Source organism: Gymnodraco acuticeps, unplaced genomic scaffold, assembly GCF_902827175.1.
Source record: "Gymnodraco acuticeps unplaced genomic scaffold, fGymAcu1.1, whole genome shotgun sequence".
Taxonomy (NCBI): Eukaryota; Metazoa; Chordata; class Actinopteri; order Perciformes; family Bathydraconidae; genus Gymnodraco; species Gymnodraco acuticeps.
The window spans coordinates 303-144,481 of NW_022992244.1; the positions used below are offsets into that span (position 1 = coordinate 303).

Genomic DNA, 144,179 nt, shown 5'->3' on the forward strand with positions numbered 1-144,179 from the left:
TTGCAGCATCCCATAAATCCCTCTGTTTCAGCCCTGTTTCAAAAGGGCTGATTCTGTGTCTGTTACTTTAGATGAAAATAAGGAGCCCCTCCCCACGCCCCTCTGAGAGATATTTGGTTAAAAAGAACACAATGGTGCTCTAGGAGGAGATGCAGGTGATAAGGAAGGATGCAGGGAAAAAAACCATAAAAAATAATAAAAAAATATATAAATAAAATCGAATTTTAAAAATTATTTTAGATTATGGAGACTGTAACGAATATTCTAAAAATCGAATAATCGCTGGCATCCCTATTAGTCACCAGTGGAGAACTAAACTAACATTGTGTTCATGTACTGCTCACTAATCACTCTCCAGACAGCAATTTATTTTAGGTTGCAACGGCACTTCAAACCAAAAAGAGACAAATTAAAGTTGACACCTGATCAGATATGTTCCTGATTATTCTCAAATTACCCTTGATATGAATCCTCGAGGATTACCAGATCCATGACTCCTGTCATTACAAACCATCATCTGCTCCATCTGCTCATGGTTTCCACCACACAGAGAACAACTATTTTCAGCTCCCATCTGCTGATGTGTGGTCCTTCAGTAGGCCTGTAAACTATGTGCTTTTCTACATTGGGGATACAAATCCCAAATATTTTTACCCAATTTCACTGTGAACCTGTCAAATTAATTACTTACTATTTTAGTCTTTAAAACTTCAAAAAAGTAGTTCATAGTAAACATCAGAATTTCCAAGACCATGTCTCGACATTTCTAAAGATTGCAGTAGATAGAAGAATGGAATATTCAATTTACTAGCCAATTATCATGCTAAGCAGCCAGAACCAGTCAGTATTAAATCAATTGTAAAAGTGTATTTTTTTTATTAGTAAACTTGTCAGTTAATCATTCCAGAGATAAGTCAAGTTATGCTATGTGGTCCCAAGAGCTTCTAACTTCCTTTTTTGTGAAACTACTTTGAATATATGTTCAGACTGACGGCTCACATCAGATCTCTTGAGTTTAGACGGAATTTGGATTAGTTTGAAACCCAAAATCCACAGGAGGATTGACAAGCATGTTTTCTTAAAACAAAATCTGAAATCACGCCATTCATCTGAGCCAGAAACTGCAAAGACATCAATTATTTGCATATTTTACAATTCACAACAGTCCAATCAATGTGTAATAAAGCCTTGATTCAGGAAATACAACCAACTCTTAGCTAAAAAAGTACAATTTCATCCAAAGAAATGTATTGTACCTGTCCCATTTAAAATGGCAGCAAAAATAAACAGGATGCATTAAAAAGATTCTGTAAAAACGATACATTAAATCCAATAATCACAAGAAAAATAAGAGAAAAACGGATCAATGAAGACAAGAGAGGTTTGAAGTAAAGGGTGTAGAAATGTCAATAGTTCAAGTAAAGCTTGTGGAGTCCCTGTTTCTTTTTTGTCCAATTATTGTAAAATGAAACCTTTTAGAGCATTAAACGACGTAATACTGCACCATAGCAATGTGTTCTCCTTCTTATAGCCATGATTGTGCAGTTTTACAGGCGGTGCAGGACTCATTTACTGCAGTGACAAACGAGGCTGCAGAGTATAATGTGACAGGAGGCGGAAACGCCCTGAAACTCCTCGGGGTTCAGAGGGTTAAAGTCTGGACCACACAGAACATCATGGAGTTTCCTCTTAATGTTTGATTTTCTACATTTTCTAACATTCTACATGTTAAACGTTTGTCTCCGTCTCATCTCTCAGAGGACATTTCCAACGCTCACTTTGACCCTCTTTGTGTTTTTGGTGCAGTCCCGTTCGGCCATGCGTTACGGCCGTGTTGCAGGCCTGATCCTGCAGCAGTCAGCGTTTACGCTCTGAGGTGGCAATGACACACGAGAGCCTGGGAGAGTTTGTTTTACTGAGAGGGAGGGTTCATTTGCTGAGTCAGCACAGAGGAGGGCCGAGCTTCATTTAAATGTGTTGTCTATACAGTCCTCTGTCCTATTAAAACAACGTACACAGGAACTGCTAGTAAGGGACTGATAGTATATAAACAAAATGTACTGACAAATCTCCTCATCGAATCAACCTATGTATTCAATGTATACCAAATCTATATAGGGTGGAATACTTTTAAGTCTTAAATAACCTAACAATTGGTCTATAAATAAGGATATAAGTAAAGGAAGAATACATGAGCAGGTCACCAGTTTAAACAACTACGCTAGTTAACTCTACACGATAACTAATAACTATGGCATTGTAATATTATTTTTTGTTGTAAAAAAAAAAAGAGCCAAGGGAAGGGGGGGGTTATATTCGAAGATGAAAACATTTAAGTTTAAAGTTGTCAATTTACAAAAATATATATAGAGTCTCGTAATATAAAGTCGTATATTTGCGAGAAACAAATAAAATAAAAACCCAACAAAAAACCATCTCTTATCTCTGAAATGTTATAATAAAACGTTTCCCGGCTTCTTAATTATTGTATTATTTTATAAAAAATGGCCCTATCACAAAACATCATGCAAACTGGATTACAACCCCAAAAACATGAAGCATAACATTTATGAAGGACAAAAATACAAACCGGTTGTTTAAATAAACAGTGTCAGGCTGATGGTATCTATGGGTCAAAGGGGAAATGAACTGACTTCCTGTCTGAGTGTGAACAGAAGTCAGTCTCAGAGCAGATGGACGGTTTTAAATGTTGGCCCGGTCAATAACAGACCTGGCACCAGTCCTGTTCTCATTTAAATATTTGTAATTAAAGCCAATCAGAGAATGAAGGAGCAGTCAGCCTCGGTAAATCACTCACAGAAAGACTCCAAACAAGCTGATGAAATAACCCTTGACAGAAATTCCTGTGGAAGTACTGATACAGGGTATATGCAGGAATCCTGAAGTCAAATGTTAAACCTTTTAAGACCTTTTTTAAGACCCTTTCCATACATTTTAAGACCTTATCGCCACTTTGAGTTTTAACCCGGTTACATTGGCGACACACTTTACCTCACATTGACTATACACAGTATTGATTGTCCTTCCTCCTTATCTTCCAACCATCTGGACGCAAACTTGCATTTCCCCATAACGATGTTGTTTAACAACCGGCGTAAATGGACCTTCGCGCGCTATCAAGCAGTGAGCGTGCGATGTCCTGTTCAGATGACGTCAAATCCAACAGGATGCCATAAATAAACTACACAGAATCACACTACACACCTACGCAATGATTACATTCAGGCACACTGTAGAATGCAACCTCTTTGGACAATTGATATACTTATTGAAAACAAGCTACAAAATGTAATACCTTGGAAAATGCCGTTTAATACTTTTTAATAGCCTTAATTTTCGCTAAATTGATTTATCAACTTTAAATACTTTTTAAGACTCAGCGGACACCCTGTGATATAGAAATGTTATATACAGTATTGTTATTTTTTTCCACGTTCACAGAGCTAATATTGTAACTGACTTCAGTCCTGATTATAACCAAATATTATTCCTTTTAAGTGCCACTGTGTTTTTAAGGAGAACATTCATTTTAATGCATTTCTTCTGAAGCAAATCTGGTTATTGGGCAAATACATGAGAAAATGGCTCAATCTAGTGGGAAATAGTATTATAAACCTACAATTTTGAAGGCAGGGCTTTAGATTGAACGCCAGATATAACAGAAAGCTTGTTTTATGCTGTAATGGCTGTCTGATCAGAAATGGTGGTTTTGATGTGTTTCAATGGGGAATCGTTTGTCCTGAACGCCCTAGCTGTCTGTACTTTTGGCTTTAATTGAACTATTCATATCTTAAACTGCACTGTAACTTTTATCCATGTATTTTTTTGATCTCCTTTTAAATGCCATTTTCTTAATGTCTTTCATTTTTGTAAAGCACTTTGAATTGCCTTGTATTGAAAGGTGCTATATAAATAAACTTGCCTTGACTCACACAGTTTAATATAGACTATAAAAGCTGAGATCGTAATCCAAAATAAATAAATAAATCACACCCTTGTCAAAAAGTTGCCGTATGCATTAAGTGTTCCGAGTAAGGCAGAAGGTTTAATGTTCCATCAGTAGGATCTTTCTGATAACTCACTGATCATGGTGGTTCCTCCGGCCAGAGCAGCCTTGGTCCCCTGGTAGAAGTCATCGGCTGACACCATGCCTCGATCCGGCATCTGGAAGCGCGTGTGCACGTCGATGCCGCCCGGCATCAACATGCGGCCGTGGGCGTCGATGGTTTTCACCCCGCCGGGCACGATGAGGTTTTCCCCAATTTGTCTAAAAAAGAAAAAAAACGTCATAAATTAAAACTAAATTTGATCGACACAAATTACAACTTGACATGGGTTTTCAATTCTTCACATGCATTATTAAAAGAACAAATTCACAATAGTAAAGAAATGTAATGTGTATGTAAATGATGTAATGTAAATGATATAGACAAAATCTAATTCAGCAATAGGTACGTTTATTTATATAAATCAATAAAGGACAAATGTAAAGAACAACTGTACTCTAGAATATTGAACTCATGGATCATTTTTAGGGAAGAAATGGAAACGTGTAAAAAAAACTACAATAAAATTAAAAAAATTCCAAAATAATAATAGTTTTTTTAGGATAATTTTTAAAGTGTTTGTTGTCGTAATACACATTTTTACCACAAGAGGCTGGAGACTACATGTTTCATAGATAGGGGGAACAAATTACTTGGAAAGATTATACTGGCAAAACCTCATCTGATATTTAGTCATAAACAAAGAAAGACTATTTAGACCTGACTTATAAAATGCATCACCAGATTTTATTTTACCTTTTGAACCACGTCATACATGTGAATCAATCATAACGTTTTAATTATGATTGAACTAGGATGCGACTTGAATAAAGCAGTCAACTCACTTGATGACTCCATCCTCCATGTAGATGTCAGCACAGAAGGACTGGTCATCGTTCACGATCTTCCCTCCTTTGATCAGGAGACGATCACTCTGCAAAACAATAAAGAGGATTAATTGCTGCACATTTAACTACATTAAATAAATCGCGAGAGAAAAATATATGGTTGTGGGAACTTTTGTGAAAAAATATTTGATGGCAGGATGGGGTTTTATAGAATCCTATAAAAATACACTTATAAAGCCGAGTAACCGATTTGGCTGGATCGGATGCTGGATTAAGTGCATTTGAGGAAAGGCATTAAGGGAAACGTCACATAAAAAGGGATGATTGGTCTCGCAATGAAAAATAAATAGATGAAACCTGCCGGATTTTACACAGCAGCCTCCGCTTGGTCTTTTTAGGATGCTTTCTGATAAGGAACACATGGCTTTCAACTGATACTGGGTTTCTCCACACACACATAATGTGAGGGAGGGATTAAAGAAAATATGCAAAGGGATGGAATAAGACCTGGGGTGGGAGTCTGGCATTTGATCAGCCTGGCAGTCGTTTTTTCCTTTTTATTTGTTGGGTTCAAAGTGTCTGAATCTACTGAGCAAATCCACAGTAAGTCACAATGAAGTGAACCGATTTAGGGGCAGTCTAACACATCTCAATACTATGGACTCTTTTATCTAATGAATAGATACACTTGAAATGTTTGCACTTACATTTTTGTATTTAATGTTAAGCGGACGACCCAGTTATTGGTGTTACAGAATTTGCAAGGGAATTTGTGTCAAGAATATCTTTGTCACAATAATTGTGATTCATGATGTATACAAAAGATAATCCAAATATCCTTAACTCTTAAATTGGCACTAAAACTGAAATCACTTAATCTATCACTGTTAAGAAACTTTTTTTTTTATTTCATCAAAAGATGAGAAATACCTTTTTTAGTGTTAAACAAAAAACATACTCTTACATAAGGTAATCATAAATCATTGGGTCCTCCTGCCTAAATAACTCAAATCAAAAATGTAAATTCCTTACATGACCATTCCTGTATTTTAATTTCTCTAGCATAGCTCCAAAGTGTTATCCAATCACTTGTGTGATGAAATGTACCACCATTAACTTATTGTTAATGTTATCTAATTTGATAGTTACACTACAGTTAAACTATTGTGATTTATTAGTGAACAGATTAGTTTGAACAAAAGCACCAACACTTTTAATCTAGATTTAGAGAGCTTCCACAGCATCACTGCTTTAATTTCCTAATTCCAGCTCTGCTTGAGTAACAAAGTGAGGGATAAAGTATTCACTGTGGCAACAATGAAGACAGGAGACGCACCCCCCCCTCCCTCCTCATGTGTTCGAGCTGTCACATGAGAGAGCCAATCAGAGCGCAGACTGTGTAATCAATCTTCCATGCCTTTTGCTGTGCCACTTGTGTCTGTGTGGGAAAGGAGGGAGCATGTTCTGCCACCACCACAGCCTCCCACCAGGAGCCCCTCACCCCCCCTCGTTCCTCCCTGTAGTCACCCCCTCAGCTCGGGGTCTCCTCTGTCCACAAAGGGAGTGGCAGCTCTGGTCACAAGGCGTTCAGCGTCCCCGACTTACAATGGCTGCTCTGTTCCTGCCGCTCGCTGAAAGCCTGGCGAGCAGTGAGGGCCCCGGACACAACTGCTGCTGCTGAGGCCCCCCTGTCAGAGCCCCTACCCTGCATCTGAACCACACACACACACACACACACACACACACACACACACACACACACACACACACACACACACACACACACAGCACACACACACACACACACACACACACCACACACACACCACACACACACACACACCACACACACACACACACACACACACACACACACACACACACACACACACACACACACACACCACACACACACACACCACACACACACACACACACACACACCACACACACACACACACACACACACACACACACACACACACACACACACACACACACACACCTGAGCACTGCACCACTCTGCCATGTCAATATTACATGTACTCTATCCAACCCTAACCCTCACACTCGGACTAGGATGGGGAATGGACTGCATTTCTACAGCGCTTTTCCAGTTTTTCCACCCGATAAAAAGCTTAACGAATACAAGTCAGCATTCAGCCAATAACAACCCCTTATAGACTGTACTTTATAAATACAGAGGCTGCCATACAAGGGGCCATGTGCTCAAGGACACTTACATTGACATACATTCAGACACCATTGACCATGCCATCGGAAGCAATTTGGGGTTAAATTGACTTGTTTGACTTTCATGGGCAGAGGATCGAACCAATGACCTTCCGATTTGTGGATGACTACTTTACCTCCAGAGCCAATGCCACCCCACATCACGCTCGTAGACTTCCCCCCAAAACCGACACTGCCTTCAGTGACAAGTACTGTTTTGGCAGTCATTTAAAAAAGGAAAATGTCGATAAACAAAATGCATCTTTTCTCATTTTATTTTGTTCTTAATGTAGCAAGCAGGACATCCACATGGATAGCATTCATGTCTAATAAAGTCGTATCCTCTTTACTATTGGAGGAAAAAACTCTTCTTAAACTTATTTGGAGGCTACACACTCATTACTTACAATGAGGTAGAAAGACCCACACAAACACAGTACACAATCTTACACACACACTTGAGGACTTCAGCTGACTGCAGCAGGTCTGGAAAATGCTTTGCAGTTGTCATCTGAAGGTGTGGCGAGCTTTGACAGCACTGATGGGACTAATGTAAATAGAGCATGTGGTAATCTTCGATCTATGCGCTGATGGAGCGCCTGGCCTCGCTCCAAACCCGCGCTGGACAGCTTCCACCCCGACAACAGCTCTGAAATATGCCGTTACATCATGTGCCTCATCATGACTGTCATTATCACATTGCTGACGGAAGTTCGCCAAGAGGCTTTGGTTCTCGAGTCTGACACTCAAACAGACCCAAAGCTGCGGGAGCCGAGATTGAGAGGCTAAATGATCTTTTCAGAAACAATTACTCATTATTGATGTATCAAAAGGGCTAGTGTTTGTTACTCAGTGCACAAAAGGCAGATGGTTTGAGGAGTCCTACTAAAAAGGTGTTTTTCTCTTAAAGAGTTCAGGTTTTTAAGCTGCGGAAACATTAAAAAGATGGGAAATTAGCAGAACAATCGCCTGCCCTGAATACCGTTTGCATAATCCTCTGATTGTTTTGGAGCGTCTGATTGTACTGGCTCGGAGCCAAACATGACAGCGACCTTTCCTTCATGGGAACCTCTCACCGGCTCACAAACAGGATGTGGACAAAGCTCAATGGACTCACTGTTGCTCAACTGCTGCGTTTTCATTCCACACTACAATACGTAACCGTCCTGCTAATATAAATGACATTAGGGGTAGTGTACAATGTTTATGCATTGATTTAAATATAGCAATGACTTTCTTTAACCCCATATTTGGTTCTCCAACACTGGGGGCACTTAACTCAACAAAGATTGATTTGTTTAATGTGGAAACAATAAGGTGTGCTCACATGATAGGTTGTGAAGCCAACAACAATGATCCAAACATTCAGTGTATTCACTGTATACCATGTGACCTATTACTAATGTGAAAATATTGATTATAGCAGCTAAAAACTAACCTATTTAAATAGGTCACTCTAATGCAAATGGCTGCAAAGAATACACATAATAGACGGCTGATAATGGACTCTGGGAATATTGATTAATTCTCTATTACAGATCAATCTGTTGTATCATGTGACTCATGTTACAATACAGACATATTTTGTATAAAAGTCGTACAGGTAAAAACGTAAACGCCTCTGAGGAGTTTTATTAAATCAGAATGAAATCCATATGCACACTATGAAAAATTCCTGCTAGTGTCAGACGTATCCCGGCAACGTGGTGTGTTGTGTACAAATGGAAAACATCCTGGGAACATTTGAGCAGGTGGAGCGCGCTGCCAGGTCAGACATTCAGCACCGTGATTTATGAGGCCTGGATTATTTGAAATTCAGCCTGCTACCAAAATCATATCCACGCATGTTCAGACAACTGCTTCGAAAACACATGTTCACTTTTTTATTGTTTTTTTATTTAAACGGAAGACGGGCTCTTACAGAATAACCAGCCCAACCGGTATGAAACTAACTCCCAGAGGTTCAATGTGTAACTTAACACCTTGGTTTGCAAAATACAGCAGACTTTTGGATACAACGTGGTGAATGTGTGTGTTTATTCACCTGATATTGTGAGATTTGGATAGATACAATATAAGTCCAAGTCACTTTGATACAATATTAAATCAGAGAGGGCAGCAAATCCAAATATGACAGGTGGGAAACAGTTTTTCGGACATTTCTGCGTGACTTTAAAGAGGCCCTATGTTGCTTTTTGGGATGTTCCTTTTCATGTCGTTTTATCATATAGGTTTTTGTGCATGTACATGGTCGGCAAAGGCTAAAATCCCTGTGTTGCGAGAGAGTTTCTCTTCCACACACCTGAAACACCTTGATTGGACTCCTTTGTTTACTTCTGTAACATAGTGACATCACTACGTAACACTATGCACTTCTATTGGCTAGCGCTTCAACACATTGTAAGTGATAGGCTAAGGGGCGGCACATCTCTAAGGGATCACAACAGAGCCGGCCAGCTAACCAATCAGAGCAGACTGGGCTCTGGTTTCAGACAGAGGGTGAAAAGAGGTGCTGCAGCACAGGCAGTATGAGAAAAATAAAGAGCTTTTTGAACATTAAAGCATGGAAACATGTCACAGTAGAGCAGTGCTTCTGTCCATGAGCGCCCCCTAGTGGTCCATGAGTATATTGGTAACATTTCACATTTGAAATAAATTAATCTATTTAAGTTTTCCGCACTCTCGCGGGAATATCTCCGCAATGGAGCGAGCTTAAGTTTCACCTTCAATTGCATGATATAGCCCAGCCCAACACCTTCATCACACATGTTGCCACTTGTTTGTACCATTTTCAGCCGATTTGTAATCTGTTCTAGAATAACGATGTGTTTTTGGATATTTGTGGAGTTAGGTGGTCCGCGAGTTTTTTTTTTATTGGTTAAGTGGTCCTTGGTATGAACAAGTTTGAGAAACACTGCAGTAGAGGAACAAAATACAAATAAGAACCTGAAAATAAGCATACAGTAATAAGGCCTCTTTATCAAATGAAATCCCACTTTAATTATCTCTCAAACATCCATGCCCTCTTCAATGTAAGAATTCCCTTAAACACTCCCCTTAAATTCTCTATGTCACTATTACATTAATTATCCTTTCAACTAAACAGAAAAAATAAATCTCATAAATTATTTCTTTGAACTACGAAGAATCCTCTCATTGACCTCTTTCTGTGGTTTCTTGAGGATGCGTTGCAGCTTGAGGCTCTGTTACAGAATTCTCCTTTGTTCTGCCAATAAATAAGAAGTGAACCTTTCTGTACACACTTCGCTCTCTCTGAATGAGAGCTTTAGGGTCATTTTGAGCGTGAAAAAGCGCGACCGAGGGGCAGCGTGTTGTGTGATCAGAAAGCGCCACGGGCTGCTGTGCGCTGAGAGATAACAGCGTGAACACACACTGAGCCTCCACTAGGGAACACTACAGCGTGGTATACTAGCAGTCTGTCTAATGATCCTTCATCCTCTGGGGATTGTAGTCTCAGGCTTTAATCCAGGACGGTCTTATTATAGCCTCACGCTATTTTTACCTACCTTTAAAACATTAGCTTTGTTTCTTACTTTGCTTTTGTCTGTGTTTATATCCTTCACTGTCGAGACACATGGTTCTTGTTTGGGTCGAGAATCATTTTTTCATCCCAAGAGCAGAAATGACCAGCAAATGAACAAGGATGTTGATAATCGTTTCGGTATTTGTTTTGCAAAAATTATTCAATATGGTAATGTCCAGAAACTAATAGTTATTCCTTAATCTGTTAAATATTTCCCCAAATAAGTGTGCAGTTGTTATGCCTTTGAAATGGGAGATGTAGAGCTGAATTGTTAAGACATTTCTTTGATTTATTATTTCAGATATTTTTTTCATTAAGAAATAATAAAACAATTCCAAGATTCTCTGACTTCTGCCTCTAAACTGAGAGTCTGCTCTGATTGGTTAGCTTGCCGCTTCTGTTGTGATTGGTCAACCGCTTAGAGACCTCCCGCCCTTAGCCTAGGACGTACAATGAGTTGGAGGGGGGGTGATAAACTCTTTGGAATGTTATCCTTTGCAGACCATTGATGTGCACAAAAACCTTTATAACAGGTAAAGGAAAACCCCAGAAAGCATAATATGGCCCCTTTAAAATACAACTACAACATTTGATTTGCAGTCCTTGTTAGCTCAAAATTCTCCTTTTTCTACACCTTTTAACTCCGTTCTGGTTTAGCTGTCTGAGATTTTGAGAACAGGCATGAGCTACACCCAGGTGGTGAACTTGTAGAGGTTCATTCATATTTGATGAGATCTGCATTAAGTCGACCCTGCCTGTGCAGCTGACCGGACTCCATCTGTCCCACAGCAACCAGTCCGTCTACTGTTATACAGTCACTCCGCCCTAATGACTGGGAATGGATGAAACATTGAAATGATGATTGGAAGACAGACACAGAGTTCCTTTGTGTGACTGCAGCCTTTCCTGTTCAGCTCTTATTCAATTTAACCTCATCATTTCCTCTCCAGCATCTGTTTGGTTTAATAATGTCATCCACTCTTCATGCTGACGCCAATTCAGTGAAGGAACCCATTATTACTGAGGAATAGTTGGAAAAAATGAAATCCAAGTCATTAAGAGACTCTACTATTCATGCAACACTCCCTTTTTAAGAACATGTACTTTTAAATTCTGTCCCTGACCCCCTTTTTCTTCCACACACTGTTCAGGAATAGGCAGTGGATCCATTTAGATCTGGCCTAATCACTGTTGGAGATACAACCGTTGCTAATCCTCTGATCTCCCCTCTCACTGGTGCTGCTGACGCCTTGAGCTCTCTCCAGAGAGAGAGAGGAGGGGAAATGATCCACCTGAGAGGCTGCCCGTTTTCACCGGGGACACACAGCCCAAAATATGTTTCAGATTATAATACAAAAATTATATTTTCAACTGCCTTCATCTTGTAAATAATTAAGCTATCCAAAAAGACAACATGTACTGATTAGTTTTCCCCACTGACAACAAGAGGTTTGTATTGCCATGTTTCATTCATAGCAAAAACAGAGAACATTAGAAAATCCTCACCTTTGAGAAGTTGTATTCTTTGCTTGACCAAAAATGACCAACTGATTTCCCATCATAGACTAAGGCTGTAAAATGGAACGCCCAACAAATATGTTAACTTGCATAGCCAATTAGTTGATTTCAGATTAAGTCAAATTGAGTTTCTCCACAAAGATTCATGCTTTAAATCCTGTGTTTACCAATGACGTGCTCGAGTCATACGTTACGTGGAAAGAAGTCAATGAGCATGACAAATGCATAAAACATGACTGATCAACTAAAGAAACATTTTTAAACTGAGTCCAGAGCGGCCAAACTAAGGGGGCCATCGCTACAGGTAACCACAACACAGCACCCCTCTCTATATAGATCCACACAGGCGTTCACATGCACCTTTTCAGAACTATGATCCAAAATGTTCATAAAGGACCCTGTGGTGCCAAAGTGGATGTCACTATAGCTGCACTGTGACATCCACCTGGTGCAGGATGGGTGGAGGTTCAGGCATCTTATACAATACACTATAAACAAGACTGAATGAAGACCTGGACCCAAACTAGTAAAAGGCCTGCATCCTTCCGAGCATGCAGCCACCGCCCCACCCACATCATAATATTGTCAATTATATTAAGAGAATTAGAAGGTTTTCTGAAGGCCTTTTAATGTTGACATCATTCAGTCAAAATACACATTTTTCCCTCTTAACTGTAGTGCTTTTTGTTCAGTGTAGATTGTGTTAGTCAGATTGTTGGAGATATTGGCCGTATAGAGGTCTGCTTTCTCTCCAATATAATACGACTAGGTGATACCGTATGGTTCTCCAAGCAACCAAACAAATATTATTATTATATTATAATAGTAATCCTGACCCAGTTTCTCAAGATAATCCACAGACTTTGTTATAAACCAATTTCACGGGGGACTATTTTCTTTCAAACAAAATACACCCACCAACCGTATTACTTAACACTATAGCCACAGCTTGGGAAGCCCCCTGAGGACCTCCTGTCTCTCATATTTCTGAATATTAACCAAATAATTCCTGTAGTGATGCATCTTCCTATTTACCCAAAGCGTGGTGTCATATTTGCATCAAGAGGCCCGAACATAAGCCACACTTCGTCCTCCATATTGCTTCAGCTCTGCTTGTGCCGAGCCATCTTTGGCAATTCAACCCAATTACATACACTCGACTAACATCAGCATGGAGACAGTGACCTCCTTCCTGTATGCATCTTCCTCATTACAGCTGAGAGGAGAAACATGGAAGGAAATAGGACCCACCGTCCCCTCCCCTCCCCTCCCTATTCTCTACTTTCCATTGAAGCAGCACCACCATCCCTGCAGCTCTGCTACTTAACCAGGGGGAAATAATGTAATAGCAACATGTATGTGGAATTCAGCTTCATGAAAATGGTCATTTACGAGGATAGCTTGACATAAAGAGCCGGGTTTAAGTGGATGCGGGGAAGCATTTTCCCCACCAGTTAGCAGTGATACCCGGGTAACACCACACACAAAGAAATGTGAAATCTCAAAGTCATGCATACCATGAGTGGCACCGTGAGTGTAAATCTACTGGAGGAATTAATATTATTACAGATTAAGGATGGATTTTCTGCACTTGTCGCAAAGATGCTATAAAAAAAACCTCCCACCCTCAGCACATTATTGATGTATGATCCATGCAATCTCAGTGGTGTATGTTTTGAAGTAAAACCGATGTGCAAATTGCATTTAAGGAATACAAAGCTAATTTAGCGGTGATATCCTGCAGCTCGGACCTCAGGTTTGTCGCGGTGAAGGGAGCACGCCGCACCGGTGACATCCTGCACCCACACCCCGCAGGCCCGCGCCGAAATACACCGGACCCCCAGCCGGGTAAACCCTCTGTTTGAAACAACATTAAAGCCCCTAACACTCACTGTGATGCGGGGGATGTTCTTCTTGCCCTGGTATCCAGACATGTTCACGGGTGTTTCGTGTTGCGCTACGCCGCGCCTGATCCGCAATGAATGCGACGGATTACCGCTGCTCGCCGGGTGGAAACGAGGATGACCGTGGAGAGAAAACGGGAGGAAGAAGCTCGCTCTGAGGTCACACAAAGAGTCAAAGTTATCTCTCAACTCCGGTTCGAGTCGTGTCCTGTCCCTGGCAACCTCCCCGCTCTCCGCCGATGCACCAAACCTTTCCTTTCCCAGACTGGAGTCAGACAAGAGAAGAGGGTAGAGGAGGGGAGGGGCCGCGTGCGAGGCTCGTCCCATAAAAGAACCGCAAGGAGCATGCGCAGAGCCTCGCCCTGCTCCTCAGGAAAGAGCCTCTAATGCCATCAATTGCTCTCCTGGGATTAGTGAAGAGTGCGCCAATTGAAGAAAGTAGCCATCTTACTTTCTGCTGTTTCAAAATGTAGTTTATTAGAATACATGAAATGTCACTCTTTGCAAGGAGGGCTCACTTTACCTAATGAACGTATTTCATCCATATTTGTTGGTGATTTTAAAAGTAACAAAATAGTTTCAAGACACGAGTGACACTTGTTGTGGTCAGCAGTTTTAGTAATGGGATTTTCTTTCCCATTGTTCGGTTAAAACTAAAATAATATAAAACTAGGAGAGTGCAGCTCTCTGTCAAGGCCAGATCTCTTAACTCATGATGATCCTTGGTGTTTCTATTGACTTGCATTGAGAGAAACTATCTTCCATACACTGCAGAAGCCAGAGAACACGCCTATAATTGATTTGTGTAATATAACAGGATGGATTACCCAGATAAAAAGAAAAAACAGATTGACAAGAGTTAATTTAAATTAAAAAAAAATAGATATATTTTCTCATGGTTAATAGTATTATCGAAGTGAAACTATTTACTTCTGTATGGGCCCTACTTTTACTTGCAGTATCCTGATAGAGAAGACTCAAAAAGTGAGTAAACCGATGAAAGTTGGCTAATGTTAGCTTAGCACAACACATGGCTACATAATCATACCGCACAGTTAATGTGGCAGAAAAGCCTTGAAACAGAGCATTTATATTTATTATGTATTCAACGTTATTTATAAGAGGAAAGTGGGTTGTTTGTTCTTTTAAAACTTGCTAACGTTACATAAGTCCTGCTTCAAGCTCTTTTAAAAGTGGTGCACAGCTCTGTATGAGTTGTTCTCAAAGTTCAACCCTAATGTAAAATATAGATCTTTGCAGTCTGCCAGTGGTAATGTATTATGCCACTGTGTGAAAATACTGCATTCAATATTGTACACAAGTAAAATTGATATTAAAATGCGCCTAAAGTATAAAATGTATACACTCATCATGCAGATTGAGGCGTTGTAGTACAGTGTATTGTATTATGTTACCGGATTACTATCATTGCTGCATTCGTGTGGTCAGATGGGAATACACTAGTGCTGGGTAGCTTGCACATTATCCCATTGGAGCAATAACGTTTTATTTTCATAATCATTTTTTATGATAATCTGTTGATTATATATGTGTGTTAATAATATAAAATCTAATATAAAACATGTAGACTTGCCTTTTTAAATATTGTAAAGTAGAAGTACACATTAGCAGAAGCTAGAAAACACAAGTCAATGAAACATGTACTTGGACTTGAGTACTCTCCACTGCAGTCTGCTAATGTGATGACTAAGCACAATAGCTTTTAAACATCCCATCTTTTCATTGTAATATCTCTTAATATTAAAACGTAAATTAATGCTTTATGTATATTCCTTTCTTAGAGAGCCCCAGGGGAAAATACAACACAAAAAGAGTAAGCCGATATTAGAGTATATAGGGAGAAGGTAAAGAGTACACTGTGTGACCAATGCTCCCAATCAATATGTAACATGAGGCTCACCCCTAAGCTTTTACCAGCATCCTGAGTGCTTGGTTATTAAGTAAAGGAAGTATTGATAGTGTTAGTGCCACAGTTTAACACACAAGTGCAAAACCTGGGTGGTGAGTTTGAACCATGTAGCAGAAAAGTTGACATTTTCCTGCAAGTCATGCAAGTCACATCTGCCATCATCCTCCACACCCTGCTGTTTGACAAGTTAATGCACTACTAGCACAACAATACAGCCGCAAATAAAATCCCATTCAGAAACAGGTAAACATTTCTTCTGATTTATCATTCAGATATTAGCAGATGTTTTGCCCAAGGACACTTCAGCAGATCATACACACACACACACACACACACACACACACACACACACACACACACACACACACACACACACAGTTTATTACTGTAATGTGCAGCAGAGGGGATAACATATAAGCCCCCATTGACAGGAGCCACTCCCTCCCGCAGCCCTGCATGGTGGGGCCCCTCCATCTACAAGTATATTACATAACCACACTGCTTCCTGGGAAATGTAGTCATGGCAAGTTGACTGGCAAACTCAAATGAGTGTCATTCGTATGGTTGTGCATGAAAATAGCGCAAATATCTAAACGTGGATGACAGAAATAAGACATGAAAACACAAGACATAAGCTTTTAATATCAGATACATGTACCTTTTTATCATCCAGGTTCTGCAGGTATTCTTTCCCCGTGCTCTCCCTTATCTCCACCTTCCTGGGCTGGGAGATGTCGGTCTGCCGGTCGATCACCCGCCCGTCACTCCTCTCCTTGCCCGCCTGGAGCGCGTCAAAGTCCAGCGTCTTGCTGTCCGCGGAGCCCTCCACCGGGCAGAACATGCCACAGAATTTCTGCCTGGGCCTGGCGGGGCTGTCAGAGCCTATGCTCTTAAAAAACGCTGGTACTTCCCCGGCGGTGGACATTGCAAGTCTAGCAAGTGAGGCAGGGGACGGCGGTGAGGTTTCTGTGGGGGAGTAAATCTGCTCAGATGCTCAGCTTTTCCTTTTTTTTTTCTCTCAGCTGAACAGCCACCGCCTTTTGCCGGATTGCAAGCGCAGGTGGTCGCACAGTGACAAAAGATCTGCTGCGTGAAAACACTCCCACTTTGGAGAGAGAAATAAATCAGTGCGTAATATCTGAATGTGTGGAAATGCGCTACAGATCAGCAGTTTGCTTACTCATGAGTCTATATTAGCTCCTATAGCCTCCAGCCAATATCCTCCCTGTGCGAGTCAGCATATGAGGGAGAGACCTCCAGTCAGCCTTTGTCAAAATACAGATCCAATTGGCTAAGGAGGAGGTGGTTTCCCGATGAGAGATTACCTGTAGCCTGTGTGGAGACATGCACCAGATCTGCCCGTCCGGGAGTGATCTGATCCTTTCTTGTGCAAAGTAAAGACTTGTTCTTTAAACATCTAATCCATCAGAGAGCTGCTGCCTGTCAGGGACAGTAAATGCTGTGTCATGGTTTAAGTGTCATACAGCTGTGGGTCTCAGCAGGGCGTGTCTGGGAGAAAGTTTGAAGTGACCAGCACCATGGAGAGATCCACAGTCACACCCTGCCCATCAGGGCGCTGTCCCTTCAGCACCAGCCTGTCCACAGCACACGTATGATACAGGACATGTGTAGAACATACTGAGTCATAAACAGATACATGACAAGGAAGGAACACTGTGGGAAATGCAGGTGACAGTTTTCAAGGACAGATTCATCCCACAGGTTAGAAGACTGAGCTCTGTGAAGTGTCTTCTTCATGTGTTTATATCTTATCCATCTGTTAACAGTCCACATATTTATCTATGTTTACAATAAGCAGTGTTTTATTCCACTGTAGAATGTATACACTTTTACATTACATTTTTTTCATTTTGTTCCATCTTGTTCAAACATCTAAATACACAGTTTACATATTCATATTCACTTTTTTCACATACAAATATTAGGCAGGGGACGGCAAATAAAAGGGGGCATAAAAGTACTTATTACCCAATCTTAGTCTTATATAGATTGTAACCCCTGCAAAATCTTAGCAGTGTGACTCATACACATTTTCGGGTTTGCAACCTCAACACTTTCCAGCATCATGGTCTGCTCACACAAGGTTATACTTTATTTACTCTAGGCTGGTGTAAAGCAGAGTAACACACTGCCTGTGTCACACTGCTACACATCCGCCACCACGCAGTACACCACACTGCAGCTGCAGTACACAGAAAGTATGTTTGTAGTAGTCAGTATGCGAGCTACGTAAATATCAATACATTTACATCATTAGGCCAGAAACGCACATTAGTGTAACTCAATTCGTTGTTCTGACTGCCAGATGTGGCTCGATGCAGGAAAACATCCCCATGGTCACACATGATATCATTCATGCCAGAGTGTACGTTGTGTGTCACATCACACACACACTCCCGTTATTGTTATGTCTATTAATACTGTTAATACATGTTTATTCTTATTTTATTTCTTATTTTTCTTTTAATTTATTTATTCCCTTGTGTATTCCAATATATTTGTTTCTTCTTATTCTGTTGCTGCCATGACACGTGAATTTCCCTAGGGGGTAAATAATGGTCCATCTTATCTTATTTGTTCTTGGTCCATATTTAAAAAACACATGTATTAGGAGTATGGTGGAGGCTTATCATCTCTGCACACCACATGTTTTCAACAGTATGACAGTATTCTCAAGGCTCGTCATTCTTACTGCCACGGTAACGCTTCTTTGATCCTCGTTTTAAACGCCCTTCAAGTCATCAAGCAGGCATTGTAAGCACATCACAATGCATCCCAGCCGGATCATTAAATATCATTACGCAAACACATCGAGACAAGCAGCATAAATATGACGTAGAAATGTCTCGAGGGACTTATTATATTAATTAGCTTTAAATACCCTCAACAACACAAGTTAATAACATGAATGGGTTACTGAACGGGCCAACCGGGCACAGGCCCAGGGACCTAAAATGTCAGGCCCCCCCCACCATGGCCGTCAACTGTGACTACAAAGAGACACAACACAACCACAGAGACTCAAAACTCCTGCAAAGAAACACAACAAAACTACAAAGGGTCTCAAAATGACTAGAATCTGAGACAAACTCAGAGAGATGTGTATTGACTTCAAAGGGACACATCAAAACAACAAAAATACACTAAACAATCTTAAAGTCTTTCCGTCTTGTTCGGATGTTTGAGAGGTGCCGGGGCCTTTTGTCTCATAATCAACCCTAGTAACAACTAGTTATATCCTGAACACGCATATTTAACTTCATCAGCTCATACAGTACAATTGTGATTTGAAGAATATGTACCTGAATAAATAATGTTTTGTAATGGACATATTTCCATTTTTAGTTGACCCTAGTATAGAGCTTAATGGCTGTGAGGTATAAATAAATCAGTGCTGCATGGTGATCAATAATGGCCGATAGAAACAGCTAACTCACACACACACACTACACACTCTATACACACACACACACACACAAAAGCTGTCCTGCACCGTGGAAACATTTCAGCAGTGAGTTCATGTCCACTCAGTTTCCATAACAACGTGGTGGGCAGCAAATGGCTTTGCTGCTACCATTTCCTCTCCCAGTGGTCTCTGTGTGTGTGTGTGTGTGTGTGTGTGTGTGTGTATGTGTGTGTGTGTGTGTGTGTGTGTGTGTGTGTGTGTGCGTGCGTGCGTGTGTGCGTGCGTGCGTGTGTGCGTGCGTGCGTGCGCGTGCGTGCGTGCGCGTGCGTGTGTGTGTTCATCTCTACAGGAGAGCCAGACCATTTCCTCTCCCAGTGGTCTGTGTGTGTGTGCGCGTGCGTGTGTGTGTGTGTGTGTGTGTGTGTGTGTGTGTGTGTGTGTGTTCATCTCTACAGGAGAGACAGACAGTCTGATTGCCAAATGTCAAAGGTGGAAAGTGCAACGGGAAAGTGTTGAAGGCGCAGCCACGCCCAAAGGCTATTGTTCCACAACACAAAACACATGTCCCCCTGGTCAGAGACAGAGAGAGACAGACAGGGGGGTAAGGGTAGGGTGGGGTGGGGGGGGGGGCAAGTGTTAAATCATTAGAGAGGAAAGTTGGCAGCGTGCCCGATAAACCGTTGAAAGAGAGGTCTCTGGCCAGGAACACATGTAGGACCTGCAGGGAGATCAGCAGCACTCTCTGCTGGGCTTTTTAGATTAGGTTATAGTTTTCTTGCAAGGCAGTACAGAGCAGTTTCTCAATGTGAATACAGCTAATTAAATATGTGCAGGATTATGCAGGATCCAAACATTTAAGAGATTGAAATGCATCAGCATGCACCATGATGACGAAGCAAATCTTTTGAAAAAGCATGTCAAAACCAAGAAATGTATGGATTTGATGGAATACACAGATATTGATTCACTAATCACTTCAGTCGTCTTCTGGTTATCCTCCCTAAACACTGACGCACATGTTCAGGGTTATAGTGGTTCGGCATCCATACCAAAAAGAAAGGTTTTCAACCCCAAGAAGACTATTTACTTGGTGCAAACAAGTCAAACCTACATTGAACAAATGTAATGTAGGCACTGAACTCACACCACGTATGCCTCTCTCTTAATGAATGTATGGAAGATAAAATATGGAGAAAGTCCCGTGTTTCTTTGACCCAACTATCCACCATGACCTCCTCCATACACAGTGTTTAATGGACTTTGATCCGAACTGTGTTTGTGACCCAGAAAAACAAAGTATTCTGAGATTTTCTTTTGAAATGAATCTCATTTAAAAAGTAGTGTCATTGTATTTGAACACAATTTTCAGGAGACCGAGTCGGGGTAATTCAATCGATTCCTTGGTTGTTATTCAAGCGGTCAGTCGATGTATCGCTTTAGTTCAAACTGAAATACCTCGACAACTGTATCATGGTCCTGGATTGCTAGCAAGTACAGGATTCATCGTCCCAAGAGGGTGAACCCTGCTAACTATGACCATCATTATGACCAAATCCCAATGACATTCCCATAGTAGACACTGAAGGTCTCTACACTATAGCTGCTTGTTCGTGTGAAGCAGCAACGTCACTGTGTCGGCAGTGACTAACAACAAGGCAGCAACATGACACGAAGAACAAGGAGCCCGTATTAATATTAAATCATCCTTTGCCACAGATGTTTGACTGCAAAGGGGATTAAAGGAGTGGTTTGAGTGGCACTTAACCCACACGTGTTCCTTGTACATACAAAAGGAAGTGAGTGCAAGGAGGAAAGACAAACAGGAAACCCGCCTGCCAACAGGAAGACGCTCCGCATGCCTCTGACTTTATAAATAAACATGACTAGAAATGTCTTTTTCTATATTTGATGGCTCCATGTGTTTGCAATTTGACTTTATAATCCACCTTATCCATAACTCATGAACACAGCAGTGTTTTACAGTCATTACAGCTGTCTGTGTTTGCAGATTCCTAGTAATCTGAATTATTTCTGATTTTTGATGGTTCACGTGGCGCCGAGAGCTGCTGCAGTGCTGCATCCTGAGGAGGAGAGGAGGAGAGTCTTCCTCACCGGAGGGATGGAGATGGAGCTGGCCACCACCCTGTAACCCATGGTAACGCCATCAGCTGCAGTGGGAGGAGCCGAGTGTCTCGCTGTGTGTGGATTGGCTGGGAACAGGTGTTCTGAGGTTCCATATAGGGAAGGTGGAGGAGGACTGGAGGAGGACTGGAGGAGGACGCATGGCATTACTCTCATTATTTCTCTCTTATGTGAACTTCTGAAATCTATTGTGTTTAATAGGCTTACTGACACTTCCATTTGGCACATGAACACAGTCACATCAACTTCGATATCTATTCATTTAACATGAAGTAGGGTCCAATCATTTTGTAATTTCATCCATTAAAAATGTCTGATATATTTGACTAAATGTCTTATTTATGATCATCTTTGTTTTTTAGCTTCATGCATTTGTTTTTTATTAAACATATTGTTCTAGTTTCCTTAAACAATTTTGCACTTAGAATTATATTTAATCAAAAGCTCAAAGAAAAGTTTGACATTTTAAAAAATATGACATTTTCTAGTTACACCAGTATGGAGTATGAAAAAAATGTATAGTATAAAATGTATTTAAAGATACTGTAACTAACACATACAAAAACAAATAAAAACTTGACAATGTTTATGTTGTTATTTTGTATTTCTCCATGGTCTGGTTTTTTCCCCACATTACTTTTAATATTCTATTATTGTATGTATTCCTTTATTTTATACTTACAAATGTTTTCATTCTATTAAAACGTTTGTACAGATCAATATGTATCCTAGCTGAATCCAGCAGCATACAGACTGGACACTATTCAACTGTCCAAATGTAAAACCTCAGTACCTTCTTTTAAATGGCATCCTAGTCGTCATGTTCTGACTGCTGATTAGCTGCTTAACATCAATGTGTTTTTATTGCATCCTATTTTTCATGATGCTTTCCGCTCTCCTAAGCTTTTCATCCCGTTCAGCTGCTTCATGTTTTACTTTCTCCGGTTCTAATTTACATGTTGTGTCATTTATTGTTTACTGGCTAATTTCGAATCTGGCCAAAGGACAACAGTTCAAAAATGTGCCTTTTGGCTGACACTGGAACATGTAGTGTCTCGTCGCTAGTGGGATCAATGTTCTCATCTGAAATATCACACACCATTCCTTGACTAACGTACAGGATGTGGCTGCGTTCTCTCTTAGATGTGGAGCACTAGAAGTATATTTCATTCAGAAAGGAAAGCACAAGAACACAAAATGCCTCATTTCCATAAATCCACTTTGGACTTCAGCGAGACATTTTATAATTATTCATTAAGAGAGGGAGAGGTATACGTACAGTATGGAGGAGTGATGTTGAATATCCTTCAGTACAAACAAATCCTAGTGAAGCCGTTGAATGAGTGTGAAGTGAAGACCCGTGATGAAAGTAGAATTAGAGCTTTTTAAAGGTTCATGACCTGAGTACATGTTTGTAGGGTTCATTTTCTGTCCTTTTGAAAGAAAGACAATCAAATATGTTCAAAGTGTAAGGCAAAGTCCTGTCATACTAAAGGCCTAAATGCAAATCTAGAGTTTTAACTAAGTACGTCCACAATAGGCATGTTATAAGGGTCTGTGAAATACATTTAAGTATGGTTTGTGATGCTCTCAAAAAACATATAGACCTGTAATCGTTGCAGCCAAGTAGTAGTAAATATGAGAGCAAAATAAAGTCCATTGTAATCGTTTATAAAGAACATATTTAAGGAAAGAAGAGAACAGTCAGCACTGCAGAGGGTCTGCCACTGGAGTGCAGTGCTTCCCCAGAGAGAGAGAGAGAGAGAGAGAGAGAGAGAGAGAGAGAGAGAGAGAGAGAGAGAGAGAGAGAGAGAGAGAGAGAGAGAGAGAGCGAGACTGTGTGTGGCCCCATTGGCCGGCTGCAAATAGTTAAAGGGATAGTTTCGATGTTTTTCTGCTGCACCCACTAGCTTCCTTTCTAGTCTGTTTCTCCAAACGTACTATGTACTCATCGTCGTCTACTACACTTATTGTATAAGTACCCTCATAAAACCCCACTTAAAAACATCCAGACTCTTTAAAGCCAGCGCTGACACGGTGACTTCCTGAAAGTTGATGAGTTTCTGGTTTCAAGCAGCTCAAACATCCAGGACGAAGTCAGAGGGCTGAGGGTTCTGCGAAGAACAACTCCACACTTGTGTTTGACAGCTGAGACTTCACACAAACAGGTCTGTTACAGCAGGGCCAGTGAGGACACTTTGTATATTAAGAGACGATAAACAAGTGCTGCTTTCATAAATGAATGCAGCTTCTTCTAACCTGAGCTAAGTGTCAAACAGACCTCAAAGGAATTTAAGAACAGTAAAGAAATGTCTTGTGAGATTTTTAAAAAAAAACAATGAATTCAAGAGTTGATTGTACAATTTACACTTAAAATAATGCAGGACATCTTCACATAAGCTGCTCTAAATGTTCAAATGTTAAAGGTTTCTGTCAACCTTAAGAACTTATGTGGCATTATTGATAAGATACGTTTGAGTGTTGGTGGTTTCATATTGAAGTAAATGGAATATTTCACATATTATCTTGCCTGCTGTTTAGAAAACATTTTAATTTATTTTCTGGATTAGGAAACTATTTTTTGGACATTGATCACTTTGGGTTTTTGAAAAATACCTTTTTGAACATGAAAATGAGCAGAATAAAGCCCCTTTAAGACTATCATTCATTTTTATTTAAAATGTCATTAAATTAAGACATTTAAAGCAGGCTTTTGCTGAATTTAGTTTTTTTTGCTTTCACATTTCATCTCACCTACTGATTTAGACACATGGTTAAAACCCTGAATGTGTTACTCATCAGATTAAAGGTATTCAGAAATAGTAGATTTAAATACAAATTGATTTATTAAACAGCAACTCATTCAGGACTGTACAAATGTAAAAAAGGCACACTCAGCGAAATCCTTCATTCAGGTCATCTTTAATGACAAAATGTTTGTTAATTATTCCAATGTGTTGGGAAAAGAAAATCAAAGCAATGCATTATTACAATAATATCTACTGTTAGAGCGTCTCCTTCTGAGGGAAGTCTCTCTCCACACCTTTTCGGTTCCTGTTCACATTACGCCCTGTAGTCAACAACAGGGCTTCCGTTTCCACTCTCTGTGCGTTCACAATCTCTCGGAGAATCAGGGACAAAATCTTAAAAACAAGACAACTCAAATAGGTAGGAAGAATCCAGAAACACTGCTATCAGACACAGGCAGAGAGGTGTGTAGCGACAGTACCTGTGTGGCTGAAATGGGTTCAAAACCCAGTCAATTATTATTGAAAAACTAAAAGGTAAAGTGTACTGGGACCACCCACTGGGTCAGATAGTATTTGCAGTAAAAATAAGTGTTTTTTTTAAATAAATCTATATACCAAACGTAAACGTTCCTATGGTTGTGACGTGCAAACTTATATATGTTCTTCTCGTCGTCTTTTTTTCTTGCTCTGTGAAATGCAGTAATCATAAAATAATATCTCTAAAAGGCAACAAAGCAGGTAGTTTAATTCTCACCTTTAAAACTCATTACGTCATCCTATAGGTCACAACCCTATACAACAAACGTAGAAGAAGAAGAAGAAGAAAAGAAACAGGAAGAAAGACGGCGTCAAAAAGAGTTCCTGAAATACCAGATCTCTAGGAATTGACTTCTGGATGCCAAAAAACACCTTTGTACGTCATGCAGGAATAAAGTTCTCTGCATTTGATTGGATTAGATTATCTAAATGAAATATGATTTGACCCAAGTCTGGCTGTGGGTGGATACTGCAGTGTAGCTAGTGTCTGATATCAAGCTTAAGGCCTTAAAGTAGAGCCAGTCAGGTCAACACTAACCTCCCTTCAGTCCATTAGAAGTTTCTGAACCTCCTCAGCCAATCAAAAGCCTGGAATAAGTGTTAGAAAACAGGACTGGCTACCACCGGAAAAACAGCAGCCTTACCTAACCAATATCTTAGAAGTCAATTAATTCATATTTGACTTTTCTTACGTGAAAAATTCAAAAAATCCTTAAAATACTTGTCAAGAAAGCAGGTTTTGATTGAAAATCTAACGTTTTTGAGCTTTTTTTGGTACCAATTCCTTTTTGATTACTTAAAAATCCACCTAAATATGGACTAACAGGAAGTGGAGCAGCTCTACGATATGTTGCAGACAAACCAGGAATCTAACTGGAAGAAAAACTACCCGGCAACAAAACTCTGCCAGTGTCTGCGTGCACACCTACACCCTGTTCTCCAGTTATCGTCGCTTTGCAAACTGTTCATTCAGCTGCAGGTCCTTTCCAGTTTCCATCAAAGAAAAACAAAAAGGTCACAAATCTCTCTCGTCTAGACTTCCCCAGTGCAATTCCCGAGCGCTTGAGGTTCAGCTTGGCCACTATGGTAACTCCTTCCATCATTACACCTTCTCATGAAACCACCTGTTGTAGAGTAAGTTAAAAAACAACAACAACAAAAACGAAATCTAAAGAAAATCAGCAAAATGGCTACTTTCAAAAAGGCATTTTTTTTAGCTCGCCCTTTTGAGATTGAGCGTCGGGAGACTCATGGAGGTGGTGGCACAATATGTGGTCACATGATCAATTTGGGGGGGTTTGTAGAAGAGTTTGGTTTGATGCTGCGACCCCCTCCCCCCCCCCCCCCCCCCCCCCCGTTATAAACCCAGTCGCGGGGAAAAGGGAAAATTCTTTTTTGAAAAGCTAACACAAATGAGTGAAAGATATAAGGCATGGGAAAAGGGGGGGTTTCTGCAGATAGTAAGAGAACAAAAGGAAGGGGGGGGGAAAGGCAGATGCATTTCTCCTGAGAACACATCTCAGGGACGGGGGGGGGGGGGAGCAGGCGGGACAGAGGTGAGAAGAGACGGGACGTTCTTCTCACGACAGCAACACTTTCTGAAATATCTCATGGCCGCTCCTCAGGCACTAAACTTCTGTCCCTCCTCAGAAGGAGCTGGTGGGGGGGGTGATCAGCTTCTTCCCGATGTAGACCCTGAGGAGGGGGGGGGGGAGAGGAGTTTAAACCCTTGACAAGTTCCCATCCATTTTAAGCACAAATGTTGAGTATATTTTCATAAAATGATCAATAGAAATTCAAATCAATATGCTGTTATGTATATTTTATGAGGCCACTGAGCGTGCCACTTAATTATTGCAAAAGCGGGCACAACAAGACAGCATCCGTTTTTTTTAAAAGGGTGGAAAACGTAATGAAAAATATGACACTTATGTTTGTTAGATCTAACTTTTACATTTGATTTGTAATCATCAGGATAAAGATGAATGCTATTCCCATACAAGGAATTTGACTTGGTTTTTTGTGCATACAATAAAACACATCCGATATCAGATATTTAACTTTATATAACTTTGATTTGCTTTAAAAAGGTCCAGCATACTCCTTTCTAAATCACATGAGGTGCCTTTTTAATACTAGTTTGGTATAGGAAGGAGGATTATGACAGATATCCATTATCCTAAGCATCATTATGAACAGTTCATAGAGAAGCACCGCAGCTGATATGTAACAGAATAGATTGGCCAACAGAGACGTTGTGAGGATGACAGGTTAGTTGATGACTCTCATTGAGCGTCTCGTAGGAGGAGAGCCTGAAGGCATCGCTGCTGGGACATTGTCTGATTTAGGGTGATCATAACATGTGTAATCTGGAGCAGGAAGGCCTGATGGGAGAGTCAGAGCTCACTGTGAGACAGCAGGTGCTCTGACACTTCACACACAGATAAACAGCTCCCCCTACTGGTGATTTATACCACTGAATATGGGGGAAAAGTGTGTGTGTGTGTGTGTGTGTGTGTGTGTGTGTGTGTGTCTCTCACCCCAGCCCCAGAGCGAGGATGTGTGATAGCAGCAGCGAGGGGATGAAGACTTTCAGGAAGTCTGCGGAGAACATTCCTCCTTTCTTCATGGCCCCCGTCTTCCTCATGCTGAGAGTTACGGAGCGCCGAGGGTGACGGAAATGAAACTCCCTGCAAACACCACAGTCGCTTTAGACACAGCGCTGAGGATTCTGGGAAAATGCTAAACTTTCAGTTAACAATCAACTCTTGACACGTCGTCAGCATCAGAGGTTTATTCACAGCCTCTGACAGCTGCTGTTTTATCTGTGCTTCAGACCGTCTTAATCGCTGTAACGACTAACCGCCTCCTCTGGACAAACAGGCAGCTGTGTGTGTTCAGTTGCCATGGAAACATCAGTTGCAGAGTAGAGACTTACTTGGGGGGAATGTTTTCCGGTCGACTGGACCAATCAGCGACCCAGTCTGCGTCCTTCATCAGGATGTCCAGGTCCCTCTCCTTCTCCAGGGGGTCCTCTTCTGACTGAACACACACACACACACACACACACACACACACACACACACACACACAGACACACACACACACACACACACACACACACACACACACACACTTATTAAAATACAAATATGGCATGTTGTGTATATTTATGCATGTTTTAAGTCCAGTAATGGTGACAACACTGACAACACTGTAGAAAGGAAAGCAGGAATCCACTTTGGGAGCGGCAGCTATCTCCATGGAAACTTATGGCAGACAGCTTGTGCACCTCAGGGCCGGTGGTTGATGTTGCCATGACAACAGACTGATGGAAGAACCTGAGGAAGGGAAGGAGCTCTTACCAGGCTGTCTCTTCTGCCGCTCACGTCCACGTCAAAGATGATCTGTCCGTCATCCTGAGGACTGTGGGGCCGCGGGGGGCTGCGGAAAAACACAGATCAGAGAATTAGTTAAAGGTGAGCTCAGTACTCCTTGAGGTGGGAGTCAATCAGAACCAGAACACTTCATTTATCCCGTGGAAATTGGGTCTGGTGACGGTTGGTCCACTTTAGGATGAAATATGAGAAATTAAAAAAATGTAAGAACACATACAAATATAAGATAAACTTAAAAAGTGTTGTAGCTGCCCCTTCAAGGTTAGTTAGTTCGTTATTTGTATAGCACATTTTAGACACAGAGGCAATTCAAAGTGCTTCACATAGGCATTCAACGCATAGTAATTAAAAACAAAACAAACACACAATCAAAAATGAAAGAAAGTGACGGGGATGTGATTGTTATCAATGTAATGTATTCCAATGACTCTTGATGAAGTCAACTTCTCCTCTCAATACAGAAAAAGTGATCAAATTCATAGTTACATATCAGTTTCAGCTTGACATCACAACTCCCTGATTAGAAGGACAGTGTGTGATGTGTTACACAGCATTAAGTCCTGCTGCTCCTGCACTCTCGGGTGATTGTGTTTCATGGCAGGACATTTCCCTAAATCAATCTGTGTAATGTCACACCCTGTTGTGTTCAAATTGTGCCACGCTGATGTTTGTGTCGCAGCTTGTTCCAGAGCAGCGTGTGGACACAGCGTTCCCCTCTCAAACATCCTCAGGTGACTCACTGGCAGCTGCCTCTGATAAGCTCCTTTTATCGCAGGAAGATAACACACAGGCTCTGGGATGTGGCCGGGGGTCGAAGGGTCAGGATGTTTCTAACGTGCCTTAGAAAATGGGAGGCATGCTGCATGAAGGCGAGCGGGTTTTTAATTTGAGAAGTTGAATCAACTCTTAGGCAGCTGTCAAAGCTGACTCGATGATTGGATGATTTACAACTGGAATATTAATGAAAGTTAGGGGGTTTCAAAGCGACCAATATTATATGTCTCTCTGTTTCAATTTCCCAGTAGTGGAGGCACCCCTTTTTTGTACTTTAACTATATTTTATTGAATGTTAAGCTACTTTACACTTCTACTCCATGACATTTTAGAAGCCAATATTGTCCCTTTTACTCCTTTATACTTATTTGATAGCTTTAGGTACTGATTGAAATTATTAGCTAATAGAGAATACAAATATAAATCAACAAAAAAAAGAAACGTTGACATAAAATGTTACATTCAAATATCCTGGAGCAGAGTATAAAGTCATTAAAATTAGCCTAAGCTGTAGATAGACTGAGATAGACACATTAATAACCATAATCTAGTAATTATATACAAATCTGAAATAGACCATTATGTTTAAGGACTACTCCTAGTTTACTTTTGGTAGTTAAAAAAAGGGTTTGAATGCAGGAATGATAATTGTAAGACAGCATTTGTACAATTTTGTGTAAGTATAAGTACAGTTTAATAAGTCTTGAGTACTTCTTCCAACACTGCACTTTTCACAGGAACAGATGAACAGACATACGGGGGGAAATGGTGAAAGCATCTGATCAACAAGTTATATTTCATTAGCTGCTGTTTTTATTTTAAGTATCCATTTAATTGCATCCAATTTTTCACAATAAAAGACCTGTTGTAAAAGAACCAGATTGGATCAATTTGAATAGCCTTGGATTTTACTTTCCTTCACACACACACAAACTCTGCTCTGTTTCCCGCTGAAAGAAGACACTGAAGTTCAAAGAAAGAAGGAACGTTTTTATATTGAATGCAGGGTAATAATCTCACAGCGTGGAAGTGATTTTATTTTGGCTTTAGGTTCAGATGTAACTGTTGAAGGAGTGATGAGGGACAGGAAGCAGCTCCACCACGTGCCCCAGATCTTCGGCCCCTATGAACACAGAGTCTTATAACCCCACAACTCATGACTTTCTTCAAATTCCTCAAGCATGAGCAAATTCCTGTGCTCTCATCCACATTCAATAACAAGAAGATAAGGAAGTAGTAAAGCCTGTTTTTCACGAGTATAGCCGTTAAAGAAAGAATATTATACTATATTGACTTTTAATTAACACAAGTACTTTTGTTCTACCATAGTTATGCAGTTTAGGGTTTTTTAATTGAATACATTTGTTTTATTATTACAGGGTATATGCAGGAATCCTGAAGTCAAATGTTAAACCTTTTAAGACCTTTTTTAAGACCCTTTCCATACATTTTAAGACCTCATCGCCACTTTGAGTTTTAACCGGTTACCTTGGCGACACACTTTACCTCACACATTTACTATATACAGTATTGATTGTCCTTCCTCCTTATCTTCCAACCATTTGGACGCAAACTTGCATTTCCCCATAACGATGTTGTTTAACAACCGGCGTAAACGGACCTTTGCGCGCTATCAAGCAGTGAGCGTGCGATGTCCTGTTCAGATGACGTCAAACCCAACGGGATGCCATAAATAAACTACACAGAATCACACTGCACACCTACGCAATGATTACATTCAGGCAGACTGTAGAACACAACCTCTCTGGACAATTTATATACTTATTGAAAACAAGCTACAAAACGTAATACCTTGGAAAATGCCGTTTAATACTTTTAAATACTTTTTAATAGCCTTAATTTTTGCTAAATTGATTTATCAACAGCACCTCTTTTCACCCTCTGTCTGAAACCAGAGCCCAGTCTGCTCTGATTGGTCCACTGACTGGCCGGCTCTGTTGTGATTGGTCAACCACTTGGAGATGTAGCCTATCCTTTACAATGTGTTGGAGCCCTAGACAATAGAGGCGCGAGTGTTACATAGTGATGTCACTATGTTACGGGAGTAAACAAATGAGTCCAATGCAGTGTAACATCTGTATTGTTCCCCTCTAATGGCGCTTTTCCACTGCAGGGCCTCGCTCGGCTTAGTACGGTATGGATAGGCCTCGTTAGGCCTCGTTAGGCCAGGCTCACTTTATGCTGCGTTTCCATTACAGTTTAGGAACTGGGGTAGTATCTATAGCAGGGGTGCCCAACCAGTCGATCGCGATCAACCGGTCGATCGCGGGGAGATTCCCAGTCGATCGCGAGATGTGTCTAAAAATAGAACAACAATATTCAGTTTTATCGTTAACGTCCTATAACATAATCTTCCTGTGCCAGAATAATGCACTTGAACGCATTAAAGCTTTGTGATTGGCCAGCGTGACCCCATGTGTCGGGGCGTGGCTAGTGGGCAGTGCACTAGTTCGCTGACATTGTCCGTGTCAACAGGAGTGACAGTCCGCACACACACAAGACATGTGTGGCAGAATCAAGAAAGCCCAAAATATATAATTTTCACTCCGAGTGGGAGGATGATTATTTTTGTATCTATTCCAATTCAAAGTCCATCTGTCTCATCTGCAATGCGAGCGTGGCTTTATCGAAGAAGGGTAATTTAGGAGCGGCATTTCAAAACAGTGCACAAACGCTACGAGACGGAATTCCCTCCTAATTCTGCCCTACGCTCCAAAAGGGGAGGGGCCTGAAAGGACAGCTAAATGCACAGCAGTCCATTTTCACCAGGCCCAACAACAAGAGCAAGGCTGCTACCAGAGCATCTTATCGTGTCAGTCACGTTCTTGCAAAACACATGAAGTCTTTCAAAGACGGCGAAGTTGTGAAAGAAGCTTTCCTGGAGGCTGCGACGCGCTTTTGGGGGACAGTAAAAAACAGTAGCATTTCAACAGGTTTTTGATATAATAAAAACTCAAGTTAGATACCGTTATTAATCAGCTGTAAGTTTTAGTTTGTTTGAACTTATTCATTATAATTATTGTACAAAATGGTATAAGAATGCAAACTTAAATTGATTATAGTCTATTATCAATTCAGGTTAAGAAACGAGTGTTGCTTGCATCCTATTTTAAAGGCATTTATTTTTATACTCTACTAAAATGCAACAAAAAAAGGGTTTGATTTGATTAATTTTGTCTTTTTTATTGCACTTTGGCAGCAGATTCCTGTGTAGCTTCAGATCTGAGTTGTCTTATTAGTAAGCCTAATTTATACTTTTGTAGCAACACTATTTTTATATAATGGCAAAGAAAGAGTTCAGAGTCTTTTCTTTTTTTCCTGTGTCATATGTGGCAGCACTGTTCAATGTTTCTTGAAAACATCACCCACTGTAGTGACGTGTGAATAAACTCCAACTCTGTATCAACAACACTGTTGTGTAACTTCAGTTAAATACTTGTATGTGTGTAGATTAGAAAGAGGTAAGATAAAGCATCTGCAGTATTTTATGAAGTATTAATCGTACAAAGGTCAGTTTTATACAAGTAGAAGTGTGTATTTACCTGGTAGTAGGCTGTCAGTAATGGCTACGCCTCTCTATTTGGACTGGTAGATCTTGGCAGACTGGCAACTTTAAAAGTAGCTCTCGGTTCAAAAAAAGTTGGGCACCCCTGATCTATAGTAACGTGGTGTAGGCGTGTCTGTGTCATGGCGAATACAGTCGCTGGTTTATTTATGTCTGTTTAGGCCGTTGTTGTGAGTGTGGACGGTCGGAGCATATACTGCGTTAGCTTAGCCGATCTCCGTTCAGAAAACACGCATTTTAAAAGGTTTTTCGCCTGCCGTCTGTCTGCAGACTTGTCAAAGCATTAATTCATGGTTTTTACTAACCGGTATCAGTATGTTGTTACTTCGGCATCATTTTGAAACCATCCATCCATCCATCTTCTTCCGCTTATCCGTGGTCGGGTCGCGGGGGTAGCAGTTCCAGCAGAGAGCCCCAAACTTTCTTTTCCCTGGCGACATCAACCAGCTCTGACTGGGGGATCCCAAGGCGCTCCCAGGCCAGCGAAGAGATATAATCCCTCCACCTGGTCCTAGGTCTACCCCTTGGTCTCTTCCCAGCTGGACGTGCCTGGAACACCTCCCTAGGGAGGCGCCCAGGTGGCATCCTAACTAGGTGCCCGAACCACCTCAACTGGCTCCTTTCGACGCGAAGGAGGAGCGGCTCAACTCCGAGTCCCTCCCTGATGACCGAACTTCTCACCTTATCCCTAAGGGAGACACCAGCCACCCTGCGGAGAAAACCCATCTCGGCCGCTTGTATCCGCTTGTATCATTTTGAAACGTGTATTACAATTAAATCACGGTCAAATATGTTCATTTTGTTGTTTGCCAGCGATTCTCTCACTAGTTTAGCATACTCAGCCCGGTTGTTGGCCCGGAAAGAACCTCGATTTTGGAGAGCCAGAAAACTGTGAAAAAGTACCCGCTAGCCGGAACTACGCCTAGTGGAAATGCAACCGGGCACGGCACGCTTAAACCGCGCTGTACTGGAAATGCGCCATAACACTACCTGTCGCAGGAGGAGTTGCTGCGGCTGGACTCGTGCTGGGCGTCCAGCAGGATCTTCTCCATGTCTCCCTTGTGGATGGAGGACGAGGATGGGACGTGCTCCAGCCCCCCCCACCATGGCCTCCTCTTCCTCCACCTCAGGGGATGGCAGCAGGCTGGGAGCTGCGATGTCTGGGGACGAGGGCTGGGGGGCCCCCGCTGAGCCTCTGTTCATCTCCAACTCCACCCAGGACCCTGAGGAGAGAGTCAGACACAGTTTTTATCCCACCTCTGTCAGTGCTGCAAATGTTTCATATTTTTCTTATTAATAAAAAAATTTAAACACTAAATTAATTACATTCCTGGATTGTTTTCTCTTTTTTTCTATTTTGGGAGAGAACCATTATTAAATAAAGTAACACCTAAATGTGTACTTGCAAAAATCTTACAAAAGTACTGCTTCATCTGAAAATGAAATGAAACTGCAAGACTTTGTGACTGTGCGTATATAAATAAACATTAGTCACATGCCCGGATCCAAGTGTCAGGGTCAGCTCATAAGAAGGATCTAGCGTGAAGTCGTGTCAATAAACGAATACGCCAATTTCCTGCTCAGAGCATCAGATGCCCAGAGGAGCCGGATATTTACTGACATTGGCCACGAATCACAAGAAAGCAAGTTGGAAGCATCGTTTAACTGCGTCCTTTCTCACTGTGGTGTATCGTATCGTGTACGTCAGAAGATTTGACAAATAAATTCAAGCATGCAAGCAAGAAGGTTCTAAACATTGTTTTCAAACAATATATTTTGGACTTTGATTTTCATCCTTTTCCTTTAAATTCTTATGTTTACAACAATATTTGTATTTTATTGTATATTTTCGTGACAGATTCTTACTTTATGTTTGTTACGGAGATGATGGAGTACATTATATATACATTATAAATATATTAGATACGTCGGAGCTTTGTAAAAACAAAGCTGTCTGACGGCATTTTTTCTGGAGTAATTATACAGTTTTTGACAAACAAACGTTTTGTTTTCTGGCATTACTTTTACATTTTACAGGGAAAATCTATTTCTTGGTATGAGGAAGCACGCCAAAAGTAAGAGGGAGCAGCGTCCCTGTTTCCCGGTTTAGACACAACCCCGGTGCCAAAAACCCTTAATGTGTATTTTCTCCTTAATGTACCACTTGAATCTCTTCTTGAAACCCCCCCGGCTCTGTAATTCATTTATTCGTTACCTACATTGTCTCTGAATATAGCAGTGAGAGAACACATCGTTTTAGTCAGAACCATGAGAGAGATGTTTCCAGCAGACGTTTGTTTTTCCATAACAAGGCAAACAAAGAAGTAACCAGATTAAAGGTGGCTATTTTTAGACATTTGTAGTGTCCTAGTAAGCCACCACACACAAAGGAGGAGACACTAACACACCTCAATGGATATGCAAACATAATAAATGATATAATTGCACCGACTATGACATGTCACAGTATATATCAGCACTTCCTCTTAGTGAAGCAAAAAGGCTTTTCAGAAGTAGCAGTAAAATATTGGACATAACATTGTTTGTTTTTTAACAGCCAGGAGTAGTAAAGTAAGTCTCTTAAGCCAACGAGAAATAGGGGGATCAGAAAGAGACCAAATATGTCAAAATGATTTCCTGGTCCTAAGCTGAGAACGAGGCAGACATCCTGATCCTGTCAGTGAGACGAGTTCAAGAGTAAATCTCTTTCTGTGTGTGTGTGTGACTGTGTGACTGTGTGTGTGCGTGCGTGTGTGTGTGTGTGTGTGTGTGTGTGTGTGTGTGTGTACTGTATGAGGAGTGTTGTAGACCTCGACTGTGATATATGACGCCCGGCCTGCTGGTACGTGAGCTCCAGCCTGGAGGGGCCGGCACGTCAGAGGGGGCTTAACACACTTTGGAAACCGGGAGAAAGGTTCCTAAGATTCCTTTTTGTGCAGCTTTTAAAGACACTTTCTCCTCATTACATGACATGTCACTTGTTAGACGCTTTTATCCAAAGCAACTTACATACTCAATGCTGTGGGCAATCCCCACAGGAGCAATTTGGGGTGAAGGGTCTTCAGGGACACAACGACATGCTGACTGCAGTGGGGTTTGAACCTGATCCGAACACCAATGCACTAATCCACTACGCCACACCCCTCCTATGTGCACACTTTTACTTTCCCTTTATATTTGTTAAATACTATCTTTATTATTATTTTATATTTCATTTTAACTTCTTATGTTTATCTATCCTAATAAAATGTCATCAGATCTTTTTTTACTCAATTTACTTTAACGTATTATGTTTATATAAATATTTGTACAAACATTTTGTTTCACAATTTAGCTATATCATCTTATTTGTTTAAATATGATTTTTTCTATTTTATTTTACTTTGAATTGCACATTTTTCATTTAATTGATTATGCTTATATAAATATTGGACATGTTCCTTCCCTTATGTTTATTTAAATATGATTTTTTATTTTATTTCAGTTTATCTGTCTATGTGATACTTTACTTCTTATGTTTATAGAAATATTCTCTTGTTTTTTTTAATTTAATTTAATTCTAAAATGAAGAAAATAAACCCAATTTCCATGAGGATAAATAAGATATTCTGATTTCCTCACTCAAATAAAGATCAAGGCCTTCTTTCAGATGACAGTAAACACCGTGTTAACAGGGGATTTCAGTGGACTACATTTCAACATTTCAGGCATTAGGCCAGTTATACCCGCTACCTTAATGTCCAACCCCCCCCCTGGAACTGACCCTGACTCAGCACTTGCTCTCACTGCGGATTACACATCACCGGACAGCGAGCCAAGCTGCCGGCGACAGCCCATTGTCCGCGCTCCAGGGACTAAAACCACACGGCCATGAGCGAAAGCTTCAGAATATTCTGGTTACAGAGCAGCCGTCAGCTGTTGGCCGGGTTTAAAAGGGGGCAGACGGGGTGAGACCTCTTTGAGTTACTGATTGTGAGGCTCGGACGGGGGGGTGGAGGGTCAGAGGATGCCTGAAGATCCCAGGAATGAAATTAAAATGTAGTGTGAGAGCTCCAGGAAACGCCAGAAATAACATAAGTCTCAGATAACACAGAGCACACTGCTGGCTCTGAATCGAATCACTGCAAGGTCTTATTGTCCCTAAACAGGTTCTGTTACAGTCTCATATCTGGTGCAACAATGCCATCCAAAAAATGTTCATAATATTGCAGACATGATATCAGATCGTTATTAAGATGAGAGATTTCAATATTGACTGGAATATGTTGCACTGTGCCCTTAAAAACAAGCTGCAGACAATAATTAATACATGTAACTTGGTACAAATGGTGACTAAACTAGGATATTATGCATAAAGAAAGAAGGGTCAAAAAGTACAACTTGTATTGATCATATATTTACTAATTTTAGCCATGTATGTTCTCAGGCAATATCAATTCCAGTAGGGTGTTCTGATCATAATTAATAATTATCGTGAGAAAGACAAAGGTCCCAAAAGTAATTGTGAGGAGATCAATGAAATATTTTAGTGAAGAGTCATTTATACAGGATGTTCAAAAGATATGTTGGAAACATGTGTTTGAGAAAGTCGATCCAGATGATGCTCTTGATGTCTTTAATTTGTTATTCATGCAGGTGATTGATAAACATGCTCCACTTAGAAAACAGACTGTAAGGAACTTTAGAGCACCCTGGTTAGATGAGGAATTAAGGGATCTAATGAAACAAAGAGATGATGCCGAAAACGTAGCTCTCTCGTCAAGTTATGAGTCAGATGGGCAAGTGTATAGAAGGTTAAGGAATTATGTTACAGCATTAAATAAAAAGAAAAACAGTTGTATTATGGAAATAAAATTAAAGAGATAAAGGATGACAAGAAAAAACTGTGGAGTTTAGTGAATGGCATGATGGGCCGAAAGCCGAAATCCACCTCAACATATCTTGAGGTCGATGGGACATTTTTGACAAAACCAGTACAAATTGCTAATCATCTGAATGATTATTTTCTTGATAAAGTAAAACATTTTAGGAGAAATATGAATCAAACTATAAATAGTAACTCCACATTTCTAATAAAGGATTTAATTAAGAAAAATAAGAAGTGTACATTTAAAATAGAAAAAGTGACAATTACAGATGTTGAATGTCTACTAGGTAAATGTAATGATAAGCCACCAGGAGTGGATCATTTAGTTGGTACATTTCTTAGATATGTTGCTAATTTTGTTGCAGAGCCTATCTGTCATATTATAAATGTGAGTATTGATAAATGTATTTGCACACAGGCATGGAAAATAGCAAAAATTATTCCACTTGCAAAAAATCCAGCTGGACCATTTTCTGGTACAGCCGTCCAATAAGTTTATTACCAGCGTTAGCACAGATAATGGAGAGAATATTTTTCAATCAAATACAAAAATACTTTGAAGGTAACAAACTTAATACTGTGTATCAACATGCTTACAGACCTGGCCATTCCACATGCACCGCTTTAACACAAATGACAGATGACTGGAAGGGCGAACTATATCATAGGAAGTTAGTGGGTGCAGTACTACTTGGTTTTAGTTCTGCTTTTGATGTCATTGATCATTCTTTGTTGTTACACAAGCTGGAACAATATGGTTTTCATTTTGAAACGCTGAAGTGGTTAGAAAGTTACCTGACAAATCGAAGTCAAACTGTTTTTTTTTAATGGAAGTCTCTCAAAGTTGAAAACAGTCACTTGTGGAGTACCTCAGGGTAGTTGTTTGGGACCACTTTTATTTTCTATTTTTACAAATGACCTACCATTAGTGTTAGAAAAAGCTAAAATTGTAATGTATGCAGATGACTCAACAATATATTATGCAGCATCAACTACAAGAGAGTTGACAAATGTTATGAATAAAGATCTACTACTGATATCAGAGTGGGTCATAAATAATAAGTTGGTACTTAATGCGGGAAAAACAAAATCGTTATTAATAGGATCAAATCATCAGTTAAAAGGTGAACCAAAATTGCAACTACATTTAAACCATATTGAAATTGAACAGGTCAAGGAGACAAAATTGCTAGGTATAACCCTGGATCATAACTGATCTTGGTCTAAACAAATTGATAATGTTGTATGTAAAATGGGAAGGGGTGTGTCACTTGTAGAAATAATTGTTATGGATGTCAGTAGACAAGTTTTGGATGCTTTGGTTCTGTCGCAGCTTGATTATTGTTTGGTTATATGGTCTAGTGCTGCTGAAAAAGATTTAAACAAACTACAAGTAGCACAAAATAAGGCAGCACGATGTGCACTGCAGTGCTCCTACAGAACCAGAGTCTGAAATGCTGGAGACACTGAAATGGTTAACTGTCAGACAGAGGTCAACTTATATTTTATTACATTTTGTTAGAAATATTACAGTGACTCACTCACCAGATATATTATCACAAAGGTTTATAGCACAATATGCACAACATAACTATCAAACACGACATACAATAGAAGGAAGGTTTGTATTACCCAAATCTAAATCAAATATGGGACAGAGAACAGTTCAGAGCCATGATCAGCTGGAACTCTTTACCGGTCCACATCATTCAGGAACATTCTCAAGTACATTTCAAAAGGTTGCTAAAAAAATATTTAAGTATTATAAAGTACATTTGAACTGTGCCTGTGGCTATGTATGCATATATTATTATGTACACTTATTTGTATTTACTTTTGTTTGGCCTTAGGATGGCGATAATTGGATGACCATTTTAGTTTTCACTTCATACAGCACTGTAAATTGCATGAAATGATGAGCTATTTTGTTTTGTTTTAATGTTGTATGTATGTTTATGTATGTTTTGAATATGTGAAGACCCCAGGAAGAATAGCCAATGCTCATGCTAGTGCTAATGGGGATCCTAATAAAGACATAAAGACATATTACAAGTATATCAATGCCAGAACAATTCACTATAATAATATTATTAAAAAAATATTTAGACGTTCATCTTCATATCATCTTTAACTTTGTTTATTGTGCGTGTTGTCACTTTTTAGCAGAAGAGTCACACATAACATGAGTGAAGAATGTATGGTTAACATGCAATGTTCAGAACTCCAGGACGAACGCCAGGCTTCTCACCCGCACTAAGCCATGGCAACATATCACCCCCACCCTCATCCACCTCCACTGGCTGCCGGTCAAGTCCCGGATTCACTACAAAACACTCGTCCTCACGTACAAGTCCCTCCATACCCTCGCCCCCCAGTACCTAACAGACCTCCTACATCCCTACACCACCCCTTCTCGGAGTCTGCGGTCCTCAGACACGGGCCTGCTCTCCATCCCCCACTCTCGCCTTCGTACTGTGGGTGACAGGGCGTTCAGTGTTGCGGCCCCCACCCTCTGGAATGAACTTCCTCCCGATATCCGGAACGCTGCCTCACTGGACATCTTCAAATCCTCCCTAAAAACGCACCTGTTCACCATGGCCTTCGGACCTAGTCCTTTCCTGGTCCCCTGTCTTCCTTTATTTTATTTTATTTGTTCTTGTTTTGTTCGCTCCTCATTGTCTGTTTTGTTTTGTCTGTCCACCATGTACAGCGACCTTGGGTCCCGTGAAAGGCACTTTATAAATTCCATTTATTATAATTATTGTTATTATTATTAATGGAGTATTTTCACAATACTATCATATGTCTATTATTAAGATATACATTTTTAAAATAACACATTATCCTCAGTACCGACATATTGCTGCACTCCTAAGTTATTATAAGTTATTCTGTCACAGTCAGATGTAGTATACGTCTTTTAATCAAATGTCAAAGTAAGTTAATCAACAATAGTGCTGGGTAAATGTTGTGATAGCAAGGGATTATGGAGCCCTAGACCACAATAAATATGTCTGAACATTGTGTAATATTTGCAGGATTTGTCCAGTCCTTTTACTTTAATTGGCATAAAACGCAGACAAAGTATTTAATTATAACTAAAGTCGAAGTCGTCTAAAAAGTCTGCAAACCAAAGTTAAACATAATAATAAAAAAAACCTTCCATCTCGTCCAACAACAACTTTCCATCACTGGCTATCCAATCCTATGAAAATAATAACTTGTCTGTGTCTCTTGAAATACATAAAGTGGCTGGAAAAGTTTGAGTCCTGCCCATTACAGTGTGGCTCTGAATCAAGCAGCCTCCATGTTCCCACAGTGCAGTGCTGTAACACTTTCCCTTCCTGTCCTCACGTCCAAAACGTCTGTCCTCTTGTCACTGTGGCCATAAATAGCATGCCAAGTCCCCCCCCCCCCCCCCATAGTGTGGTAAAACTTTAACCATGGCAGCTCTCAAAGCAACGTTAAGCCCCTGAGTCAGTGCGACAGGCTCATAAACATGCCTTTGTTTACGTCTCTAATGGCTTATGCAAGCCTAGTTCGTGGATGTATCTGATCCCAACAACTGTTCAGGTGAGACATTTCCATACACTTGGAAAAGATGAAGTGAACGCATTTTTGTTATTTGACAAATGGAAATGTATGTAGAAATTGATAAAGAAATCCCTTATTACAGTTTTTTCAAATAAGATGTCCAAACGAGTAACTTTCACGCAGATATGTGTTGCTTCTAACGATATTACGGACTGTAAAGGACAGCCACTTCGTGTAAATGGTCACTCTTAATGTATGTCCGTCCCAGTTTGTGCCTGTTCCATCCATGGTTCTGACTTCTTCCATCTCGCCTTGTTGACAAAGCTTAAACCCGCCTCCAGCCTTCCGAGTGAATCGCTGATTGGCTTAGCAACACATCAGTCAAGCGTGTCTCAACGCTATTGGTTCCCCCACTGTCAATAAACACACTGAACATTGCGTTCCCACGTCTCCACTTCAATGTACCCGAAGAAGAAAAAAGGATAAACGGGCAGAATAAACTATCTTTAACGATTAAAAACTTTCAACAAACGTATTATAAACACACAGTAGTTTATATTGACTCGTTATTTGTAGAGTAAACACACTGACAGGCGGTTACAGTCCAGTAATTTGGTAACATTTTGCTCACCGTTTAGCCCGGAGTCTCCGTTCTTGTATGCAGAAGTAGCGTTAGCAGCGTCTGACATGGTGCCTAGCGAGCAGGGCGAGATTCATACAAATGTTGAAGTCAGTGCTTCAACGTGCACCGTCTTATCTGCACACACTCACATGCGATAGTATATTTAAACCAAGTGGTCTATTCCGTTTTTCAGAGCGCAGCTAGCTAAGCTAACGCACCGCCGCTGTTTGTTTTGTCGCCCGTGCGCTGTACTAGAGGCAGCAGCAGCCGCGCGAGCCGCTCGGTCAGACCCTTCCCGGAGCTGGGTGATGACGTCACGCTTATAACAAAAGAGGCAGCGAGGAGTGGAATTACATAAAGACGAGCAGGAACAACACACCCGATACACGGCATGCATGAGCTATAAGTATCGATAACTGAGCGGAAAATACATTTCAAACACGACATGTGGTGATAGATGTGTTCCGGTGCAGGTGGTGTGCACCCACGTACAAAACACATGCCAATCTGGACACCACATCAGCTGATTGCAGTGAATCTTCAATGGTTGGGTGTCTTTATTATGTCTATCACTCAGATCAGTGACACCTAGAATGCAAGGGGCTCCACATTTGCAATGATTTATAACCAGCAGAAACAAAAATAGAGAATCACTACACAGCAGAAGTTGTTCTTAACAGGGACCCTAGCTTTTCTTTTGTTATGTACTGAAAGCATAGATCTAAGATACCTTATAAATGATTAAGAAAAAAATGGACAACATGGATAACACATTTAAAAAGAACACAGTACTGATGAGATCTCATCAACGATCAGGCAATCACAAGGGTGCAAAAAGTAGTTCCTTTATTATCTTCACCGTCATAGATTAAAACTGTAGTTATACATTACTAGAGGCATCAATTTAATTAAACTGTCCACATTTTAAATATGTGTGGAGACAACACCTGCAAGTCCTGGTGCAGTTTTTGTACCATCACATTACAGTAGCAGTAATAATGTCTGCAGTAGTTTTAAACAAACACTTTAAGTGAGTAATGCCTCAAATAATGTTTTCTTTTAAACCGACAACACATCCAAGTACTTTAGTTGGTGCAGCAAGAGTCCAGTGTCAAATCAAAAAAAGGTTTTTCCCTGTTGTGAAGTACTGCTTCGGAGCTGTGGTACACCACGGGAAGACAATACTTAAAGATCACTCGAAAAGATGTGTAAGGTCCAGCTTCATTTCACAAAATAGGATGGAACAAATCTGGTGACATTTTAACTTTTTTTAATATAAATATGACAGTCATAATAATAATTTGTTAATAGGCTATCTCTTATACCTTGTCCAACACAAACAAAAGGAGGAAGAGGAACCGATGCACGAAAGACAGCGCCAACCAAAAAAAAGAACCTATTTTGTAGTCTGGACTTATTTTAGCCCGAGGCCGGGCTTTACATCTGTGAAGCAATCCTTAAACTCCTGGAGGCGAGCACTGAGTTGTTGCTGTCCTGCATGTCTCAGCAGCAAGAGTGGAAAGAAAACTGTGAGCATACATTTGTGACTGTTGGGTATGTAAGGTTGAATGAACCAGGTTTGTGAAGAATACTATGGCAGTCTAATGGTTGAATTAATAAAAAGGGGGATACACACAAAAAAAAAGACTGGCACATTTTTCTTAGAAAAATAAACAGGACAATGGCACAGGACAATAAGGGGAATTACTAAATAAGTGTGTTTTTACCACAGAGCCATTGGCAGGGGAAAGTTATAAAAATAAGTGTGTCTGTATTCTGATTTTTTAAGGAAATTAAACGTGTTGCCCCCGGGGAAGAAAAAGGGTAGACGGGCTGGCAAAAAAAATAAAGCCATACCAAAATAGGGCAAAGAAAAAGATTGGCACAACATCACTTAAACAACAAGGCAGGAGTTACTCTGCCACAGACAGGCTGATGATGGGCAAGAGCGAGGCTTCCTCTGTCCACATCTAGAACAAAGTGGCAAAGTCTGGTCACCCAGTAGCGACGGACAGGGATGCTGGTTGTCGGGCGTTACCGCAGATCACCCCTGGGTGAGGCTTGCGAGGCTGAGGGTGATGCAACGGGACGTCCCCCTGCGCCAGATCTCAGGTAAACTCACCGCGGGGTTAGTTCACTTTGTCCTGGAATATGTAGAGGTTGTTGGTCGTCGCCACGGCGATGATGTTGTCCTGGGGGTGCCAGGCGGTGTGGAGGATCTTCTTGTTGAAGTCCAAACTGTCCACGCTGATTTCGTCCTTCTTGCGCTTGCCGCCCGCACACACTTTGCGGGGCTTTAGGACCTGCATGGGCTTGCTGTTTTCTCGGGACGCCTCCAGAGTTACGTCCCGCCTCTGTCCGCGGTCGAACATCCGGAAGAAGTTGTTGTATGAGCCGGTCATCACCACACTGAGGGGGGGGGGGGGAGGAGAAAGGTACGTGAGCCTTTCACACAAGTAATGCTAGAATATTGTCCATAACTTAGTACTTCTGAACAGAAATGCATTGGCAAGCAGCTGGTATGGCTGCACAATAAATATAATTCCCAAATATGGGCTAGTCCTATATTCGAATCAGACGGCCCAATATTTGTTCAAAGTCTAATATTAAATATAGAATATATATATTTTATTACATTACGATGCTAAAAGAGCTTTGCTGTAATTTGTAGGCACCCTCAATAAAATAAAATCATATTCTAAAACATGCAAACATTTGATTGCATTTTCTTTGCCTCCCGCATGTACTCACCTGTCATTGCCATTCCAGCAGCACTCAAACTTGTCAAAGATGCAGTCGTTCTCGTACAGCGAGCACAGCTTGCTCCTCAGGTACTCATGAACCTGCAATAAGCAACGGCAGGTGTGAAAGCGCTATTTAAAGACTGACACATACAGTGTTAGTAGTGTACACACATTAGTGCAAAGCAAAACCATGTATTTACAGTGCCCCCGTGTGGCCACATTAGGGAATTACAAGGCAAGATAAGGCGTGGCCATTGTTAACCCTTAAATGCATAAGTGGGTCTTTTTTGACCTGGTGAGGTGGTTTTCTTGAAGTATCTTTGCAATTACATTTTTTTATCATTTCATATTCTAGCTATTCCTCAAAAAACATGTTTTAGATATCATGCCATTCACATTTTAAATGTACATCTTAAGAAATTGTAGTTTTTGTATTACTACCCCAAGCTTCCATAAGTGGGTCAAAAATGACCCACATGCATTTTCTATGGGATCCTCTGGGAACCTTAGATTCTTATCACCTGTGGCTGTCAGGAATACATTCACTGTGGACCACACAGACTACATCACAAGTGACACCTCTCAGGAAGATTATTTTACACAGCAAGATCTGATACCTGTCAGTATAATAATAATAATACATTATATTTGTATAGGGCTTTTCAAGGACTCAAAATCGCTTTACAATATAAGGGAAGGTTAGGGTGGGGGGTATAGGACTATCAAACTTGATCAACCGGCATGGATTGATGGGGGGTGGGCTATGAGTAGACAAGAGGAGAAGAGATGAGTTCTGAAAAGGGCCTGGAATACTGTGAGGGTCTCAGAATAGCAGAGATCTTTGCATCAATATGTTCAAAATGGTTTTTTTCAAAATGTAAAAAAAACCATCTACAATTCTAAATAGTGAAAAATGCAATCTAAAATATTTCTAGTGTGAACCAAAATATAATACTAAATTAAGTGATTTTTCTTAACCAAAATGACATAACACTTATGGAAGAGTGTAGGGTCCAGTCACTTGTGCATCTAAGGGTTAAGAAAGAGTAAAAAATAAACACTGGTAACATTATATAAATTCTACCTTAGTGGAATCTTTGTTTGGAAAAAACTGAAACATTTTTCTATTTAATGTTTGAGGTTACAAGCCCAGGTAAATTCAGAGAAGTGACATTTTCTTTTGCTTCAAATCAAGTGGTGTGATGCATGTAGCTGCTTCAAATGAACCTTTGTGGTAAAAACATTAGCTGTGCATCGCATACAAATTAAATGTTGTCAGTTACAATATTACTAACAAAAGAGATAGTAGATACATTACTAAACTAATACGTTACTGTTTATGTGTTTGTTCCTCTCACCTGGTAGGTCTCCACTGGCCTGCTCTCCATGTTCAGATCCCAAATCTTTACGGACAAGTAGTCTCGGGTCATCATGTAGCGTCCATTGTGGCTGAACTTTACATCTGAGATTGAGGATATGATCTCGGAGAAGAAGGAGCGATTACTGGGATCTTCAGGCTCCTCAAACACTGGACAAGACAGAGGAAGATATGATGAAATACAGTCAGACTTCAGCAGAGTCAGGTTTCTGAGTGACATTAGGAAGATGCGTGTGCAGACAAAGCTAATATGAATGACAGAGCTTATGAAGAGATATTTAAGCCATGAACTGCACACAAGACTAAAGTAATAAATACAAGAATTGGTATTGTCAAAATCCTAAACACGTTTGCAGAGTCTCTTCTTAGACCCCATTTACACGGGAACGCAAATCAACCGAATTCGAAAGTCTTCCTTTCACACAGCTCAATAAACGTGTCCCTTCACACGAGACCGCTCGACCCGCTGTAGTACATATATGCCGTAAGTGGCGCTGTACTTCCACTTAATCAGGAAAATGATCGTATAGGGCAGGGGTCGGCAACCCGCGGCCCTTTAAGCCCTCTGCTCTGGCTCCCTTGAGCTTAGACAAAAATAAGAAGGAAATAAAATAAAAGTATTTGTAGGACTATTTATATTTTGTTGCATGGTTGAAAATGTTTCGTATCTTGTATTTTGAGGTGATACTGTGACACATAAATAAAAAACAAAACGGTTTTAATTAGGTCAACTAAAATATGCGTCACATCCTGCTACGGTCCCGCGCGAGCGCCTTTTCTTGGAAGCGAATAACCTGACCCCCGGCTCGATGAGCGAACTATGGATAAATCAAAGAAAAGTACCGGAGGAACACAGGATTTAATTCTGTGTGGACAGAGTTATCTGCTTTCACAGCAAACGATGCTGGTTTACCGGTATGTTTGATATGTAGAGAGAAGTTGTCAACGGTGGTGCAGCCTTTACGTATCGAGGAACAACACGGGAGAGGAAGACAGCTGACGATCTTCAGTCATAATTCAATGGGGTATGTAATTTATTTCAGAACACTTATTGTTATATTCCATGGAATGCTCTTAACGTCCCGATAGCAATGAATATATTAAATGCTTTGACAATAAATACATACAAAAATTAATCTCTGGAAGCCGTAGCGCTGTAAAAAGCACGACCAATCATCTGAGCCGGCCCGGCTAAAGTAACTGGATGGCCTACCTGCCTGTCGGCCTACCTGCCTGTCAGCCTTCCATCTGTGCACAAACTTATCTGCCTCAAAGGTTGAGAAGGAGGGGCATTGAGGCTCCGCCCATGTTGAGCTCCCGTCCATCTTGAGGTACTGTGCACTGCAGTGAGGGGTACTACGCCCTCATTGGTCATGTGCGCGTTCGTGTGTGTTGGAGGAGGGGCTCTGTAAGAAAGTCTGAAGGAAGAGGCAGATTTTTTCCGGTTGTGTACTTTCAAATTCTAGCACACTCGAGCTGGTTTCTCCATTCTTACCTACCCTACCTTTAACTCTTTTTAGGGTGCAGCTATATGTTTTGTTTATTTCAAAGTGGGCCCATTTTAATAATGTTTTTTTTTCCTTCAAATGTGCAGAGGACTCCCCAAGTGCTGTGTTTAATTTATTTTAAAGTAGGCCTGTGTATTATTTTTTATTCTCCTTATAAGAGTTCTTTGTTTCTTATTAGAGGTTAACAGTTTTATATCATGTAATAAATAGCCTAATAAATGCAAAAAAACTGTAGTTTTTGTCTGATATAACAATAAAACACTATGAAATATGTTTTGTGGCTCCAGACAAAAAAATGTTTTGGAAAAAGGAGCAAAATGGCTCTTTTGGTCAAAAAGGTTGCAGACCCCTGGTATAGGGCGTACACACGGAGCCGTTTGCCCCCCCCCCCAGACAATTCGCTTGCAGATCTATCCACCTTGGGACCCGTTATCGTTTGCGGGGTCCGTTTCCGCGGTTCCGTTACGGCCTCGTGTGGCCGAAGGGCTATATGCGAGAGAAAAGTAGCAGATACAACCCGTTCCGTTCTCGTGTAAACAGCGCCTTAATATCTCCTGTGGCCACAATGGCTGGTAAATAATGCTCTGATAAAATAAATAAATACTGTACTATTACAGCTTCTAACAATGGTGCTTCTGGCAGATGAGCAGCGATAAACTCAGAATCTAAGCCAACAGGCACAGTGCAGATTTACATATAATTATTTAACATAAGATAAATAACGTATACATGAGGTATGAAAGCCACATCACACACGATGGATGGCAATGCACCATCGTTTCAGATTCGGTCATCTCAAACTGTGGTGAGGCCTGAGAAGCATCAGTTTAGCTTCAAGTTTCAACGTGTCCAATTTTTTTTATCAGTGCTCTGATGGTCACTTTTTTACTGACCGTTGAGCCTGAAGAACTCCCAAGCCGGAGAGCGTGTTGCGTTACCTGCGCAACCAGAAAATGCAAGCTGTCATATTGTTTTTAATACAGCAATATTTTTGGCTTCTTTCTTTTGGTCCTCCCACATTAAAAAGGGAGCAGGGTGGCTGGCTTACAAAGATAGGGAGAGGAGAGAGTGATGCTGCATTCAACGCAGAAAACGTGGGAGGAATTTTCCTATTTGGAAATACCATTCACTTCTCACAGCTCTCGGGTGTAACACACTGCTTGAGAATAGAGGACCGCAGTGACGCATCCTAAAACCTGGAAGTAAACTCCTTCCGGTTCCTTCGTCAAAACGCAATGCAATGTCTCCATAGGATTTTGGAAAATAGCTGGAAATAAGGTCTGTGGTTGAAACACATTTAAGAGACGGGTCACGGTTTGTTCAGTCGAATAATATCCACATGTCTACCCTACTTTTATCATTTTCAAATCATAAATCTAGTCGCCAGACGCAAAATGCTAACGTTATGCTATAAACGAACTACAGCAGGGTCGCTGCTTCAACGTCACGCCAACTTAAGATCCATATTCAAACATACAGACTCTAAATGGTACAAGTTGAAGCGTTTGTTTGAACAGTTTGCAGGTACTTGCTTTCAAGCAGAACAGGGCAAACAAACTTAGCGGGAGTGTTTTACGTGTTCGGCGTAATGACGTACAACGGCCTGGACAACTTCTGTTGTGCTATTCAGCCACTTGTTAACAACCATCGTTTTCAGACACGTAAACTCTTCAGAAATCACCAGTGCTGATGGATTTAATGTCGTAGAACAAAACGTGATCTGTCTCTTGAATGTGTGTCAACCACAGACCTTATTTGGAGCTATTTTCCAAAACCCTATGGAGAAATTGCACTGCTTTTTATCGAAGGAACCGGACATGGTAAAAATGCTAACTTACTTCCGGGTTTTAGGACACGTCATTATGTTCTTTTCTTAAAGTGTTGGCATCGTTTAAAAAAATATAATAAATCTTGCAGCATTCTTAGACAGCCGAAGGCACTTAGGAAACCACAGAGGCAGGTCAATGGTATGAATGCTACTGGCTGCACCTTTGACTGGAATAAAGTCTAATTTCCACTGAATGGGAAGCACGGCTCTACACGCTTTGTACTTTTCTTTGGAACGACTTTGTCCAAGTTCCAAACAATCTGAGAATACCAGAAGAAGGACTTGCAAAACTGCAGACTACAGATTTTGTGTCACTAGAGCAACATGGGTCGTCTTGCACAGGTCCCAAATACAGCTGTAAAAACATGTTTTAACTAAACCCAGATTTGTTTTAAATGACAACCCGCAAATATAAAGAATCAATACTTTGTGTCACAGAGTTGTGTACCTCCCTGCTAGTGTACACCCTTATTTGTTTGTATGTTAGGAAACACCACTATTCTGCAACGGCAAATCACGAGAATTTTTTTTTTTAGGACGTGCGATATTAAGTAGGCAAATTAACTCAAACACGTCATGTTACAATTCTTTTGCTGCTTGCTACAAAAGGAAAACTCGCGCGGCTCTCCTGTCAGGGGTACTTGAGTGAGTGACATTAGCCGCGTTCACACCAAGTACTTTGCCGTACTTAGTTCCCAGCACTTAGTTCCCCCATGGAACTAAGAGCTGATCGCGTTCACACCGGAATAAGTTCCCTGAGGGAAGATTACGCAAATGAAGCCGCTGACGTCACTTCTTCTTCTTCTGCTTCGGGTTTACTGGCAGGCCGCAAACAACTTCACGGCGTATACTGCCACCCGAAATCCCCGGCCGGAATTCCCCAACTCCGGGGACGCCTTCCGAGTAAATCGCCAGAACGCCGACCAGAGTTCCCGTTAGCCGGTAATTACCGGACTATGACAGGTAAAATATGCTGAAGACCAGCAAATCTAAATCTCTCCGGTCAAAATTATTTTCCCTTAGCGCAATTACGCATCAGTTGCGCCACTTATGTGACGAACAAGAAGAGTATGTGACAGACAAGAAGAGTATGTGAGAGACAAAAATAGTCAATTCTAAAGTCTAACACGTAATGTGGAGAAAGAGCTGTCCTGTATGGGTTGATTGTGCGTTGATCTGTTGGTAATGCCTCGGGGTTCCGGTGGGCATGTAAACAAATGCATAATGCCGTATACTTTGCGGCCTCGCCCGGTTGCATAGCGACGCTTATTGTTTAGGTGTCTTTTAATAAGCAGGTAGTCATATCATTAGCTAGAACTAGCTGGATCTGATCGATATGGACATAAACGCGAGAGAGAGATCAGCTGCTGCTGACAAGTCGACACGCAGCTCTGCATGATCACATGCAGCGGTGAGCGGAACAAAACACACTTCAGGTTAGAATATCACACGTAGCTATTTTAATTACCTCTCAAACTACCTAAACTAATTATAGTTATGTTTAGTTTTACTGTCGGGTCACTCATTACTGGATCCGCGAGCTGCATGATACTGACGGGCTGTTTATTATTCCCGTGTTATTGTAAGTAATTGTACACTTTTGATAATGTAGTTCATCTACTATAATTAGTTTGTTTAATATCGAATCATATCAATTTGTTTTAAAGCTCAATAAATAACAAAGACCTTTGACCAGCACTTTTCTAATTTTGTCCGGAAGATTTAAACTTTAACGGACATTTTGACCAGCAAAAAATATTCTAACGGGAACTCCGACGCCGACACCTCCTCATCACTCCACCGCTCCCATGTTTTTTTTTGTATTGCCATAAGTTAGTCGCTCTCCGTTGGTGCGTTGGGCTAATGCTAATAATGCTAATGCGAGCAAATAAAATGGCGGCCTCACAAAACCTTTCAGAGTTTTACGGGGCGTGGTTTGCAATTCGCCCAGCCAATCAGAAATTGGAACTTTTTTCTCCCCAGGAAAGTACCACCTCTCTAGCAGGCACTGAAAAGGGAAAAAAAGTTCTCATGAACTAAGTTCTCTTTTTGGTGTGAACGCAAAATCCCAGGAACTATCGGAACTAAAAGGGAAATGTACTCCGGTGTGAAAGCGCCTATTCAGGCTCTGCATGCACATCAAACCACCAATCACAATCATTCTTGATCAGATCAAAGCAGGATAACCGAGCTAGCTCAGCTTGTTACTCTGATAACTTAAGATCCAGAAGTCCGTGACTAAAATCCTTCATCCGGTTAAATATCGTAAAAAAAAGTACCAATTGTATATAGCATTAAAGTTCAAGAAAGGATGGTTTGCGGAAAAAAAAAAAACTGCCTTTTCTTCAATTGCTGTATTTTTTCATATCGCATGGGAAAATATATATCGCAATGTCAGTTTTTTCTAATATCGTGAAGCCCTAGTAGGGACTCACGTTTGGACTGCTTGTCGCACAGCGCTGAAGCCCGCATGTCACACAGACGGATGGTTCCTTTACTGCTACTGTAGACGAAGGTGTTACACTGATGAGGGTGGAACTCTGCCGCTGTGATCACCTCCGTCAGCTCCTCCATGTTGGCTGGTTTAATGTCAACAATGTCTTAAGGGCACAGGGTTAAGGGTTCATACACTTTTTCACCAATGATTTTCAATGACTTTTCCATGACCGTTACCTAATTTTCCATGAGCAAAAAAAATTACTCTTTCTCAACAGAACCACTGAAAATTGTTTACTTTAACATGGAACAGGAAAATAAGGTCTGCATATGAAACATGTTGTGCCTATCTAAACAAATCAAATAGTAGGCTTACTAGCTTCTACAACAGGGCTATTCAATTGGCGGCCCCGGGGTGATATTTACTGGCCCTTTGAGTATAATGTTAAAAAGTAATGTACTTTTTTTTGGGCCAGAGTGCCTTTAATTCAGAGAGGGTGTTCAATTGAGAGATAGAGGGGAAGACATTGCCTGAAAACTTCGGCGGGCTCGGGTTTCGAACCCACCTACTAGTTACTGTAGTGACAACTCCTGTCATTGATTGCATCTCTGCGTGAATGATTAGATCATTTCAAATGAAATGATGTTGATGGTTAAATTAGCTTCACATGTAGGCCTACAGAGTTCTGAACTTGCCATTTAGATCTATAAAGGCCTTGGGGCTATGTTGTTTGATTTAATTATTCATAATATATGCACTCCACTATGCTGTTGGAGTATTAACTGTATCTGAAGCTCTTAATATGATTGCTCATATTTCAAGCCATCTTTTTCCCAGCCCCTTGCTTTGGATCATTTTCATCAACCGGCCCCATTCCAAACTAATTGAATAGCCCTGTTCTACAGGCTAAAGCAACTAAAATCTCTCACCAGCAAAATACCTTGTTAAATGCCATTTTACTTTTCATTACTATATAGTATTTATTATCATTATAGTATTAATATTTTGGCGATTAGATAAAATATAAATTATATTTGATGCAACTTTAGTTACATTTCCATGAATTTTCCAAAACATTGGGAAAAATATTGTTTTCCATAACTTTTCCAGGTCCTGGAATTATCTTTTTGAATTTCCATGACTTTTCCAGGTTTTTAATGACCGTAAGAACCCCGATTAGTATGTAAGGATACTGAAGCTGCGGTCGGTGATCTCCAGGTTCCAGAGGTTGATGCGGAGGTCGTCTGCAGACAGGTAGGTCTCCTCGTCACTGTTGACCGAGATGGAGTTGATATGGTAGGTGTGAGCGTTGGCAAACACCCTCCGTGGACTGGCCTCCACCATGAGATCCATGGGTATTAAAACAGGAACCTGAGAAGGAGACAAACGGGACATAAAGGTGAAATTCATAATAAAAGACAGGAAGGAAATGTGAAGCTCTGAAAGCTCCTTGAAGCCAGTTCTAGTCAGTCAGTAATCCACCCAGTAGTTTATGTATTTAATTAGTTAATTGAAATAAGAAACACCTAGATTTCAGCTTTATAATTAATTTTAGGTTTTTTTTTGTCCATCGAACGAGAGTCTGAGAAACATTTTTAACTTCCATTGAGTTTGTACAGTGAAAATAGATTTCATCCTTTTCTTTTTCTCTTTTTTTTTTAAATGAAATGAAGCAGTTTACACTCAGGCCTTAAGAGTTAGGGCTGTACCTGAATATTCGTTCGTTGGAGTACTATTTGGGTTTCAATTTCGTTACTCGGATATTCGTTTTAGTTTAGTTTTTTATTGAAATCTCCAATATCCACATAAGAGCTTGTGCTTCTTCGGGGGGTGCCAACACTTAACCATAAACTTTATAGTTTACTTTCTCCGTCATTATATGTAGATATGACTTTTCTCCGTTAATCTCCGTCACGTTGTTTCCATAGCAACAACAACTTCCTGTCAACAGCGCTAACTCTCCTTCAAAATAAAAGCATGTCCATAAAACATAGGAAGCCAAGCCAAGTTACACTTAAGACATATACAACTGCAACGAAAGTAACCAACACAATGCAATATCCTTTTCAATTTCAAAGAACACAAATTGGGTTATATACATTAACAAATAACTATAAAACGATAATACTGTAGAATAACAAAATGAATGCCGTGAATAAACCGAAATACACGTGTTGAAGCGGTTCGCTGCTGATTACTATGCACCCCCCGCGCGGGCCGAATATTCGCGAGCCCGAAATGTTTTATTCGGGACAGCCCTATTAAGTGTCTGAAGAAATGTAAATAGATCCTCAGTTAAATGGTTTTATTCAAAATGTAATTATATACTTTTGCATCCTAGATTTTTCCAATTTGTTGTAGAAGAAGACATACTTTATAAGTCCCTTAGCTTAGCGATTAGCGGCTAGAGGTGAAATCCTTTATATCTGGTTCATCAAACAAAGCTAGTACCTGTCTAGATGAGGATAAGTAAACCATAGTTACAGTTAAAGCCAACATACCTGTGTTACACCCAAACAGGTGTTGCCAGTTTAGACTATTCAGGGCTTTGTTGGATTAAACGCAGCGCTTGACTCACATTTAACTAGTCCCTCCAAGTTGTCAGTTTCGTCACACCCGTTTCTGTTAGGACAGGAAAATTGACTCTTTTGTATTCTTTTATAGAATAAGTGAAGCCATACGGGTGCATTTTTAAGGGCTATTGAAGCATTGGAGTTCATTTCCCCTTCCAAAACAATCAGCATAACCACAGGTAGGGGTGCATACCGGTACCCGGTATTACCGAAATACCGGTTACTGGCGGCTACGGTATACCGTACCGAAATCAGATCCGGTTTTTGATACTTTTTTTTAATAATATCTCCTTAACTCCGCAAACAAGTCACTGTGGAGTGTGGGCCTTATTTAGAAAATCTAAAGTGTGGCTGCATATGACTGCCAGTCTGAATGGTGGGGTCTGTAACCACTGCCAGTCTGAATGGTGAGGTCTGCAACCACTGCCAGTCTGAATGGTGAGGTCTGTAACCACTGCCAGTCTGAATGGTGGGGTCTGTAACCACTGCCAGTCTGAATGGTGAGGTCTGTAACCACTGCCAGTCTGAATGGTGAGGTCTGTAACCACTGCCAGTCTGAATGGTGGGGTCTGTAACCACTGTGCCTGTCTGAATTAGGGATCGACCTATATGGCTTTTTCAAGGCCGATACCGATTATTAGTAATCAAGGAGATCGATAACCGATATTTGGAACCAATATACATTTGCAGTAAAATCTGAAAATCTTGTTGTCAAAATGTAGAATAACAGAACTTCTATGAAATGCCTTTTTATGTTTAATGAACTTTTCAAGAATCTTAAAACTGGTTTTCCTCTGTGACCCTGAGTAAAGTAAATAAAAATAAAAACGACTAAAACTTGTTCTGAACTTCTGATATTTGAGTCTCACTCATTTAGTAGTAGCACCAGATTGTGGTGCAGAAAGCAGAGTTGCTGCGAGGCTCCACTAGCAGTCGTCCCAGCGCGTCACAGTTCCTCCGCTGCGAGACACTACCCGCCCCCCCGTCCCTTTGTAACTGGGAAACTGATAGAATTGGATCATAAGATCGTGGTGTTTTTGCAACTTCGGCATAGGGGATGTTTATTGAATTTCGGCTTTCAACTGATTTACCTTCGAAACACCGCTCACTGCTGCTGCTTGCCTCTGTCTGTGTTCTTCGCACCTGCCTGTAATCTGAGAAGGTCCCGCCTTCTTCAGTGTTGATTGACACTTCAGTAATAGCCTATCAGATAGCGCTGTGGGCGGGACATTGCTCGTGAACAGTGGTGACTGCAGCCAGAGAAACGGCCGCATCAGAGCCAAAGTCGTATCGGCAATTTGATTTTAAAAAAGACGATACCGATAATCTGTAAAATGCGGAATATCGGCCTCGATAATCGGTCGACCCCTAGTCTGAATGCTGGGGTCTGTAACCACTGAAAGACGTTTATTTCTGGGAAAGGTGGCAACACATCCGACCTCCAACCAATGCCGTCTTGTATGGCAACCAAGTAACTTTGTGTTCAGGGAAGCAGCGTGCCAAGCGAGAGTGTTCAGTTCAGCAGGTGATATCCTACGCTGTGAAAGGGCCCGTCTGGATCCAGAGAGCAGATATGATTTAATGCACACACAAAAAACTGAACTGTGATGGGATTTGTTTTCTTTCATCAGGCAAATGTTGATTTTAATGATGCCGAGATCTCATGATCCGTTATGTGTTCTCTGGTCAGTCGAATCTCAGGTTGAATATTGATTATACCGGTGCTATTTTCTTTTTGCATTGACAAGGTGTTATTCACGCCTGATGGTTGTTATAAATGATATTGCAGAATCAGTTTTCTTCATAGATAACGTGTTTTTCATTGTTTGTTCAGTACTAAAAAGGTCCAAGTCCCACAATTGAATTTAATATTCATTTGACTCGTTAACTATATCATAAAGCGCTTCATGGGAGTAATTCCGGGATGATTCAATGTTTCCCTTATGCAACATGAAAGTATCGCGATATGTATCGGTTGAGTATCGGTATCGTTCAGTGGTATCGGTATCGTAAAAAAGTCAACGATATGCAACCCTAACCACAGGGCAGGTCATTGGAGTGTATTAACTCACAAAAAGAAACCTACTAAACTGGGAAGCACTGCTCTCTCAATAAACCAAGTAAAAAAACTATGAACTAATAAATGTGTAGAGACTCGTGTCAACACTGAGGTTGTGTCTGAACTGACCCGCAGTGACGTGATGGAGTTGGGGTCTTTGTAGCGCCCATCCTCCTCTTTGAGGTTGTAGCCCTCTGGTCTCTTGTCCCGCTCACTGATTTTCCACAACTTGATTGTCTTATCTGTCAAAAAGAAAAGTAATCGTGTCAATTATAATTAAGCTTTTCCGTTTTACATGATGTTCGGGTCATACATAGATTAAAAGGGTATACCACAGAGTGCCGCAGTGACGCATCCTAAAACCCGGAAGTAAGCTGCTCATGGGTTCCTTCGACAAAAAAGCAATGCAATTTCTCCATAGGATTTTGGAAAATAGCTCGAAATAAGGTCTGTGGTTGAAACACATTTAAGAGACGGGTCACGTTTTGTTCAGCCGGATAATCTCCACATGTCTACCCTACTTTTATAATTTGCTAATCATAAATCTAGTCGCCAGAAGCAAACGTTATGCTATAAAGGAACTACAGCAGAGTCGCTGCTTCAACGTCACGCCAACTTAAGATCCATATTCAAACTACAGATTCAAAATTGTACAAGTTGAAGCGTTTGTTTTAACAGTTTGCAAGAGGCAGGTACTTGCTTTCAAGCAGAACACGGGGAAAAACAAACTTAGCGGGAGTGTTTACGTGTTCGGTGTAATGACGTACAATGGCCTCGACAATTTCTGTAGTCCTATTCAGCCACTTGGTAACAACCATCGTTTTTCAGACACGTAAACTCTTCAGAAATCCCCAGTGGGGTCACTGCTGATGGATTTAATGCCGTAGAACAAAACGTGATCCGTCTCTTAAATGTGTGTCAAACACAGACCTTATTTCCAGCTATTTTCCAAAATCCTATGGAGAAATTGCATTGCTTTTTATCGAAGGAACCGGACGTGGTAAAATGCTAACTTACTTCCGGGTTTTAGGAAGTGGCACTCTATATCCTAATTGGACAAAGACACTACAACATAGGGCTGTGCGATTATGGCAAAAATGTAATCACAATTATTTTGGTCAATAATTGATATCACGATTATTAAAAACAATTATCTATTTACTTTGAAAACATCAATTTATTGGAGAAAAAAAATGTTGAACAGTAAGTTTTTAACATTTGATTACCCTGAACTCTAAGTATAATTCAACTGAAAAAACAATTAAACATTTTTTTTTTTTTTAATAAAAAATAATCGTTTTATTTTGATTACGTTGTTTTTGTGATCGTTGCAAGCCAACATCGTAATCGAGATTAAAATATGATTAATTGCACAGCCCTTCTACAACAACAGCAGCAGAATGGCCGGAGACGGGAGAGTTGACCAGGCTGTTTTTAGTTATTGGTTAAAAAGTGTTCTAATGTCACCTCTTTTGTATAGAATATTAAAGTAACCGGTTGCTTTTGACTCCACTCACCGTTAGTCGACAACAGGAACTGAGCAGCATTCTTCTGAGGAAGCCAGCGAATTTTGTTGATCTTCTCCTCTATTTCCAAACTCTTCAAGTAGTCAAACTCGGGCTCATGGCTCTGGAAAGTGCTGTAAACGTTGTATTCGCTCCGGAACTGAGGCAGATTCTTATTCTGCCCGACAGCAGAGCAAAAAACATCAGACATGGATAAACAAAAAGAACAGACGTTAGAAAAGAACATGCCAGTGACGACCTTTTTTATTCAATTCAAAACCTTTATTTATCCAGGTGAAATCCCATTGAGATCAATGATCTCTTTTTCAAGGGAGACCTGCACATTATATTTATACATTTGTTGAGTTTCAATCAAAAATTCTTGTCTGTCTTAATTGAGAAGTGACAGCTACTTTCAGACATAAAGCATAACACTAGTTTAAATGTAATCCTTATAGTACAACAAATGAGTCCTAAACCTGGAAAGGATTTTTAGAACTTTAAGTTTTTGATTAGATGCCTTAATAAAAGCCTACGAAACGTTCCCCTTTTTTATCCTTCGCCATAAAACGCGTCAGCAAATGCCACACTTTGGAGCTTTAACATTTCTTTAAAAAAAGGGGGTATGCTAACAAGTGACAAAATAAACTATTCAACATCACGTCGAACATGGCGTCCGACTTTATCTTAGTGGTCGCAGTCATGTGACCGTGATGCATTTTGTTTATAGCCTAATTTTAGTTTATTACTACTAAAGTGGTGTTACTATGGGGAGATAACCCTGCTGAACTAAATGTGTATCACATATCAAGAATCATCGAAATGTGTTTGCCACAGATCTTATTTAAAGTTCCCATTGCTTTTAGTTGAGGAACCAATGTCGGCGTACAAAATGTGCCGTCACTGCACTACTATTAATCCTTGATACAAAGCCGCTTCCAGAATAATCCTGTTTCTAATAGAGTAATTGAGTTCAGGGGGCGACACTCTCTAAAATGAATATTGTGTGGGAATAAAACAAAGTTGCAATGTACCTCTATTTCCTGCTGGAAGATGACGACACGCCCACCCTTGTCTCCTGTGGCTAGCAGCTCCCCTGTGTGGTTAAACTCAACTGTGGATATGATGTCCGCTGCAAAAACAACAACACAAACATCAGAAACTTGCCCATGTAGAAATGTTCTATTTATACATATAGCATATTTCTCGGTGCACAGACATAACATGACGAATAGAAAGGAGAAAGAGGAAGCACTCGGTTAATCCTAGCTAACCCTGGACGTGCTGGAGTCTGAGTGCATGACCGTGCAGGCCGGAGATGCACAAGGATGTCAGAGCATGTAGAGCAGACGGAAAATTATTAGTAACCTAGATTCTCCCTCCTTTTCACCCCCCATCCCTCACTTACACAGCATTACACGTCCACCCCTAGCAGTAGTGTGTTGCTTTATAAACTCCAACTCGCTCAAACACACTGACTTAACCCTTTGGTAGCCACTGGAGCAGAAAGACAATGCTGCAAAAGGTCGTGCTAGGAGGTCTTTGTGCATGTTGTGCCCCCCGGGGCCAAAAGTAGGGGGTCATGTATTTCAACTAGGCTACTTGAAAATCATTTTTCTATTAGGGCAGCAACTATCTCATTATTGTTCGTTTTCCAGTACTTCAACAACTTGCCCTATAAAATACGAAAGAACGCCCATCAGATATGGAAAAACAGCAACAGTAGAGAACTAACTGCATTGCTATGAGTGCATTATTTATTCATGGCTAATGGACGTTACTATCTATGGATGCTGCATGAATCAGGAAGCCAGGATGTAGGCCGAGGATAATGTCGCTCCACTGTTGGAATGTGTCAAAGGGTTGAAACATGCCAGACTGCTGCCGAACACCATGAACTGAACAGGTTTACCTTTACGGTGTTACAGTGAAGTGTTGCCATTCTTTAGATTCCAGCTATAGGCCATCCTTAGTGTTATTTACTACGCTGTGATTCAATAGAAATGTCTTAGGGATGGAAATCGTACGACACAAGACAATAAGCTGCATAACCTGACAATTTCTATTATTGGCTCAATGAAACATCAAATACAAAAATGAAGAGAAATGTTATATTCTTAAGACATATTCTATCAAAAGGATAAAGCGACTAATTAAGTATGAATATTTGCTGCAGTTACTAGCAATACACAGAAGAACAAGAATAGCTGTTCGTGATGCTTTTGAGTTGTATTGCTTAAAATGTACATCTATTTGTTTACCCCATTTGCTCTAATATGAGTAGGCAAAATAACAGCCACGCCTCTCTTAGCTACAAGGTGTAATGCAATGCAACATTATCCAACAAAGCACAGGCTAGTTACGTACATGTTTAAGCTCACATTCACAGTTAAATACCTTATACCATGAACAGCGTAGCATTGTGCTAATTCTACAGTTTAGTTTGCATGGAGACAGAAGGGGAAATTATTCATGCCTTGACAACTCAACAGAAATCTTGTTTACATAAACTGCTGTATTATGTTTGAAAGGCCTTTACACTAAGCATATGACCAACACATCTTCTTGTTCATTTGGTCCCTAACTTGAGTAATAAATAAGGCTGGACTTCCTGTCAAATATAAGGAGCCTTTTAGAGGCTTGCCAGTTGAAAGCCTTTAATGTAAAGCGGTGAGAGGAAGAAGTGTTTGGTTTGCATTAGAACTACCTTAACACACAGCTCTAATACTACATCAGAAAACAGGCTGCTGTATGATACAAGCAGAATCCAGAAGTGTAGGAGTGGAACTACAGGGACTTCTGTTACATGGGAGCTGCAAAAGTATGAGTATTTAACATAGTGAGTACCCATTATATTTGTGTCCTTGTGCAGGAAGGGCAAAGTTGAAATGTGTAGCATCACGGCAAGTTGCGGCTAAATTGTGCGACATCTAAGCGGCTATAGAACAAATAAGGAAGGTGTTGAGATGCTATTTGACCTCTCACTGAAAGTAGATGTATATTAGTCAATTTCATTTGTGCAAATGTCCCATCTGTCTTTTAAGCTTACAAATACTTTGCAGATATCATACCTTCAGCCACGTCATCATCAATGGCTCCTTTCACCTGAGAGAAGCACCACTGCATGTCACCTCCAGGTCCTGCAGAGATTCAAATATAAGTATTATTTTACATGTCAAGCTTGAGTTTCCCGGATCCTAACTGCGCTGGACATCGACTGTGATGTAGGATGAGAGGAACTAAGATCGCCAAGTTTCAACGTTTTTGCTGACGGTGAAACGGAGTGCCTAAGCAATAATTAACTACATGAAGTGGTATGTCAAAACAATGTACCGATTGTGTTCAGACATTCCTTGTTCATACATGCAAATAAAAAAGGAGTTTTAAATTCATCCGTTGTAAGGCAGCGTGGGAAAATCCTCAAAGTCTAGACGCTAAAGATACATGATATTAATATCCCATATGATCTTTAATCTATCTCAAATTAAACTCAATTGTGTCACACACACACCTGCACATCCATTTATGGTACGGCCACACCACGAGGCCAAAGAGAGTTATATTCTGTTATGAAATACAGGCCACTTTGATATTAAAGATTATAAACATTTAATGAGTCCAATAAAAGCCAGATTTTAACCTTGGTTTGTAGTGTTTTATTTGTCTCTGGTTATGAGAGAAAAAGCAGGTTGCAAATCAATTTCTTAATTACACATTTATCTCCAGATCATAATAACAGTTGGTGAATGTAGGGTTGAAACGTCTATTCTTTTAAATTTGGCAACCTCTTATACCAGCAGGAGATGCTCTTACAGCAAGCTACAATCATTAAATACATCAACAAGAAACAACATGCTGGCTTGTTCGTTAAGGACCTCCATCGCCCGCCTCAACAGGTTCTACCTTCAGCATCATTGCACAACATTGGTATTTAAAAAGCGCATATTTCTACGTGATCATTTATGTTATTACACAATGAGAACTGGTCTGATAACACCTTGTGGAAGAGCTCTGCAGAATAATCAAGGACATTTATGAGTCACCATTCTGAGATGAATCATGATTTAAAACAAACAGCCAGGAAAAGGGATGGTTCTGGTCAGAGCTAAATGAAGCACTGTGGTGGATTTCAGCATTCCTTGAGAAAATGCATAAAGGTGTTTAAATGGTCAAATGATCTCAGTCAGTCAGTCTCAACGAAAGGATGATGTGCAATGCCTCTGCCCAAAGACCAGTGTCAATTCCCCGCCCAAATGGACCAAATGCATGTACAAAATAGACAGTTGTGACCATTTCTTCCAGATGAATAAATACCCATCTATTACGATCGGCTATTACAGTTTGAAGTCGCATATTAAGTGTTATAACTCTATATTAACTGCACAAGTAGCAGCTAATGAATGAAATGTGAACTGCTAACGTAACGTTAGACTACAGAGATCCTGACTATCTAGGCCTTATTTGAGGGAAGCATATTTATGCACAGGCATCTGCATGTTCCCGATACTGGCTTGATTTTGTAGTCCCTTTACTCAGAAACTGCACAAAATATGGAACAGTCTGTTCAGTCTGCAGAAGGCCTGGAGTATTAGCCTGCATGTGGGCAATGTCAAAGTTTGAGCTAGCTAGAACGTTAGCATGCCTGGCTTGTCAAGCCAGTCATGGCATGTTTGAGGAATTGTGTGCACGGGAGTGAAAACCGCCAGTTTTACGTCAAACTATTTTGGCTAATGTGTTAACAGAAAATAAGATATTTTAAATTAGCCCTTTGTAAATCACATGCAAAAGTGAGAAGCAGCAGCCGTTACGGCTATGACAAGTTAGCTTTACATGTTAGTGTCGTGTTAGCTATGTTTGGCTAACACGGTATGCAGCGTTAGCTTGCAAGGCAGATCCCGGGCCGGCGATCGTGGTAAACAGCTATCGTTTGCTAGCAGCAGCTGGCTAGCTAGCTTGCTAGCTTTAGCCGGCAAAGACAGGCCAGCTACATGGGCGATGACGCTCGGGTTTGCGGGCTAGCTAACGTTAGCAACAGCTAGCTAAGTTGTGTTAGCTAGCAACCGTTAGCTTAACTGACACTGGGCTGGGTTAACGAAATACTGTTCCGACCGTCGGGGCTGAGAGCCTGTTGGAGCGGAGTCTCGTACAAAAAACGCCGGCTGTTGGTGGTGTTTATGTGTGTAATGGTTAAAATGAATTACCTGCCATGACGAGACAGACAGTGGAGCTTTCCTCAGTCAGTCACGATCCTGCTTCCCACTCCCACGCGCTGGTTCGTGGGATCTGAACTTTTCTTCCGCTGTCTGTCTGTCTGTGCAAACCTGGATGTCAGGCGCTAAATTAACCGTAAAGCAGTGATTTTATATCTTATCCTCCTTCTCTTTCCCGCTAGTCTCGCTGTTGTTTCACTATGGGTGTCACTCACTCTCCCCCTCTGTCTCTCTTGCCGCATCCCACAAGTCACTTCTTCCCCACCCCTCTCGAGTCTCTATCCGCACGTGAACTAAAGGCTTTTTGTAATGCGCGGGCACAATGAATGGCAGATGCACAAGCACGCGCGTGCACATCAGATTGGCCTTTTCAAGCATTTAATTGTATACAATTGTATTGAATAATTAAAGCTTGAAAAAATTATAAAAACACTAACAAATACCAATATAGTTCTTGTTCATGTTGAACATTTTGAGAAACAATGTGGCATCTTGGAGTAGGGTATCCTTAAATCTGACACATATATTTTTGTTTAAAACCCTCTCAGGGAATGCTTTTTGCTAAAGCTATCTAATGCACCACTCATTTTGATCTAGGAGGACATGTAATAGTCAGTGAAAACTGTAAAGCACCTGTCTTTTAATAGCAGTATTAAAATAAACACCTTTGTACATCCTGAACATATATTTCCATGGATGACTTTTGCATTCCAAAATAGGGCTTTTAGACAGAATTTGCAAACTAGATATGTCTCCTTTCCTCACATTTATTATCCTGCATATTGTAAAGCAGCCACAGTCTGCTGGTGCTCTCTGGAGGGATTGAAAAGCTTTTCAAATGTCTCAGTGCCACAAACGCGAAGGTCTTCAGACGTGCGAGTGAGTTTCACCACCCACGTGGATACTTCACATCTCTTTCAGAAGAAGGTTGCCCACGGAACAAAAGAGAAATACAGCATTAATGAGTTGCTAGGAAATGCAAGAATGTTAGAAATTCAATCAAATGGCCGGGACACGAGAAAAGAGGATGAATATTTCCTAACAATGAAGCTTGTTCAGTTGGAGCAGAGCTATCACAACTGCCCGTGGTGGTGCTGTCAATTTCCTTCCAGGCACTGCTTTCTGACACTTCACCTGTCAGGGATTTCAAAACCCTTATATCAACATTTCCAAAGACAAGATCCCCCTCAATCTTCTTCAAACGACCAGCAGGAGTGGACCCCTCTGCTGACCCAGCACCTGCCTCTCATCCCAGAGGCTGAGAGATGACACAAAAACGTATTATTATATAGCATCTCTGTTTAGAGCCTCAGAATTTCTGAGCTGTTAGCCTGAGATTCATAGGATGAACCACAAACCTTGCTGTCAGCTTTTCACCAAGACATGTCTTTGAGTTATGACTAATTGATGGCAGTAAGGGAAGCCCATTTCTGCCAATCTGACAAAAAAAACATGTTCTTACAAAGAGATTTTGCCAACAAAAACAAACAGACTTGGTATGAACTACAGTCGCTATTTTAAGATACTAAGTCATTCTTTTTATTTTCTTATTTTTATAAGTTTCTCATTAGTTTAACAAACCAGTCATTATTTTAAAACACTTTTTTCAAGATATAATGTCATTATCTCAAGATAACAAATCAATACATAGAAAAACAATCTTTTCATTTTTATATACTTACAATTTTTTAAGATAAGTTTCTCCTTATTTTGAAATACTTAGTTATTTTTTGAGATACTAAATCATTATTTTAAGATAATTGTGATGAGATAGTTATTGTTTAGAGATATTAATAAAGTATATCTTGTTATTTTTTGGATACTACAGTCGGCCATGTATTATGTCTCTTGCTAGCAAATGTATTTCGGCAATTTAAGTTAAAGGTCACCTATTATGCAAAATCCACTTTTTCATGTCTTTTATAAACATGTGTCCCCTCTGTGTAAAGAGATTCTGGAAGTTTCAGGAACAAAGACCCCCTCTCTTTTTGTCCTGATCCATTTATATAAAAACCTGAAAATGAGATGATCAGATTTTGGCCACTTTATGATGTCATAATATTTTTTTGGCTTGTGTAACCATTAGCCAATCACCAACCAAGGTAACTTGGAAACAGCACTTTTGAAACAGGGCTGAAACAGAGGGGATTATGGGATGCTATACAATGATCTGTTTGGTATTTCAGCCAAACACTTCAGAGACATGTTTTATATCTGAGACCTTTAAAACTATTGGGCCACCAGTAGGGGTTCGTGGGAAAACATGTTTCCTTGTGATTTGGTTGATCTGTCCACCTCATGTCCCCGGTCTCCAGTGTCCTGCTCTGCCTGTTGAGGCTGGACTTCCTGTCAGGCTGAATGCAGCTTCTGTTATACTGTCCGAAACAGCACGGCACAAAAACAAGACTTTTTTGTTGCGATGTTTTCATCCATGACCGGAGCCTTTCAATGTGTGCAGCTGCTAAATTTAGAAACTAGTTGACGAGACAATGCACATCAGTGACACTCATTTGTTTTATCATCTGTTAATGCAGGGCAACATGTGTTTTCCATGAATCTGTTGTCAACATATTGTCACCAAAGACAGAAAATAATTATTTATATTGCCCTAATAGGACATATTATCGTATTATATCATTATATTGTCAATCACTTTACAACTGCGTCGTTACCATAGCATACATTCATTATGTTTAATGTTATCAAAAGAAGGAAAAAGAGGATAAGTGAGACTATGTTAATGGATACTTTTTTACAGTATTTAAATCAATTGTCATGCTAAGTTATATAAGCTTATAATGCTACTCTGTGAATGCCTTTCTTGTTCAGTCAATGGTCTCATAATTGTCTAGTAAGTATGTCAGTAAAGATGAACACAAATGACCCACTGTTACTGTCACTGTGTCTTTTGTCCACCAGAGGGCAACCAAGATTTGAAAATGTGGGTTTACAATAAGATACAGGGCACTATGTTAATGGGGCCCTGTTGTGCTCATTTTCAGGTTTCATATTTGTATGTTGTGCCTCTACTGCGACATGTTTACATGCTTTAGTGTTCAAAAAGCTCTTTATTTTTCTCATGCGGCCTGTGCTGCAGCACCTCTTTTCACCCTCTGTCTGAAACCAGAGCCCAGTCTGCTCTGATTGGTTAGCTGGCTGTCTCTGTTGTGATTGATCAACCGCTTAGAGTTGTCACAACAATAGGAGCTAGCCAATAGCAGCTCAAGTGTTACATGGTGATGTCAGTATGTCACGGAAGGAGCCCAATTAAAAGGGTGAAAATAACTTTACTGTATGTTACTTTCTGTAATGTTGGCCAACACCAGTCGGTGTCCTCAATGACTGCAGGGCTCCTACATTTTCAGACATCTTAATACGAATAAATGATATTCTTAGGGGGAGTAGTGTCACAGAAGGCCGATCAACAAGACAGACAAAATAAAAAATAAAAAGTTCAACAGGGTAAAAAGCCTAATTCTGACATGGACATCTGATTTCTCTTTTATCCTTTGTATTGATGGGATTGTACGATACAAACTAATACATTATGTCAGGGGCTGTGTTTGCTAACACTATAGTGCACTCTGCCTGAGTTAATCACATACATAAACAATGGAAAAGATGGAATATTAACAGGATGAAACCATAACTTGCTCCAGTGTTTGCTTGACAATTGAACACCTGCAGCAGTCACCACCTATAGCTGTCGGAGTGCCTTTGTACCTTTGACCCTAAGTTGAAAAACAATGATTATGCACATTCTCCATTACAGTAAGTGTGTTAACCAGACTGTAAAGAAGGAACAAGGTGTGCCCAGTGAGCATCAGTGGGTGCAGTAATCTTCTATGCATCAGTAGTACACCAGGTAGGGGCAGTGTTGGACAAAGATGTACTCTGTTGGAAACAGGAAGTGCAGACCCTAGTCAGACAACCCCTGCCAAACATTTTTTAAATCAAATATTTTTCTATTCTTTTATTGAGTAATGGTTTGGCATCACTAAAGCAAAATAAAGTTGAGTGAATGTATGACCTATTAACACAAAAAACATGGACTCTTTGTAATCCGATTCAAAGAGCAAAACCCTCACCTTTATGACGCATGAAGTAAAATCATTGCAGACAAGCTTATTATTCATAGTCTCGATAGATTGCTGGACAAAAATGATTTATTTAGATTCATAAAGTCACACGTGTGCATGTATGGGCCGCCCCTCTGCAGCGGCGGTGCAGGGGAGGGTCATAACGGGGAGTGTCCCGGGCCAGAGGCATAAACAGCCGACTCGACGACTCTCTGCTCCCGCTGCAGCTAGAAGCGCTCACCGCGGCTATCTCAGGTCCAAACCGATCACAACCCACACTTTTCAGGTACGTTTAACCCCTCTTACTTCCACGAAACTATATAGTATAGTATATAGTATATATAGTATATAGTATAGCCTGTTAAGCACAGATTGCAGGACGCTGATTTAATGCCTTGATTACAGCATTATTAAACAGTTACTTTCCACGTAGGCCGGAACAAAGATTTGAGAGGCTGGGAAGGAAAGGGAGTACATTACTTCTTCTAGGCTGTACGGGTTTACTTTAACATGTTTGTCAAGCCCACTTAAAGTAGTGTAAACCCTGCTTTTATTGTCAAAAGTGCAATGCAGTTGCCTCCATATATGGACAGCAGTGGAAAACCTGGAAGATGATTACAAATGTTGAGTGGGCTTTAACTGCACATTCTTCCTGAAAGTGACGTCAACTTGCCATGATGGTGAACCCAAAGCAACATAAACATGTTATTATGCTGCATTACATGAAACAAAGTCACTTGTTTGAGCTTCTGAGTATAAAACCTGTGAGATTTCCTCAGCAGCTGTTTGCTCGTCTTTATTTAAGGATAGCTGTGGTTGCCATAGAAACCCACAACCAAATAGAGGAACTGAGGAAGTTAATCACAGCATCCTGCAACATGTGGTTATAGGGACGTGCGTCAGACAGTGTAGAGCAGGGCTATTCAATTAGTTTTGAATGGGGGCCGTTGATGAAAATGATCCAAAGCAAGGGGTCGGGAAAAAAGATGGCTTGAAATATCAGCAATCATATTAAGAGCTTCAGATACAGTAAATACTACAACAGCATAGTGGAGTGCATATATTGTGTTTAATTAAATCAAACAACATAGCCCCAATAACTAAATGGCAAGTGCAGAACTCAGTAGGCCTATGTGAAGCTAATTTAACCATCAACATCATTTAATTTGATTTAATTTAGGTGAAATTATCTAATCATTCACACAGAGATGCAATCAATGACAGGAGTTGTCTACAGTAGCTAGGTGGGTTCGAAACAGCCCTGGTGTAGAGTGTATGTGTGAGAGATAAAGACAGAGTTTTGTCAGCCAATCAGGAAGCGCTGTGTCAGATCAACGGGACAGAGATTAGGGGATCCTGAACACAAGCCTCTAATAACAGCTGTTTGCATTGTTCTGTCTAAGATTGCAGGACAGCTGGATGGTGTGGATGTTTGTAGTTGCACATATTCTCCATATTCAAGTGTAGGTCTTGAGAATCACCTTTCTAGGTTAAAAACTATTAAAAAAAACACAGAGACACTGTTTGTGATCTCACTAAAAGGTTTCTAAGGAGACATTTTTTTTCATCCACTGGCAACAGAAATCTAAATTTAGTGTCCGTTCCTCCCATCACAGCGTCATTAGCTTTAAGTATTTTACTGTAAACAGAAGTTATATTTACATCTCTTGACAAGCATCCTCTCGTGGTTTTGCAGTCATATTAACTGCCTTCTCTCAGTAGCAATAGTGGAGCTAGCATGACAAACAAACCCGCCCCTAGGAAGTCGGTGGAAATGTGACCTTACACGCCCAATACAAATTTATTTGGTGATTTGGAGGTCAGAAAATGTCCAGTTTAAAAATGGGGAACCTATATCATACTATATGTACCATTGTTCTAGCATTTAAAGTACTGTATTTCAATGTAAAGCACATCCTAACTTTGTAATGACATAGATTGTTCGAACAATGGAGGCAGCCGTTCCCTTACGTTACCCGCAAAGTTTCAGTAGACCTAACCTAACCATATCTCATTGGGGTGGCAACCAGAAAATGCTCATATGAATAATATGTAGGAAACAGTTACATGATTGTTGGGTGGGGCATTCACAAACATATCTCAAATATTTCTTTCTTCAAGCCTTAAAGTGACATGCGGGGATTTTCCTGAAAATCAATGTTAACTCACACAAATGATCCCTTTCATCGTCACTAATGACCCACTGGAAGTGTGTATCTGTATTTGCAGCAGCCTTCTGACTGGATTTTCTTTATTCAATTTCATTCTGTTCTGTGGGGTCGATTCTCAGTGTCAAAGTCTGAACAAAGCTTGGCAACCAGGTGCCAGATCGTAAGCATCAATCTAAGAGGAAACTATGACAGACACCGTGACCGAAAAAACAGGCAAATAATACAAACTGTTTATTATCTCTTTTAAACTTCAGGACAATAATCTGCTTAGAAAGCTGAGGGTGAAGCTAGGTTTCTTTTTCAGAAACAAGTCCTGTTTCTCACTTGAGGCCAGGAAAAGGCTATTCTCTGTGACCTTTTTACCTGTGCTGGACTATGGTGTTCTGATCTATATGAATGCACCTGCCCATTACCGCCTATCACAGTGCACTGAGATTTGTTACAAATTATAAAGCACTTACTCATCACTGTACCCTGTATGCCAAGGCAGGTTTGCCTTCACTAACTGTACGGAGGATCAGTCACTGGTACATGTTCATCTACAAAGCCATGTTGGGAACTACCATCTTATATCTGCTCTCTGATCACACAGAGAGTTGCAGGTAGCTATTGCCTGAGATCACATGATGTGGTTTTGTTACATGTGCCAAGTGCTAGGACTGACTTAGGGAAAAAAGCTTTTATGTGTGCAGCTCCTCTGTCTTGGAACAGTCTGCAAAAATAATGGAAACTGCGCAATTTGGTTCCACTGCCTGTTTTTAAAGCTCGGATAGATGCTATGCAATCTGATACTGTTGGTACCTGTACATGTCGTTACTAGGTATGTAAATTGTAAAATGTCCTTTTTGTTTTTATGTTTTCTGTTTTTATGTCTTCATGTGTAACCTACTGCAGACGGTCTCCCTTGAAAAATAAATTGATGATCTCAATGGGATTCACCTGGTTAAATAAAGGTTTGAAATGAAATGAAATTATGTAAGGAAATATTCAAGGCAAATCGGCACTCTGACGCACCCTCCTCTATAAATGAACTCTATATCTTTTATTAGGTAGATTATATTCCCTTTCTCATCAATGAACGTTTTTTCAAAGCAATAGAGTGAAATCCAGATTTGTTAGCGCCTTTAATATCCTCTAATTGAGAGACCAACTTTCAAAATCTCTTTTAAAACAACATTAGAAGAGAAGAAGTTAGCAACAGAGAACATAACTTGTTCAAAAAGTATTTGAGCATTTCCCCATTGACTTCTTTATGTTCCATATTGATGCACAAAAGGGCCACACCTCTGAAATAAAACACACCTAGCTGCTTTGCAATCTAGGCCATTTGAGTGTACATGCTATGATTAATTCTGCAATAAAAGTGGTTTGAGATAGATGGTTCCCTCTCATATCCTTTAATAACCATTCATATATGAGCTTGGTTATTTACTCCTAGTCATAAACAGCCATTTTGATTGTCTTTGTCTTACACTGTGCAAACAGAGTGTGATCAGTTCAGATCTGCAGGACAGCTGCTCCCTGCAGAGTGGAGAAAATGAGTCATCGAGAATCCTTTCTGAAAGAAGAATTCCTTTTTCTTTTTTTTTACCCAGAAACTTAGATTACAAACTATTATGATCTTGTTTTTGAAGTTGGACACCAGCAGACAAATCACATGAGATGAAATAATAAATCATCTGACTCCACTTGTGCTTTCTGCACAGAGGATCGAGTTCTGAGGCCTCAAGGGGAAGGCAGACACAAAAGAGAGGCTGGTAAATATGGGGGAGGGGGCCACATAGCTGAGGTTGGAATGACAGACTCACTCTATGATTATTTGGAGGCGAGGGCAAAGAGCCTGCAGCGGGGGTGCAAAAACTCGATGAATCCCTCAGGCTCTGCAGTGCGGGCCTGCAGACACCATATGTTTTTCCCAGCACGCCTGAAGAGAAGCACTCTCCAACAGTCATGTGACCTGTTCTATTTTGGCTTGAGCTGCGTGTGTGTTGAATCAAACCACCCCTCCCTGAGTCACTTCATCCAACGGGGAACTACCAAAAACATTCATAGTTTATATAGTTTAAGTCAGCTTCAATATTCGTACATTTTTTTAGATCTAATTCTCTAACCTTCTCCCACATTCTTGTAAGATTTATTTTTGATCTACACCTTTTGTCACAGCTGTTATCACATTTTGTAATACTGGCTTTGAGTTTTCAAAAGTCTGAGGGGAATCAGACGCTCAGTATCCCTTCTGATGTGACATGCGGTATCAAAGTGTGGGAGAAAACAGCTCTGATGTGAGGACACAGATGAAGCATTTCTCTCCGTTACAGGGAAAGATCACAGTCAAAGGCAGTCAAACTTATATAGAAACTAAAAAGCCCTCAGAAGAAGAAGGTATCATTTCGGTAAAATGAGTAGAGGTATGTGTTGGCCGCTGTTGAAGTAAGAGACATGAATGGGTACATTTGTCATAAACCAGTAGCCTTTAATATGCCCTAATGTCCTAGTTTCTTCCCCTCCGCTACCGGCCTCTTAAACAAGGCCCGGCCCCCCCCACTGACACTTACCTCAGCCACAACGTAGTCTCTATATGCATTACATTAATGCACACAATGTTCAATACTGCTTACTGCACATATTCTTATTTCATATTTCATAGTTTATAATTCATTACATTCTATTTCGCTGTAAATTACTGCTTTATTTTATTGATATTTTATTACAGTGTCCTTAAAGATTTTTTGTTTTATTTTAGATTTTTTGTTTTATATGGAAATTCTTTGTTTTATATTTTATGTCTGCACCACGACATCAAGTCCAATTCCTCGTATGTGTGAACCTACCTGGCAATAAACCCGTTTCTGATTCTGATATGTTGCCTTCAGGGACTCCAATTCAATCCAATTAAACTTCACGTCTGTAATAATGACGATCCCCAAGCTCGGCTCACATTTTGCCCACAAGCTGTTTTCATATCTCTCTGGGTGTGTCACTTTAAGTTAATGAATGGCTGTATATCATCTAAAGCAGAAGTCGTTTATTTATTACCAGTTTTTTGGAAACATAAATCATAAAATGTTATTGTATTATTCTGTTGTATTCCCTGCTGCTTTTAGGAAGTAGCAGTGTGGAGTATGTAGTCCTATTTCTCCTCTTTTGTTTTGTATGCTAAGCTAGGCTAATTAGTTCCTCGTTGTAGCTCATTGGTAACCAACACATTAGTGATATCAATCTTCTCATGGGACTATCTGGGGATAAAAGTATTTTTCTACGAACTTGAGCTGTTCCTCTAACTTAATAACGATAACTGGGCGCCTTTTAGCAGACATTTGTGCGAGATATCATGAATCAGTTCCACTAAATTACAGACTTGTTATATTATTAAATATCAGTCCACTTTGTCCAATCACTGGATGAAAGACATCCACAGGAACTTTCTTTGATTGCTCTTTGATAAACACGTCTCTTATAAAAACTGCAATGCGTGGTCTCTAATATGTCGGGATATGGCGATATTATTCAGGTTAGGAGCATTATTTGACATAAATACAGTGCTTTTGTAATGTCCATATACATTGGGGTTTTCAATACAGTTTGTGAAATGTGGTCTCTTGTCTGTTATGGTCACCTCCTTACAAATATCCAACAGTTTTCAAGGGTGGGTTTGAGATTCTTGCCCGAAAGCCATTCCCACATTTTTGGTTGAAAAGGAGAAACATGCCTACTTTTATGAAAGACTTGGAAACCAACAGATATTTGTGTATGCTCAAATATTGCGACACAGACCTTTTGGAGACAGTGGTTGAAGGACTGAAAGAAGGAGTCTGTTTGTGCATCTGTCCACCACAGTACCATATTTTGACGGAATATTGGTGGAATCTTCATTTTCCTAACTCATTAACCAACGACCAGATAGTTGTTTTTTTGCAATTAGGCTTGACAAATTAGGGATCCCACATTGGGTTAGCCATTGGGTTAACCCTAACCCTCCCCCCCGGGCTTTGTTAAACCTTCCTGTGTGAGGTTTGCTGTCTGACTTTTGTAGCATTACAGCTTCTCCAGGCTGGTAATATCACCAGACTACTTTAGAGCCACTGTAGGAAAATGTCACATCTTCCGTCAATAATGTTCCCAGTGGAATCGCCCAGAAGTCTCACAACACAGGCGCTCAGTGTCATGGAAGTTCAGATGGCTCCTGACCTGGTATGACTCCAGGTTAACCCGCAGTTTTGGCTACTTTTCCTGTGTTGTTGTCTGCATAATTGTAAAGGAATTAGTCAAATGTTTCATTATCAGACACCAAATAAGCCACATGTGCTGACACCAGGACAAAAACCTCTAAAGTTAACTGAAAATGGTTCTTTTCCACAATTATCCACTTTACTTTTCCATGCTGAAACATTCCTTCGAAGTTCTGCTCAGAGCGTCTGGCTGTTACATAAAAGCAGAGCAGAAACAGGGGAAATAGGAACCCCAAAATTGTTGGTCTTGTTACTTGAATTTGGATCCACTTCCCACTTCCAGGGTCACGATCAGATTCCTGCCGTGTTTGTGGGCAGACGGCCGCCTAAAAGAATGGGAGATTCTTGTTAGTCGTGCAAATTGAGGGGCAGCGTTCCTGTGGAAAACTACATTCTGTGTTCATTTTGAACTGCATGACCTCCAGTTTTAGTTTTTTGGTAAATATCTGCACCTGAACAGGTTATTAAGGTGGACACTGAGGGCTTGAATGTCGTATAAGAACATAATTGGATTAAATTAGCAAGATAAAGTAGAAACGCACCATAAATGCTCAAAGGAGTCCTTTTCTGAAAGGTCAGGCTCTAAATTGAGAACAGAGCTCGATTCAGAGAGGCGTTTGCGCTCTCTCTGCAAGTTAAAGGCACTTTGTAAGTTAGAGTTTATTGTTAAAGAATGAAGTTATTGTATCGTTAAAGAGTAATCTAGCAAGTACATGTACATTTTTAAAACTTTGCCAAACCACTGAAACTTCCTTTGGTATGCCGTCTTTAATAAAAGGGGCCTATTCTGCTCATTTTCAGGTTCTTATTTGTATTTTGTTCCTCTACTGTGTCATGTCTTCATGCTTTAATGTTCAAAAAGCTCTTTATTTTTCTCATACTGCCTGTGTTGCAGCACCTCTTTTCACCCTCTGTCTGAAACCAGAGTCCAGGCTGCTCTGATTGGTTAGCTGTCTTGCTCGGTTGTGATAGGTCAACTGCTTTGAGATGTACCGCCCCTTAGCTTCACGTACAGTTTGTTGTGGAGCACTAACCAATAGAAACGTGCGTGTTACATAGTGACTTTGTGATTTTAGCCTTTACAGACCAATTACATGCACAAAAACCTATAACACACTACAGGAGAGGGAAACCCCCATAAAGAATAATACGACCCCTTTAAGAAAATATAAACATAAACAATTTAAGACTGTGCAGCATCAAAAGCAGAAACTTAAATATAATCGGTCCTTTGAATTTGTGAAACATGTCCAACAGAATCAGCTGATTACATCGTTGTTCATTGGTTCTGGTTCAACTCCCAACTTAAAAATCTCAAACATCCACACATGCTAGACTGAGGGGCAAGTGGCTGTAATCCAATGCAACACACACACACACACACACACACACACACACACACACACACACACACACACACACACACACACACACACACACACACACACACACACACACACACCACACACACACACACACACACACACACACACACACACACACACACACACACACACACACACACACACACACACACACACACACACACCTACTTGAAACACTGCATGTCCTTTATGCTCTCAGATATGGCTGAAGTGTATGGTATGTGTGTGCATGGATGTTCAGGAGGTGTTCTGACTGGGATGAGACAGCTGTCGGACTGCTGAAGAGTCTATTAGGGCTTTACTGTATATACTATGAGACCTTAGAGACATGGGTAAAAAAACTGAATCAAGATTACGGTGATAGCAGATTTATTTTTCTTATCTCCAACCCCATGTACTGTTTTGTGATTGCATGCTTGAAGTAAAAACAGAGCAGAAATGTCGAGTTATACACATATTTTCCTATATACTGTATACATATATTTTCACACACGGGTTTCTTTTGCCAGTTATGACTACGCCTGAGTCAGAATTTCCTCTTCCTGCTCACATGAGGAAACACCCTGGTCAGTGACTCACCCTGCTGTACCATTAATATCTAACTATAACCATAAACTTTATCTTTGTATCCATGGCAACACCTCAGCCTTAAAAGGGAGTGGCTTTCCAAAACAGACATCTCACACATAGGGTTTTCTAGTCTTACTTATAAAAGGTTATTTTCTATGGCTCTTATCTCTGCAGTATTTGACCGCTGCATGTTGAAGAGAGTATAGAAGCTAAATCTGAGCGGTGTGATTTCCCAGCAGGCAACATGGCAGTGCACCCAGAGTTCGATCGCGCCGGGAAGAATACGGGCCTCCAGGTGTGGAGGGTGGAGAACTTCGACCTGGTGCCCGTTCCCGAAAAGTTGTATGGGGGATTTTACACCGGAGACGCCTACCTCATCCTCAACACCATCAAGCAACGCTCCGGGCATCTGCAGTACGACCTGCACTTCTGGCTGGGTGAGAACAGGAAGACGGATATTATGATCAGAGAGAAATAAGCAGAAGGGAATATCCACTTTTAAAATATGTTCATTTATTATCCCGGAGTGGACATTAGCTTATTGTTTTCTCTTGTCCCCTAAGGTTATTCGTAGAAAACGTTTCCACAGATACAACACATTGAAAGAAAAAATCAACTCAATTATTTGAGCAATAAGCATTTCTAAATTCCCTATCAGACCATTTGCATGTTCTGCTCTGTGGATGAGAAGCGAAAAGCCTTCTGTCCTTACATTTGTAAATATTTGTGTTTACTGCTGCTGTTGTGTTTTATGTTTCTGCTGCGTCTCATCCTGCTTGATTTGATCAGCATCTGAAACTGTGACAGGCCTTATTTCCTGGAACAGATGTGCGCTGTGATTGTACTTGAAAGGCTTACATGGCAAACACTTTGTCAACGATCTCAAACCTAATGTAGTGCACATGATGTTTTCATTTCAGTACAAGGCTTTTTTCTAGACCATTTTGCACACACACACACAAATACTCAGAGGTGGAAGAAGTACTCAAATGTGTTGTGGTACTAAAGTAGCTGAGTCGTGCCTTTTATATTTATTTCAAGTCTTTTTTTTGTCAATTGGACTGATCATTGTAAAGCTTTTACCAACAAACAGGATGTGATGTAACCCACCCCGATGCTGCTGAACACAAACACCTTTGTTGCATGTATACATATGTGTGACTCATTTGGAGAAGGACCTCATCAAACACAAAATGAGACTACGGGTAGAGTTACAGTACAAAATGAAATGATTAATATGGAGAACATCTGTGGTTCCTCTGGTGCAGGTGACTTCTGCACCCAGGATGAGAGCGGCTCGGCGGCCATCTTTACGGTCCAAATGGACGACGCCCTGGGGGGGTCGCCCATCCAGTACCGCGAGGTGCAGGGACACGAGTCCAAAACCTTCCTTGGCTACTTCAAGTCTGGACTCAAATACATGGTAAACGTCATGTTGATAGCTTTTGCTTTTGTTTTAAACCTACGAACGTGTAGGATCCAGTCTTCTCTGATACCATTATTTTGTTCATCTATAAACAATTCTTACATTTTCATTTGTTTTGTTAAGGTTGGATGAACTTTTATTAATTGTAATAATTTTAGATAATTATTCTATAAACTAAATATTGTTACTTTACCTTTTATACATGGTTTACACCTATATATATTTATTAATTTGCCATTACTGTATCATTAATATTACTTTGGTATTATGTTAATGGTTCTCTTTTCTAAAAGGCTGATATTTTACCTTGAAAATACATCTCTTACCTTTCAGAAAGGGGGCGCGGCTTCTGGGTTCAAGCACGTGGTCACGAACGAGGTGGTCATGCAGCGGGTGCTCCAGGTCAAAGGCCGCCGTGTCGTCCGGGCAACCGAGGTGGCGGTCAGCTGGGACAGCTTCAACCAGGGAGACTGCTTCCTCCTGGACCTTGGGGCTGTGAGTCACTCTGAAGCAAATCATTATGAAATATAATTACTGGACTGAGAGTAGACGTACAGTGCATTGCCAACATGTTGTGTTGAGCAAATAGAAGCAAAGCATTATGGGTATTTTTTATTCTGGTTCCACTTTATTGACCTTCCTTGCATCTGCTCCTCTTCTGCAGGAGATCTACCAGTGGTGCGGCTCCCAGAGCAACCGCTTTGAGAAGCTGAAGGCCACGCAGGTCGCCAAGGGTATCCGTGACAACGAGCGCAATGGGAGGGCCCGGGTCTACGTGTGTGACGAGGGGGTGGAGAGGGAGAAGATGTTGGAGGTGAGAAGAGCGAATCATGAGAAAATATACAGTCTAAAAGCTGAGTTCTGTGTTAAACTGCCCGCTGCCGTCCTCAGGTGTTGGGGCCCAAACCAGAGCTGCCTCCAGGAGCCTCTGATGACATCAAGGCCGACGCTTCAAACAGGAAGAGGGCCAAACTCTACAAGGTGACCCCCCCCCCCTGTACACACACACCATCTCTTTCCCTTTAATATATTATGAAGGGCTTATTCTTTTCCGTTTCAATTTAAAATACAAATCTGTGAATGTTACTTTTTAATTAAAAAAGAAACACAATAAATAACATCGGGAGGAAATATTTTTACGATGCAGGATAATTAAAATGTTTTCCGCTGTTTGTACAGACAAATAAAATAAAACAGTTATACAAAACAACGGAAAATCTAATGTTAAAGTTTGATTTAAAGCAAACCACCATTTATTGTCTTTTGTTTTTACTAAAGCACCCTTAGTTTGCAATTTGTACGTATTCAATTATCAAGTCCTTATTGCAGCAAGAAGACGCCAATTTGTACCATTAACTACAGTATAGTGAACAGGGAGCAGGAAACAAAAAGTTAATCAAATACACATACACATTTCCTTGATTCTGATTCTTAACCAATCTTGATTTCAAATTCTGGGTACTTACAGTGAGAAATTAAAAGCCAACACCGATAACCACCTCTCTTGTTCAACCCCTCTTCCTGCAGGTGTCCAATGCCAGCGGAGGGATGACCATCGCCCTGGTGGCAGCAGAGAACCCGTTCGCTCAGAGTGCGCTGGAGTCCGGAGACTGCTTCATTCTGGACCACGGCTCTAACGGCAAGATCTTCGTCTGGAAAGGTGAGAGCAGGAGGCTGCAGTGGGATCCCCTTATATTTGTTTATATAAACCCTTTCTACTAATATATCAATAACCTCAAGAAGAATACAAAGAATCATTTGATATTCAGGGAGACACTCTAATTAGCTTTCTTGCTAAGCGTTAGATAAGAAGATTGGTACCACTATCCTGCCTGGAAGCTAACTTTTAAGCTAGTCAGGAGACTGTTGTCTAGTCATGAGTCACATCCACAGTTAGATCATCATGCAAATCAGAAAGTATTCCTGATGACGGTCAGTATGTTGTCGAAGTTTGATATCCTTATCACTGCCATCTTTTCTCTTCCTCCCAGGCAAAGACGCCAACATGGACGAGCGAAAGGAGGCCATGAAAGCAGCGGACGAGTTCATCAAGAAGATGGGTTACCCCAAACACACTCAGGTGCAGATCCTGCCAGAGATGGGTGAGACGCCGCTCTTCAAGCAGTTCTTCAAGAACTGGAGGGACAGGGACCAGACGGACGGCCTGGGCATCGCCTACATCGCCAACAGCATCGCCAGGATCGAGAAGGTGGACTTCGACGAAGCCAGTCTGCACGACTCTCCCGCCATGGCCGCCCAGCACGGCATGGTGGACAACGGTGACGGAGAGAAAAAGGTGAGAGGGCGGAGGGTGCTCGTCTGTTACACCTTGTACTGCCGTAATGACCGTTGAAACCATGCCCGTTTAGATACTTAACCCCAGTTTTCTTCCGATGGCATCAACCAAAGCTGTGTGAATGTTAGTTTCCTTTAGAAGATGGCACCTTGTATGGCAGCCTCTCTGAATATATGTGTGAATGGGTAAAAACTGACTTAATTGTAAAAGCACTTTAAGAAGTCGTAAAGACTGGAGAAGCACTTTACAAATGCAGTCCATTTACCATGAAGTCCATTTGATACAAATGTAATTGTCCTTAAACTTGTTTTTCTTGACAGATCTGGCGTATTGAGGGGTCCGACAAGGCGGAGGTGGACCCGGCCACACACGGGCAGTTCTACGGAGGAGACAGCTACATCATCCTCTATAACTACAGCTTCGGAGGAAGGCAGGGACACATCATCTACATGTGGTGAGAATAAGAGAGATGCTAGTTTACCTAAAGCTGAAAAAGGCTTCACTGTAGACTTAACCTTGACTGTAGCTCAGGCTGTGCCTCATTGTTCTCAGTGTAACGATGAAATGTCTCTCAGGCAGGGAGCAGACTCCAGTACGGATGAAATCGGGGCCTGTGCGATCCTCGGGTCCCAGCTGGACGAGGAGCTGGGCGGTGGTCCTGTGCAGGTGAAACACAATGTTCCTTTAGTGGCTTTACGTTTACATGAGCTCATATTCATTTATATAATGGCGTATTGGGGCCATTGAAGGTTTAATTAAATAAGGAGCTAGGGTAGGGTGTAATTTTCAGAGAAATACAATCGTAAATTGACATTATAAAATCTGACATAAGTACTGAAAAACAAATGAGATTATAATGGGATACAAATTTGTGTGAGAAAAACGTACTTAAGGTTCTAATGAGAGATGTTCTCAACGAAACTGCAATTCGTCAGGAAATATTTTTTCCAACTCATTTTGTGTAGGGCTCATTGCTAAAGTAGAATACTAGTCTTAAAAAAAAAACGTATCTTGTAATTTTCTGACTTTATTCTATGGAACGTTTCATTTCTTTTGGTACAATCCTCTTTTTCTTAACTACAATGGCCCTAAAAAGCTGTTCTTCATGTTATTAAAGTCTCTGCTGTTCTCTGGCTTAGTGAGCTCAGTCCCTTCATCTCTCACCTTTACATCCTTAACTGTTTCTCTCCCTGATGGTTTCCTCTTTGCTGCTGCTTCTGTCCTCCTTGGTTTCCCACCTTTTCTGTGTCATCAGGTTGTTGGTGCTCCTATAACCACTCAGGTATTTTGCTTTGCTTCCCTGCTCCTCTCACACTCTCACAATGACTCAGCACTTAGTCCAGAGCCAGTGACAGTAGAAGCTTCTTTTCTCACCTTACAGAAAATATGAATATTTGGATTTTGAGGGCTTTTGTTTCGTTAGGGCTCTTTTAAGACCTGATTAATGGGATTTTGAGTTAAATTAGATTAACAGTAAATCCATCTCGGTCAAACAGGACATTCCAATGTGGATGTTAGTGGGAGTTTACCTCCTCCGCTGTCGCCAAATGACAGCCCTGTTTACAAACTCTGCTCCGACCTGATGTTAGATCATGAGATAACTTGTAAATAACTGCTGATATAATAGAATAGTATGGAAATAATCTGTACGCTTTGAATGAGTCCTGGCTCTGTCCTCATGTGAGTCTTCATTCATTTCTGTGTTCACACTTCAGTCCTTTACTTTGCATGCACAACTTCCTGTTCCTGATATGTGTGTGTGTGTGTGTGTGTGTGTGTGTGTGTGTGTGTGTGTGTGTGTGTGTGTGTGTGCAATGACCCTCTGTGTGTGTAGAGGATAGAGGAAGACTGAACGGTGGATACAACTCACTTTATTTGTCTCGTTTAGATTGTTGAAGCCTCATATTTTGCTTTAGCTAAACTTTCGATTGTATTATTTTACAGAATAATTCTTGATCCTTTAAGATCAAGTGTGTGATTCCATACAGTGTGGATACATCTGCACACGTCACGTTTGTCAAATTAACTAACAACTGTCTTGCACACGTCTTGGCACTTTTGTATGAACAGTTTTTCAATGTTTACTTTAGTGCACCTGTATCGCTGCATGTTTATTTTATACTAACACTGATACAGTACCTGAGTTTAAGAACCCATGTGAACTATGATGAATGTTGACGTGTCTTTCTAGCAAAACATCAAACTTAAAAGAAGCAAAATAAATGTCCCTGAATATCAAATTAGATTATCAACAGAAAGTTAATTAAGTTTGATTCAGTTACATGTAATTGAATTAATTTTTAAATGTAATTGAATTTGCTTTATTAATATCATATTAAAGATCAAACCTGTTCCCTTAGATAAGAGTCACATTTACAAATAAAGACGATGAATCAGAGAAAATAGCATGTGAACTTTTGGAATTCAGTTGTTGATATAATACAGAAATGTATGTGTGTGTATGTGTGTGTGTGTGTGTGGTCTCGCATTACTATACTTGTGGGGACCTACATCTGTTTACATAGTCACGTGTGGGGACTGGCTTCCCTTATGGGGACAAATTGGAGGTCCCCATGAGGGGAATCATTCATTTTAGGGTGAAGACTTGGTTAGGTTTAGGATTAGGGTAAGGGTAGTGTTAGGCATGTGTTGGTTATGGTTAAGGTTAGGATAAGTCTCCAGGAAATGCATGTAAGTCAATGTAATGTCCCCTGAAGTGATGTATACATGGTATGTGTGTGTGTGTGTGTGTGTGTGTGTGTGTGTGTGTGTGTGTGTGTGTGTGTGTGTGTGTGTGTGTGTGTGTGTGTGTGTGTGTGTGCTAGGTGCAATTCACATGATATACAACATCATATCATTGTCCAGAAATAGGAAGTTGTATCAATACCCACAACACAAGTCAAGTATTACATCAAATTGCAGAAGTAAATATTCCAAATGTGATATAATATATGTTTTCCTCCATACTCCGGTCAGGTCTCTAGTTCTGGGTTAAAAGATGCAGTGAGGCCTTTTAGAGGTCTGTGATTGGCCACCGAGCGCAAAATAATCAAATATTTTATAAACAAAAACAAGGAATCTGTTAATTATTGAACAAATTCACTATTTTACTGCTGGTTAGAGTTTTGAGTTGACAAAAATATCCTTCCTTAGAGGATGCTCAAAGGGTTGCGACTTCTAAGAGTATTTTGGAAGTGTACGGCTATGTATGACAATATGTAAACCCAATAATGATTATTTATCTTTTCTCTCAGGGTTAGCATACTTAGCTGTAATGACAGGTTTAGGAAGAGCTGATAGATATTATGTGAACAGCTGCAGACCAAAGGAACTCAAAATAAACAGAAATTAGACCTAACCTGCGTCATCTCGCTGTGTTCTCAATCCATAAACTCTCAACATCTTGTGGCTCAGATTCATGCTGCCCTCTAGTGTTTTGAGTCGGAATTGCAGCAGACATGTTTTAACAACAACAGAGGGTCTATCACATCACCTTGAGAGATATCCTATTGTCCCAATGGGTGAGGTGTTTTAATGTCAAATCAATCCGATCATCCTTGAGTGTTAAGTTTGTGTTTTGTGTCCCAGGTGAGGGTGGTGCAGGGGAAAGAGCCGGCCCACCTGATGAGTCTGTTTGGAGGACAGCCCATGGTGGTCTATAAGGGAGGAACGTCCAGAGACGAAGGTCAGTCGGCACCCGCAGACACTCGCCTCTTCCAGGTGCGCTCCAACTCTGCAGGACACACCAGAGCTGTGGAGGTAAGAGAGAGCTTACGTCATATAACTTTACCATTTTATTTGTATATACATTATATTATATTATATTCTATCATTTTCTCAGTGATAACAAATAACGAAAAATACCAAAACAAACTTAAATCTTGTGTGTGTAGTTCAACTCTGTCATATATTTTTCCTCTGTGCCCTAGAGCTCCATTGTTGTCCAAAAACAAATCAATCATTATAATGAACAAACAAACACGGAGCACCAAATGTGTATTAATCCACAGCCGACGATAGTCCCAAACAAATGGGTTTGCTTAAAACTACATTGATCAGCTCTTTTAGGAAGTTAATGGGGTTTTTTTGTATATACAATTGAACTCTGTATTTGTTCAGTTGTAACACTTAGGCTGAAGACTGAGTGCTACAGACAGGGTTAATGATTTTGGTGTTAGCATAGCATTTATTATTAGTTAGGGTCAATTATAAATGTAATGCCATCCTTTCTTTAATGCTTCATGCCTAATAATAAGCCATTGAGGATTTTTCTATTTATCCTTTCTTATTAAAAATGCTTAATGATGTGTTCAAAGGTTGTTGGCTGCAGAAGACATCCCTTGATTCTACAAATGAATTGAACTTCAGTAGTAGAATTCTGTATATAATCTTTCTTACCATTTACCAGGACTACACGATACTGTAATAGACAGACAGTTTTTATTTAGGCAAATATTAATTTTTTTCACACTGTCCATTAATACTTCTTTCCTAAATTTGCGTAATACTGGACCATTTTAATATCTATTGCATTCAAATGGGGTCGATTTTGCACCATGTAGAAGAACCTATTGAAGCTTTAATGTACAAAACAGTAAAGTCTGGTTGCTGCCTAATTCACACCAGCATTGCTCGCCATTGCTCTTTTTACTATTTTACTATATTTGTACTACACTGTGTAGTAAAGGCAGTTTGAAACACAATCATTAGAGTTTAAGTAGCACATGTTAACTTATAAAATCTCTGTTTCCATGCAGCTTGACGTGGCGTCATCCAACCTGAACTCCAACGATGTCTTTGTCCTGGTGACCCCCGGAGGCTGCTTCATGTGGGGGGGCGTGGGTGCCAGCGACACGGAGAAGCAGGGAGCCCAGCAGCTGTGTGACATCCTGGGGGTGTCCACCTCCGAGCTGTCTGAGGGAGGAGAGAGTGGTGAGGAAACCTGATGAACAGAGTAAATGCTGTTAAGTCAAACTGTAACCCAGCAGCAGTTAACTAGCTACAAACTGTGCTCAAGCTGTTAAAATAGCACTCTAATATGAAGCTAAATAGTTTTCTTTTCGTATCTGTGCTAAAGAAGGAGCTTGTGATCATCAATATTAAAACAAAGCAGACCTGATTGCATCAGCCCTTTAGATGTTTTCAGTGATCTTGCGATTTGCTCTCAAAGCTCAAGAAGAAACTGAATTCTCTGCTTTGTCTAAAACAAAACCGAGTCAATTTTTTATAAACAGCCTGCTTTTTAAAGACTGGCTTCAGTCGATGGCTGTGAAGACAACAAACCAAAAACTCCTTCGACATTTTATTTCTTCAAGCTTTAGTTTATAACCGTTATTATTCTAATTGCACCCAGTATGAAAAAACGTTTGGTTTGTCAAACTAACTACATGTTAACTTTTGACCAGTGTGATTCAACAACACTTTTTACGTGCATTTTCAAATCAACCATGGACAAAATAATTAGTTATTCTCCCCTAATGTGGACAACATATATAATAATGCAGCTTTAATTACATAGTTTGATATTTTTGGGAAATATGCTTATCTGCTTTCTTGCTAAGAGTTGGATGTGAAGATGTATAATGCTGTCATGAAAGCAAGCTAAATGAAAAGTTACCATTAACGTGTTAGCTTATAAATGGTCAAGCAGATGCTCAAAAAATACAATGTGTTCCTTTTACCCTTTACAATGTTAAGTAAAGAGATACAACTTGTTTATGTGCGAGGTTTAGAGGTGACATTTTCCTAACCCTTTGACTTAGCAAGGCTAGCTTTGTCATCCTGGTTTACTGTCCATATGCCAAGCTAAGCTAAAAAACATCTGAGCTTTATATTTAACTGTGTAATGTAAATAAGGATGGTTCCAAAAAAAAATGTGAATATATATATATCTTAAGCTGCTGAAATGTTTATTTGACAGCATAAAAAACTATAATAACCTGAAGTGTGTCCGTCTTCTTTACAGATGAGTTCTGGGAGGCTCTGGGAGGAAAGGCAGAATATCGCACTTCTACCAGACTCAAGGACAAGATGGACGCTCACCCACCCAGACTCTTCGCCTGCTCCAACAAGACTGGAAACTTCATCGTAAGCTAAACAACTAAAAGACTCCTTTAATCAACAACAACTTGCCTTTCCAGAATAAATGTCTCTGTTACGTTGGAAAATCCACAGAACACAAGGGGTTCTAACAGTTTTTACAAAATCAATTATTGAACATCGTGCAAATCCTTCTTTTCGTCTCAGATTGAGGAGGTACCCGGGGAGATGACCCAAGAGGACCTCGCCACCGATGATGTCATGATCCTGGACTCCTGGGACCAGGTAAAGCAACCAGAGCATTCACAGTCTAAGACATAAATGAACAGCAGTCACCACGATGTAAGGCACCAATGTGTTTAAAACCTTCCTTTTTGTAGGTGTTTGTCTGGATTGGAAATGAGGCCCAAGAGGAGGAGAAGACTGAAGCCATGAAGTCTGGTAAGGACATCTGGGAAAAAGCTCCACATTATGTTATAAGATATGATATTTACTTCTGTGGAGATTACATCATTTAGACTTGTGAAAAAGTAGTAGAGAAAAAGGTAAATGCCACAAAAACTTGCCTCCATGTATACACATTTCAAAATAATTCTTTGCCATCCTAAACTGACTTTTTTGAGAATGCTTAAAGGTCCCATGTCATACTTTTCCGGTTATTACCAGTCCCCTTGTGTGTTATGTAGCTTTGTATGCATGTAAACGGTCTGCAGAGTCACAAACCCTCAAAGTACACCCTGTAGCGAGTAAAACTCTAACACAGAAAATACCTGTCTATGCTGCCCCAGAACGCCTCGTTGGAGATGTTTCTTTCCATTTTTTTCTTCCTGGTCAAAGTGACCTAACGACGACCAAATGGACCAATCCGTGGTGCTCCTCACACACACACACACACACATACACTCAGCCTTATATTTTCTTAGCCGCGCCACTCAGTGGAGTTTCGCCGGCACACACACTCACTCAGCCTTATATTTTCTCAGGCTGTGAGTGTGTGTGTGTGCTCAGGCTGAGTTCCGCGATGTCTCGCTGACCCCACGCAGCAACCAGGAAATGACACCAGTAATACAGCTCACACTGTCCGCTCCAGCCCCGCAACGTCCCGCCAACACGGCACCCAGACCCCACGCAGCATTCTCATCTGTTTGTCATTACTGGTGTCATTTCCTGGTTGCTAACGCCGTTGTAACACATAATCATCACTGATGTTCCGCTGTAACGGTGGTGGACTCATCAGAACAGAGTGGGCGAGCTGACCAATCAGAGCACAGTGAGGGAGGGGGGGGCAGGAGCTCCAACAAGCCGTTTAGGACAGAGTGAATGCACATACTATACAGAGATGCTGTATGAGAAACCAATGTGAGTTTGGAACATTGAACAATGTAAATCTATTCTAGTAGACCTCAACAATGGAATTATGATCAGTAGAAATGGCCATGTCATGGGACCTTTAAGGAGTATTGAGATTTTGTTATATCAATAAAAAACAAAACACATTTAACATTTCAATTGAGAACATCAGGAACATTGCCCAAAAAAAACTACATACAGAAAGAAGCCCTGTAAGGCAGTGAACAAAATATTCTGAATAATTTTCACTCCTGTTTGACTTGACAAAAGAGATTTTAGGTGAAGTTGAGATTTAGTTTTATATGGATTAAGAGAACTGTTTGTGTCTCACTTGCATTGTAGGGCTTCCGTAGAAACAAAAGTAATTTAATCTTATTTCAACTTATTAAATATAAAAGTTTCAAACATATGTGCATTACATCATCAAAAGGTATTCAAAGTGACTTACCTGATACTGGACATCACTGATCAGTTTGCATGTCTTGTATTTTGGTCAAATCAGATTTTTCTGCTCTGCATTTCAAATGCCATGACGCTTAGTAAAGACTCTTCTCTTCCTCTTCAGCGGCCCAATATATTGAGACAGATCCGGCCAACAGAGACCCCCGGACGCCCATCGTCAAGATCAAGCAGGGCTTTGAGCCGCCCACCTTCAGCGGCTGGTTCCTGGGCTGGGACCACGAGTACTGGGCCAGCGACCCCCTGGAGCGCGCCATGGCTGAACTCGCCCTGTGAGACACCCCCCCCCCCACAATCAGCCCTGACCTTCGACCCCGCTGCTCCCCCGCAAGCACTAAGCAATCAGAAGACTGTTAGCCGCCAATACGCCCAGATGTCTTTACCTTTTATCGTGTTTGTGAGGGACACAGGTTGTTTCACTTTGTCTCTAGCAATAGAGCTTTAACACACACACAGGCTTCCTTTAGGATTTGCACTAAAAATTGCTTTATTGAAGCCAATTTTTTTTTATATATACGAGGACTTTTAGACCTGGTCACTAGTGAAATGTAATGCAAACAAATCAGAAACTCACCGCAGAAAGCAATACAGCCGATGCCTTAATACTCTCTTCCTGTAGTTTACAGTCAACCTGATGTTTTACAAAAGGTACTTTTCTAGTTGAAAGTTGCCTTTATAGATATTGCACCTTTAGTTTAGATGCTTCCTTTATTTATTGTTTTTAAATGTCCCAGGAAAGCTTGTGTGATGCTGCCACTTAAAAAAGGGAAACCAACGCTTTGCTGCTTTTCAAACCAGTCACGTCTCTGAACCTTTCTAAGGTTTCCCTAAGCCTCGTCATCATTTCAATAAAACCAGATTAAACGTGAAGTGTTTCCTGTCTCTGATTCAACCCACGCTGAAAATAATTTAATCCGTAGACGGAAATCCTGTTTGATACAGCTTTATTTCAGGTTTTCATACAGTCAGATCTTGTCAGGATAAAACTATAGCAAACATTACAAAGTAAAACTGGTTAGCTGCGAAAACTGAACACCATAAATGCTGAATAAAACTGATGTGTGTAACATGTTTTAGAAGACAGCAATGTAAGTAATACTTCAATGAAAAGGGTTTTCCTGAAGTGTAAGCAATACTACAAGAGACTATTTCTCTTTGTCCTGGAACAAACACAGGTTATCAAACATCCTTTGCTTTGCAGTCGTAGCACAAATGTTCCCTTATTTCACAAAAACATAAATTAAAAAAGTCGAATTCAAGCCGAGATTTGGCCGTGACGAACCTGAAACCGCGTCGGAACGCAATTATATATATTGTAATATAAACACATAGTATACTAACAGACATACACTACATACTTTTACGAACATTTACCAACACGTCTGCTCTTTATGTCGAGAGGAGGAAAACATAACAACCACATGTTAGTTTGAAGAAAGATAAATACAAATAACATGGAACTATTTGGCTTGTTAACACTTAGAAAGAGTATATGTGATCAAATATTGTTTAAAATGCTTCAGCTGATTTCATTTGAAGGTGCATAGATATGTCATCAGGCTGTAAAATGATCCATGGCAGTGATTTAAGGCTTTTGGCTGAATAATTTGCAGAGAAAAAGCGTTATTAAACGGTAGCGCTTAGGTGTAGCTAATGAGGTTGTATGCTAAAGTATGATGTTTCAAATGTGTTGTCCACCCATCTAAACATAACATATACCTGGTATGAATAGTGTAAACATTGGTAACATCCTGCCTGACAATACTTAAGTACTGGCTCATGGAGAAAAGGTGTTTAACGCACAGTCCACACTACAGAAGAATTAAGCACATTTTCAGCAGGTTTTTAAGGATTATAATGTCCCTTATAATGAGGGTAAAAGTGTTTTTTACATCTCCCAATCTTAAATATAAATAAAGCTTGTTTCAGTGTTTACGCTCTGACACCCTGCTGCATGGTGGGGACAGCCGTTAAATGTTCTCACAGGGCGCGATTTGTGAGTTTTAATATCTGTTGGAATTTAAAAAAGGTATTAGTGCTGGCCTGCGGTGACAGAGATGAAATGGTACAGTATGTGAATTCTTTAATGCTACTCTGGCCGATTTCTATGTTCTGAATCCATTTAGATGACCTCATTGCACCATGGATCCGTCGTGTGTGTTTGTAAGGCCACATATCTTTCTTTTAATAAAGTTTGCCTCTCACAGGCATAGATCATACATGTGGTCAGTTTTGTTCTAGAGGTGTTAAAATGCGTCATCAGAGCACTTAATAGACACAGGTCCTAAAGGTGTGTTATTGTAAGTGTGTGTGTGTGTGTGTGTTTCACGACTGCCTCAACGTTTCATGAAGGCCTGCATCATCTCCATAGGCAGCGGGAAGATGATGGTGGAGTTCTTCTCGGCGGCGATGGTGCTGAGGGTCTGAAGGTAGCGCAGCTGCAGGCCTGACGGAGACTCTGAGATCACCAGGGAGGCCTCCTTCAGGGCCCGTGACGCGTTCATCTCTCCCTCCGCCGCGATCACCTTCAGGAGAAACAGGAGGGGAGAGAGGTGAGGGGAAAAGGCTGAGAAAGGCGTATAGTAATCATAGATAACACGGCAGGGTCCGTGACAGTTTGTTTTCATCTGATTTCAAATAAGCAAAGTCTTGGTTTTTAGAATATTAAACTTGTTTCCCCAAATTCAGATGATAAAAACAACTTTTAAGCTTGTAACGGCATAATTACAAGCGGTGACTTAACGTCACAGCAGGCGTAACAACAGCCGGTGTTTCTTGTGAGCGTTTCCCCGGGAAACAAACACAATACACACAAACGCCTCACAGATTGTTTTGCGGTATCTGGCTGCAGAACGAAATCATGTACGCAGCTCGCGACCTAACTAGGAGTCTAGTGGACGGTATCAGTACTACAAGTAAAAAAAAAAGGAGGGGCCGCCATTTGCCCATCCCTGGTCTAAATGATCATATTCGCAACAACTATAACAAATGAATTGAAAAAGTGAACTTCTTTCTGCGGATTGATATGACTGTAGACACTTAACCTTAACATCGGTCTGATGTCGAGAATGAGAGGCTGCTGAAAGTCCAAATTGACCAAAAGAGTCAACTAAAACTTGTAATAATAATATCTAGAGATGTATAGATGTTTGAGAGGATCTGCTGGTCTGAACAGAGCGCCCTCACCTTGGCTCTGGCCTCCCGGGTGGCCTCGGCCTCAGCAGCCATCGCTCTCTGCAGCTGGACGGGCAGCTTAACATCTTTGATCTCCACCCGCTCCACCTTGATCCCCCAGTCGTCTGTAGCACCATCCAGAGTGGACTGGAGAAGACACAGAGATAACAATTCAATCGTAGGACAGGATTAAGATATGTGAAATCTTGATCAGCCCAACACTCCCTTCAACTGTGTTGCTTTTTTCAATTTGGCCAGCAGATGGAGCTCAAAGTAAGCACGTGTTTTTCTCTTGCAGAAAGGAAATACATTTACAGCACAGTTGGTGTTTAGGTTAAAACAGGACTTGTTCTTTAAAACAGAGGCGATAACGGAGAAAGTAGCTTTGTTGTTGTTGCTTTTAATCAAATCAGACAGACCACTAACTGGCAAAGCAAACATTAAACAGCTGAGGCTACGCTCTGTGCTGCATGCTTGATCATCTGTGTATAGAAGCTTGTGTGTTTTTGTTTATGGTGTGTACGACTAATAACAGTTATTTGTTTGAGGCTGTTGATGCAGCGGTAAAGGAATCACTCTTGCTTCACAGGTCCTGCAATGTAAGAAAAATCCTTATGCTTCTAAAGTTGTCTGACAACTGGATCAGAGAGATATTAGCTGTGTGATATTATATATATTTTAACAGAGTTGAGTTCCCAAATGGCCAATCAATTCAACCCCAATGAATGCCATAAGATGGCAGCAATGCACAACTTGCCACAAGCAAATCCCAGTTTGATTAAAGAAGAGATGGAGTGGAGATTGTCTGCTGGTGTGCAGAAAACCTCGTTTGACACATTAACAGCGTCTCTGACTTTAAGACAATTAGTGTACTGTAATACTGAAGACATAAAGTATAACTGATATGAATGAATGTGACTGTGTGCATCTGAAACAGATCTAATATACAGAGGCTCAGCATAAACTGAAAGTGAAAGTTTAATGAATAAATAAAGAATTGAAGTTACAGCAGACTGACAGCCGAGGACTTCTTCGCCTACAGTGGATAGTACACATCTTAACTGCAGCTTGTTCAGGACAACTGTCTCAAAGTAATGTGCCACTCAAATTCTGCTTTTCAGACAGTGTGTATAACAGATATTGTTGCACTCCACCTGCATGCTGTGAGCGATTTCTTCCCGGTCTGACAGGATCTCAGCCAGACTCTTGGTGCCCAGGACGTTCCTCAGGGTGGTCTGGGCCAACAGCCGGGTGGCAGCATCCGCATTAGTGATGTTAGCCACCGCCAGGGTAGCATTCTGCACCCGGTAGTACACCACACCGTCCACACTCACTGTCACAGAGTCTTTGGTCAGAACCTAGAGGAAAAAGCATCAATGGAAGCATAAAATGATTTGTATTGCTGTATGAAGAAGCTGCACAATCCTTTTGATGTTCTTAGAACTTCTGTGAATGTGACAAAGTATTTGTTTAATGTAATTGAAAGAAGTGTACCTCTTGTGGTGGGATGTCGAAGGTGATGGTGCGCATGTCCACATTAATGAAGCTGTCAGTGCACGGCAAGATGAAGAACAGCCCTGCGGAATCACAAGAATGCAAATAGTTTTTAACAAAGACTAAAGCCACGGTAAACACAATAATGAGGAAGCGTCTTCGCAAATGTTTGAAAACACCGGGATGAATGAAATGCTGGCAAGAGGCCAAGTCGAGCTCTCTTTATAAGACTGCAGCTGTGCCGACAGCGAGGCAAAGCTGCGGATATTTGCAGCTTTCATAAGCCTGTTTCAAGTCACAACGATTGAATTAGTGCATTAAACAATACTAGGCATGTGCCTGAGTGGAACAGACATGTGCTAGGTGTGCAATCATTTAGAAAACATTAATGCCACACCAGATAGACTTGTGGGCTGCATTTCCTGTCAGGATATTGTGTGCGTTTGAGTGGTGGGATCACAGCCATCTGTTCAGGAGGGGGAAAGGAAGATAACTACTAGCACGGTTTTCTTCGTGACATTTCCAGAAACGATTACTGTTCCTGTCAGACATAAACCATCTTGTAGTGAAGTGGAAAATTCCACTGAGGCAGGGTGGAAAAAGCTTTCACTAAACATCTCTGTTTATGGCGGGAGAAAAGTGTTTACAGATGCAAAATGTTCCACACACACACTTTTCAGTTTATGACAAACTATTCCTGCAAGCTTGTTTTAAACTAGACATACAGGGATGTGTTTTACAGTCACTACAGTATAGCAGGTGGAGAGGCAGCCGGGTTAGGTGCATGAGGCTGAGTGGCATTATGGGAACCAAATGCTAAATTCAACTTTAGCTCCTCCAGCTCTATAGGAATGTGAAGTTTGCTGCCACAGAGCTATTATTACTCCACACTGTCATAAACGGGGTCCCCTGGCACCCTGAGGAGTCACATTTCAGCATTTTGAGAGGACACTGCCTGGTTTTTAGATCCCGTAAAACAGGAAATCAAAGATGAACGACAGCGAGTTATGAGATGTATGCAAATGATTCCTCATGGGAGTCTGTGTTACTTTGCTTAAACAAATCCACTGCCTTTCAAAACAGACAGTCACATCACAGAGAATAGAATGATTAAATCATTCAGACCTTGAACAGAAAATACAAATATGTGGTAGCATTGGCAGACATATGGCTGTGTGGAGAGGGAGCCCATATGAATTGGACGTCACTGAACTTGGCTGAACTTTGAGGTATTATTAGGCCTACATTATTTCCCCGTTTCATTCTTCCGTACCATGGCCTTGCCTTCTGTCTTATTGCCAACAGGAAATGGGTTTATGGGGAAGTAGATGAATGCCTTTCCTCTTTTACGCTCAATTCTTGTATTCTTCAATTTAGCAAATACATTATTTAGCCATATTAGCAGCATTATCCGAGGGATGGAAAATTCCATTTCCTTTAGTGCCTCCAACACGTTGACATTTGTGGTTTTGAGAGACATGCCTCAACTGCTCTTGGATGGATTGCTGTGAGGCTTAGTACAGACATTCACGTACCCCACCTCGGAAATCGCCTAAATATTTCTCAAGCAACATCACGTCAATTGTTTTACTTCTATAAAAAAAATACCTTGGTTTAGGATAAATACCTGCTACACTTATCAACATGTTCATTAGTCTCAGTTGTGTTTGGTGTTATGTGCTAAGAAGCAAATGTTGGGCTGCTAACGTGCTGAACTGAGAATGTGAATATGATCATCATGAACTGCAGCTGCATGGACAATAATCTGGTTTATATACAAACAATATTTGATGTGCAACGATATATCAAATAACATTATCTATGCAACTTACATTGTGTTACATTTGAGCATCACTTGCACACGTAATTTGTGTGATTTTAGGTCTTCTTAATCTTAAATCTAACGAGTTACAGGCAACTACAACAAATATTGGTTGGCATTTAAAATACTGGCCTTAAAAAAATGCAGGTTAAAGATGAGTTTTTCTTCAAATGAGTAAGTCCCAAAACTCCCAGAGTTAAAAGTCCCCCACAGTACAGAAGCCTTTGCGTAAATGGACACAAACACACGATGACCATTGTTTGGCTTTGTACAACACTGACATTAAACAATGAATATTAAGTTGAAGTGACGACTTTCAGCTTTAGGGGAAGGTTTTTCCTATTGGGTAAAAAGGCTGGTAGTGTAGTTTAAGAAAATATCCTGATTTTAGGTTGATTAAAAATATACTACATAGTTTTCTAAGAACAAATATGTGTCTCACCGATGGAGTATTAAAACAAAAAGCCTCCCAAAAAAGAGCAAAATGGCTGCAATAGAGGCTTGGTAGAGTATGCTGGGAAAATACCAAGTGTTTGTGTGTGTGTGTGTGTGTGTGTGTGTGTGTGTTTAGAGTTCGTGTGGCAGTGTGATAGAGTGCAGAGCCAAGCGTCTAAGTGAATTGAAAACAAAGAGTCAACAACAGATTTGTTGACGGTCCTTTTAGTTCTGTTTGCTCTTATAGGTTCTCTGACATCATGAACATGTGGTCAAAAGAAAGAGTGATTGATGCGCTATGACGAACACTATCTGATCGTTTCAAGAGGTTTTAGAGTTGATTTGATAAACAAACAGGAAGCCCACACAACTCTGGCATCCTTTCTGTGCTGTGGTTTCTGCTGCCTGTAGGCCACTGGTTTAGATTGGATAAAGTCAGGTGTTGCAGTGTGGGGTCCCACAGGGGAGTTCGCTTGGGCCTTTGTTGTATTCTATTTTCACAAATGACCTTCCTTACGTATTAAATAAGTCCAGTGTAATAATGTATGCTGATGATTCCACAAAGTACAGTACAGCATCAACATGCAGTGAGTTAAACTATCTACGTAAAATAGAGATGAAAGCCAGACTGGGTCAACAATAACAAACTGGTACTCAACATTGCAAAAACAAAAGCAATGGTGTTCGGATCCAGACAGATGTTAAGCAGCTATCCTCATTAAGCCTGACGCCGGCTGGTCAGCCAGTGGAACAGGTCAACGACACTAAGTTGCTTGGCATTGTTCTTGATTCTGGTTTACGGTGGACAAAGCAAATTGACAGTATCGTAACTAAAATGGGAAGGAGCATAGCTTTGGCGAGAAAATGTACAAAGTATGTAACACCAACCACTTTGAAACAAGTCATTCAGTCTCTGGTTTTGTCACATCTCAAAAGCTAAAGCTAAAAAGACACCAGACACTGCTTTGGATATTGTAACTACGCAAGAAATACAACTTGAAGTGGTTACCTGTTACAAATACTTAGGTATCTGGCTTGATGACTGTCTCACTTTTAAACTTCATGTCAATAACCTGCTTAAAAAGCTGAGGGTTAGGCTAGGTTTCTTCTACAGGAACAAGTCCTGTTTCTCGCTTGAGGCCAGGAAAAGGCTCTGTGACCTTTATACCTGTGCTGGATTAGGGTGATTTGTTATATATGAATGCACCTGCCAATTACCTGAGCAAGTTAGATACCTGCGTATCACAGTGCACTGAGATTTTTGATAAATTGTAAAGCACTTACGCATCACTGTACCCTGTATACCAAGGCGGTTATGCCATCACTTACTGTACGGAGGCTCAGTCACTGGTACTTTTTCATTTACAAAGCCATGTTGGATAAACTACCATCTTATATCTGCTCCCTGATCTCTCTGCGAATTGAAAGTACTTATTGCCTGAGATCGCATGCTGTGGTTTTATTAAATGTGCCAAGTGCTAGGACTGTCTTAGGGAAGAAAGCTATTAGATGTGCAGCTCCACTAACATGGAACAGTCTGCAAAAAGAATGGAAAATTACCAAGCTAGTACCACTACATGTTTTTAAAGCTCGGTTGGATGCTACAAAATCAGATGCTGTTGGTACCTGTACTTGTGGTTAAATATGTAAATTGTAATCCCTGTACATTTTGCTGTATGATGTCCTTTTGTTGTTCTGTTGTTTATGTTTTTATGTCTTCTTGTGGAACCTACTGCTGCAGGTCTCCCTTGAAAAAGAGATCATTGATCTCAATGGGATTTTACCTGGATAAATAAAGGTTTTGAATTGAATTGAATTGACATCTTGAGTACTGTCCGGTCATAATGGTCATCAGCAGCAAAAAAAAAGCACATTTACAGAAATTACAAACAGCTCAAAACAAGGCTGCCAGACTAGCTCTCCACTGTTCGAAGCGCACTCATATTGGAGTTATGCATAGAAGCCTATCATGGCTTCCGGTTGAGAAACGTCTGCAATCTCGTGTTATCACTTTTCTAAAAAATGTCCAATTTAGCAAATTGTATTTTTATGATCAAATAGTTTACACAAGAGACGAGCATGACCATAAGACTAGACAAGCTACATCAGGCCATCCACTGGCACCTAAACCCAGGACACATCTTCTGAAACCTTCTGTGTCTTATAGAGCTATAAAGGAATGGAACTCAGTGCAAACTACCTTACTGAAATAGAGTCCAGAGCCTCTTTCAAGAAGAGATTGAAGGGCCATCTACTAATGACCATGTACCCTTGTGAGCTGTGAACCCTAACTTAATTTAATTTGATCGCATGTTGTTGATGATATTGGTGATGTTTTTAATGTTGTTAATAATGTCAGGACTTATGTCCTAAATGTTGCTGTATTATTGTTGTATTGTTTTAAGTGTCGGACCCCGGGAAGAGTAGCTTTTGTCGAGAGCAAAAGCTAATGGGGATCCTTAATAAACATTCAGCCTTTCTCCAAATGACTCATCACATAAACCATAACGTTCAATATATGGGAAGAAAAAGCTCTTGTTTATAAGCTTTATAGTACAATAGAATGCAACTACACCTACATTGTAATGTGACAATCTAAACATGAACTTGTGAAACAACTGGCTTAGAAGATATTTTTGTTTTATTGAGTTATTTTCTCTACAAAGCAGATATTACGGCATAACAAAATGAGATGTTGTTCAATTCTTATTATCCCCACAGAAAAGAAAGGTAAAGACAATCATCATGTCGTATCTAAGTGGAGAAAAACGAAGATGTGGAGAGGACAAAAAACAAATGCTGGTGAATAAAAGGTTTTCTGACCTGGGCCTTTGGCTCCTCCTCGCAAAATCCGCCCCAGGCGAAAGATAATGGCTCGCTCGTACTCCTTCACAATCTGCGTACAAAGACAAACCAGATAAATGGAATTTGCGAGTTTGTTTTTTCTCTGTTATTTGACATTTTACACATGTAAACAGATATTGAGATATGTAAATGAAGAAACACAGAGCAATTACCCTGCTCGCTGTGGATGCCTTTTAATTAAGTAAAGGCAAAACAATAGCTGTTAAGTAAATAATATAGAAGATGAGTCTGCAGTGGAAGCCATATGATGTGGAAAACACTGAACAAACAGAGCAGGCTTTCCTCATATATGTACTACCAGCAAGCTTTATTTGTAAAGTGGAAAATAAACACTTGATTTCTCTGGCAGCTGACCTTAATGCACATCCATACAGAGATGGGCAGAGTGAGCAGCATGAGAAGGATGGAGAGGGCCACCAACAGCCAGCCACACAAGCCGATGTCATTGTCCGAATCCTCCAAGGCTAGGGGGAAAAAACAACAGATATAAATGTTTAGTGGAAGTAAATGCGTACTGAAATGAACACAGTGAAGAAGCACATTTTAATAATCTCTTTCTATAGACATACATTTCTAATCCAATCATACATCAGAGCAGCCTTTTCATCCATCTCCGAACACCCACCTTTTGTACATGTGGTTAGTTAAGATTAATGGCACCTCCACCCACATGTTATCTTAGTGCACAATTGATCATGACATGCAACCATTAAATGAGGGAGATCCGTACCTTCAACATCACGTAAATCATACCTGCTTGAACCTACAGACAAAGTGATAAGTCAGAGCGTTGAACCACTAACAGTACATGGTGTTAAAACGACTATTTACCTAATTTAAATTTAGGGGAACAAGTGGCCAACATGTAGCCCTAAACTGGCCTGGATTGGTGCTGATGCTGCTCTACATCCCTGCGACGACGTCACTGACATAATCAATACTGATTACCACAGGGCTTCATCAAATGACCCCACCCTGTAGTGTGGCTAACGTTGCTAACAAGGTTTGTCATCATGTCCTAAACACATAAAACACTACGAAGCTTATATCTCAGGATGTCGGCGTGTACAATTTGTTTCCCCACCTATATAACGTCAGTACCAACGTTATATATAAACATAACCTGCAAAAAAGCCAACCACCGAATGAACAACCGTTACTGTCATTTCTAACTAACGTTGGGCTCATTTTATAATACAACCAGTGTTATTATATTAAACCGCATTTGTTTCACATTGGCATATTAACTGTAAATACTGACACGTTACCGACAGCTTAATGTTTATAGTAAGATACTAGCTTGTGAGTGGAGCAAGCTAGTATTGGTCAATGTTAGCTATCAGGAATTAGCATTGACTGCTAACGCTGCGTTCGATATGTTCACACCAGGTTAACAATTCCAGTTGAATAAACCATTAATGCACGAGCCAAATTATATGGTATTCGTGTTTGGCTTTGCTACTGCTGAATACACGCTATTATCTAAACTGACCCACATAGCACGCTTTTAAAGTGAGAAAGCGTTACCTGATTGACGCTCTCGTCTTTTTGATTCTCTCATGGCTACCTTTTCTTCGGCGTTATCCATAGATGAGGCGAATAACGTATATATAACAGGGAGCAACGGTCGCCTCGTGTTTACTGGAGAGCGTACGAGCTGCTGCAGTGGGAGTGGAGTGGGTTTGCCCTCAACTCTGGCTTGTAGGTGCTATGACGCAGAAAGGGGGTCGCGTTTCCCAGGCATATTTGTTACGTGTAATTACTAATTACACATTTTCAGAGGTGGGAGAAGTACTCTTATAGAATAAAATCATTTATTGTCATTATACAGGTACAATGAGATAGTAGAGCTACTCCTTTTTTTAAGGTGCCATCAAAAATACAAAAAACAAACAAGAGACGTAGGCTACAACATTCAGGTGAAGACAACGTACACACAACAAGCAATCATATTTCAATAGGCAGATAAACTTAAAGTGCAGGAATATATCGGTTTAAGTCAAAATAAATATGTTTGAATGTGTAATATCTTGTGTATGAAGAGTGTATGAATACTCTGTTACAATTAAAAGTCCTGCATTCAAAATCTTACTCAAGTACAAGTAGGCCCTAGGCCTACTCATGTATTGGCATCCATCAACATATTTGAAGTACTAACAGTTCTCATTATGCAAATTGATCTATTTCTGAATAATATATTTTATATGTTTTGATTATAATGATTGAAGTGTTATCAAAGCTAGTAAAGGTGCAGCTAGTTTGAATGACTTTGTATACTGCACTGCAGGGTAGCTTTACTCCAGGTGTAACTACAGTCTTATTTAAGTGTTGATTATATTTCACATCACTAATCCAAATAACTAAAGGTATTAAATAATTGTAATGGAGTAGAAGTACAAAGTAGCATAACATGGAAATATTCAAGTCAATATACAAGTACCTCAAACGAGTACTTAAAGTACAGTACTTGAGTAAATGTACTTAGTTACTTTACACCACTGCAGGCATATTTGGTCAAGTGTAATTACATATTTTGAACATGATATACTTGTTGATTGTATATGGTAATTTTACTTAAGTGAATATAAAAACAAAAAGTCATAAAACTGTGAAATAAAATCATTAAATATTTCAATAAAGATGTAAGTGTATTCTTTTTACCCAGCTCTGAATGTGTGCTAACAGCTAACGGCTGATGTGTTGGGCCAATCACGAAGCGTCATTTCTTGACTGGCAGCAAAAACAACCAATCACAGCAGTGCTTCTCTGACTGGCTCTGTCCAATCACAAACAAGAAGTGTTCTCCCTAAAGGAATACCCTTTCCGTCCAATGTGAAATGCTGTGGTGTTTTCTGAAATGCTGTGGTGTTTTCTGAAATGCTGTGGTGTTTTCTGAAATGCTGTGGTGTTTTCTGAAATGCTGTGGTGTTTTCTGAAATGCTGCGGCGTTTTGTGAAATGCTGTGGTGTTTTCTGAAATGCTGTGGTGTTTTCTGAAATGCTGTGGTGTTTTCTGAAATGCTGCGGCGTTTTGTGAAATGCTGTGGTGTTTTCTGAAATGCTGTGGCATTTTGTGAAATGCTGTGGCGTTTTCTGAAATACTGTGGTGTTTTCTGAAATAATGCGGCGTTTTCTGAAATACTGCGGTGTTTTCTGAAATGCTGTAGTGTTTTGTGAAATGCTGTGGTGTCTTGCACTTCAGGGCCACCGTAGTATACACATTGTTCTTATGATTGCAAACATCTCAAATTAGCTTTCATTTTGAAAAATAATCCAACTTTTGTATTTTCAAATATAGTTTAAAGCATTCTTTTTTAATTGTCTCCAAACTTTTAATTTCATATAGAGCAATAGTTATAGGCTAAAACAAACTTTAAGGTAATAATGTATTTATAGTACTTAGGTGATATATCAACTGAGCAAACGGCATGTTCTGAGGAGAGGAAAAAAAAGAGCATGTGGACTTGAATCAACATTATTTATAAGAACTCTCTGAAATGAACGTCTCCAATGCTTATATACATAAAGCATAATAATACAATACTTATTAAATCCTGGCTTCTTCTCTTCTCTTTCTAATGAAGAAGACATCCGCTAGAAACATCTAATTTAGCGCTTGGAGCTTTAGTGATACATTGAACAAAATATTATTCCATGCTGGATTTGTGATGCAATCTGGATGGTGAAATCACAGACATAAAATTATCGTAAATTCAAGCCGTACATCTTGGAAATATATTGTAGCCTTTACCCATAGCAGGCACTGACATGATGTCCTGGGTTAAGGTAAAGGTCTCAGAGGTCAATTTTTTTTAGGCTTCACCATATATCAACAATCATGTGCAGAGGGGCTGTGTTCTTCGTGGCAGCTGGTCTCTAAATAAGCCAGCACTTCAAACTGGCTAATCTCACATGGCTATATATAGGCCACTGGGCAGAATTAGTTAACAGCTGAACGCAACTTTGATTATTAACCTTCCAAATTAGCATTCTCTTCTAATTATGCACACAATAGGAGCCACATTATTCTGTTCTATTATATATCTAAATGATATCATCATTGTTTTAAATGTTGTGTTACTACATACATAGAGTTTGAATGTACTTCGCACATTTGAAAATATGCTTTTTACTTTTTGTATATTTATCATAGATGAACAAATCATAGTTAAATATGAAGCTGGCAAGAAGCATTTGGATGGAAATCTATCTATGTTGACAACTGGTGCCAGTATTGTCTCTGTGTGGTCCCAGTAAAGTTGCCTTTAAGACTCTATAATGGGCATACAAACTCTTCAATTTATGTGGTTGCTTAGTTTATATATTTTTATTTAACCAACATTATTTTGATGTTATTCAAAATTCTGTTAAATGCAATGAATATATGCTAAATTAAATAAATTGTTTGATAAGACTGATGTTAATAACTGGGTATTGTAAAACAAACAAACATGGGTGTTATTGGGATTTAAATAATCTAAAACAACCCCATACGCATGCACCAATTATGATAAAACTGATTAATGTGAAGCCACCGGGATCTTTATAATCACAATTTAGGAAGTATATATTGGAAACAAAGCCAATTATGGAATTTATAATAAGTAGACACCTATTTGGGAATGGCTACAGTGTCTCTTTTTTTTTTTTTTTGACCAATCCATAATTGTAAGCCCTTAAGTCTCAGTAGCACCAACTATTTCAGTGTTCAGGTGGTGGTCTGCAACATAAATCCAGGCAATTCCAGTAAGTGTGATTATCCTGGGAAAGCGAAGAGGACGGTGGCTATGCATGTTGGAGTGGCCTGGAGCTCCATCCCATCTAATCCTCTTTTAATTAGGGTGAGAGAAAATGCGGGACCCCTCCTGGATTAGTCACAGCACATTGACAAAGCACCAAGCTGGGACCAGCGTACAGGACCGGTGGCCAGAGTGGCCAGTTAGGTACGGGGAAGACCTTTTCGAGCGTGAAAAAATGCCCTCTCATTTCCCTGAGGCTACCTGGAGTCTGGCCTTCCTGCTTCTATATCTTTGGTCTCTGGTGAACTGGGAGGATAAGTTACAGTATATGATTCACTCATCTCCAATGCCTTCTCCACTTTTCACTCTCACTACTGTATCTGCGGTCACACTTGCTCCCTATTATCCACCCTTTTTGCTAATCCTACAGGGTACTTTGTTCTCCTCGTTATCGCTCACCATCCTTAACTATCTCTCTTCATGCTCTATCTGTCCATTTCTCCATCCCTCCTTCTTTTCTTGGCCAATAATGAAAGCTCAGCCTCATGCTGATGGGGGTTGAGCTGAACAAAAGAATCAATTAGGAGCCAAATAGTCTGTGCTTTCCACTCAGATCTTTGAACATGTAAAGATAGGGCTTACACAAGCCAGTTTAATGTACAAAGTAATATAAGCTGCAGTAGATTACAAGTTATTACGTTGCTTCAGGTCTACATGCATGTCGTGATGCAAGTCGCACATGTAAAAATCTTTGTATCTTATGTACGATTTAATGGAAATGGAGACACACCCCTGAAACTAATTGCTCAAATAAGCATTAACATACACATTAGTAATCTGTAAATGTGAATTATTAATCAATCAAAACTCCTAGATGCACAACATATAGGTTTGATAAGTGATGGGATAAGTGACCACTGGGATCACTGAGGTGGTTCCAGTGAGTTCCCTGATTTTAAGTGCTCTCTCCCAGTCCAATGACTAGCTGATCTGAGTGCAATTAAGATCTGAAAAAAAGAACATGAATTCAGAATTATACAATAGTCAATAAAAAAAACAGAACTCCTGCTCTATGAGAACAGAAATAGACAAGAGCAAGAACAAATATCTTTAGTAATATAAAGTATAGGATGATTGTTCTCTTATAGAGTCACTACATTAAAACAAATACAGTTATGTAGTTGTGTATCAAAAGAATAGTGGCCAAGTGTTTGTTTTTTAGGCTGATCAATGCAATTCTAGTCAAATGTAGCTCTTTAAAGAAAATTATATGATAATCTCACCACTGTCCTCTGTGATAATTGTAATAGTTTGGGAGTCTAAAATGTCTTATGCAGTGGTTAGTTGTACTTAAGTAGCTCTAACCAAACTATGGTTCAAAAGTTTCATTCAATTATCCTTGTCCATTTAACATTGATAATTCAAGTTGGTTTCTTTTAATGTTACTTAATAGTTCTACCAGATAAACAACATTATTGTCTGCATACAACTCTACTTCTGGTAAATCATTATTTTATAATCTAAGACAAGTGGGACAAATACAGAACCCTGTGGAAATCCTCTTTTACCATTACACCTTAACGATTGACCAATTGAATATTTCTGTCTGAACTTGGAAAACTTTTGAGTGAACATCTATGGTTTAAAGTGGACCTATCATGCTATATTTGAAACATATATTGTAGGGCCATACCTATACAAAACATGTCTGTGAAGTTTTTTTTTCAAAATACCAAACCGTTCACCCATTGTAGCCATGCCTCATACTGCTCAAACCCCTCTTTTGAAGCCCTGTTAGAGAAACGCGGATCTTGGGTCCTTAGCTTCAAAAAAAGGAAAGAAGAGGAGGCGGAGCTAATGCCTGATCAGAATTCTACCGGAGATAAAGTTAAATTCTGCTGTGATAAAACGCCATCCTGTTTAAACCACTTCAAGGATTATTTCTGAAATAGTATGGAGCTCAAATGCTTTTTCTCTTGCAGGTTTATCACAAGGTGACTTCTTTTTTTATTTCCTGCTTTTTAAACACATGTGCTCTACACAGTACAGGTTAGCTCTGAGTGTTAGCGAGGCTTGCTAATGTAAACAAAGACGAGATTATATCCAAAACACGTCAGGCATTGTTTCTGATAGCAACTTTCTGTGGGTCCGCTGCCAATTTGACGTCAGTTCGGATGGAATCTGTATCCGCTCGTTGTACACCCGTTTTTAAAAGATTTGGGTACGGAGGAAAAGAGAGAGGGTTTTATTTTCTGACGCTGCGTGAGTTCCCCGACGCACCGGGGACACGTGTATGTATAAAAGACATCACAAAGCGCATTTTGCATGATAGGTCCCCTTTAACTTGTAAAATACAATTTTACGATTTAAAAAAACTGCCCCTAGAAACCATCTTTATCAGTTGATAGGTTGAAATGTAATGAAATATGCTTGTTTGCTATCCCGGCAAGAAATAGACGAGAAGAACAATACATCTCATACTCTCATGTCTGTGCGCTAGATGCAGCTTGAACCAGCAGGCAGTTAGCTTAGCTAGCATAAAGAATCGAAACAGTTTCTCATAATCTCATTTGTTTAATCCGTACAAAACCCGAGAGTTACGGTCTGAAACAATTTCTTGGCGAGTCTGCAGACTTCCCGGCCAATAAATAGTTTCAGCACTCCAGGATTTATGCTAAGCTAAGCTACAGGCCTGCTGTCTTTAGCTTCATATTTGGTGTATAGAAATGAGAAAGCGTATCTGGATTCTAGATATTTCAACATTTTAGCCATGTTTATCTATGTTTATCTATGGGATGAGACAGATTTGTATGCTCTATGTGAACTCTGTCTAAAACTTGTACACCTGTTGAGAACGACAAGGGAAGCTTAAGCAGAGTTCTGTACTCTAGTTTTTAATTATTATCCTTTAAACGTAAAGCTCAGTGTTCTGGGTACCTCTAAGAATCACTTTCTCTCGACAACTTTCCTGAAACATCACACAGGATCATATATGCAGCGGAGGATGAGGTTAAGTTGCTAGTTTCAGGAATGGACAAACTTCAGTAAACTTCCTGCCTCTCAGCCTGTAACACTGGGTGGCAGTGTGGCCCTCTAAACAAAAATCTTTCACCTCCTGTCTCCAGCAGCGGAGCTCAGTCTGAGGAGTGTGTTTCTGAGGTAAATTTAAAGGACACCTCAGCTGGGTTTGATAAGTATCAAGATTATTGCTGGATAAAGCACAAGGCATTATTTGTTTTCACTTCTCTGCATCCAAATGAGAATCATACATCCAAATGTACTTGCTATCTAGACTCAGACAGGTGCAAAAAAAAAGAAGTGCCTATACGTTTTTGAGAAATGCCTGAGGCCATTTCTTCATTAAAATATGTTTGTATTGAAACGACACAAAATTATTTTGTAATTGTTCTGAAATGTGAGTTATGCATTATGCATGCTATACAGATATTATTTTTTGGAAAGCTAGAATGGGTTTTGCTTACTCTTCCACCAAAAGTGTCAAAATAGACTTGATGTGATGCAAATTATTGTTGGATTAACAATTTCATTTAAACTGCATTTACTAAAAATGTTAACACCCTTGCATTAAGAATAATTCCTAATGCAACTGTTCTTCTATTCCCAGTATGTTCCATATATGCAGTGTATAAACAGGCTTACAGTCAAAGAAGAAGATTGAGGGATTTATCAACTCTGTAAGAAAGAGCAAGTAGGGTCAATTATAAAATCACACTATATATTTTATATTCTCTGTTTCGATCCAAGCGTAGTTCCACAGCATCAAAAAAGGCGACATAAAATAAAAATCAATTTCCATTATTATATATAATACCAGATTATCCTGGGAAAGTCTGCAACAACTGCGAATAAGCCTCCAACAACTGATTTTACTCCAAAAGTTGACAGTGAAGATTGAGGTCACGGAGGTCACGGCGAAGATAAGCTGAGAACTTGTAAATCCTGTCAATCTGTTTTCAAATTACTGCGGTGACAGCATGCGAGGTGTTGTTTCCGTGTATTATGGTAATGTAATAGCTGAGGCAGGCCTTGGTCTGCGGCTGCTGTTTGTTCGCAGGTACCGCGCTCGTTGTGTTTGGCATTCTGCTCCACTTCTCCCACCGAAATGAGTTCTTCCTCTCCTTCTAAATTTACAGAGGATGCGGCGCCCACACAGCTGTTCTCCCCTGAGCTGGCGTACATAAAACATAAAAGGTGAGCCTATATGAAAAATGCACAGAGCGCTGGAATATAATGTGCTTGATACCCTGCTGCTGTCGGGCAAGGGAGAGATAAAGAGAGAGGCCTGCCCTGGATAGATTCCTTTTCTGCAGAATTCGTTTGACTGCAGGCTTGGATGGCTGCCTGTGCAAACATTTACTCACCGCGCTCAATCCGTGGATCACATTACAAAGATTGATTGTTCACTTGCCTCTCACCCTCCACTGTTTCATTGGCCAATAAGAAATCAAATGGGACTCTTGAAAGAGGAGAATCTGAGAGGTAGAGTTGTTATGCACAGAATAAGTGACTGAGCTTCTCGAAGAAGACTTCGTCGCGCCAAATTAGTTTCGAGCAAATTCCTCCCATTGTTCTTGTGTATTCCAGATGAATTGAAATGCTTGAGTGCCAGGCAGTGAAAACAAATCAAAATGATTGTAGCAGTTGAAAGAGTGGCACATCGCAGCGTGTTCCACTCCCTCATATCGCCATGTAAATTAGCAGAGCTGCCGTGTGAACTTGCGAGGCAATTAATGCGTGACACACAGGTGCCTCGCTACCTACCGCCGCGTAATTGCAAAGTTCACAAAAAGGGAAATTAAACAAGGGAAACACTGCATTGTGTTTGCTCTCTTTGGAGAATTTGTAGTCCAATTACAGCAGTAGGTTTCAATTGTGGTGGCGCAGACACGGCATCGTTTGTCCGTGCCAAACCCTCGCTCATAATCATCATCATTTCAGCTCGAGCAATTGCCAAATATTTACTCAGTTGTTTTTTTAGGGCCTCTGGGTACTGTATCCAGAAGCCTAACTAAGAAAACAATTGTTCAGGAGGCAGAGCGAGGAGCGAAAACTCATAACGAAACAATCCCCGGTCCCCGGTGCGCCACAGAGAACTCGATCGAAACACACATTACTCTCAGTTCAAGGTGACCCACAGCTTTTACCCCGGCATTTTCCGACCAACTACACCGGTCGGAGCCAATCACATCTGCAACATGTAATTGTTTGCAGCAGGCAGACACGCTCAGGTTGAGTTTGAATCAATAGGAGAAGAGAAAGCAGGTAAACATATCACACACAGAGACAAGAGATGGGGATGTTGGTGTGTCAAAAACTGCTCAAGTGGAAGTAAAGAGGCGAGATCAGGTGCTTTGACCCCGGGGACGGAGGGTCAGAACACGGGGCGGCGGGCTTTCTCCTCACCTAACCTGCTTTCAAAATAACCAAACCGCTCCCGGAGACCCAGAGCAACAGCAGATTAGCCCCCCTCTGCTGCATCTTGTCCTCTCCTGCCAACACGCTCGTGCTCTCCTTCCCATTTCCCCTCAGCGTCTTCCTCCCCATCATCATTTTCCTCCTATCCTCTCCTCCCCTCCTCGCTCTCGCCCCCTCACATCGTTAGCATTTAGATAGTTGAGAGCAGAGGAGCTTGGGTAATAGGCTTTCCCTTCCCCTCCATCCCTCTCTCCCATCTTGCTCAAATCAGCTGAAGTAAGAGGGATTAAATCAAAAGAACAACAATGATGATGAGAGCGACAGCGAGGGAGAGAAAGGGAGACTCGGGGGGGTGGCAGCGCATAACGCTTGATCGGCTGTGAGCTCATTAACCCGGGCCTTGGCAGAATTGATGTTAGAGGTGATTGGAGATTATCACATTTAGGAGATACTTCATCCCCTTATCTCACTCAGCCCCCCCCCCCTTCACCACCCTCGCCTCCATTCCTTTTTTTCTCCTCTCCCCGGTTCTCTTTCTCTTGATTTCATCCAGGTCAGCTGTCCCCCGGTTTCGATTCCCCAGGCGCGGGGGGCCTCGCGGATACCATCAGCAGCAGCTCCCGTGTCTGCTTGATCTCCTAATTCTGCTTCATTTAAACTTCATCAACTGTTCCACTGGACCGGAAGCGGAGAAGAATGAAAACAGCTTATGTGGAAACAGCTTTTTCTCCCCCTGTTCCTCTTTTGTTGTTCGATCTGATATGATATCCCCAAAGCTGCTGCTGCCGCAACACACACACACACACACACACACACACACACACACACACACACACACACACACACACACACACACACACACACACACACACACACACACACACACACACACACACACACACACACACACACACACACACACACACACACACACACACACACACACACACACACACACACACACACACACACACACACACACACACACACACACACACACACACACACACACACACACACACACACACACACACACACACACACACACACACACACACACACACACACACACACACACACACACACACACACACACACACACACACACACCCTTTCTTAAGTATATTTTTGTCAATAAATCCTAAAAGTTAGGTTTTCTTAAAGTACGTGAAGTTGCTAGTGCACTTCATCTTATTCCAAGTATTTATGATCAGTATTTTGAAACAAGACAGATTAAGACTCCTAGCACCATTCTAGCACCATTCATTAGTGTTGAAATGATTGATCTATTCATGGACAAATGTAGCTTATATTGATACTATTGAGTTGCATTATGGGAACATTAGGCAACATTTTAGGAATCTGGGACACATGTCAGTATATATTGACTTCAATGGTGACAACATTGGTTCTGGCTCCTTAACTACAGGGATTTGCTGCTTATCTCTGTTTCAAATCAGTGTAAATTGAACATTGTAGGCTTGGGGGGTAAGTTATGATAAACGTAAATCCCCAGATTGATAGATAGGATGTTAATGTGGCGTTGCTATGTACATCAAAATGACAATGGAAGAAACCTTACAGAGAACACAGAGAATGTATCTAAACTATTTTTGTTGGATGTAAAACTAAGAGATTAAGCCAGAAATGTCTGTTGGCAACAATTTCATTAAAATTAATTAATCCAAATTGTCTCTGTTTGTCCAACCAAGTTTATTGACACATTTTCTGATCTTTGGATTTCTTTACAGTTGTGTCACTTCATAGATACAAATCTTAGCAATTCACTTTGTGAGAACTGTAGCTTATAACTTAAAGAATGATGGTGATTAAACCAAAATTGTTATAAACTGGAATAACATTTTAAGGACTCAAAAATCTCTCAGTAAAATGTATTCCTTTTTGCAGTGTGCCACCACTGAAACCCCACAAACTCAGCCTCGCAAACAGATTCGGAGAAGTCAGTAATCCTGCATGCCCTGGACGCCATGCTCTCCCCTCCCTCCTCCCCACACACTGGGAAATGTAGCATGCCCCCTCGGCTGAGGCAGAAAATGAGATTACTGTATTTAAATGACTATGGTAATGTTGAGCATGCTGCCGGGCCCCTGTAGGATAAGGGATTTCTCCTGTGCTCATTGTTAGCAGTTTTGCAAAGTGCCATCGTCCTGCTCGGGCTCACAATGGGGATGTCATTTAAAAGACATTTCTCTTTCTCTCGCTCTCCCCCCTCGGTTCTTTTTATGCCCCTCTGTTCCTCGTCAGCCCCATGTACCAGTCCCCAGGAGGGCCGGCCTCAGAGAGTGTGTGTGTGCGCTTCAACATCCCAACCACCAGTCCAGACATAAGGTGAATATTGTTCATTCAAAGGCGCACTAGAGTGATTGGACACGGTCAGTCTGTTTGGGAAGGCATAATCCAATCTATGTTTGTAATGAAGTGTACTCTCTGAGGACTGGCACCATGTGTCTGTGCGCAGAGGCCAGGTGGTCAAGTGCTCGGCTCTACCTGCACCATTCGGATTTCCAAGACAGGAAGAATTGTGGTGCGCTACACGTCCTCATCGGGATGGAGCTTTGGTGTTAAGATGCCTTCAACTCACCAAGTATACAAGCAAACATGTGGTTTTTTCTGGCACTAACCTAAAATAAACCTTTATCTCGACATTTAAGACATATGGGAGGGGGTCAAATTTGACCTGAGGACAACAGGAAGGTTAATGTGCGTCTACTGTTAACCCTGTAATGCTCATCATACGTTTTTCCACGAGAGAATAATTACGATCACTTTCATAAGGTTTTGGATTTTATTCTTCGGGGATCAATTTTGTAACTCAAAAAATGAGGTCTGCTTTTGTGTAAATTAGGTTTATTGATCATACATTTCAAGAAGAAGAGTACAACTTGTGGCAATAAGTAGGAATACAGTTGGCTTAAAAGGTGTAACACAGATTTGGGTGATTATTTATATGCTTAATAATTAGTCAAACCGAGAAGACAGCCGTTGATAGGAAGACAACACAAGGGTTAACATAATTATACATAACTATTTATTCTTACTTTGCCGCAACATCTGAAATTCTGTGTTCATTAGTGTTAAAACAATAAGTTCAACCATTGACAAACATTTATGAAACGTTGTCTCAAGGTATTCCATTTACTATTTGTGTTGGCCTCCTATTGGATAGCGTTATTTACCGAACAAGGTTACAAAATCAGAATAATAATAATAAGTATGCAAGAGTTATTTTTCCTATAGACAAGATATTTCATTAAAGTCATTTAACAAGTAGAAGGTTCCAGGTTCTTTATTTAGTCATACGAACATAGCTACTGTGTAGTTATGCCGATGAAACTCTTAGGTCACAGGCTTCTCCAACAGTGCAACAAAATAACACAGATAAACAGAAAAATATAGTGCAAGTATATCGTAAATACAAAAATAAAAATAGTTTAAAAAAGTGAAATAGTGCAATAAGAGTCTATAAGCAAGTTATTGGAATATGATAAATAGGTAAATAGATACATCATTTCTAAGTAGCAGCCAGATGAATATTATGGATGTTGTTTCAACAGTTCAGGTGTTTAACAGATTTAGCATATTATTCAGTAATTTTAGCATCTTACATAACGATTGTTTTTGGAGATTTGTATGAACCCACAGTGAATTCAATATTTTCAGTTTTTGGACTACAGTTGTACTCGTTAAATATTAATATAATATTATCAGGAAGTTTCTGGGCAGTCTAACAAGCCCTCCAAATGAAACAAATATATTTTTACCCTGTGATTAAGAGTGACACATAGTGTAGAAACGTTTACGAATCGGACACCAGTATGGTTAAGCTTTAGTTAGAATTTGGCAAGACAATTACTTGGCTAAGGTTAGGAAACTATTGTGGTAATGGTTAAAAGTTAGGGTTAGGGTTGCAAACAGAGGCCTATAGTGATTAGTGGTCACCATTTTGCTGACCCACCAAACAATCCAAGCTCCTTCCTCTGAGGCTTCTGTGGCTCTATTACAGCGACAAACGTTGTCCTCCTTTTTATCTGACAGTGAGAGTAATTGCGTAAAGTTAAACTCATGACTCAACTCTCCTAAAATCCTGGCTACGGCCCTGTTCCATTTCAGTGATCACCGAGCAGCCCGCTGATCCAAGCTAATTGTGGGAATTATCCCTGCGCTAAGTTGAAATGCAATCCTTGTGGAGTAACAGCTTTAACAAGGGAGGAAGCTATTCATAAAGATAAAAGATGGGAGTACAGTAGACCCAGAGGAGGACGCTGGAGAGAGGTGGAGGAGAGATGGAGTAAAGGCGGGAAGAGGAATGCGCTCACAGGGACCGCCGGACGCCGACTGCGAGCTGTAATGTCGCTGTTGCTTCTTCTCCGCGTCACAGAGCACTTCATCATAGGTGGGTTTTTCTCCAGGTCCCCCTCCCCTTACCATCCGGCCCCCCTACCATCGTTCCCATCCCCTTGTCCCTTTCTGCCTCCCGGGCACCCCGCCGCAAGTCTGATCTATTGGTTTTCGGCACCGCGTGGAGCGATAAATCATGGGAATGGGGGCCGGCGATGATTAGGTTGCGGGGTGCAGAGAGAAAAGAGGGGACGGATGTATCGGAGGAGGAGGACGGCCCAGCAGCCCTGCGTGTGGAAGACAGGTTACTGATGGTGTTTGTTTCTCATAGGCCTGTACCTGTGTAGGGGGCAGATTCTCCAGGGTGTTACATAAAGGAGCTATGGGTCTGCCGGGCCCCGACGCAGCCTGGAGGACACATAAAGTGAGCTGGAATTACCCAGGCGCTGAGATATATATACGGGCACGGCAGCATTGCTTATTCTGGCCAGGCCCATTATATCAGCCCTGCTCCTGAGACGAAGAGGCGGAGGAGGAGGAGGGGGGGGGAGAAGCAAAGCGGGAGCGAGACAAACCCTTGGGAGGAGAAAATGTAGATTAATACTGTTGCATATTTTACCACTATTAAAACTTCATTTGTCTAAATGTGTGGATTTTAGCCTCATTTAAGCCTCACTAGCTGAGAAATTAAGCTATTGACCAGGAAGCATTTACAGCTAACTAGGAATAAATACTTCTGCTTTTTTTCGGTGACATTTTAAAAATGGATAGTTACACCTTATTTTGCACAACTCCAGGAAATTGAGCTTCCTGTCAATTATTGATGCCCCCCACCGAAAAACGGGTTATATAAATACCGGGAGGAATGTTGATGAGATTTTTCCGGAACTTGAGTTTATTGCCTCGTTGACAGAGATTTGCCAGTCAAGGACCCTTTAGCCTGTCACCTTTTCTCAGGTAACACATCCCCCACAATGCACCCAGCCGCCATGTCTAGGGGCTGAGGAGTCGGAAAACACAAACACGAGCGGGGATGATAATGAACACGCTTTTGCGTGGGTGTGTGTGTATGTGTGTGTGGAAGAGAGTGTGCCACAACAAGCCCTCCTCACATTGTACAACTCGGTTTTACCGCGCGCCCATTTAATGGCTGTTCTCTGTTACTGTATGTTTCATCAGGGGCGCAGGGTGGCAGGTGGGAGGGATCCTGCCTTTGGAGGAGCGGAGAGGGGCTTTGTTTGCTTTAGTTTACACGCTCGCTCGTTGTTTGTTGCATGTTGACGCGCCAGCTCTCTGCCGTCAGCCCTGCTATCATCGAGTGTGACAGCTCCGCGGCCATGTTTGAAGGAAGACGAGGAATTAAAAGATAGAGATGGCTGGGAGAAAGGAAGAAAGGAATCCAAGTGCTCACCTGCTAAGATCTTACAAAGTGATTCTCCTTTCAGGATCAGTGGTTTGAGGTTTAGGGTGAGGCTACAGAAGGCACCCTCCGAGCTAATGTGGGTGATTCGTTTCTTTTTTGCTTGGGTGCGGGAGGAGAGAAGTGTGGGGGGGGGGGGGGGGGTCTTGGGATTACAGAGATGATCCTGCCATTCATCCTAGCTCTGAACAGAGCCCCCGTCTTCCCTCCCCAAACCCTGCTAATTCCCTTTTGATGAGGCGTGCTAAATAAATCCTATTTCCACGCCTTTATTCCCAACCGACTCCTGGAGCGTAGATCAGGGACGCAGATTTTTTAGGGGCTTCTGCCGCCCGTTTGGGACCCACAATGGAGCCCGTCCAGTCAGCCTCATTATGCTTTCACCCCAACACATGCCCAGTGGCCCACAAACACACACAGACACACCAACAATCGCAAACTGACACATTTACACATGTAGTTTCTCACAAATAGCCATGATGGCTTTTGTGCAATTGCCGGGACAAATGCCGGACATCATGTCATGTACTTCAAATTTGTGGATGGAGTGTAAAAGGATACTCCAGGTGACTGTGTATATGTGTGTGTGTGTGTGTGTGTGTGTGCACGCGTGCGTGTGTGTGTGTGTACTGTACATCTCCCTCCTGTCCTGTCGGCCCTTCCACTCACATGCTGAGCCCCTGCGCTCGGCTATGACGCTAACAAGCTCCTTCGTCTCCCCTGCTCTGTCTACACCGGGGCCCTGTTGTTAATGGGGACCAGCTGGGAGTGGTGAAGGTACATGCACAGCCAGACAAAGCCCCATATATAATCATAAAGTCATAACAAACGACCTGATGTAAATGAGGATGGGGGTGTTTTTTGAGGGAGAGGCTGGGTTGAGAAGACAATAGGGCCACGGATTCGGTAAATAGAGAATCGAGGTGTCATCTGTCGTCAAAATGGCCAGTGGACCTCTTGGCTGGCTGGCAAAGACTTGCCTACCTGACCTTTGACCTCCACCTGGACACAGCAGAGTGTGGGTCAAGCCTTGAGGGGCTGCGCTGAGTGCCTCAGTTCTCTGCTGATGGGGCAGTTAGCAGGAGAAAAATGCAGCCTCCGTACGTGTCCAGGCAAACAAAAGGCAGCTTTTCCTGCCTCTCCGCGCTGAGAGCTTGGCCTCTTTGACATATGGCTCCACTGAAACACTCGCATCAGGATCTGCCCGCCTTGGAATCCTTTTTATTTTGAAAATGATGATTATGATGTTATGTTACATGCGGTGAGAATTCCTGGCCTGCTCATCTGCAGCGAGTCTACATTTGCGAGGCTTACTCAGACACATGCTTCCAATTAGCCGGGCTTCTACATGTAAATGCTTCATAAATTATCCCCCTCGCCCCCACCCCGGGATTAGGTGCTCATAACGAGAGTTAGCATCTCAATAAACAGCAAAGGTTGCGTATAGAGAGCAAATTAGAGGGACAGTGAGGGTAAAGAATGGAGTGGAAATGAGGAGGGCGGGTGATACGAGGAGCTGGCAGTGGGTGGTGTTGGAGTTAGGGTGGGGGTGAACTCAGTGCTACTGTAAGTGCATGTTATAAAAACTGCAGGTGATTGGGCTCTATCAAGGCAATTTGAAAGGTGTCATGTAACAGAAAAATATTTGCTGACGTCCAAACTCTTCGTATTGTTCAACATATCCAGCAGTTTTTGGGGTCACTTGCAGGGCAAAGATGATTTTGTCCAATTATATTCCAACTTTTAATGATCTTAATAATGAAAAGCGTTTAATAGTACATTTTCAAACCAATAAAGTCCTTAAATGTTAACATGTGTGAATCAAATGTAATCTGCTGATATAGATCAGATGATTCAAAGCTCCGTAAAGAGGAAGATTATCTTGTCAATACACTAATCTCATACGATGATTACCATTAATAACACAAGACTATCAGGTAAAAGGAACATCTATGAATAGTTCAATCATTTTTCAGGATGAATTGTATTACAATTATTTGATATACAACATACATATACATATGGGCTATATACATAAACATTGATTGACAACAGCAAGTGAAATATAATTTTACATAAAATAATAGGGTAGTATATAACTAGTATATAGATAGTATATATTTGCTATATTGTGTATAACCGGAAATACATTCTTGAATACATGTTCTTTATGGGATTATTCATTTAAATGCAGTACCTAATAAAACTTTAATGTTAATAGTAAAACAACTTGTGATTGGACAAACATTCTCAATGTTATTTTCTAGGTCAGAAATACAATTGTTTTATCATGCAGTTTTAAGATTGAAGATTTGAGGAGAATAATATTATCAGACAGGCCTTTACTCCTATTTTCTTTATTGGAAAAAGTGTAAATCCTCTTTAGGATTAGTTGATCATTCGTTAAGGCTTTAAGTATGTCCCAGAGATCAGGGCAATATCACCAAATTGGCTGACAAATGTATTAAACCCAAAGATATTCAATATGTTAAATTGTTGTTTATTACTGTGACTGACTACCACCAGTAAGACATACATGTGTCATGTTCAAGCTGAAGCTAAACCTTTCAGTGTAAAAGGCAGACAACAGCAATGACAAGAACTGCCTACTTGTGTCGAAATACTGATGGACAGCAACTCTCTCCTCATATAGGCATGAGTCAATCCAACTGTGTGAAAGCACAACTTCTCCATGGCAGCGGCTGTGTGTGAAAAACGTGATGGGATCATTTGATAAAGCAGCTCGACTCCGTTCAATCTCATGGATAATAGCCGGGGCATTAGGCGAATTAGGCCGTTTGGTTTGTGCAAAGGTGTGGGAGTTGAGCGAGGGCTTTTTGAATTCTGCCCGGGAACGTAAAGCGTCTGTAAACACGAATCACAAAAAGCCTTAACGCCCTAAACCTCAGGCCACACCGGCCACACAATGGACTGTCATATTGAATTGGCCCGGAGCTGTGGGAGAGAAGCTGTTTAAGAAGACGCAGGGTGGGAGTTAAGCTGAGAGAGAGCCCAGCGTGACAGACACTTGTCCGTGTAACAGCTCTGCGGAAACTCTCACCGGGCTCTCAACAATACTCTGCTTTACTGTCGATCACCAAGACACTCAGCAACACCTGCTGTCACCTATACATGTAATATAAATTCAATCTCACTCTTTCTCTGTGATATCAATCGACCATCTCTGAGGGGCAGACAGAGAGCGACACACATGCACACACACTCACTTTTGAGTACGGCACCATACAGACAGTCAATAACAGAATGGGGTCTGAGATTAAAACTAAGCCCACCTTCTTTTCATGTGGCAGAGCAGCCGCTGCCCCAAGATCTGGCACCAGATGGCGCTGTGCCGGTCGGTGCCAGGAGATAATCGGGACAGATCGGGCCGCATTACTACCCATTATCTTCTAATTATTCTTGTGTGGAGCGCTGATCCTGCCGTTTGTGTAAGTGGATGGCACAGAGAGCCTGTCGCCCCCGGCAGCACGGAAATCCTCCCCACTTCCCTCGCCCCCTCTGGGGATGGAGGGAGAGATCAGCCGAGGGAGTGGAGACGGGAAGGAGAAGCTGGTGGATAAAGCAGCAAACCTGATATAAGGGACATTCTCCTTTGTGAAATGTAGCGTCCGATGCTGATAACGAGACCATGATGTCAGATGGAGATCCCGCTGACCTTTGACCCCTGACTCAGTGTCGCATAAAGCAACGTCTTGTTCCTCCGATGAAACAAAAGCAATAACAGCATATTTCTCCTCTGATGACTCTATAAAGTGTGATAAAGGATACAGTTCAAGTCTCCCAGGCTCCATTTGTACAGCGCCTGAGTGAAAACAGGCCCCAACCCCCCTACCCCAAAGGATAGCGCGTACTGCGCGGAGGCATATGGCTTACCATGTGCTGGGTCCCACGTGCACACTCTTAAGCGCAATTCTACCCTGAACATCTTCGTTTAATTATCAGCATTTTGTTCAGCATCCTCCTATTTTGCATATTAATATCTGTCAGCTCAGTGTGTAATATGAGGAGATGAAGGCTTAGGCTACACTGAAATACCAACGCAAACACAGGCTCCACTGAGCGACAATATACATATACTCCCACGGGGTGCAGAGTCCAAGAAGATGTGTGTGTTTTCAAAACCTTTTAACCAGGTCTCAAGTGTGCACCTCTGCATATATGTTTGTAAAGTGTCAAAATCTGCAGGCGACGCACAAACTGTGTGTTTGTTTATGAGTATAGATTTGTTGTGCGTCAAGGCCATCAACATGTGTACCCGCCGGGATACACACCTGCATGTGCTCCGATGGCGTGTGGTAACCACTCCTTCCGACTGACATGCAATAAAACACGGCATTGTTGATCAATCTGGCCAGCCCACGGGCCGCACAGCGAGGGCATGTACATGCAAATGAGGATAGCTAAATGCCACTGAGGGGGCGGGAGAGGGAGGCAATCACTTCAGCTGACAAACTGCGCAGGAAGGGGGGATGTAGATGCAAAGGGGGGAGGGAGGTGGCGGGGGGGACTTGATATCCAGGGGGACATTTTTAATGCAAGGTGATCCAAGAGAAATAAAGACAGCAGGCTTAATTACAGGAGGCGCCGCAAGAGATGAGTTTATCTTCACCGCAGTTTGAGCACAGGTTAAAGAGAATCTTAACAGCCTCTACTGTGCTGATGTCTTTGCCTCATTGAAGGAAAATATTGCGGTGTGTGTGTGTTCCTGTGTGTGTGTGGCAGCGACAGAAATTCACAGAGCTGTGATTAAAATGTAAGAGAGGCTGCGGCTAAGACCCCAAACCATTCTCCGCCAAGCTGGGGTCAGGGCAACTGATCTGGGGGCCACTTGGGCAAATCCGAAACACAAACACAGCCGAAGAAAGGCATGGGGAGCCCGAAGAGGCTGGTGGTAAAAAGACTGATAGAACGCGTCCATGGGAAGATGAACAGACAGGGAGATCATGAAGGGAGAGCTGATTAACTCACTTTTAGATCTCTGGGAAATATCCAAAGGATTGTGCCTCTAGCTCCACAAATCCTGACCCTTAATGCTGAATCTATCAACCCTGGGAGCCCCTTTGCAACAATGAGAAGTCTATAAGCTGGTCCAAGCTGCTCCATTGACGGTTCATTAAGCAACAATGAGGACAGATAACCACTGCATTGCTGTATTGGTGGCTCTCGCTTTACGCTCAGAGAAAGCTTTTAGCTTACGTCACCCTAGCTTTGAAGCAGTGGCATTCCCCTTATACTAAGCCGAGTTGGCGCATTCAACAAGCGAGAGGCAAAAGATTGAAGCAGGTGTTTTTCTTCTCACGCATGTGGATGCTGGGTTGCATGTTCTAACTGTCAAACGCGCCATCATCAATCGTTTTTTTATCTTCCTATGAAGATGAAATGGACAATATCATGAGTAAAGAAAAGGGGGGGAAGTTTTGATATTAAAGCTCGAGCCCCGGGCTTCAACCAACTTCAGAAGGCCTTTCCCCGATCAAAGATCACAGAGCAGCTGGGGGGATACTGGTCAGAGAGAGATTGTCCTGCAAATGAAGACTGCAGATGTGATCGCTGAAGTAGCCGGCTAGCAGCACCTGTTCTGTACTGAAGTGATCCTATGCCGAATCGCCAAGTGTAGTAAAGCTTCAGTTGCGAATTATTGCCGTAGATTTGTTGGTGTTTCCAGCAGCTTCTGAACTGAATTGATTTGGAGCTCTTTGGTGACTGTATGCACATTTCTATCAATAAAATGCACCAAGACTCTGAGAGAAAGTGTTCAACTGACACTAAGTTTCACACTAGAACGGTACTTTAAGAGTGCAGACTTCCGCCAAGGCCACATGTCCTATTTGCAACGGTAATTAAACCATCTCCTTTGTGTTTCTGCCCAATGTAATGCGTTATTTATTGGCCTATGCAACTTCCAAGTCATTTCTGGAAAATCTGTCAGACAAACAAACTAAACCAAAAGCATAACCTTGGCGGCTAATTTATTTTTGAATTATGTTTTTCCAATGACAAGCAAATCATCTGTACATAAACTAACAACGCTCAAAATAAATTGTATGTCCATTTGGTGTCCAAGGAGGACATTAATAATTATCCCTGATGTACAACAGGTAATGTAAGCATCTTCATGAATGTTCTATTCTATATGTCGGTGAAAGAAAAAAAAAATGAACTAACAACGCTCTGGAAATGGCTGTTAAGCTTAGTTTCTCATATATTTTTGTTGCCTAAACCTTTTCTTTTAGTTCAAGATCTCAGCCTGACACTGCCAGAGTAAAGTTAAGCAAAACTTTAAGTAACCAAGCCATTTGTGGGTGACATCATTGCATTATTTAACAGGGTTGGTTTGTCTTGGGCAGTGATTGGACATTGGATCAACACTTTACATCGAAAAATTATGATATTGATCCTAACGTAAGTAATTGCTTAAATATTTTTTTATTTTTTTATTTCAACTAGACATGTGTGATGCCAATTCAACTTTGGCCATGTGAAGAAATCCCACATGCTAAAAAACGTTATTGCATGAAGAAGAAAAACTATGATGGTGAGGAAGATAACGGAATTTGGGATAACATCTAGGGTTTAAACCAAAATGTGAGCCTGTCTGACGCTGTAGAAAACGTTGAGTCATGGTTAGAAATATATCTTTGGTGGTTTGCTTCAGCTGTATTGACTTGGTTAATTGGAATATCTGAGATGGTTGCTACTATATTGTATATTCAAGCATATGGGATATGGATATCTTTAGGGCAGGGGATGTGTGTTGTGAAAATTGACTTGTGTGTCCTTTAGCTATAGACTTGTAAAACTTATTTTAAAGTGGACCTATCATGTTATATTTGAATAATATATTGTAGGGCCATACCTATATAAAACATGTCTGTGAAGTTTTTTTTTCAAAATACCAAACAGGTCATGCATTTTAGCCATGCCTCATTTCGCTCTATTTGCTGTATTCCAGCCCTGTCTTCACAAGGGCTGATTCTGTGGCAAATGAGCTGCAGCTGACCTCGCCTCCCTGCAAAGGAGGGGAGTGAGGCACGAGCGTCATGTTACCATGCTGTTGCCATGCCACGGCAACCTCTCATTCTCCTGATAGGTGGAGAGTTGCCCATATAGGCGGAGCTCCTTGTTTCTGACGTCAGAACAATTTCAAATCTGTATCAGTCTGTGTCAGATCCGTTGCAGCCCCGTTTTTAGAGATTTGGGTATGGAGGGAAAGAGAGAGGGTTGTGTTTTCTGACACTTGGTGAGTTCCCCGACACACCGGGGACACATATTCATGTATAAAAGACGTACAAAAGTGCATTTTGCATGATAGGTCACCTTTAACTCAGGAGTAAAACAATAGTGGCTCCCTTATGCCTTCTTCTGGTCTGTGGCTCCTCAGTTGAGCAAACCAACCGGATGACGTCAAAGTACCTATGATGATACTGAGATGGCAGTGTCTGTTCCACAATAGAAAAAGCGTGGCACATTTTTTCTTCTACATCATATACCTACTCACTCCTTTGTTATATTGGCTGAATAGCAACTTTCCTAATGTTTTAGTATGGAACAAATTTGTTTGTGCAGCCAGCATTAAAGGTAGGGTATGTAATTTATTTCAGTAACACTTTTTGTTGTATTCCATGGAATGCTCTTAACATCCCGATAGCAATGAATATATGAAATGCTTTGACAATGAATACATTAAAAAACTTTATCTGTGGAAGCCGTAGTACTGTAAAAAGCACGACCAATCATCTGAGCCGGCCCGGCTAAAATAACTGGATGGCCTACCTGCCTGTCAGCCTTCCATCTGTGCACAAACTTATCTCGTGCCCTCATTGGTCATGTGCGCGTTCGTGTGTGTTGGAGGAGGGGCTCTGTAAGGAAGAGGCAGATTTTTTCCGGTGGTGTATTTTCAAATTCTAGCGCACTTGAGCTGGTTTCTCCAAAATGACATACCCCACCTTTAAGTACCATCAAATGCCCAATCGAATCTCAAACTTCTTTACTTACTTTACTTGATAGTAATTTGGATGAATTTTGGCAATTTTTTAAGGGAAACATTATTGTACCGCTGCTTGTGTTTAGAAAACATTAAAGAATTTCGTTGTTTTTTGTAGTTTTTCTTCTAGACAACGTGTTTTTATCATATTATGTTTCACAAAATCTATTTCTTTAGTATTTAATCCCAAATGTACCCCAACTAGAACACAATTAAACGATACCCGGCCCTACCAAGTGTTTCAAAAATAGGAGCTCTCTAAAATGCAAAGCAAGCTATCCCTATGTGATCTCACGTGTGCCCTCGCCATACATTACACTCCACTCTTTGATTCTAGGGCTGCGACCCCGACTCAACACTAGGTAAAGACACACAATCGTTCACAAGACACCTGTGTGTTCGCCTTGAGACGGGGAGGTCAACCTTCCCATGAGGCTTTGTGTTCACTCTAAGATGGAGGTCCACCTAGCAACAAGAAGTCACAGCTTCTTGCCTCGAGTGTCAATCAGTGGCGAGTCGCGACCCGTGTGACAGCAATCAAAGTGAATAGAAGAGTGAGCCAGGTGGTAATTGTGTATTATTCAACTTGCGGGGAGCATGCCACGCTGCTTTAGCCTGTTGATCGCTTATGTATAATTTAACACAATCTGTGCATGTATTATAAATGAACAGGGTTTACGAAGTGGCAAATAGAGTGCAATTAATGTCTCGGAGCTCAGAGCATGCAGATTGACTGTCTCTGGCCTATTTCTACGTTGCTCATTTCCCTCTCCTTTCGTCCTTTTTATCTCCCTCCCTTCTCTTTAACTTCCTCTCTTCCTCTCCCCTGTTCCCCCAACCTCTGCTGTCTCCCTCTTTCTCTGGGACTCAACTTTATAAAGGAGTATGAGTGAGAGTGAGTGAGCACTCTGGAGGCAGTCAATACCTTATCAACTCCTGCCGAACGCTGACACCTTGACAGCAAATTATTACTTTTTCATGACGCAACCAGGTGCAATTACAGCAACATCTTTGCGCTGTATCCTACTGCTCCTGCAACTGTCAAAAGGCGTTCCTGGTGGGATCCTGGAGGAGCTGAGACATCAGTCTCTCAGTCCCTCCCAGATCTCTCCGGCAAAGACAGACTGACAGACAGGAGCGAGGTACAGTAAGGGGACGGAGTGCTAAGAGAAAATCGAGGAGAAAAGCCCAAAGATTCAGTAAATAGTTGCATTCGACTTGAATTCCTTTTTCATGGAACACTAAGAGGTTTGTTTAGAGGCCTGTTGACTGACAGCGAGAATGTGAGCGAGAGTTTTGTTGTCGTTGGGTAGCGAGCTAGCTGCTAGCAGCGCAGTAAACAACTGTGTTTGTAAAGTCATCACACACTCCTCACACTGTAGACCCTGTAGGCTTGATTATAAAGTTTACGCACACTTTAACACACAACAACACCGAGGGAGGGGAAAGAAAACACCAGGTAAACCTCAATTAAGACTTCAGAGTGCCACTTTCTCCCTGTAGCGCGGCAGCAGAAGAAGAGAACACAAAGAGCCCACAAAGCCTGTGATGCCACCCCTGTGAATATGGTGATGCCGGGAGGTGGGGGAGAAACTTTGCCATCCTGGAGGTGGATGTTGCCTCATGTCTCTTTGTGTGTGTCCCGGTTGGGAGCCGAGGGGGAGACGTAAGGGTGGCTGTGGCAATAGTGTGTGTGTGTGTGTTGCTTTATATGTGTGTGTCATGGAGAAGAAGGACAGGTAAGAGGAACAGAACAAACTGTGAACGCGCTATAGAGACACCTGAGAGTCTCCCCTTTCATCTCACACTCATCCACTGATCCTCACCCCTCTTCCTTCCTGCCTCCACTCAGCCAATTTCCTCAGTTTCCCTTTAACGCACCATGCGCCTATAGGGTTTTTTCTAAACACACACACGTCTGACTTATGTAGGTAATGACACCTCAGTGAGCTATTGGTTTTCCTCGGCCCTCTGTGTGTTTTTTCTCTTCCTCCTGTCGCCCTCCCTCCTCCCTCCCCCATCTCTCTTCAAGCACTGCCTTCTCTCTCCTTTACTCCCTCAGGCCTCCCCACTCCTCCCCTCTGTGTTTTTTTTTTTCCTGTGGTGTCAGACACAGATTTATTCTGCCTGTGATGCGTGTAGAGCAGAGGAGTGTGAGTGAGCTGGAAGGGGGGGTGCAGGGTCAACAGGGGGGAGGTGTGTGTGTACAATAAGAGATAAGATCATGGCTCCCCAGGGGCTTGTTTGGCCCTGTACCCGATCCATCAAACGCCGGCTCCAAGTGCCAAGGTCAACTCTAATGAGCATTTTCTGGGGTCTTATTCTCCACGTTGAACACCAACACACACATACACGCGAATATGAACACACACCTTGGACATACCTGCTTAGCTGTAGGATAGATGGCTGTGACAGGAAATATAACATGCTCGCATGAATCCCAACAGGTATTTCGACTCAGGAATCAGACACCGCTGCAGGAGAGGCGGGCGATCGAGAAAGACGGCCAAGGCGAGTGATCCGTGTGATGTCAGGTGTTGGGATGAGTACCCACAGTCAGTGTTTTCTGAATACCGACCACATTGTGTCTGTAGCATCACTTATCAGACACTGACAAATATCAGGAAGCTGGTATTGGATGGTTCACAGTCTCTCATGGCAGACTCACTACTCTTAAATTAAGCTATATAATGATTGAACAAAAATTCAATTTTAAAGATGCTTAATTTTTTGGACACGTTGATGTATTGACTTATTTAGAAAAGCAAAAGGTAAGTGAAAATGTCTTACACTGATGTTGAAGGAGGATTGATTGCCTTAGATATTGGTACCAAAGCTAGATTACAGTAGTCAATAATATCATAGAACTTTAAATAGTTCCCAGCACAAAGGCATGTAATCTCATCGGCTGTGAGTTTTCGGGTGTGACACCTATAAAAACCACAACACCAGCTCACCCAGCTGTTTCCCTCTTACTTCCTGCATCACCAGGTTGGACACACACTCGGACAAATACAGTCCACGGCGCCAGGTAGGTGGGCTTTTAGCATAGAGGGTCCCTCATCATCCCCTCATCAGGCACTGATCTGACAAAAGTTGTTAAGGTTTGAAGGCTTGCGGAGCGTGGGTGTGCGACGGAGCATGTGGAGGATACTAATGAAGCAATAAAAGTCACTGCGGGAGGGGGTGAGGGCGGGGGGGGGAGGGTGAAGGCATGTTGGAGGGGAAGGTAGCAGCGAGCGGAGCATCGGGAGCCTCTGACAGGAGGTGCGATAATTGAGATGTTGCGACCCCACATATTACCTGCATATTGGCCAAATTAGGAAGCAGGGAATTTAAGACCAGAGTGGAACGCTGGAGCCCCCTCTGCCACGATACATGCTGTGTGTGTGTGTGTGTGTGTGTGTGTGTGTGTGTGTGTGTGTGTGTGTGTGTGTGTGTGTGTGTGTGTGTGTGACAAACTAAGAACAAGGCAATACATTTTTACAGTAACAAACAAATGGACGGTGATATTTAGGAGAGACACAAATTATATAAAGCTGGAGCTATTTATTTCAAGACCGCTCATTCGTTGTGAATTTCACCAAGGGATCAATAAACTTAAAGTGACATTACTATTTGTTCTAGGGCTGCTCAATTAATCGTATTTTAATCGCAATTACGATTATGGCTTGCAACGATTACGAAAACACCGTAATCGAAATAAAACGATTATTTTTATTATTATTATTATTATTAATTAATTTTTATTGGTTGAAGCCCGGGGCTCGAGCTTTATAGGTTTTTCAGTTGAATTATACTTAAAGTTCAGGGTAATCAACTGTTAAAAACATACTGTTCAATTGTTCTTTCTCCAATAAATTGATGTTTTCAAAGTAAATGGATAATCGTTTTTAATAATCGTGATATCAACTATTGACCCAAACAATCGAGATTATTGGGGCGACTGTGGCTGCGAGGGAGTGCGGTCGTCTTTATTGGGGGGGTCCGAAAACCAGTCAGTATCTGGTGTGAGGGGTAGGGTTGGGGTTAGGGTAATGTTGTGAATCGAGTGGCCCATGGTGGTGGTGGGGTTATGGTATGGGCAGGCGTATGTTATGGACGACGAACACAGGCCACTCGATTCACAACATTACCCTAACCCTAACCCTCACACCAGATACTGACTGGTTTTCGGACCCCCCAAATAAAGGAAAACTGCACGTTTCAGAGTGGCCTTTTATTGTGGCCAGCCTAAGGCACACCTGTGCAATAATCATGCCGTCTAATCAGCATCTTGATATGCCACACCTGTGAGGTGGGATGGATTATCTCGGCAAAGGAGAAGTGCTCACTATCACAGATTTTTTCAGATTTGTGAACAATATTTGAGAGAAATGGTTATTTTGTGTATATAGAAAATGTTTTAGATCTTTGAGTTCATCTCATGAAAAATGGGAGAAAAAACAAAAGTGTTGCGTTTATATTTTTGTTCAGTGTACTTAACCCCGAGTTGGTTAACGGTGTGTGAATGTGTATGAATGTTAGGTCCTAGAGTAAGGTACACTGCTCTGTATGTATGGGTGCGAATGGGTGAATGACATGTAGTATGTAAAAGCGCTTTGAGGGGTCTTAAAGACTGGATAAAGCGCTATAAGTACAGTCCATTTACCATTATAATTTTTGCCATAATCGAGCAGTAAGTAAGTTCGGGTTGAATGAATTTGAATGCATGACTTCACAAAAATTCTTTCAATCATGTATAACTAAAATGTGTAACTTGGCCAGAATTATTATAACAGACTTTTGCAAAGCGATATCACAAAGAAAAACACCTCATCACAACACCAGGCCACTATTTTTCAGAGAATAATTAATTAAAGTGGAAAAAAAGGCCCAAATAAGGAGCCAAGGTCATCGGCCACATGAAGGACACTAACAGTCTCCTTGCATCTTGTTAAACACTGGTTACATTACTCGTGCATGTGTGTGTGGGCGCGAGTGTGTCCTGAGTGATACTGGCGTTGTGATTCATGGATGCAAGAACGGCCTCTTCAATCCCCACATGCAGGGAAGGGCCAAGGAGCCCGGCCCACCTCGGCCTCCCCTGGCAGGGTAGAGGGTGAGGGGTGAACCAGGACCCTATGCCTCGCCGCCCATGGAGGTACAGGAGATAGAGGCTAAATCTCCACACTGTCCACCAGCTTTTCTGTGTCTCCCTGTGGCAGCTGCAGGAGACCCCCCGCGCAATGTTAGCCCACCAACACACCATCACTCAGGGGGAGTCTACATGACAGGTTAACATTGAACTATGACACCTACCGTAGTGAAAACAACTTATCTAGCACTGGTTTGGCGGCTGAAATCCACTGGTTCCAGTTTATCCAATAGAAGAATTGTCTTTCTTTTTCTTATTAAAAAACATTGCTATTTGTAGAAGCGTTTCATTGGCATTTATTATATTCTTGCAATACATAGAATGAACGAGTAAAGAATATTTGACAGACTGATCAGTAAGCTGCATCTAGACATAGCAAGTACTTCAAAGTTAGAATTGGATTGGATCAAAGTTTTGCTATTTACTTTTTCATCAGGACAAAGTCCTAAAGCTATTTGTAGAAGACGGTACGTTTTAAACGTTTAAGAAGTTTGGATTACTTTGTAGGATGAAAAGCAAATAATTAGAAAAAAAATCACAAATCCTCCATGCTAAAAAACTAAATGTTTTGGCTTCTACAAATTACAAAAATAGTTGGGCAAGATAATGTAACAAAGTACTTACTGAACAAAGTAAATTAATCATACAAGTCCAAAGTCTGGTCCTCCACTGAATACTAACAGACTGAATGAAGAATGAAGCTACTATTGACTAGTTGGCAGCTAAGAAAACACAACACGTAAATACAAATAAAAACTATGTGACTTTGCAATAGCTCGACAGCGTTAAAAGGCAACCTCCATGAAAAGTTGGGCCATTTGAAAAGTGCTGGTCACAAAAACCACTTTGTGTGGATGAGGAAAACTGTTTGGCGTTGAAGTGAATCTATTTTGGTGATTGAACCTGCATCGCCAGCGCAAAGAATGACTATTGAAAGAATACTGGAAACAACAGCCTCCATTTTACAACGATGTGCGTTGCTTAAATACCTCCTCCTGCTACTTTTGCCTTTAGCTCTTGACAGAAGAGTCATCATTCACACATGTTGGCCCCTAATCTTGAATAGATGTTTTAAGGCATTTGAAACTGGAATGCAGTCCTGTATTGGGAACAATTAGAATACTTGGTAATCAAAATACCCAACACTACCTAAGCAAATCAATTAAAGCTAAATCCCCTCCATTTAATTCCTAATTATCTTCTTGGTTGCCGCCCAATAAGGTCAAGGGTCAGAAAAAGTAGGCCTTAGTTTGAAGGAGTTGGCATTCCTCATGAGGGACGGATATGATGGATGGTCTTCGGTCCACGTCCTACCCCATTACCCACACCCCTCTCCACTGGCTACTCACCCACCTCTCTGCCTCTTGGCACGGTCCCTCCATCCCCTCTCATCCTCGGACCAGATGTGTTCGCTGAACTCTGTCAAGAATAATAAAACACTGGCTGAAAGGGGCACGAGCGCCAGCGCTGGACAGGAGCGTGGAGCAAATGATGAAATACACATTAGTCAGAAGGGCCAACTGAGGCATACTAATCGTTATAACTATTAATTAATTGCAGTCTTTGTGAATTGTGGGGAAGGTTAGGAGGTGTAGACACATATGAAAACAAATAAAAGTCATTTTAATTACAATAAACGGAAAATGGAACACCATCAGCCTCCTACAAGATAGTTCCTGGTAAATTACCGGGATAAACTTGCAGGCACAGCGATTTGACTATTTAAACATGCACTACGTTCAGGTACATTTCCGTCTTTCTGTAACACAAGCCATCATGATGGCTTACAACAGATGGAGGTAATACAAAACAACCTCTACTCAACCACTCAAGAAGAAGAAGAATGGGCACCAAGGTAGGATTTGACTGGAAAGGATGATCAACATCTCTCAGTATTTTTAGTAACATACAGTCTACAGTACAGTTACAGTCTTTTAGCAATGCATACAATACGTTTGTTGGACTAGAGAAAGCATTGGCATGAATGACGATCCATTAGCAAGTCACTGATTCAAATATGTCTTCAGCAACATCGATTGATTTGTTGGCTTGTTCAATGTGAAAGCCCTTTTCGTCAGACAGATGCAAGCCTTTACAATATTGTCCCAGGAATTGTATTATTTTCATTCGAAACAGGTGTACCAGCATGTCACTGAAATGTTACTAGGTCTTAAGGCTGCACTGTAACTTTTTATTCATGTATTTTTTATTTTAATGTTTCTTTTATTATCTTTTACTGTTTTTAAATGCCTTTGTCTAAATGTCTTTCATTTTTGTAAAGCACCTTGAATTGCCATGTGTTGAAAGGTGCTATATAAATAAACTTGCCTTGCCTAAGGAATTAGAAATGAGAGATTTCCCAAAAGAGAAAGATCCCTGTTCCTGTTCACACGACCCAATGCAGGAAATGTTCCTAAACACTTCAGGGACGGACTTCACGAGTGAAAGGGACTTTTGTTTGACCATGAAATTGCAATTCCAAGATGCTGCTTCAGTGTCCACCAGGGAAACCGTGAAAAGGGACATATTCACACTTGTTAAGCTGATCGTTGACCAATGAGGCCTCGTGGAGACCAAAGGATAAGATCACTATTGAAAAACATGGTAACCAGAATTATGGTGTTCCGGTTAATTCCAAGTGCGTTGAATAGTGTTGAGGTCAGCGCTCGATCCAGGCCTGTCAAGTTCAAACTAATTCTGCCTTGAGTTTTAGAAACACACATTTCTGTTCTCATGGAAAGACCCTTATAAATAACTGCTTCCCTGACCAGGTCAAACCAAAAACAGAGCCTACAAATTCAGGAAAGAATAAGAAAGCTGAATTCAGACTGAACACAAACCTGCTTTTTGTCTTTTGCCTTATACTCCATTTGCACTTTAGCATCAATTATTTTCATATTCGCCCACATTCAGCAGATCTTTAACAACCACCAGGTGACAAAGCAGCCGGCTAGATATATAGTATACAGCCCCCTCTCATTGTGACATTTGCTCTCATGGACAGAAGAAGTTTAGGATTCATTGTTTCCTCTGGTCTCAGTCGACAGAGTAGAAGAAGAAAATGTCAAACAATTGCTCATCCTGTTTTTGAAAGGGGGAAAGATGAAGAAGAGTGGGGGAAAGATGAAGAAGAGTGGAGAAAGTGTTCTCTGCTCTGATGTTGCCGCTCAGGAAGCCCTCCTGGGACAGAATCAAAAACCCGTCCCCCTTGAAACCCCCTCACCGCGGGGGGCGGTGACCAGTGGAGCTGCCACATGAGAGCGGAGACGAGGAGTGATGGCAAAGAAGGAGGCAGTGAGAGCACATTGATGGCTGGAGTGATGATTTCCTTCACACACACAGACACAAATGCCCCACTCATTCCCCCAACCTCCCCCTGGCCCTGCAGGCAACACACACACACTTTCTACCTCATACACACACACCATGGTTAGGCCTCCAATTAAATCAAAAGTGGTTTGTTTTTATTGGTCTTTTGCGCTGACAAGTGGGCTATCACTCTGACGGCTCTACCTGTCAGCGAGCAGCTGAAAATCCTCCGTTGACAATGCCCAATGCTTCCAATTAGGAGGGAATCAGACTCCTGGCGCGCTAGCCATCTTTCCACCCCCCCCCCCCGCCTAGGCCCACCTTCCCTGCCTTTTTTCCTCTGCACTCGCTCCACGATGCTCTACCATTCCCCTCTTTCCCTCTAACTCTTGCTCTCCTCCTTAATATCTCCCTTCTCCTCCTTTTTCTTTTTCTTCTTCTCCTCCTTCTCTCCAGGAGAAGGGGGTCTGTCTCCGCTGCAAATTACCGACACAAAACGAAGGTGGTGGCGGCGCTGGTGCTGGGAGCTGCCGGTCCAGGGCCCTGTCAGCATTAATGAGACGATGAAGGTTTATTTCGCCCGCATGCATGTGCTAAATTCTTTCTTGTGTGACAGCTGACTGGGAAATGTGAGTGTTAACCTTATAAAAGATTCAGCGGGTTCTCATTATTTTCTGTCAACTCCGGTACCTGATGGCGTTAAGGTGCATCATTTGCATCCCTGACTGGTCCAGGGTGCAGCTCCAGCTCCAGAGCAAGCGCCTTTTTCTTTTCTTTTTTTTCTCCCCTCAGCCTTTTTTTAATGCTGTTTGTTTGTCGAGAGGAGTCATCTTTTTACATATATCCCCCTCCAAAGACACGCTTTACTCCGTGTTCCAAAGCGATAGAGATGCCAAAGTGTATTCAAAGGGGACACACGTTTTCACAACACATATCTAGATATATATTTAACACACCAGCTCAATTGAGCAGAGAAATAAAATGTAGTACAATGTTTTCTCTTTTTTCTCCCCCTGCAAAAGCCCTGTAAGCCCAGCAGGCATTATTACCAGTAAGTCTTATGAGCAGAATTCCAATAATGCAGAGAAAAGGAGACAAACTAAATAAAGCAGCACATGCATTATTAAGACTGACAGGCCAGTCAGGTCTATTATGATGAACATACACCTGGCACCATGCAGGTAATGTCGTTTCAGGCTTTAAATAGTTGATATTATAATACAAAGTAATGGTCTGATCAAAAATAAATTATGAATATCTTATGGTCTTAAACACATGGAATTAAATGAAGTGTCAGCCCAGCTGAAACAATAGTCTGCACTTCACTGAAAAGGCCCAAAGGTGCCAACTTTGTTTTGGTCAAAAGAAAGTGAGTGGAATGTGGGGGGCTGTTTAATGCGCATCAATAAAAAGTATGATTTTGTAATGTGATCAAAACAGATGGAGAGAGGTGAAGAGACGGCAAACAATTCACCATTCACTGACCACCACCTCTGTTTCTGTTTCCTCTCTTTAACACAATCAATAACATCAGGTGTGTGTGTGTGTGTGTGTGTGTTGTGTGTGTGTGTGTGTGTGTGTGTGTGTGTGTGTGTGTGTGTGTGTGTGTGTGTGTGTGTGTGTGTGTGTGTGTGTGTGTTATAATCGGGGTAACAGTTGCACTGGCCCTCGAATTCAGACCGTTTCCTAAAAGAGAAGAAAAAGTACAATATCGACCTTTCCTTGACCAGAGGGACACTTCACCAAAACCAGCTGCACCATGAGCCAAACACACACACACATTATTTACTAGTATAATTATATTTAGTTGCAGAAAAATAATGTTTGTATTAGCACCAATATGGACTCATATTGCTTATATAAGGGCAGGTGTATGCCCATAAGCAATATATGAGTCCATATTGGTGCTAATACAATTATTTGTTTAGTCCAATTTTTAACAACTGAGCTAAACATTTAAAAGATAATTGTTTCACATCGCCATCAAATGTTTTTTCCCCATTTCAGTATTTCCTGCTGCTTTTATTGTTATAAATCGTTGCAAATTGATTTTTTTTATATGTTGGTTCTTGACTGATGGTCGGACAAAATAAGTTATAAATTAAAAAAATGGTTCACTTTTTGTACTTTTTAAGTAAATACTAAATACATATAGAATTAAATAATTTATAATTACAATCATTGGTTCCATGTCTTTGTCTTTAATGTAAAATAATGAAGCACATTATGGCAAAAATGTTAAGTTTATTTGTTACTTACATTTTATTTTCACCCACTCCTATCTTGAAAGTAAACAAAGATTAAACGCATGTCATCTCAATTTCCCAAATTTATTTTACTTTGACATAAAAATGGGTAAAAGAAAGAAACTCAAAAGCTATAAAAGAATTCAAATTAAAATCTAATGTTTTAGGGGTCTTTTAAGAAAACAAATCAAAATAATGTAATCTTCTCTATAAGTTCTGTAGGAGGTGATGACAAAGAGGAAGAAGTCGATTTAATCACCTTATGATTTATTTACACTGTGGACATGCTGCACAGTGAGGATAAAGAGAAGAAGACTGAGAGAGAAAGCATCCAACCAACCACTGCTGCTTTTCATGCCCCAGCAGAGGAGAAAGAAACAGCTAAGTCAGGGTGGGTGTGTGCTGCCTTATATCTGTGTTGTCCCCGCCTCATATGTGACAGCTTGCAGCCGTGATGGGACCCCATGGGAGACGGGAGCGGATTCACTAACCTGCCGGTGTCTGAGACCGACGCGCGCCTCCAATCTGGTGGTCACATGGGGTGGAGGCGGAGGGGGGGCGCGGGGGTGTTGATGATGATGAGAGGGGGGTTAGTTAGATTATTAGGGGCTGTCGGGGCCGTCGCGCGGGGTAAACTGTTGTGCATAGTGGAGCTAAAAGTGCAGACAATGGGATTTTTGTACGCATGTTAAAAAGGTGAAAAGTGTGAACAATGGCGCTTCACGCGTCTTCAAGTTGTGCGTCACGCTGCTCAGACCATTGTAAATAATTACCAGACTATTCGATCATTATGAGGCTCTAAATGACCAACGACGAGGCATTTTTCGTATTAAAAAAATACAGCTTTTTCTTTATATCCACTTATTGTAGTATTTCAAAAGGGCAACTTTAAAATGTTTTCACATGGCATGGTTGTGCAAACTGTCAGGGGATTTTCAAACAAGTCAAAAGTAAGAAAAATCCAGAGATAAATGAGAACATGGTTTTACTATGATACAAAATAAATAAATAAATAGAGGCCCCTCACAGGTTAAAGTTATTTAAACAATATAATCACGAGGAGATAGTGATAATTGTAATTTTATCATTTTAAAGTAATATCAAAGATAACAATAATAATATTTATTAGAATAAATAATATGCTCGAGTCATTTCTGTCAATTAATTTTACAAAAAAAAAATCTGCAGCATAGCAATGTTTTATCTTACAAACCGATAAATACTTTTAAAAACTTTAATTAGTGATGACAATAAAATGCTGAACAAAAAGTAAAATAAAAAAACGTAGGTGTGTGGTGAAACAAATCCGGTGAAAGAAAAGCGAGTCGAGAGGAAAAACACCGAGCCTCTGCACATAATAACCCCATTATAAGCCTCATCAATGATGTAATGAAAGCAAACAGTGTGAAAATTGCCTGTAAACAGTTGGATCTGAGTCTCCTGATGAATTCAGTGTCTCTTTTATCAAAGTAAGGATGAGCCAGGGAGGATGGGAGCAAAGGAGGGAGGGAGGGAGAGTGGGCGTGTAGGGAGGTCCACTTGCAGCTCCGCTCAGCCAATGAAGGCTTGTCACAGGGGACTCACGTGGACGAGGCGCTCTTAAAACCTAGCTCCTGACTTTTCCTCAAGTTCAATTTTTTGGGATTCCCTCCCACCCCGTCACTTCTCGTCCTTTTACTTGCCAGTTGTGACTACTTAACCCAGTTTACCTCTCCTTTTTGAGATTCTGCAGCGAGCATCGCGTCGTCTCGCTCCTTCCTCCTCTCCTGCTGCAGCTCTCGCTCGGACTCCGCTCTCTACTTCGTGTTTTTAAAAAAAGAAAAGGTTTTGTTGTTCTTAAAAGGAATGCGAACAGTTTGCGTGTGTGTTCACGAAGAGCTGAACATTTTTGCTACGGTCCTCTCTCAGGTCCGACTCGCCGGTACCTGTCCAAGGTGCTGAAACGCTTTTCTTCCCGGTGCACTGCTGCTCCAAAGAAATCCAGAACCAGTCCTATTTTCTGCATCTTTTCGTGCCCTGCGGGTGAGATACTTTCAGCAATAACTGACGAGGCTTCTGAACTCAGAACAGACGGAGGTGGTCCTGAAGGAAGCAAGAAGAATCGACTGTGACTCTCAATACCGGCTGCATCGATTTCAAGAGGACTCATCTTTCTCTACTTCACAAAAATAAATTCGGATGCATGGACGATTGTTGTAACGCACTTAGCCTGGAGATATTTGCTCTTTAAATAACCAGTGGGGAAATTGGATGACTAGTTTTCATTTGTAGCAAAAACATTGTTCTGGGTACGGGGAGAGGTTTTTTTTTCTCTTCTACTGGATCAACTTAAACAACACACCCTGCCTCCCAAAGATAAAACTTGTCCTGAATACCAAATGGTAGTTTGAGGAGGCCTCGATCGAGACAATGGAGACGTCCGCCAACGGGTCCAGTTTTGGCATCGACTCGCTGCTGTCACACAGGCCTGGAAGTCCGGTGTCCAAGGGGGACAGCCTGGTGGGGGAGTGCCGCTCGCCTCTGGAGTTCAGCCCGAGATCAGACGTGGAGAGCGGCTGCTCGTCGCCTCCGTCGCCGAGGAGGGAGTGCGGGGATGAGGTGGCCCAGAGGCAGGGTCACGGCATCGGCCTTCCTCCGCACCTGCAGCACGCGCAGATATCGGCCGGCTCGCAGCAGAGGAGCGTGACCTCCTCATTCCTCATCAGAGATATTCTCGCGGACTGTAAGCCTCTGGCCGCGTGCGCACCGTACTCCAGCAATGGACTGCCGACTCAGGAGGTGGGCAGGTTGGCCGCAAAGATAGCAGAAGACTTTATGGAGAAAATCCACAGCAACTCTTCGTCCGACAGTGAATATAAAGGTAAGGACAGAAACGTGGAGATGCTCTGCTTTGGATATCAGATAATGGGTGAAGCTGGTTTATGCTTTCACACAGGAGTCCTGTAGAAAATATATCCTCTTAAAAAGTATATTTGTACCTTCATTTTTTGATCAGCTGCAGCCTGTATGGTCTTACTGTTTTTGTCCTTCCTAAAATATAGATTTTAATTTCCCAATCAGCCTCAATAAATAGTGTTTATGTGCATCAAAATAAAAAAGTCATAAAGAATTGTGATACTAAATTAGGGGTGCATCTTAAAAAAAAAAGAGTTGGGAAGTTGGAAAACTATTTATTTAATTTTAATGAAAGCCAAACTGATACTCAAAATATAATATAAACATTAAGCTGAGCAAAAAGATGAGACACAATTTGAAATCCTAAATAAATAAGATAATTTAACATATATTTAAGGCATATTTACATATTATTTATCTCATGATAATAATATCAAGCTTCAGAGTATACAAATCATTATTTTAATTTAGCCTTAAATTATTTTAAGAAGAAAAGTGAAAAACTGGCACATATGAAAATAAACTAAAAGGATTAGGACACAGGAAGCCATCAATGAGGGAAACATCGACCCGATTTTCTTCTGCTGCATCACGGTGGTGGAAACATGAGATTTGTCTCTGCTCGGTGACAGGAGTTCATTATCATTAAGTTCTGTTACATTTAAAATCGGTGGCTGCTTGTCTGCATGCATGGGTTTCAAGCATGGCATTAGCAGAATATCCAGAAAGCATCTGTTGATGTCAGGGAGGAAGAAGAGGAGAGATGACAGGGTCGCCTCCAGATAAATGCCATCAAGGGCCTCTCTGTTTCCAATCATGTCAGCCATAACACACATGTCACCTCCATTGACAGTTTAATGAAGCAGAGCCTGTAAAGAATCCTGTAAACTATGAGGGGGATTATTAAATCAATATATCAAAAACTATATTATAGTTTCATTTGTTTTGATTTTAAGGCGCAGAGTGGTTTTCTTCCTAATTCACTTTTTCTGTAAACCGATAATTCGCTCAATAAATCCAGTGCGCGTGCGTGTGTCTCTTCGCGTTCACGTGTCACAGTGGATGGAGATGCTGATGGACGCGCTGATTGATTGAGGGAGCCGCGGGGCCCACAGAGCGCCTGTACGGTGGCTTTGATTTCCTCCCATAATATTTCAGGGATTTGATGCAATTTGTCCCCGGCGCTAATCAGATTTGTTCCCGCGCGAGGCCGCCCTGCTCCTGATTTCATTTCCCCGGTCCTGTGAAGTTCCTCCGGTCGCGGTTGAAAGACTTCGTCCTTCCCTTGTGGCTCAATTAGGCGGATTATTGTGCTTCTTGAGACGATTCAACTATTCAACTACCAAGATCTCTCGCCTCGCTCGCTTCCATCGCCCCCCTCCCCCTTCTCTCTTTTCTTTCAGAGAATTGACTATAAGGACCTATATCAATGCTCGCCCTGACATGACACCACGCACAGAAAGAACAAAGACTGAGGCTGTGCAGACGGGAAAAATATCACATTGGAAGTGTGAATATTGGAAGAGCTTTTCATAACAATTTAAGAACAAATCAAATAGCTCCATATCGCCTATAGGCACTGTTTCCAGAGCCGTGATTTCACAGTCAAAACTTCCAATTCCTCTCAATTGAGCAGCATGCCGGTTCAAATCTCAAGTAAAATATATATATATAATTTTACAATTATTGTTTGATAATTGTTTCCCTATTTTTAAGATTAGCATTGAACTAATTTGGGGTTGGGGTTCAAACACAATGACCTTTTCCAAAGTAATATTTCATTTATATGGTTTCCCATCTTTTTCCATTCACTCACGTAAATCCTAATACCATTTTTATTTAAAAACAAATTAAGCTTTTTATAATTCCAAAGGTTTTATCACGTCTTTTGAAAAAGAGGGAAGAGTATTGTTTATTTATATTAGTAAGGATAGGCTAGTAGTATAATTAAATATAGCTAATCAAGCAACCAAATGAATAATAAGTAGGCTAGCCTATAAATGACTGAGCTGTTTATATATTTCATTTAAAAAATAAATCTATTTAAAAATAAATCAGTTCATCAAGTTTTGTCTCGATCAAAGTAGTTTATTTTATATATTATCTATTATATTTTCTCCTGAATCAAATCCCTGATCTAAATTAACAGCTTAACACTAATAGACATGTACAGGGTCAGAAACGGACATTTTTTTGTATCTATTTCTCGTTGACACTGACATGTGTCTGTCTGCACAGATTTCTTCACGCCTCGTGCTTGTCGGTATCACGGTCACATTAAGATGGATGTATTGTTACATTGCGCAGTATGAGGCCTTGGCTCTGTTTTCACCTTCTTCTCCTCTTTTTGTCTCTTTTCCTTGGCACGGTTTGTGTCCTCCAGTGAAGGAGGAGGGGGACAGGGAGATCTCCAGCAGCAGAGACAGCTCTCAGGCCCGGATGAAGAAGCCCCGGAAGGCCCGGACGGCCTTCACGGACCACCAGCTCGGGCAGCTGGAGCGCAGCTTCGAGAGGCAGAAATACCTGAGCGTGCAGGACCGCATGGAGCTCGCGGCCTCGCTCAACCTCACCGACACACAGGTCAAGACCTGGTACCAGAACCGAAGGTAAAGACACTGCTGTCGCTGCTTAAGAGGGAGGAGAGGGGGGGGTTAATCTGTTTTCTCACGGCTGGCTCATGACTGATGGACTCGGGGGCGCCATGTTTTCCTTTCACCCTAAGGTGAAGGCATAAGTTCACTTCACTTAATTGCACATGAGCCACTGCAACAATTTTAATTATTGATTCATCTGAGTTGTTTTTTTTCGATCAACCGAGTAATCTGCAATATTCCAGATTGTCATTTATCATAGCAAAACGTATACTCGTTTAGCATTTTAACTCTTAACCATTTATTAGTGATTATATTCGTTTCTGATTAAATGTTCTATTAATGAATTCATCCAATTATTAACCATTTAATTCTTTCTAGCTCTAACTCTTTCTAAAACAACATATGCCTACATCTCGTGAATATACCAGGAGCAATTCTTGATTTACAGATGAATAATGTATCTGATTTTATGTGTCACTAATTGTCTGGAGATGCCCTTGTGCATTATTTTTATTTTTTTGGCACCGTTATTTTAATTTGATTTGTGGCTTCCCATTAGAAGAAAATGAAACAGTGCAATACAATCGATACAAATATCACTTTTTCCCTTCGATTGATCAAATACCTGTGTTCATATCCGAGTTTTCTCTGCAGTTTGTCAGCATTCAAGAAGAGTAGGCTACCTTTTTACCTTTTATGTTTTATATTCGATTTTTATATATTCATATATTTATATAAGCATTAAGCTGAGCAAGATGAAGAGAAACTGTCTCGCCAATGTAGAAACTGTTTCTGCGGTTTTCGCTTGAGTTAACTTGAGCATTTATTTGTCTACAGCTTTGACTCTGAGGCAGCTAAATGACATAAATAAATATAAAAACAACACTTCGCAGAATGAATAATGCATTGTTGCATGTGTGCATATCAATAATTCAAACAAACCACTATATCTACTCAATTATCTTGATTATGAATTATTCACCTGCGTGGAGTGCATCTTACAGACATGGGTGTGAATAGTGGCAGGTTGGAGATTTTGGCGATTTAAAAAGAAGAAAAAAACAGATGTATTCCTGACTTTTAATTGGACCCTAGGTTGGTGTGTGTCAGTAATACTAAAAGTATTTATCGATACACATATGCTGAAGGCTGTATTTTCTCTCTTCCAGGACAAAGTGGAAGAGGCAGACGGCGGTAGGACTAGAGCTTCTCGCGGAAGCAGGAAACTACTCCGCCCTGCAGAGGATGTTCCCATCCCCGTACTTCTACCCGCAGAGCCTGGTGTCTAGCCTGGACCCCGCAGCAGCCCTCTACCTGTACAGAGGCCCCTCGGGACCCCCGCCGGGCCTGCAGAGACCCCTGGTCCCCCGGATCCTGCTGCACGGCCTGCAGGGGGGCGGCGAGCCACCCCCTCTCCCCCCTATGTCCGGTGTGCTTTCTCGGCCTCCTCTGCCGCGATGAGCCGGACACTGCTGATTTTTTATTGTACGCCAACAATGGCAGCTTTGGACTCGAGAAGAAATAAAACAAAGACAGATAAAATAAAAAACGCGACGAACAAGAGGAAAACTGTTCGAGGCCTTTATATGGTGCGAAAGGTCAGAAGTCTGTGGACGGAGCTTTGTGACTAACTGTCAGTATTCTGAAGGATTTTATTCATTTATTTTGGGACAATGAGCTTTATTTATTATTTATTTATTTTTCAAGAATCAAAGCATCTAAGTTATGTATTTATTTGAACCACGTTTCAGTATTTCCCCCCAAAAGATAGGATTGTTGGTGACACTTTGACCTACAGTTCAATGCCAATTAGACCCCCCATTGGCATTATTATTATTATTATTATTATTATTGTTGTTATTATAATTATTATTACGGAGAGTTAAAGTGTGAAGAAGCATCCTTCCATGTAATATGAATATAATGTAGAGGGATCCAAAGGAACAATTAATAAATACTTCCTCTTTTTTCTTTCTAAATATGTCATTGATTTCCTTTGTTTACAAGTGAAGATGATCAGCAGTCATAAACCTGTAAATAAGAATATTTTGCATTTTATTCGAAAGAGACTGATTTTAAAAGAAACCTTCCTTTTTTTTTGGATCTATCAGTGCTTCTATTTCAGACCAGTCCAGTTAATAGGCTAGATTAGCCAACAGAAACTATTAAAAAAAAGTGGAAAAAACTTATTTGTCTGAGAAAGAATGCCTGGACCCACATAACACGAGAGCTACGGAAAGAAATACATCTATATTAAGTCTTTTTCTCGTTCTTAGTTGAAGATTTAGCGAAGTACAAATGTCAAGTAATTTATAAAAAAAAGCAGTTTTATCCCGGCAGGGGGGAAACGGGGACGCAATCACGTCAGAAATGTTTCATTTTCTATCGACAAACAGCGGTCGGACTCGGGTCCAGGTGCACCTGCCTGTTGATTTAGATGTATTTGAACAGACGTTGTGCATTACTTATGTTATACTTCATATGAAGGCGTGATAACCCTTAATTGTTATACTCTCCTTTGGTGAAAATGTATATTGCAGATATCAAACTTGTGGAGTGGTTCTCGTATATTTCCTGGATCGTTTTTTAAAATTATTTTTATTTGTTTCGTTCCTCTAGCTTTCCCCTCGAACTCTCTCTCCCCATTTGGTGAAATTCATTTTTGTGAAATTCACAGCAACAGTTGGACAGAAAAAAAGGGGGGGATTTGATGTAAAAGAGAATTACTTTTATAAATGTGGAAATAAAAGTCTTTCATTTAATGACGTGGCTGCTTGAATATGTGAAAGAAAAAAATGCCACGGGGCTTGTCTGACGGATTGAATCAACACGTGGATTTACGAGACAAAAGGAGGACAAAACAGCAGCAACACCTGATAGTTTGATGCAACCAATATGCCCGTGATAAACGTGATACTTTGTGAAGTGTCTTGTTGCATTACATTACCCAGCCTCAAAGGAAGGCGATTCAGGATAACCTTCATAAGAAATCACCCATTTTGGATATACAAATACCGTTTGAATAATACAATTACAACTATAAGCGAAATCATTTGTGGAAAAAAAGAGGGATTTGATATTTTCAAACTTTGGGCTGGTGCCACATAAACATCTCTATTTCGGAAGTAGCAACAAATCCCCTCGAGTTTTTAATTTGAACCAGAAATAGAAAAATAGATTTTTTGGGCTTGATTGGCCACCGTTAAAAATACGATTCATTATGAATTGATACGAACACATGTCAGTGTCAATGAGCAAAGGTTAAGGAGATGGCTGGTGGAGCTTTAATTAAACATCTCAACTTTTCTGGAAGCAGCTGGAAAATAAACACAATTTGAAGGGCTCGGGGTGGGGGGGGTTATATTAGAGGAAATCGTGTTTGAGTGAATTTTGAACATGTCTGTCAAACGACTTTTCCTCCTCTGTTTGGTTTAGTGTCGATCCTTTAATTTGTTTAATGTTGAGATGAGGGTTTGGGGGGAAAAAAGAAAAAGTTAAGAGTGTCACCAGTAGTGTAGTAGGTTTTACATCCGTTTTCTTAACCTTTAGCAGAGATTTGCAAAAAATATTCCACAAGTTCAAGTTGGAATTTTTTTCCCGTTAATTACATAAAATGATATATTTTATATTGGTCCTTTAATGAAAAGGTATAAATGCATTTAATTGCAAAATAAAAAAAAGGGGAAAGTTTGATTGGAAATGTAAAGCAAACATCAGGCTCGCACACACAAGGGCCTTGCACACACAATAACTATCCCCTATCCTTCTCTCTCTCTCTCTTACACACACACGTTCACACACGTTCAAAAGTGCAATCAAAGATCAATTCCAGCTAATGTCTTTAGAGTAGGGCCAACAAAGCAGAAGGGTGTTCTGTCCAAAATGGAGCCCCTGTCGCCCCCTCCCTCCTCCCATACTCTTCTTCACCATTCCCACTTTCCTAAATTAACAGCAGCAACTCCTATTCGTTTTCCATAAACAATGCAGGAGATGAAATATTAATGTTATGTGCGCAATTGTTTAAGTGCCCTAAATGATCCCATTTGGAAATTGATTGTTTCCATCCTTCTTTTCCTTGAGGGTGCTGGATGTGCGCTCCGGTGCCAAACGGCTCCAACAGCTGGTGACCGGGCTGGAGCTGACTGCAGACCGGGGATCAGCGTGGGGACAGCTGGTCAGCGGCTCCAACTCCACCCCCCTCTTTCCTCCCTTCACCATACACATTTCACCCAACTCTCCCCCTCGTAGTCTGCGAGGACTATCTGGGGCCGCGGCACATTGGGGGTTAAAGGAGTTCAGGCTGACGGACAAGACTTGGCGTGTAGGATGTTAACGATTAGACAAAAGACTTTAATAGGTTTTAATTGAAAGTCGATAATGGCTTTGATAGCCGGCTCCCCTGCTGTCATCCACGCATGGCACCTGTTATGGGGCCTCCACTTAGTGGCTGACCACGCCGTGAAATATCAGACTGACGGCCTGATAACTGGCGTGTTTATGATGCGGAAAATTGCATTAAAAATACAGTGGGCCCAGCACAGTTCCGAGGACTGGGAAAGTGAAGAGGGAACAAAAAAAAAATATATCAAACACCTCCCAACTTGCCAAATGATCATTATAGTCCCATCATGAGGATCCGTGACCGATTCAGATAACGACGACCCCTCTTCATGAAAAGGGGGTTATTCTTGCAAAGTGCGCAGCTTGTTATATAAGGAAAAACCCCCGTGTGTGTCTTGTTGGGTGACTCTTTTTTTGCATGTGAAAGGCTGGTGGTAAATCCCCCGGCTCTTACCGTGGATTGTCCCCGGCTCAGGGTTAATGAAGTGCGGATGGAGTCTCGTTGAGCTCCCGACAGACACAAAAAAAGAAAAAGGCTTAGGCCCAGAGGATCAGTGACTCTGCTTAATCCCATGGACTTCTAATAATGATAATAATTCAAAAGGAAAAAACTAAACAAAAAACAACCCCTTTTGATGAAATTAAGGCTGAATCTAAGCGTAATTTGCATTGTGCTCGTGGTGTGAAAGCTTTTAGATTCGCTTTAATTTCTTCCAGTGGAACAATGAGGCAAATCTCCAGCTTATTGTTTCAATGCACTGGCAGCGTTTTGCTTAAAAAATCCGCGGGGGGAAATGAAAAATAGATCAATTAAAATGTTCAAGAAACGCATGGCCTATTTTGCAGTTCTTCCTAGCCATAAACGAAACGAACTAATTTTACAGTTTCATGCATAAGCGGAATGTGCCTTTATATGGGCTATTATATCAGCTGTTAGTCAAAGAAGAAATTACATCAATTTATTCCCAGATGCATATACAGGCCACTATCCTACATGTATTTAGGATATATTGAAATAACCTTTGAAGGCATCATAGCAGAGAAGTGTTTCAAAAACAGAGCAAAACCGTCTTATTACACACATACCCTCCAAACATGCTCCAAACAAAAGTGTTTGACTTTTTTAAAATATGGCAGTCTGTTTCAAATAGGATCCTTCAGTCTATACGTTAAAAAAGTAAATATAAGATACAGTTGGATGCACTTGTGTTTGCTGTATTTAAAGTAGAAGGGAAAAGTAGGACAAATGGTGTGTACTGAACCTGAAAGTATTTTCCAAATAAATATAAAATACAAATAAAATATTCACCCAGCTTTATTCACCTCACCAACATTTCTATGGCTCAATAGCTGAAAATAAGAAATACGAGTGTGGCGTTTAAATGAATGTGACTCAGCAATGCACAGAGATGATGATGAAGTATCAGTAAAGGGGGAGAGAGTTTTAGAGATCCTTGCCTGGAGGTACGGGGGAGGTACGGGGGCCGTGAGGAGGAATGAAAGCTTCGTGGAGTGGAGGGGAGATAACCCCACTAATCATTCCCCCAATATGACGGGGGAGAACTACAAACTTGGGTCAGGGGCGCAGGGATTGACATCCCAATCTCAGCAAATAATGAAAGCTTTCCTCTCGGATCAGAAGGAGGGTTAGTGAGGGAAGCAGGAGAGGAGAGAGGGAGAAAGGGGGATAGATGCGGGGAAGAAAGAGGTGGGGCTGCTGCTATTGCACAACCACACACATAGCCTTCACCTCAAATCTTTCCTTTTCTTGTTGGGCAGAGGACATTTAATATCCCAAATGATTGAGTGACATTAGCATTTCTGACAGCATCTATAACCCACTCGTGCCCCATTAAAAACAACAATATCTTCACGTTTTTCAAATGATACAGCTTGGTGGAAAGTTTTACAATGAACTTATAAGTGAAATGTGTCAAAATACAACACACAGGCTAGAATTATTGTATGTTTTCACATTGCATAGCCCAGCTAGCTAAGCCAACAACGCTATGAGTACTCAAACTAAAATGGTATATTCATGCAATAATGGCAGAATGGAAACAAATTGAACACATTATATCAGCTAAATCATAGTTAGCTTCTATGTTGTTGTTTTTTAAAGAGTTACATATTGTATTTAGGTGGTTAGTTGACAAAAACTGCTTAATTTAATGTATAAGTGTTACTATTGGATACAAATGTAATTGTGGTCTCTAACGGCCAGGGTTGGTTTTTGTCAGTTATTCAATTTTCAGGCCTATTTGGTGCAAAGACACATTTCAGTTGATACCCAGAAAATAGGGAAATTCTATTGCCTTTCCTTAAACCAGCATGGATTATTGTAACAGTCACCAAGGAATCAGAGGCCTGCCGTCCCGAGTGAAGCAACAAACTAGAATGTGTCATGACTGGCAGTCCGCAGCGAGAGGGGAAGCAACGTTGAAAATAGTAGCAACACAAGGGGAAAAACTACTTTGTTTGTAAAACCCCCGTCCATTAAAATTCTCAAATAATAATCCTTTCAAGAAAAAAAATAAAGAAAAAAAGTATACACATAAATTAGAGGATTGCTATATGTATCCGTATGTCCAGATGGTAAAAGGAAGAGCACTGTGTGCCATAATATTAGGCAGATGTAATGGGTCTAATCCCAATATTATATATTTCATATTAATTTAAAGGGCTGCACTGAGGAAATTCAAAACTTAAAAAGCAACTCAACAATGCAAAAACCACTCCTACATTGACACACAAATACACACAAAACCGACACACTGTTGTCCCTTTTCCCAGGGAGTGCTGAAAGCTGTGTGTCTTGCAGCAGGGGGTCTGTGTAAGCCACATTACTATCAGATGACACAGAGATTATTCAATCAATATCTTGTTGTGTTACGGCAGGCTTCGCCGCCCATCACACTGCGCTCTCAGCGGCCTCAGAGGCAAATGGCAAAGAAAAAAACACACACCCTGAGGCTTTGACCCC

At 41.0% G+C, this 144,179-nt stretch overlaps 6 protein-coding genes across 9 annotated transcripts; 2 read left to right on the top strand and 4 right to left on the bottom strand.

Annotated features, from left to right (window-relative positions):
* Positions 1–3,932: 3,932 nt before the first annotated feature.
* Positions 3,933–17,392, bottom strand: LOC117539977 (dihydropyrimidinase-related protein 2-like). Of its 2 annotated transcripts, none has more exons than XM_034206355.1 (3): positions 16,702–17,392; positions 4,913–5,001; positions 3,933–4,288 (listed from the first exon to the last, which is right to left on the bottom strand). In XM_034206355.1, the coding sequence occupies exons 1-3, from the start codon at positions 16,966–16,968 to the stop codon at positions 4,078–4,080; spliced, it is 567 nt and encodes a 188-aa protein (XP_034062246.1). In that variant the 5' UTR covers positions 16,969–17,392; the 3' UTR covers positions 3,933–4,077. The 2 variants fall into 2 exon arrangements, with proteins under 2 accessions (XP_034062246.1, XP_034062245.1); XM_034206354.1 differs by lacking the exon at positions 16,702–17,392 and adding an exon at positions 14,102–14,455 and having other exon boundaries at positions 3,942–4,288.
* Positions 17,393–24,515: 7,123 nt separating this feature from the next.
* Positions 24,516–42,087, bottom strand: LOC117539959 (BCL2/adenovirus E1B 19 kDa protein-interacting protein 3-like). Its single transcript, XM_034206334.1, is given in 7 exon segments — positions 24,516–26,594; positions 27,440–27,589; positions 27,838–27,941; positions 28,265–28,343; positions 33,648–33,758; positions 33,760–33,880; positions 41,690–42,087. Coding segments are annotated over 7 exon segments (672 nt in total). The 5' UTR covers positions 41,748–42,087; the 3' UTR covers positions 24,516–26,545.
* A 422-nt stretch (positions 42,088–42,509) lies between these two features.
* Positions 42,510–63,197, bottom strand: LOC117539958 (serine/threonine-protein phosphatase 2A 55 kDa regulatory subunit B alpha isoform). Its single transcript, XM_034206333.1, has 10 exons — positions 62,914–63,197; positions 60,784–60,852; positions 58,747–58,844; positions 57,725–57,890; positions 56,337–56,449; positions 52,769–52,946; positions 51,574–51,738; positions 45,783–45,952; positions 44,432–44,523; positions 42,510–44,089 (listed from the first exon to the last, which is right to left on the bottom strand). The coding sequence occupies exons 1-10, from the start codon at positions 62,918–62,920 to the stop codon at positions 43,810–43,812; spliced, it is 1,338 nt and encodes a 445-aa protein (XP_034062224.1). The 5' UTR covers positions 62,921–63,197; the 3' UTR covers positions 42,510–43,809.
* A 3,849-nt stretch (positions 63,198–67,046) lies between these two features.
* gsna (gelsolin a) lies at positions 67,047–87,796 on the top strand. Of its 2 annotated transcripts, none has more exons than XM_034206329.1 (16): positions 67,047–67,287; positions 75,593–75,793; positions 76,625–76,779; positions 77,116–77,277; positions 77,447–77,596; positions 77,674–77,763; positions 78,310–78,442; positions 78,774–79,078; positions 79,399–79,532; positions 79,654–79,744; positions 82,667–82,837; positions 83,836–84,010; positions 85,044–85,165; positions 85,325–85,402; positions 85,498–85,558; positions 87,033–87,796. In XM_034206329.1, exons 2-16 carry the CDS (start codon positions 75,601–75,603, stop codon positions 87,200–87,202), a joined length of 2,190 nt encoding a protein of 729 aa, XP_034062220.1. In that variant the 5' UTR covers positions 67,047–67,287; positions 75,593–75,600; the 3' UTR covers positions 87,203–87,796. The 2 variants fall into 2 exon arrangements, with proteins under 2 accessions (XP_034062220.1, XP_034062221.1); XM_034206330.1 differs by having other exon boundaries at positions 67,126–67,287; positions 75,596–75,793.
* A 57-nt stretch (positions 87,797–87,853) lies between these two features.
* On the bottom strand, positions 87,854–98,420 carry stom (stomatin). Of its 2 annotated transcripts, XM_034206331.1 has the most exons (8): positions 98,244–98,420; positions 97,447–97,479; positions 97,071–97,180; positions 96,675–96,747; positions 91,595–91,677; positions 91,255–91,458; positions 90,113–90,247; positions 87,854–89,451 (listed from the first exon to the last, which is right to left on the bottom strand). In XM_034206331.1, the coding sequence occupies exons 1-8, from the start codon at positions 98,302–98,304 to the stop codon at positions 89,263–89,265; spliced, it is 888 nt and encodes a 295-aa protein (XP_034062222.1). In that variant the 5' UTR covers positions 98,305–98,420; the 3' UTR covers positions 87,854–89,262. The 2 variants fall into 2 exon arrangements, with proteins under 2 accessions (XP_034062222.1, XP_034062223.1); XM_034206332.1 differs by lacking the exon at positions 97,447–97,479 and having other exon boundaries at positions 98,244–98,401.
* Positions 98,421–133,021: 34,601 nt separating this feature from the next.
* barhl1b (BarH-like homeobox 1b) lies at positions 133,022–139,617 on the top strand. The gene is made up of 3 exons (XM_034206328.1): positions 133,022–134,226; positions 136,645–136,867; positions 138,025–139,617. The coding sequence occupies exons 1-3, from the start codon at positions 133,776–133,778 to the stop codon at positions 138,314–138,316; spliced, it is 966 nt and encodes a 321-aa protein (XP_034062219.1). The 5' UTR covers positions 133,022–133,775; the 3' UTR covers positions 138,317–139,617.
* The last annotated feature ends 4,562 nt before the right edge of the window (positions 139,618–144,179 follow it).

Coding starts and splice junctions, on each gene's coding strand:
- LOC117539977 (XM_034206354.1), bottom strand. CDS start 14,440: ATGGGACGAGCCTCGCACGCGGCCCCTCCCCTCCTCTACCCTCTTCTC. Junction 5,002..14,101: donor AGAACATCCCCCGCATCACA/GTGAGTGTTAGG, acceptor ATTGTTTTGCAG/AGTGATCGTCTCCTGATCAA. Junction 4,289..4,912: donor ATGGAGGATGGAGTCATCAA/GTGAGTTGACTG, acceptor TTTCTTTTTTAG/ACAAATTGGGGAAAACCTCA.
- LOC117539958 (XM_034206333.1), bottom strand. Junction 56,450..57,724: donor GTTCCTGTTGTCGACTAACG/GTGAGTGGAGTC, acceptor TCTTTTTGACAG/ATAAGACAATCAAGTTGTGG. Junction 44,090..44,431: donor TGCTGGAATGGCAATGACAG/GTGAGTACATGC, acceptor CCCCCCCCTCAG/TGTGGTGATGACCGGCTCAT.
- gsna (XM_034206329.1), top strand. CDS start 75,601: ATGGCAGTGCACCCAGAGTTCGATCGCGCCGGGAAGAATACGGGCCTC. Junction 75,794..76,624: donor CGACCTGCACTTCTGGCTGG/GTGAGAACAGGA, acceptor CCTCTGGTGCAG/GTGACTTCTGCACCCAGGAT. Junction 79,745..82,666: donor TGGGCGGTGGTCCTGTGCAG/GTGAAACACAAT, acceptor TTTGTGTCCCAG/GTGAGGGTGGTGCAGGGGAA.
- stom (XM_034206331.1), bottom strand. CDS start 98,304: ATGGATAACGCCGAAGAAAAGGTAGCCATGAGAGAATCAAAAAGACGA. Junction 91,459..91,594: donor TCGACATCCCACCACAAGAG/GTACACTTCTTT, acceptor TTTTTCCTCTAG/GTTCTGACCAAAGACTCTGT. Junction 90,248..91,254: donor AAATCGCTCACAGCATGCAG/GTGGAGTGCAAC, acceptor TGTCTTCTCCAG/TCCACTCTGGATGGTGCTAC.
- barhl1b (XM_034206328.1), top strand. CDS start 133,776: ATGGAGACGTCCGCCAACGGGTCCAGTTTTGGCATCGACTCGCTGCTG. Junction 134,227..136,644: donor GTCCGACAGTGAATATAAAG/GTAAGGACAGAA, acceptor TGTGTCCTCCAG/TGAAGGAGGAGGGGGACAGG. Junction 136,868..138,024: donor ACCTGGTACCAGAACCGAAG/GTAAAGACACTG, acceptor TCTCTCTTCCAG/GACAAAGTGGAAGAGGCAGA.